This window comes from Rattus norvegicus, chromosome 2 (genome assembly GCF_021556685.1).
Source record: "Rattus norvegicus strain SHRSP/BbbUtx chromosome 2, alternate assembly SHRSP_T2T, whole genome shotgun sequence".
In the NCBI taxonomy this organism is placed as follows: Eukaryota; Metazoa; Chordata; class Mammalia; order Rodentia; family Muridae; genus Rattus; species Rattus norvegicus.
Window position 1 is genome coordinate 194,580,063 of NC_141535.1, and position 144,179 is coordinate 194,724,241.

Genomic DNA, 144,179 nt, shown 5'->3' on the forward strand with positions numbered 1-144,179 from the left:
TATTGAGCTGGGAGAAGTCTTCATTGTGCTGCGCGGGGGATTAAGCCCATAGCCTCACATGTGCTAGCAGGAGCACTTTTGCCCACTGACTCGAAGCCCAGCCAGCCTGTGTGACTAAGTGGGTGGCTCTCCAAGATAAGGCCTATCTTACCATTTCAGGGGCTGCCGAGATGGCTCAGCAGCTAAGAATGCTTGCTGCTCTTTCAGAGGACCGAGTTCAGCACTCACATCAGGCCGTTCGCCATTACTGTATCTCCAGGGGATCCGACTGCCTCTCTGGGCTCCCACAGCTGTGGAGCACACATCAAACAAAAATAAAAAAAAAAAAATTAAACTCTGCTTGATGGTGGTGGTGCATGCCTTTAACTCCAGCAGAGGCAGGGGGATTATCTCCGAGCTCCAGATCAGCCTGGTCTACAGGGTGAGTTCCCGGCCTGCCAGGGCTACACAGAGAAATCCTGTCTTGAAAAACAAAACAAAACAAAAAATTCAGTGTCTTCTTGGTATCAGACCTTTGCCAGGGATGTGGAAACACCCTCCAGGCAGCAACAATGGCCGTGGTATGGAGAGGCAGACTTCACTTTTCCATCCTCTGATGGAGCCACTTGCAAGGTTCCAGGAGCCTGCATTTGATCTTTTACAACCATTTTACTCTTTTGTTTAGAGATTTAGACAGTAAGGAGGGAGATGGGCAAGAGAGACCGTTTCTGGGTGATGCATTTTGCAAAAGACAGCACCTTTTCACCCTGCCACAGGACTGTGCCGTGGATTTGAGTTTCTTAAACTGATCCCAGACCTTGCAGAAATTACACACAGGTGCTGGTCATTCTTCCTCAAGTGAGACTGGGCTCTGTGAATCAAGGCTGAACCCTAAAACAAACATGGGGAGATGAGGCAGAACTCCCAGACAACTGCTTTGGCGACAGGAGACTTTACTGGCCTCCTAGTAAACATTTTCGTCCCCTCCCTCATCCGAAGACCTGCTAGAGCTCTTCCTAAGAGCGCTGTGCTAAGGGAAGTACTAGGGGCGTCCTTCTAAAGCGTTTTCAGTAATACATGCCTTTTATCTTTTCTTTTAAAAGTTGGATGATCTCCCTGTTGCCCTAACTGGCCTAGGACTCAAGATCCTCCTAGAATCAAGTAAATTTGTGTGTGTGTGTGTGTGTGTGTGTGTGTGTGTGTGTGTGTGTGTGTGTGTGTGCTGTGTTTTTCCAGCTAAATCGAGAGTACCTTCCCAGCTTATAACAGGTTTAAACTTGTGTCTGTAATAGCTACTTTGGTTTCTGGCTTTCCTTGGATCCTTCAGAAACCTGTTGTTAGAGAGGAATTAATTAAGGCCTTTGTTTTTGCTTCCTTTATCTCAAGACTCCAGGCTCTGGTTAGGTCTGATAAGGCACTTGAGTGGAGCCTGACAGGGTTTTCTGACCTCGTTCAATCGTAGTTCCTTGGTTAGAGGCCCATCTTGGCCTAATGAATCAGCAGTGAGCATCTGAGACTCTGTAGGTTTCCTCTGTGTCACGTGATGGTGATGGCTTTGTCCAAGACAGAATCTGCTATGTAGTCTAGGCAGGATTTGAATTTGTGGCAATTTTCCTGCCTCTGCTAGGGTAATAGACCACCACACTCCGAATTTGGGAAACACAGATACTTTGGGAGCAAAACATTTTGATGAAGATTTCACATGGCTGTTTTGGACTAGGTTCCTAACCCAGGCCCCTAGGGACCAGGTTAAAAATCAAAAGCACTCACACAGAAGCTCCCTCATCAAGATAACCTTATCTGACTTGCAGAGGAGCACAGAGGACAGCCACATTCTTAGTCGGGCTGAGTCCACCAGTGTGGTTTCTTTTAGCTTTAGGTTGATCTGACTTTGTTTTGCCTTACAAGTAACTTTGCAATGACCAAACTACATCCTGCTCCCTTCAGCTTGGTAATCCCCACAAAGTCTTTGCCTGGTGTATTCCCATAACTTATTCTAACTTACACTTGTTAAACAGGGCCAATGAAGATCTCTAGCCTGTTATAGCTTTGACGTTTGGGTGGCATGGTGCAGGGAGTTGTATCTAAGAGCTCATGCATGCTAAGCCGGCCGCCTTTTTCTTTTTTAGATGCTCTCTTTACATGCACTGGCATCTTGCCTGCATGTAAATCTGTGTCAGGTCCCTGAAGTGAGGTTGCAGATAAGCTGCGAGCTGCCATGTGGTGCTGGGAATTGAACCCAGGTCTCTGAAGGAACAGCCACTGCTCTTAACTGCTGAGCCATCTCCCCAGCATCCCGCTCTGCCCTCTTTTTAAAAAGCTCTGTGTAGATCTGGGTGACTTGGAACTCACTACGTTGACCCGCCTTTTGAAGGAGCTAAACCCAAACTCCTGGGACTGACCCAAGCTCTACAATAAGCAGGTTTAGCAAGCTATTACAGATGCTGGCAGGAAAACAAAGGACCCACATTTGGGCAGAGGGAAAGTGACCACGAGACCCAGGGCTGAGGGGTCTTTACAGAGTCTGCTCATTCATTATCATTTGGAGGGGGGTGGGGCAGGTTAGGTTCCTCTGTGTGTGTGCACGTGCGCCCAAGTGTGTATAGGTATGTTTTCAGAGGCCTCACGGGATCCCTTGGTGCTGGAGTTACAGGAAGACCTGGACCTCTGTAGGAGTGGCAAGCACTTTTAACTAGTTCTTCTCTAGACAGGTTCTCAAAAAGCCCAGGCTAGCCTCAAACTCTTTAAGTAGATGAAGTGACCTAGAACTCACAAGTTAAGAGATTGCAGGTGTGTGCAAACTTGCACAACTAAAGAGTGCTTTTATGAACAGTGTTTCCGATGAAACTGCGTGACTATTAAGGAGGAACAGATTGTATGAAGCGGAATGATTTTGTGGGAAGGCAGTCCACAGGTGAAACTATTGGTTCTGAACTGATTGTCCGTCACAGTTTTAGTCTATGTAGAACAGGTGCCATCACCCTGGTGGTGAGCCATGAGACTTTAACACATCTTCAAAGACACAAGAGAGGGTTTGAGGCCAGCCTCGTCTACAGAGTGAGCCCCAGGTCAGTCAAGTCTGCGCAGGGAGACTCTGTTTTCAGCCTGTAGAGGGTTTTAAGGTTATTTTTTCTGTGTATGCGGGTTCTGCCCTCATGTATGTAACATCCATGCAGTGCCTGCACAGGTTAGGAGAGGGCACTGGAACCTTTGGCAATGGAGTTACAGGGTTGTTAGCCACACTGTGTGCTTGGAAATGAACCCGAGTCTTCGGCAATAGCACCAAGTGTTCCTAGTCACAAGCCGTTTCTCCAGCCTCAGTCTTAGACTACTCTCCCTCCTCTTCTGACCAGGGTTCTGACCTTGGTCATATTTGGGGCACCCGAGTTTTTCAGTAACAGATGTGCAATCCTGGTTGTCACTTAACCTGGAGCTGTTGCACCGATCTCTTGTCCTCCATCACCAATCAGCTCACTAGAGATAACAGGTCACAGGAGGATCAGTATAAAGAGTGGTATTCATGTCCGAGCATTCCCTTGGGGCCTGGTACCTCGCAGGTCCTTCTCGAAATGTAACTGACATTCTGGCAGGATTCTCAGAAGCTAAGACTTGTCCTTACACAATGGGCAGAAAAGTCACAAAGAGAACAAGAGAGGGATATGAAGCACTACTTACCAAAATGCAGTCCTTAGACCTCACTGGCCATCATTCTTAGCAGGCTTCCCAGGTTATACACAAGCACAGTGAGTTTGAGGAGCCCCAACCCAGGGTGTTTCCTGCTTTTGGTAATGATGTGCCCATTGATAGGCAAATAGATAGATGGACTCTCAAATTTTCTCAACTAGTTTAAATAGTAGTTAAAAATTAAAAATGACTCCCATGAAATACTGCTCATTATCTCCCCGATTCATTTTTGAAAATGTGTCTCATTCCACCCCAGAGCTGTGGGTGGGACCCAGGGCTTAGCGTGTGCTAGGCAACCATATCACCAGAGCCAGCCTAGCTCCACACCCCAACCCAAAGCCAGCATTTCAGGACACTGGAGATTGTTTCAAGGAATACCTAGACATTAGAAAAACTACCCCCCCCCACACACACACATACACAGCAGCAGCAGTTGCCTGAGGCCGTCATGGGAAACTGGATATTGCTGGTGTTTGTTGAATGGATCATTAATGAGCTTACTTAAGATATGTAAACATCCACACTGTTTGCACATCTTCTGTACATCAAAGGTTTTCAAGTACTTTCGTCTGGCTACAACTTACAATGGCAAATGTGGAGTAGCAGCAAAGGCAGGGACTAGTAAACTTAAGGGAAGCATTAGTCATTTGTGAAATGAGAGGGCAAGGCAAGATCAGGCATTGAAGCTGGAGCCCATGAGTCACTGGTGGCTTCTGGTCTGGTTCCAGTGAAACCATCAACTACCTTTAGCAGACAGGCACATCTACTTTTCTGAAACTACAATATATAGCCTTTGTAAGATTTTCAACAGGCCCAGAACCCCCAAAGAGTTATAAAACTATTAGTAACTGGTCCAGCAAGATATGCCCGTGGTGCATCAGTGGCGAAAATGTAGTGACCTGTTGCTTTCTGGTTGCATTTAGGACCTGCCCTCGCAGGAGAAAATTCCATGCAAGGCAGTGTAAATCTGGCCAAGAACCCACTGGGTTCTATCACTCATAGGCCCTAGGGGTGATTTGCTAAGAGGACGCAGTGCCAACGTGCTATATGTATCCTTATATAGAGAGTAATGCAGCGTTCAGCACCTCTCAGAGAAGCTTCCTTGTGTGGGGGTCAGTGGTTATCACAGGAACTGACAACTGGTGAAGGTCAGTGAATCGCCCAAGTGGAGAGCTCAGCCGTAAGTGTGTATTGCCCCTCTCCCAAGGTTCAGGGGACAACATGGAAGGGGCAGAAAGAGTCTGAAAGCCAGAGGTTCCAAAGGATGGAGACAAATCTGTCTTCTGGACATGACAGGACCTGTACTCATGGACTCAGTAGCTGTGGCTGCCTGCACAGATTAAGCCAGCCACACTGCAGCATGGCCTCCCAAGCTCCTACCCTAGCTGAGTGTTAATGGCAGCCGATGGCTACTAGAGAGGAAGTGACAGTTTTCTGGCAGGAAGACATGCTCCAGTGGATGTCCCTATATCTGCATACATGTATTAGAGTCCCAGTGAGTAAAAGTACATGACAAGTTACTTAAGACTAGACTATTGGAACCCTACCCCCAGCTCTATGTTTCACAAGAAAGCCAACGTCTTAATTTTTGGGGACTTCTAACCTGGATGCCGCCATTGAGTCTGAGTGTTTCAAGTGTTGCTTGTATCACACACTCCCCTTTGTAATAAAATAAACCCGAGCTTTATGGTGTTCTTTGTTTTGTAGACAAGACTTTGCCCAGACAGTGATTTAACTTGTTTTAATGCAGTCTGCTATAAAAATGAAGACTTCTGCATGGTACACTTGGCCTTACAAATGTTAATGGCTAGTTAATGTTTGTGCCACACCTAGCGCATCATAGATTCTGCTGACCAGTAACAGCTTCTCTGACATGGTTAACACCCAAATTGTGAATCATGGAACTTTTACTTAGTGCACACACAATCTACTGCAAACTGAAATACTAATCTATAACATCTAGCTGAATTATTGGATCCATTTCAGGATTGTGCTTATTATCTCAGAAGATAGGAACTAGCAAAAATACACATTCCTTTTGCATATCCCCACCCCTGTATTACGCTGTAAAAGAAATATTGTTCAGTGCACCCCCTAAGAAATAAACTTCCTTATAGTATTTCTCTCTTTCTCTCTCTATATATATCTATCTCCAAACAGAGGAAGAGCACAATGCAACTTTTAAGATTACCACTTAAAGCAAGAGAGGTAAGAACACTCAGGTACTGCAGTCGCTCCTGACTGGAAGGTTCGGTTTTTGATCATCACTGGTCCGTTTGGCTCGCAATAGGAATAAATTCAATGCAGGACTGCTCTAGTTCCCCACGTCTCTGTCATTTCTGTAGTCACACTTCCTAGGACATCAGCCACACTTTCATGTGCATGCACTGACCTTAATCATTTAGACTGTGAGCTGTAGAGACAACAGTGTACTCTTCTGTTGACTTGCCCACTGACTCAATGGGCTAATAAAAATATAATTAAAGGTTATTAACAACTAAATTATTAGGGAGACATTTTGTCTTCAGCTCTGTGGTTCAAGAAGAAAATCAATGTCTAATTCCTTGTGAGTTATCTAACCTGGATGGGTCCACTGAATCCTTTGGTTTTTCAAACACATGATCAGGTCTTCTCACATGATCACCCATTCTCCTTCCCAATAAAAGGTTACAGAAGGCCAGGGGCTTCTGGGTAGATGTTGGCCAGAACAATGTATGTAGACACCAAAGCCTGCCTCTCTCCCACTCTGGATACAAAACTGTAACCAGTGTCCTGAGCTGATCAGTCGGGAGTTCTGCTTGCCAAGAGCAAGACTGTTCTGTTCTGTGGACTTGGTCAGATGTGGCTGACACAGTGGAGAGGCCGGGAGGCTTCTGTCTATACAAACTCGCTACGAGGGAAACAGCATAAGTTCTAGGAAGGGAGAGGCTGCAGTGTGGTAGCTTGCAAGCTAAAATCAGCTGTAGCCATGTTTGTCTAATTAGCAGCATTTGAAAACATTTAGTCAGTTCCTGGTACTTAAAAAAAAACAAATTTTTGAATGAGAATCTTCTTGTGGGGATTTAAATTCCATAAAAGTTTAGAGAACTGGTAACTGTGATCTGCAATTTTTGCATGGTGGCAGCTGGGGCTCAAAGGGTTGGCCCTATTACACACGACTAGGACACTGTGGCTTGCCACTGCCCCTTCTACTCTGAGTGGACAGCACGTGAGGGACTGTGCTGTCTCACTCACTCACTTGGCCAGCTGAGTTCTGTGGCACTAGGACTACTTTTGTGGTGCTTTCCTACCATGCTGACGATGTGAGCTTCATTTGGGATTGAAAACTTCCCTGTCTAATGGATTCCTGTTGACTGGCTGGCTCTAACTGCTTTGGTAGGTAATCTTAACATGCAATTCTGATTCTACTTGTACTGCAAACTCCAAAGCTACAATCACACTAACAGTTATGTGCTTAAGTGTGAGAATGGTGAACATGTAAGGGGCATGTATCATACACATACAGGTACACTTCCATTTGGGCAAAAGTTAATTTGGTTCCATAGATAGAAGTGCTGGCAGCATGAGAATAAATGTAACAATTTGGTAAACTCTATAATTCTGACTTACAATATTACAAAGAGTGACTTTTAAGTTATTGCTTTCTGATCACAGAATGAAGAGTTCATCGTGTCACTTCCTAGTCAAGTAAAAGCAACAGAACCAGAAGGTCCCGTGGCGATGCTTGAGGATGGTTTTGAATGGAGATGTGATTTCACTGTTCAAAACCTGATGCAGGAAACTGAGAATGACTTGATTTTTCATGAGAAAATCAGCACCCCAACTGCTAAGTGCTCTGGAGGGTTTCTCAAGGGCTTTACAGAGCTCAGCCTGACGGAGTTCACGCCCTTCAGAAGGATTCCACTGTACTTATGCAAACCTCGTTTCAGAACACAAAGCTGGCATTAAACAGTCAGAGAGGATTAAAAGCAGTGTTGGTTTTTGACATTCATATTCACAGAGGATCTTATTTTCTGCAAGAAATGCTATGTCTTTTGTTTCTGCCGAAGAATCACATTCATGTGGCAGTGGATTTCAGGCACTTTTAAAACATGTTCATCTGGAATAAAAATCTGCACAAACCACTTCTGCATACTTTGAAATGAGTGCTGAGTAGTTCTAGCTCCCAAACTGACAGCAGAGCACAGCCTGCCTCAGTCAGCTTTCCCATCGCAGCATGCTGGTGACTGTTGACTTGAGATGCACGGTGTCTGAGTCCCCCTCTAGCTTAGTACAAAGAGGTGAAACCCAAAGTACTCAGTTTCTACTTAAAAAAGTACAAAAAGTAAATACACTGAATGTACTACACATACGGCCGTAGCTACTATCAAATAAATAACAGATCTGACTCCAGGGCTTCACTCTGCGGCCTTGGACGAGTCTGGTGGAATGTCAAGTGTCGAGACTCACTCCTGGGGACTAGCTGCTGGTGGGCACAAGCATCTCAACATCTTTGCCATTGGCCACCACGGCACTGGGAGAGCAGCTGCTGGCAAGGTCTTCTGTGGTGGTCAAGGAGGATGCCTGGGAATGAGTCTTGGTCCCTGGAGTGGCGACAGACTGTGAAGGAGTGAGGCCAGGTTTTTTGGGTGGGATTGGTGGAGGGTTTCCTCTCTCAGCTCTGGGGATGGTTGGGGACTTGATTCCCGGAGAAAGGGGGCTCAGAGGGCTGGACACCTTCCCTGGAGTAGGTGAATGGCTGGTGTCGCCTCTAGGATTGGCAGTGCTGACCAGATTTCGGTAGTCTGTCCCAAAAGGAGAACTGTTGGGAGAGACTGGCTTAATTGGCCCTTGGTTAGTGAACCTGGAGAGCACCTGAGTGACAGTGTTTCGGGCCAGCTGCTTGGCAGCAGAGTTGTCTAATAGGGTAGGGGACAGGTCCCTGGATGGAGGGCTCTGGAGACCACTGGCTTGCTGATCCTGATCTGCCTGGGACTGAAATCTGTGCCGAGCTGCATGGAAACGCTGGTTGACCCCTACTTGGTAGGAAGACTGGTAGCCTGGGCTGCTGACTGATGACCCCAAGAGACGCTTGGTTAGAACTGGTGAAGAGCAAGGAGATGATGTCAGAGAGGACGAGGCAGTGCTGCTGGGAGACAGTGAGCTGCCACTGGAAGGGAGATGACTGGGCATTGTGACTGGAATCTCAGTTCCTACAGGACACCCACCATTCTCCATCGGTTTCTCCTGGGCCGGTACTGCCGATTTCTCCCGTGGAGGCCCTTGGTTTTCTGTGCTGCTGTCTGAGGTCAGCTCCCTGGTAGTCTGTGTCTCGGGGTCACAGTGGCCATTAGCTTTTGCATATGGGTAAGGAGCACTGCTGGGACCTGGAAGCCCAGTGTCTGTCAGCTTGGTCATGATGCTGCTGTGGCTTCTTTCTGTCTGAATGCTCTCTGTTTGGCAAAACACAGACACTCGCATGGGAGGCTCTGTGGCTGTGCCTCTGGATGTGGTCACTGGCTCCCGGCCCTGCTCACTGCTGTTGCTGTGCTGCTGGGCTGCCTCTAGGTCTTTCACAAGCTTCTTCAAGCTCTCCATCTCTTCCTTCAGGGCTCGGGTCCGGTTCTCCTCTCGGTTCAGTTTGGCTCTCAGCTGCTCCCGTTCGATATCAAACTCAGACAACTGCTTCTCCACCTGGGCCTCTGTCTGCAGGCCCCGCTTCCGCTCGGCTGCCAACTCTTCCTCTAGTTTACTCGCCCGGCTCTTCTCCTTCTCCAGCTTCAGACTCAGCTCTCCAGCCTTCTGCCCCTCCTCGGCTGCCTTGCTGGTGGCCTTCTTGCACTCAAGCACCAGCATGGAAGACAGCTGCTTGTGGCGGGAACGCTCCTCCTCCAGCTGACTAGATAGCTTCTTCTGTTCTTTTTCAAACTTCTTCACTTGGGACTTTTCAAATTCCAACTAGGAAAAAAAAATGCCATCACACATCTTGATTAGAGTAGGAAAACAACAGGATGCACTGAAAATTACGATGGCGCAGAGCGCGCTCACTGGCTGCTCTCCGGTATTAGTTTGTACGCCATGGTGCTTAGGTTAATTAGTATTTTTGAAGTATGAGAACAGCCCACACAGAACCCCCACACACTATGATTTAATCTTTTCTTGATGACTTGGGAGGCATTTGAGTTCCTAACTGCCTCAGGGTGCACAGCGGGAATATGACGCACCGTTGTGTTTTAGGTATGCGGAGAGGCCATAGACTCAGCCAAAACAAATAACAGAATACCATGTAAGCTGGATCTGGGCATGGACGCTGTTGGAAATCAAACTTAAAGTTGCAGCAATCATTTTGTCTGACCTTAAAAAGAAAGTAAGAAATACAGACAGCTGCAATGAAACTGCTGCTTCTGTTGTCTAAGACTCACTTTCAAATTGAAATCCTCCTTCCATCTGGCAGAACCACCATCCTTGGATCTGTTTTACTGTCTAACATTATCATACAGACTCTGGATGAGAGGGAACAGGGTGATCGAACCCTTCTAATCAGGAATTCCCAATTCAAGACATACTCATAGCTGGGGAAACCAGTTCAGTACCATCACCACCACATAGTACAAGAATAAACAAACAGTTGGTTCATGTCCTGTGATCTTTGTGTTGAGGAAATGATTTAATCCCAATCTGGGGTTTCTACCCCACCTTTATCATTCAGTTTCTGGATAAAACACACACACCCTTTGTATTTACGATAAGCCTTAGTCAACACCAGAGCTGGACAGACATCTACCCTCTGTGCTTTTAGAGTCTACTTTCCTATTGGTAACTCCGACTTATTTACTTCCTATTGGTAACTCAGACTTATTTACTTACTGTGTTGCATCTGTGCTGTTCTTAACTCCAATTGGCCAGTCCTCAGGGCCACGTTTTCATGGCTCACCTAAGCCATGGTGGCTTCTCCTCTATCCCTCTCCTGTCTTCTTTTTCTCGTGGTTCTCCTCTGACCCCCAAGCCTGGGAACTGTAAACCCTGCCTATGTCTCGTCTGCCCAGCTATTGTCTGTCAGCATCGTTATTCACCAATCAAATATAACCTGGGGGCAAGATTACACAGTGTCACTGGGGTCTACATGTAGATTGTCTCATCTCTGGGACAACCAGATCTTAGGGACCCAATATGAGCATTAAAATACATGCAAGACCAAACCTCAACACTCTGCTTCAGGCATACTGGTTTGTGACAGGCCATGCTGTCACTGTAGGTTGTGCAACAACGAAAAGCCTGAAACTCAGAGACCTCTAAAGGATGCACAGGAATGACAGTTCCACAGGTGATCTATGTTTGTTTAATTTTTAAAATTATGTATGCTTGTGTGTGTGTGTATGTGAGTGTGTGTGTATGTCTGTGTGTAAGTGTGTGTGTGAGTGTGTGTATGTGTGTGATTGTGTGTGTGTTTGAGTAAGTGTGTGTGTATGTGAGTATGTATGTATGTGAGTGTATGTGTGTGATTGTGTGTGAGTGTGTTTGAGTGTGTGAGTATGTGAGTGTGTATGTATGTGAGTGTGTGTGAGTGTGTATGTGTGTATCTGTGTGTGTGTGTGTTTGAGTAAGTGTGTGTGTGAGTATGTGTGTATGTATGTGAGTGTGTATGTGTGTGAGTGTGTGTCTGTGTGAGTGTGTGTGTGTGAGTTTGAGTAAGTGTGTGTGTGTGTGTGTGTGTGTGTGTGTGTGTGTGAGAGACATAGGCGATGTGTTACTGTAGACAAGAGGAGGGCAGCAGATGCCCTGGAGTTGGAGTTACAGGCAGGTATGAGACACCTGATATGGATGTCAGGAACCAAACATGGGTCCTCTGCAAGAGCAGTGCTTGCTCTTAAGGGCCATGTCTCCAACCCCAAGTTATCCATGTTTAAAAAAAAAAAAAAAAAGAAAGGCATTTTGGAAATAGATGTGATAAACCTGGAACATTTTGTCTTTTTTTTAAAAAGACTTATAATGTAATTCTGCACACTGAAGTAAACCTAAGTGTCACTCTAGGCAGAGTCATCATGATCCCTCTTCCTGATTACCTGTTGCGTCAGTCTCTCCCTCTCCTTCTCCAGCATGTAGGTGACATCATCTCCTTCCGCGGTATCTTGTGCATGCCTCTGTCTTTCTTCTTCAAGATCCAGGATCACCTGTAAAGGATTTTCAAGCATTAACTTCCAAATATCAACTCAACACTTAGACCACTCAACATCTAAGGGTTCCAGTTAAATAAGCAAACAAAGGAAATCAGCCAGGCTGTGGAGGCGCGTGCTATCTAGCAGGGTGAGAGACAAGTGAGCTACGTGCTAGAAAACAGCATTTACTTTGTTGAAGCATGTGCTGAAGAATGCAAACAGAGACATGAGAGAAACTAATGAGCTGTGGGGGTTGGGAAGGTTTGAGAACCAACAGAATTCCGGGAAATTATATGTAGTTTGGTAGGACTAGGGACCATCTACTGGTGTGAGCACTGTGGGGGTGGGTGGTACCACACCAGGCTGAGGTGTTCCTCTCAATGCTGTCATGGAAGGGACCAAAGCTCAAGCTCGAAACTAAAGATCAAGTCAAACAGAACACCCAGTGCCTTGCTTAACTAATAACACACGTTTGCACAGCCAGATTAGCTGAGAAAGACTCTGACTTCGCTCTATGTGCAGAAAGCTCAGCTATCAGGATCCTACCTGGTGACTATTCACAAGAACTTAACGACCTGCACATTTATCCTATTTCATCTATCCTGGTGCTGAAGGATCTAAACCAGTTCTATGAAAATACTAGCAGAAATGGACATTTCCCATGTGTTGGGCCCAAACCACACAGCACCCAACATGCGAAGGCATCATTCGGGAGCGCCTGTTTCAGAGGTGGCCAGCCTGGACCTCCAGGGCTGTCAGTTACCTTGAAGGGCAACTCTCATGATGTCTCAGAACAATTTTAGGAATGAAGAAAGAAATTTTCTATAACACGAAACCACATTTTAAAGTTTAAAATGAAAACAAAAGAACAAACATGGTGACACATGCCTGTCATCTCAGTACTCAGAAGGCAGAGGCAGGTGGATTTCCATGACTGTGAGGTTAGCCTTGTCTACACAATGAGTTTGAAGCCAGTCAAAACTCTACAGACACAGGGAGATCTAGCATAAAAAAAAAGTTTCTATATACATATACATGTATATATAAACTAAAATTAAGATGTATTAGTATACTTCCTGTTGCGCTAAAAAAAAATCTAGTTTTTAAATTAAATAGAAAGCCTTTGGTTAAATGTATTGTCTAGTTTGAGAGCACTTTAAGATTACAGAAAGGAATAAAAAGACTACAGAGTCTCAGAGATGAGAGACTTAAGAATGTTTTTTAAAGGATTTATTGTGCTTATTTATGCCTGAGTGTGTGTGAGTGCCACATGAGCGTAGTTGCTCACGGAGGCCAGAAGCACTGGATTCTACGGAGCTAGAGTTACAGGTGGTTGTGAGCCGCCTGACGTGCGTGTGTTAGAGCTGAACTGGGTCCTTCGGAAGAGCAATCAGTGCCCTTCACTGCTTAGCCGTCTCTCCCGGCTCCAGACGGGAAGTTTTAAGAACATTCTGAAATGGCAAGCAAGCTTGGGGAGAGGCAGCGAGCGCTTCAGTACGGGAGTGAGGCATCTCACCCCGAAGGCTCCCAAAGAGCTGGAACCTGGAAATAGCAGGTGCTTCAGGAAATCTGGTTCAGAGTCTGGATTTTCAAAAGATTAGATAAAGACTCTTCCTTAAACTTGGCAGGGGAAACAGTATCTGCAATCCCAGTGCTTGAGAGATAAAGTCAAAAGGTCATCTTCAGCTATCCAATGACTTAAAGGCTGAGGAGGGTGGTGATGGTGGTGGTGGTGTGTATGTGTGTGTCACACAAATCCATGTTTCAAATAACAAAGGTAAAGCTACCTTTGAGTACTGGGGGCATTGAGAAAAGGGAAAAAGATGTATGTACCTGAGGAACTCTCCTTCCACTGCAAGCAGCATGACCAGATCATCTGCTGTTGAGATCCTGATCTTTCTGAGAGGACCAGGGGTTAGTTATTAGCCACAGCACAACAAAGGGTAGATACAAGGAGTCTTTGGCAAACTTGGACGATAAGCTTACTCTACTTACGGACCTCTAAGTACTAACTCATTACAGGCAAATTTAGTGCCCAGCTTGGGTAAACACCCAAGAGCAGATAGGTACTTTTTTTTGGCATGGTAAAGCCTACCTTCCCAAGTACAAAAGGTCATCAATGGTGATACAGCACGAGCCTAAGGTCACCCTGGGCTGCAAGAGACTGCCACAGAAACCAATCAACAGACCAAATCAGGTAAACTACTTAGTCTCAAAATTTAATGCTACTTAAAACAAATTGAGACAGAGTGTATTAAGGAATTTTCAATTATTTTTAACTTTCTCCTCTCTCTAATTACCTAGATCAGCAAACTATAATACACCTTCCATGACACCTAGGACATGACACCTACACCATTCAGTACAGGTCAATTCTTCTGTATGAACTGCAAATAAGACTGCCACCATAAAGGATCTGGTGAAAATTTTCTTAGTTACTGCCACAACTTAGGCCGTGTTTCACCACACTGCTATTAATGCTCTAGATGACACACTGGGTTAGACACACTGGACAGATGTTCTAGATGACACACTGGGTTAGACACACTGGACAGATGCTCTAGATGACACACTGGGTTAGACACACTGCCAAGGATGTTCTAGAAGACACACTGGGTTAGACACGCTGCACAGATGTTCTAGAAGACACACAGGGTTAGACACACTGCCACAGATGTTCTAGATGACACACTGGGTTAGACACGCTGCCACAGATGCTCTAGATGACACACTGGGTTAGATACACTGCACAGATGCTCTAGATGACACACTGGTTTAGACACACTGCCAAGGATGTTCTAGAAGACACACTGGGTTAGACACACTGCCACAGATGCTCTAGATGACACACTGGGTTAGACACACTGCACAGATGTTCTAGATGACATATTCTGGGTTAGACACACTGCCACATATGACACATTTAGGTTAGGCTCTTTTAGGCCATAGGCAACTTTTGGAATTTGACTAAAAGTATAAAAAATACCCACTTTCCATAAAAATGCATACAGTTCTGATGTTTTAGGTATTTCCGGGGCCTTGTGGATGGAGTGTGACCTATGGTGGTTAAGGACTTATCCTCTGGACTCAGTGAAGAGACAAGGGCTAACAGGCAAGAAGACGCAGCTCAGGGGCAACAGATGTGGCGTTAGCAGAGAGCGCCCGTGGAGATAACCATGAGAACAAACTAATGTCTACTAAGTTTGCTGATGTCATTTTCCTGACTAAAATGTCTCCTACAAGCCATTGTGTTTGCCTATCTTGTAGGTCTAAATTTAAATGGATAGCTTTTTAAAATGCAGATTCTTGCCAAACCTCACTTGCAGGCAAAGAACAAGCCAGAGAATGAATGCACACGCTGGAATTCTCAAACATGAGACTGCAGGGAGCACAGGTTGGCCCTCCTACCTTGGAGCTATCAGTACCAGAGTGCCTGGCCCACACTCCCAATCCAGTATAGAAAAAACTTAAAGGCAAGCCATCCCAGAAGCCGTTTGCAGCCTTACACCTTGTGATGAAGTGAGAAGTCAGAATGAATGGAAACAATCTCCATGCTTGCAAGGTTAGTACCAGCTGGGTTTATACTCTCTCTCTTCCCCAAATACCTGTTAATCTTTTTATTTATCACTTAAATAAGCAGAGAATGCTATGTTCAGCTACAAGCTTGGTTAAACACCAGCTTGCTGCTAGAGTCTGGAAGACCAAGACTTGGAAAAAGAAAAAGCACCAAGTATTCTGGAGAGACACATCTCGAATGAATGTCATCTTTAGTAATGTCTGGACCTGTGCAATGATCTGTTTCTCTTTGTGCCCTGACTCCTGTGTAACCGAAGAGTCTTTATGATACTCACAAGCTCCCCAGCCCCTCCAATGCCCATGAACACTGGTGGCTGGCCTGAGTCCTCTGAGGACTTCTGAAGCACATGTCTGCCTATGGGCAAGCCTACCTTGCGGTGCCGGCTCTCGGCAGCAGCCAGCTGGGACAGCATGCGCTCCTGCATGTTCTTGCACTGCTTCATCACTGCCTTGAGGATAGAGAGGGGGTTTGTGCACACTGGCTGCTTCTCACTGTCATTTTTCTCTTTCAGTGTTTCAAAATCTCTCTGAAGAGCCATTAGAGGATCACTGATATTGTATTTTCCATAGCGTTCTTCAATGAAAGTATCTCTGTGTTGGGCCTGAGGATAAGAAAAAACAAACAAGAAACCAAAACCATTAAAGAGAGGAATGTGCTGCAATACCAAAGGTGGTAGCATTAGTGTAAACCTGACTACAAATCAGGAGACATCAGGAGGTGGCGCCGCGCAGCAATACAAACACTGACCCAGTATTAGACACTGTGCAGAGCAGGTATGGCCATATCAACTTGGGTGATTTCATAGCCTTATAAGGTAGCACTAGTTATCTCCACCATGCAGTGAGAAAACCATCAGAAAGAGGCTAGTTACTCGTTTAGCTGACTGTCAGAAGAGGTACTTAAACCCAGTTAGCATGGCCCTGAAAGTCCCAAGTCTTAAAGCAGCAAATCCACTGCCTCCACTTGTCTGTGTTACCTTCAGGTTTATCTTATCTTTCTTCTGTATGGCATTTGCATTCCTAAAGTGTTAAGCCGATGACTTTATCGGTTTATATACTTAGAGACAAACGAGGTGCCAGCAGGCATGCGAAGATGCCAGTGTGGACAGAGGACAGCTCAGGTGATCTGTACGGAGAGAACTTGGTGTACTGCTGATGGGTCAAGAGCGGGTAGGTACATATAACGACAGCCGCAGATAAAACCCCTTCTACCTCCTCCAAATTCTACCCCCTTCACAATCTCCGATCACGTTCCTTAAGTCCTTTCTGTTCCCCCAGGTATCTAAGGATCAATAAATGTTTGGAAAGATACTCCAAAGTTTCCTTATCTTACCTCTGTCCAGGGAAGCTTTAGGAATTACATGGTATGAGCAACAAGTACCTCATGTATGTAAACAATGGCATTAGCAGTTTCTACACAGGCTGGGCATGGGAACCTATGCTTTTATGCCCCAGCACTCAGGAGGCAGAGGCAGGTGGACCTCTGTGAGCCTGAGGCAAGCCTGAGCAACATTCTGAGACCCTGTCTCAAAACAACTAACAAACAAAAGTGACAACAAACTATGAAGAAACCCCCAATGCTGGCCATGGTGGCACAAACCCACAACTTTGCATGAGAGGCTGAGATGAGGAGATCCTAAACTGAGGTCAATCTGGGCTATCCAGTGAGACCCTGCCTCAAAACAAACATGGTTTCTGTTGGACTTCTGGTTTGACCTGCAGCCATCCTGTCATGGATGATTGGAGAAGTGTGAGGATATTTGCAGTAGATGCAGACATTCAAGTGGAAGTGCCCTTCTTTCTCTTTAAAAATCCCTGTGTGGGCTGGAGTATGGAGGAGGCCCGTGGCTGGGGAGGAGGCTGGCCTTGGACTCTGGCGGGACTGACAGGCAGGAGCCACTGTACTTGGCCTCTTTCCTGGAGTCTCCGATAGCTCCTGCCCTTCTTATAAAAGCAAGTCTGCATCATTAGCGAAGTAAGTGAATGTTACTGTCACTGAGATTGGTTTTGTAGCCCGAAAGAAAGAGAGTAAGCTGGAGTCTTTTTAAATGTTATGTTAATGACATTTTCTTTTCAAAACACTGTGGAGAGTTGGGATGGGTGAGCAGAAGCTGGGACATTGACTCTGGTCATGGAACAATTGGTGACCCGATGCTAGTTCTGCCAAGAAGCTGCTTGTCAGGTTTGAATGTAGAGTTAACTAATCCTAGAACTCAACTTTAAAAACCTACATGGTGATAATCCCGTGTGACCAGTAGGCATCAGAGTCATAAGCAGTAGTAGCTTCTCTGCTGAGGCCACTCAAGCCTGAGAACATTGTTAGGCTGTCTGCCTTCTGATACTTCAGAGTGACTCCATAGTCATCTGCATGGTTAATTACAACCCACACCAGCACAACCCACACCAACACACAGCTACACCTACAAATCTAAAGTCGTTGTGGACAGACAAAAAGGCTCTGGTCACACAGCAATTCCACCACAGGGTCAAACACAGAAAAGGTCAGCTCCAAGGTTGCATTTATGATATCTAACACCAGGAAAACGAGAGACATTCATTTTTCAACCAACTTAAGGGTTACATGCCTAACTGTAAATAACAGTACTAAGCAAAACTAAAATTCTAAAATGTAATGAAAATCACTTTCATGGGGTGTGTGCTGGCTGCGGCTGGTGCCTAACGAGCAACGACTTCAGCCTAAATGAAACTCACTTTACCTCACGTGTTACCTGATGGCCAGGAACCTAGGACCAGGGGTTAGCTGGGTAGTTCTGGATTGCGATCGCTAGTCACCATGGCTTAAGTGTTGGTTTCCCACAGTGTATGAACAGTGTCCATGTAACAAGACCATCATCTCAGGAGTGCAGCCCAACCTTGGAACATTCCAAATGGGACCACACAGGGTATGAGTATCAGGAGGGAGCTCACTGAGGCTGGCCACAGTCAAGGACTGAGATATGCTGCCACCACATTACATTACAGGGTAAAATATCGTTAATATTTTAGATACTTGTAGCTATTAAAAATGTACTTGAGGGGCCAGGTATTATCTTGGGTTTGAGCTTTGGAGAAACTTGGTAATAAACTTAAAACCAATCAATTTCCTATTTCCGAATTTTTGCTTCAATGACAATATAAACTTCAGCTGAACAGAAATTCCTACATTGTCAGAAAAGACGGTCTTTCATTTCAGAGAAAAGGAAAATTCTGGCTTGCTAGACAGACTGACGACAGAGGTACGATCAACAGCTAGAGCAGCAGTCACCTATTACTCCTTCATTTCCACTTCGCAGGCTGGAGGAAACCCACCAGTAAAGAAAGCTTAAAATAACGTCACAGACCAGCCTTGGAGACGCCATGCCTAGTCTCCAAAGCCCCAGCTGTGTTATCACTGTCTTCAAAAAGAGAGCCAGACACTCCGACTGCGGCAGGAGAACTGAGGGTTCCCAGCCAGCCCGAGTCACATGAGCCACACAGAAGATTTTGTTTCAAGGAGTCACCCCCCCCACCCCAAAGAAATAAAGCCGTTCCCTTTTCTGCCTTCCTGGTGTAACATGTGTAATGACACACGAGTGTGCATATCCCACTCTCGGGCAGGACACCAGTCACTTTACTCTTTGGATGAGAAGTGGTCTGAATCTAAAGGTAAAGAATTAGTCTAGGACAGTTCAGTTGGTTGCTTGCCTAGCATGCATGGAGCCCCGTGTTTCATCCACAGCATAGCACAAGACTGGGTGTGGTGATGCAAGTTTGCTGTTTTGGTACTTGTGAGGTGAAGGTGGTGGATCAGAAGTTCAAGGTCATTTCTAGCTAAATATTAAGTTTGGGGCCAGCCTGGGCTACACAAGAGCCTGTCTTAAAGCAATGCAAAAACAAATCAGTAACTTGGCACACAAGATGGCTTAGCTGGAAAAGGTACTGCTGCCAAGCTTAATGCCCTCAGTTTGATCTTTGAGACCTGAACTGTGGGAGAACCGATCCTGTAAGTTGTCCTCTAACTTCTACAAGAGCGCGGTGGCATGTGTCCCCCCAAATAAAAAAAGTATTTCAACTGCCTTTGAAGTAGGATGAACTTCAAACACTCCCTTCAAAGTAGTCTTCAGGCACATATATTTATGAAGGCAATTATTGACATAAGATTAGACAATTATTTATTATTATTTGACCACAGCGTCCTAAATTCTATTCAGGACTGAGAGTGGATTTAATCCAAGTAGCTGTAAGTGTAGCTGCAAGGAGTGGTATCAACACCCTAATTCCAAAGTCTGTGACAGCTTCTGAAGAAACCAAAGGAATGTGGAGTATGTCTGTCCTTCTGTCAGATCCCTTCCCTCCAGGAAGGAGGCTATGGGACTACGGTACTTTCTGGCCTGGACCCACTTGCTTACTTTTTGATGTGGGGAAGAAAATGTGTATGGGAATTCAACAGGAAAGAAAGCACAGATAAAGAGCAAATAGTCCTGAACATAAATTAAGGATTTCAATGTACATAAAAACCAAAAAAACAAAAACAAAAACCCTTCACCTTTCCTTTCCCAGTAGTTTTAGGTTCACAACAAAATGAGGGAGTTAGAGACTTTCTATACATTCCCACTGACCATGCCAAGGGCTTTCCCCTGACTCCCACCTCTCATCAGAATGGGTCCTAGAACCCAGGACCTCCTCGGTAAGCAGCGAGGCTATAACTCCAGTTCTTTACCTTCCTGCCAGGTGACCACACATCCCTTAGGTCACAAAGAAAGTGTAAAAACAGATGCTGAGGCTGGGTGGTGGTTGTGAACGCATTTAATCCCAGCACATGGGAGGCAGAAGGCAGGTAGATCTTTGAGTTTGGGGCCAGTAGAGTGAACAGAGAGAGTTCCATGACAGCCAGGGCCACACAGAGAAAGTGTCTTGAAAAACCAAACCAAACCAACCAGTCAACCAACCAAACCAAAAAAGCAAAAACCAAACCAAACCAAACCAAACCAAAAGCCAGACACTGACCGTAAACCGAAAGAGAAAATCCAAATGGTCAAGAAGTACACATTAGGATTCAGTTCAGGGCTGAAGAGACAGCTCAGTAGGTAATAGTTCTTTCGGTGCAAGCAGAGGTTATTTCAAGCTTGTTCCTCCTAGGTGACCCCATGTGTGTTGTGTCCCCTATGTCACAAAGCAAAGTCTGCTTTGGATTGCCTCAACTATAAACGACACTGGAACAGGAGAAAGACTGACTGCTGACTCTGCTTTTCCACTTAAGGTAAAAGGAATATATAAATTCTAATACAAAAAGGTATCAGTATTACTATCTTATTTTAAACTTACAAATGTTACAAAAGTCAACAAACTAGAAGAGATTTGGCTGTACATCAAATATCAATATACAAAAGAAACAAACAAAACCCCCAAATAACCAAAATATCCAGGAGTACGAAACTTTGCATACATTTATTTAGTACTTTATTTTTGCTTGGCAGTGCATATGCTGTGATGTTGATGGTGACAGAGGAAGGCAGACTTGAACATGTGAGACATAGCTCTCCGTCTTCAAGGAGAAGAAAATCTACTACACTTTTGGGACAAACTTAACATGAGCAAGGGCAGGCACAGCCTCTGCTTGCTTAATGGTTTCTAAACAGCATCTCTCATGTTTAGAGGACACCAAGTGAGTTTATTTGATTGGGATTTTCTAAGACAGACTTTAAACTGCCAGGGAATAGGAAGGAAAAGGCCAACCCTGGAAGTGGGTGGGTTCTGGCAGATAAATGGTACAATCAGTGACTTAATGAAACACAGGAAACAGGTAAGGTAGTGGTGATTGTGGGGAAGCATGTGACCCCAAACTCCTGGAGTGCTATACAATGGGACTAACACACAGGCTATGAACCTGAAAATCTACTAGAAATGAACTTTAGGCTTTTAATCCCAGTGTACTGAAAAAGCACAGGGCTCGGTGAGTATGGGTATTTGCAGCCAAAACGGACAGTGACAACCTGGATTTGACCCCTGGGACCTACACACCAGAAAAAAAGAACTGACTCCCAAAAGTTGTCCTCTGACCTGTACAGGCTGGTACCAGCTAAGCTGTGTGAGCACTTGTGTATGATTTAGGAGTCGGTTCAGAAATCACAGCTACAGCCAGGTGTGCTGGCACATACCTAATCCAGCACCGGAGAGCCAGAGGCAGGTGGTTTTAATGAGTTCCAAGCCAGATAATGATACATATTGAGACCCTGCCTCAAAACAAACAAAGAAGCAAACAAACAAGTAAGTTACAGTCAGGACCCATTTTGCAGTTGCACAGCTTCCATTGTCCCTCCTCAGAGTCACCCTAGAAGAGGGCTCTCCTTAGCCACATTTAAAGAGCTCCTTTTCCAGGTCTACTGCTGCCTGGGGTGCCAAGTGTACCCCACCACTGAGCAATAGTGCATGTGAGCCCCATCTAAAGCTAAGGACTTTACAAAGGTTACTTTATTTGTATTATGTATGTGTGTCTTTGTATGTACTCACGAGTGCAAGTCCTGGGAGGCTTCATACGAAACCTTGGAACTGGAGTCACAGGTAGGCGTGAGCTGCCTGATGTGGTGTCGGGAATTGACCCTGAGTCCTCTGGAAGGTTAGCATGCTACACCCTGGCCTGAAGTTTGTTTGTACTAACTTTCTGTTTTAGATTTATCTGTGTGTGTGTATGTACACATAAATTTAAAAAGAAAAACATTTAAAGTAGTGTAAATTTGGAAATTAGAGGAAAAAAAGATGATGATGAACATTTTCTACAAGATACAAAAACTCCCAAACCCTGAAAAACAAATCCTCAGTTGGGAGTGGTGATGCAAACCGTTGATCCCAGTACTGGGGAGGCAGAGGCGGAAGGATCTCTGTGAGCTTAAGGATAGCCTAGTCTACAAAGAGGGCTCCAGGACAGAGAGCTACAAAGTGAGAGCCTGTCTCAAACTACCCCTGACCCAACAGAAAGAAAGAGAGAGAAAAAAGAAAGGAGGAAGAAAAACAAGTTGCAATAAATACAAACTCCACAGAACTAGGATAAGTAAATGCATTCTGAAAGTCAGTATCTGTAAATCAGACAGATGCTCCTAAAGCCCTCAGCTGGACAGTGTAGGAAATATATTTTCTTTAAGTACCCAGAAGGTAGGGACAAAGAACACTGTGCTATTTAACACTGTACGGCTAGAGTAACCTCAGTGGGAGAGAGTCTTGCCTAGCTAGCATTTTTAAGGTCCTGGGTTTGGGGGTGAGGGTGGGATCAGGAAGGCAGAGCTCCCATTATTATCCATGGGTGGGGCAGTGCAGGTGACTACATCTCACCTTGACAAGAAAGGATATTAAGACAAAATGTTAAAATGGGGTGGGGCTGGAGAGAAGGCTCAGCCATTAAGGGCACCGACTGCTCTTCCAGAGGACCTGAATTCTACTCCCAGCACCCACATGACAGCTTACAACTGCTTGTAAGGCCAGTTCCAGAGGATCTGACACCTTCTTCAGGTCTCTACTGCTACTGCATGCGTGTGGTGCACAGACATACATGTAGGGAAAACACCCATATACATAACATAAAAATAATTTTTATTTTAAAAAAATTAAAGTGAGAACATTTGTTTCATCACACGAACACAGCCAGTGGCAGAGGGGTGAAGAGCAGTCATTTGCATCCTTTACGCAGATAGGAAAGCAGACGCCAAGCCATGACTTCCTGTCTGAAGAACAAGCTGTTCCCAGAGATGCAAATGACGTGGCCCGATGGGAAGTATCAACAGTGGACGCTACAGTTACGCCTCCCTTCTAAAAAGCACCCATACATGCTGTCTAGTTCTGAGAACTGAAATAGTCATGTAAGGCTTAAAGGGTCTCAACTCATCCTTCCAGTGACACAGAGCTGTGAGTACTACAGCGGCTCTGGACACTGGGCTTCCAGAGTTAGAGGAGAGTAAGCACTGGCTCCTCACGGAATTGACACTTCACGGAGGTAGGGACCACAGATTTACATACAAAATAGAAAGATCCTTGTAATGTCCAATGCTTATCAGAATTAACACATACAGCCACGGAGGGCATGTTAAGAGGCATGTGGAAGAAAAAAAATGATGAGAATATTAAGACAAGAATGCCAATGACACCAAAGAAAGAAAGTTTAAAAAACAAGATGAGGGGCTGGAAAAATGGCTCAGTCATTAAGAGCACTAGCTGCTCTTCTCAAGGACCCAGGCTCAATTCTCAGCGACCACATGGTGGTTCACGGCTGCCTATTACTTCAGTTCCAAGGGAATCCAATGCTGTCTGTTAATCTACATGGGCACTAGGAATGCATGCAAGTGGTATACAGACACATATGCAGGTGAAAAACTTATACGCATTATATATATATATATATATATATAATGGCCTGAGATATGAAGTCTGTTTGATGCCTGGCAACGCCCTGTCTCAAGGACTGCCCCACCCCCTCCTGCACCACGGAAAGTCAGATGCTTACATAACTTAATTAGAAGGGATCATCAGGGGCTGGAGGCTCAGAGGTGGAAAGTTTGCCTTACGTGCTGGCTAGGTTCTGGGTCCGCTCTCAGCATAGGGGTGGTTGGCATTAGAAGTTACATGTGCTTTCAGCAGGAAGAATTTAAGTTGAGTGACAGAGGTAAAAAGTAAACAGGAGACACAGGCAGAGGAGGCAGAAGACAAACAACACTGAAATAAATACCAAGTGTACCAAGGAGACGGAGGATGGCAGGCAGCTCATAACGTGAAGAGCCTCATTTAAAAGAACAGAAAGAAGAGACTGGTCCAAACAGGCCTTACACCAGGGGCAAGAAGTAATGTAAGGGAAGAAATCGGAGGACCAAGAGACGGCCTGGAACTGACGAGTACGCAAGGAAGCCAGGAAGGGAAGGCGTGCCCGGTATGCACGTGACCCCGAGCTCAAGCCACAGCCCTATCAAACTATGCACTCCAGCACTCACCACATCTCACTGTTTAGTTAACTGAAGTCCTTCTTGACTGCAACCCAACTATTTCTGAGTCTGAGATGTCCGGGCCGTTTCATCTATCTTTCCTCTCAGAAAGTCTCCTGAATGCTGTTCCTGGGCCACTTCTAAGCAATGACATATATTTAGGTGCACATGTATAAAACCCAATGGCTTCACTGGAGAGGCTGAGGCAGGGAGGCTGCTACAAGCTCGAGGTCAGCCTGGATATGGGCTGCATGGTGGCTTCAAGGTCAGCTTGGCATGCAGTGAAAACCCTACATCCGGGAACATTCCACAGTGAGATGTACCGGCTGTGTCTTGGCTTGCAGACGTTTTTCATCACTTTGTGGCCTTTGTTGAGGCCCACGGCCATGGGGTAGCGCAGGGCTGCTACTCTCTGATGGCGGCGGGGCAGGAAGCCCTTATTTCTATGTATGTGTACATGTGTGTCTGCATGAGTATACACCACTCATACATGGGTGCCTGAGTGTCTAGAAGAGGATGCTCAATCTCTGGAGCTGGAGTTACAGGGAAGCTACCTGATGTGGGTGTTGGGAACTGACCTCAGGTCCACTGGAATGCAGCAGAAATTCTGAACCTCTGAGCCTTCCAACCCCCGGGAGAACCTTTCAAGAACATTTACTTATTACTGTGTGAGAGTGACCATGCCACTCTGTGTGTGTGGAGGGCAGGACAACTTTGTAAGCTGGCTTATTCCTTCTGCCTGGACATGGGTTCTGAGGACTGCACTCAGGCCAGCAGACTTTCGTCACTGGGCAGCCAGCGCTTTTACCTGCTGAGAGCTGTCAGCCGTGGCAGCCCTGTTTTTTCCATTTAATAAAACTCCCAATACATTCTGTAAGTGTTTCTTTTCCACACGGACTGTCAGCAAGCTGACAAAATTGCTTCCTCTAGTCCTCATTATTTCTACAACTGGCTGAATACACTACCTGACAGACCACGGATTTTACTTTACACTAAACTAAAACTTTCATAGTTTCCCTTGCTTCTTTCCATAGGAGCAGCTAGAAATAACCTCTGACTGAACCTAAATCACGAGGCCAGCACATGCCAGGAGACACAACGACAGGAAGTCAAAATAACAGGAATAGGCTGCTTCCTTTTTCTATCTGTCTTGGTTTCAGGCTGAGTGACTACAAAAGTACAGAGCAGGCTATAAGCTGCAGCTCTGTCCCAACTACCTGTTCTGGAAGGGACTGCCACTTCACAAGTAGAACCCCCTCCCTTCCTCCAAGACATAACGCCCCGATCCCCCCCCCCCCAACACCACCACACAGATCCCAGAGTTCACAAGAAGCTGTCAGTCAAATGAGGAATTCACTGGCACCTGTAATTACCCCTTACACAATCCACAGCAAGAATGGAAGGGCACAGAAAGCTGTCTGGTGAACAGCTGACACCACATACTTTATGAGCTAGCCGATATATATATGAGGTTCCGGATTTTCAGGAATGAAATTCAGGTGTTTTATCACTTAAGATACAAGCTTTTCATTCTAAACATCCGGTTTGTGAACACTCCCCCATACATATGGCCTTTCCCCTACTTGTGGCTCTTCCCCACCTGGGCATCCCATCCGTACGTCCCTCCCACAAGCTCCCACCAACCCCCATCTTCAGGGAACAAGCTGATGGGGAGAATGGAGAGGCTTTGGGAGTTTTCACCTACTAGGCTACAACTTAGTATTTTTCCATGTTATGGCTTTGTTCCCACAAACCACACTGTGGACATTATCCCCCAGGGCACACAAAGACCATTCCTGACGAATTTGGAGGTACTCCACTCTGATTCCATTGTAATTGTAGAAAATTTTAATCCCAATCCAGGGTTTCTACCCCCCTTTAATCATTCAGTTTCCAGATAAAACACACAACTTTTATTATTTACAATACAGCTTAAGAAGCACTAGAGCCGGGCAAATATCTACCCTCTATGCTGTTAGAATTTACCTTCCTATCAATAACCTGAGTGAGTACTTACTGTGTTTCATCTGGGCTCTTAAATTGGCCAGCCCTCAGGGCCATGTTTTCATGACTCACCTAACCCAGAGTGGCTCTCTCTTCCGCCTCCTCTCTTCTCTCCCTAGTGGTTCTCCAACCCCCCAGGTTCTAGAACCTAAACCCTGCTTATGTCTCTTCTGTGCTTGCTGTCCAATGACGAAAGTCTGCTGGCCTGAGTTCAGTTCTCAGAACCCATGTCCAGGCAGAAGGAATAAACCAACTCACAAAGTTGTCCTGCCCTCCACACATACAAAGTGCCATGGTCACTCTCACACAGTAATAAGTACATTTTCTTTAAAGGAAAAGCTATACATTTCTCTCGGGCTAGAGAGACAGATGGCTCAGGGGTTCAGAGTACCCGCTGCTCTGCTGGCATCTTTATTCACCAATCGAAAATAACTTAGGGGCAAGGAACACAGGGTCACTTGGTCTATGTAAGGACACTCATTCTGGGGGCGACCAGGTCTTGGGGGCCCAACACTTAGCACTACAATACATAGCAAAAGGCCGAATGCCAGCAGTAATTTTCTTGAGCAGACCCTCCTGTAAGACGCTAGGTTTCCTAACACATCGTTGCTCCGCTGTGCTACTAGGAACAGTCGTATGTGCAGTAGTGCAGCGTTACTCAGGAGGCTGAGGTAAGGAGTAGGGTAAATGTCAGACAAAATTGGGCTATATAGTGAGTGTCTCAAAAATCTAAGAAACTAAATACTGATGACACTTAAATACTTAATGTCATTAGTCAATAAGAAATGAAAAATTAAAATGAGAAGCTGAGTGGTGGTGGTGCACGCCTTTAACCCCAGCACCCAGCACCCAGCACCCAGGAGGCAGAGGCAGGCAGATCTCTCAGCCTGGCAGGACTACACAGTGAGATCCTGTCTCAAACAACAACAATAAATCAAACAAAACAAAGCCCCCAAACCAATCAGACAGAGGAAGGAAGGAAGGAAGGAAGGAAGGAAGGAAGGAAGGAAGGAAGGAAGGAATGAGAAGAATGGTGTTGGGGCTACAACCTGCAGCCAGTCTTGGGTCTCATACAATAACAGCAATGAAATTCAAGTGAATTATGGCACACCTGTTAGAATAGTTAAAATCAAAAAGGAGCTATACTAAATGCTGGTGAAGCTTAACTCATGGTGGGACATATGAAATGGTTCATTTCATCACACTGGAAAACTACTTTGACAGTTTCTTAAAAATTAAATATGATCTTGGTTGGCATGGCAGCTGCTGCAATCCTAACACAATGTTCTCTCTCTCATACACACAGCACACACACACACACACACACACACACACACACACACACACACACACACACATAAATACATACCTATTATTTAGTGGTCATTCCATTCCTAAGTCTTCATCCTAAAGAACTCAAAACACACATCCACACAAAGCCTTGTACAGGTAAATGTTCACAGTGGTTTTATTTATCATAACACAGAGCTAGAAATAGTACAGATACTATTTATGAATAAACTGTGATGAATGTATAAAGGTACTGGAATACCATTCAGTCTTAAAAGAAATCAACTATCAATACCTATGTAATTATATATATATTATATATAATAATAATATATATGAAACAATCATACATAGTAATAGCCTGCTCTTCCTTATCTTTTTAAAGATTTATTTATTTTAATGTATGAGTGCTCTATCTGCATGTACACCTGCATGCTAGAAGAGGGCATCAGATCTCATTACAGATGGTTGTGAGCCACCACGTGGTTGCTGAGAATTAAACTCAGGACCTGTGGAAGAGCAGCCAGTGCTCTTAACCGATGAGCCATTTCCCCGGCCCCAACTTCTTATCTTTATACCCATGGATTGGTGCATCTTGCAGCCATCACCAGAGAAGCTTCTTTTTGTAGTAGACAGCAATCAATAGAGAGACCTCCTCTAGTCAACATGCAGAGACTGTAAAGTGCTCAGCTAAACGGAACATCTGTAACATTCCCTTCCCCCAAGGCTCAGAGACATTGAAAAGGAGGTGCTGGAAAGTCTTTATAAGAGCCAGAAGTAGGGGATGTGTGCAGACATGACAGGACACATGTTACACACATGACCTCACAGTGCCAGAGGCTGCATGCTTAAGACCCACACAAGGTTAAGCCAGCCAAAATCCAAGTGTGGATGGGTGAAAGGCTCATCAAGTCCCACCCCAACTGAGAGGTTCCTGGCAACTGATGGCTGAGAACAGGTATGGTAGGATGTCTGTTTTCTTCAGGGATGCGGCCTAGGCTCCAGTGGATGGTCTTGTGGCCATGCACATACAGTCAGCACTATGTGGACTCAGTGGGTTTAACACAAAGCACATCAAGTTGAGAGGAAAAAGTGGTAGGGGGCAGATAAGGAGGAGACTAGAGGGGAGGGAATCAGGTAGATTTGATCAAAACATGTCATTTGTATATATAAAGCTCTCAAACAAAAAACCCAGTCATGTAGAGCTGAAGAAGTCCACCTTCCCAGAACTAAGTATGTTTTGTATAATTCCATAAAGTCATAATATAACATGTCTGGGACAGAAAGCAGACCAGGGTTTAGGAACACAGGGTGGGGAGTGGGGGTGGGGGAGAAGGCAGAGTGGATTAAAAGGGCACAAAGAAGATCTTAGGGGTGATGGCCCTTGTGACTGTGGAAATGGTCCCCATAGGATACATACATCAAAACAGCCCAGAGCACACTTGTGACCCCAGCACTCTGGCAGAGACAAATGGGTCTTGAGCTCAAGGCCAGCTTGGGTTGAATGGTAAGACTGTCTCAAAAACAAGAACTATGGAGGGGTTTGGGTCGGGGAGGTATAACAGACCATCTGTTCTACGCCACAAAGTCAACCTTAATGTGTGCCAGCTGTTTCAAAAGTCATATATTTGATCATCAGGGTAGGGATGGAGCAATTCCAAACCAGCACTGCTGGTGACAACAGAGAATGGCACTCAGAAGTAAAAGTTGTATCTTCCTTGCAGAGGACAGTGTCGCACCAGCACTGTCTGTTTTATGAACATGATTCTGTCCTAAACAATGAACTTTGTAATGGCAGTAAAGATTATAATAGTTGGTAACGCTGTAAAAACCCTGTCTAGTATCTCATCCAGCCAAGAGCCCTAACATTTGTGTTTGTGTACATATGTGCTTGTGTGGTCGGGTGCACATGTGTGCTAATGATGGCAGCAGATGTCTTCCTTGACTATCTTCCATCTCGTTTTGAGACAGATTCTATGTTGATACAGCTAAGTGGTTCTGTATCAGAGGAAGACATGTGGGTGAAATGTAGACTATGCCCAGCATAAGAGAAAAGCAAAGCATGTGCTCTGAAGTTGGTTAACAGTCAGTTCTGTTTCCAGAGGAAATGGCTACTGCTTTCAGTCTCTTGTCGTCCTCTGCAGCAGGCTCAGAGCACTCAGCAAGCCATTTTCAGTCTGCATGGATTACTTAACTGGGGCTTTCCTGCTGGACTGTGTAGTTCCACCCTGGGCTTCTGAGCAACATGATTTTCCATCGAGGGATTTTTATAGTCCCCTTGATCAGGAAAGTAAGTTTACTTTTGACTTTCATGAAGACTGTTTTTCCTTGGCACACGCTTATAATACCAAAAATTCACACATATAAGGTTCAATTAGGACAAAATACAGTATACATGTTCTCTTTAACAACTAAGGTTCACATACGGGAAGACTGGATATTACATTATAGAAACACTGCCTTTCACAGCCTCATTGCAAACATGCTTTGGCTGCAACAGAGCAGGACAAGGCGGCTTCCATGAGTAGGAGAAGCACCCTACCTGGTGACTACAGGAGGGGCGGTGCAATGGGACATGTGGCAACAATTTCAGAGAATGAATAAAGCTCTTTTACAATCCCAGCTCTACAGTCAGATCCACTTTACAAACTGTAGGACATTTATAATCTCTCCCTAAAGAAACAAAACCTGCCAATGTGACCTGATATTCACCGAGAAGCAACAGGTAGCCATATGGTTTTGTTCAGAGAACAAAAACTTAAGTGGAAGTAGAAAAAGAGATTTTCCTTTCTGGAACACAACTATACGCTCAGTACTTGGGGGACAGAGGCAGATACATCCCTTGGAGGTCTAAGGTCCAGGATGGCCAGTGGAACCCTGTGTCAAAAAGCAAGGGTGGGAAGGAATGGCCTAGAGAGATAAAGAGATGGTCGGTGGTTAAGTGGGCATACTGATCTTGCAGAGGCCCCGAATCTGGTTCCCAGCATCCACTTCAGATAGCTCACAACAGTTGTATTGCAGCTGAGAGGGATCCAATGCTTCTGGCTTCCCAGAGATCCTTCACTCATTTTTATGTGCTCATGCACACAAGTACATAATTAAAAAAAAAAAAAACAAACCATATCTTAAGAAGAAAAAACACCCCCCCCCCAAGACCAAAGCCTTTCAACTAAAGTATGAAATATGAACTAGTAACAAAGAATATCATGGTCAGTACAAAAATTCCAACAGGTATTTGTTGTTAAGAAAAAGTGCTGTAAGGCAGTAAGATCTTGGTATTGCTACAGAACCAACCAACCGAACAAACAAACGCTACCCCACAAATTAAATGAGATTTCTTTTTAACATCAGAGGCTGGAGAGATGGCTTCATAGTAACAGGAAGGTGGTCAGCAGGGCGGGAGTGACCCACACCTTTAATCTCAGTGCTCAGAAGGCAGAGGCAGGCAGATTTCTGTGAGTTAGGGGCTAGCCTGGTCTACAGAGTGAGTTCCAAGACATCCATGGCTATACAGAAAAACCTTGTCTGGGGAAGAAAAAGCAGTCTGTAAGTCTAGTTTCAGAGAACCTGGTTTCCTCCTCTGGCTTCACAGGCACCAAGTATACCCACAGCACACATATAAACATGAAGGTAAGACACTCACGCACACAAATACAGATAAATCCAAAGGCACAACAGCAAAGAACCTTGCTGATGCCTGGGTTGACTCTAACCACAGCTGTGAACAAGTCGGTTCCAGCAGATGTTTAAAGATGCGTGTGTGTGGCAGAACCAAACCGGCTGGAGGCTGAAACACATCAACAAGCAGCCACGGCTGCCTGTGGCAGAGTGGAGAGCAGTCTTTACCAACTCCAAACACTTCCTTCAAGCACTGTGGCAGTCTTAGGCCAATTCATCATCAGCAGTCATTTTATTTGTTCGACAAATATTTGATGCTAGGGATGTGGCTTAGTGACTGAACATGCATTCAGTGTGACCACAGCCCTGAGTTAACCTTCAACAACAAAAATTACTACAACAAATATTTACCAGGAATCTCCATCAGGCTTACGGGAGAGTGAATGGCGGAGTGACACATGCAGCAGGTGCCGTTCTGTGACCTCTCAGGCTAGGGAAACTGTCAGAGCAGAACTCAGGGCATGCTCTGATTCTCTCCGTTATAGGTGTCACCTCCCCATCAGTTCTGGGGGTGGGAGGTGGGGTGGGGTGGGAGGATGAAGGCAGATGATGAGGGGGAGGAAGACCGGGCAACAGCAGATACCAGGAGGGTTTAGACAGAGCTTAACCCTTTCCTGAAACTTCTATTCCTATCAGATGAGGACAAGAAATGGAAGGAGTCCTGAGACAAATCTGATAAAGTCGGCCTTTCTAGTCAGCACAATAAATCTGCCTGCCTCTGCCTCCCAAGCACCAGAAGTAAGGGTGTGCACCACCACATTAAGCCTGAGATTCTCCATACAATTATACCAATACCACAGAAAATAACTCAAAACACAGGGTAAGAGTCAGTCAATCCTTGCTTCCCTCCCTCTCCTCCCTCAATACCTTTAAAGCTTCTATAACAAGGTCCCTTGCTTCGAGTTCTCCTTCAAGAATACTGAACAGTGTCAGCAGTTCAGGCTTGCTGAGTTTTTCCAGATTCATCCTGAAACAAAGGCAAAAATCAGTCTACAGAAGAGGAACTTGATCAGAGTGAAGGAAAAAGACAAGATACAAGAGCAAAATGTACTGTATGACACCCTTTAGACCTGCAATTCAAAACAACACCAAAGTTTCCTGATGTTAATCATAAACTGAGCAGGAAGAAAAAAATAAAATCCACTGTAAATTATTGATTCCATCACCAAGATCAATTATTCATTACCTTTTCCAGGCTGGTTTGCAACCTGGGTCTCAGAAAGGTTCAGGAACTAATTTTCTCTGCTAGAAAATGAGGTAGAATTGTTTTCCACTGGGTGTCATTTCACTAAAGAATTACTGGATCCCCTAAAGATCGCCCAGTTTTAGGTAACCACACTTGATAACTGCACACAGAACATTCTAGCATCGCTCTTCTTTTGGTTGAATAAAGTTCAAGCAAAGGAAATGCTTGCTCAAAGTGTAGGAGCAGCTCAGAGGGTAGCAGAAACTAAATTGTTTCTGACAGAAAGTAGGGATCACAGTGTTTACACATGCTTCAGTAACAGACTTAAACACAAGCATATGCAAACAAACATCTATCTTCATCTTTTAAAAAGGTTTTTAAAAAACGTTTCTATGTGCAGGTTTGTGCATGAGCACAGGGCCCACGGAGGCCTGAAGAGGGTACTGAAGAGGGTACTGGATCCCTCTGGGCTGGAGTTAGAGCAGCTGTGAACCATTAGATGTAGGTGCATAGATCTGAGTTTGGGTACCCTGCAAGAGCATCAAATGCTCTTAACCACCAACCCATCTCTTCAGCCCTGTAGTCTGCTGTATGGTGTGGGCTGGCCTAAAACTCACTAAGTAGTTTTGTTTACCTTGAATTCTCAACCCTGCTACCTCAGGCTCCAGAGTGCCAGGGGTGAGTCATGCCCAGTTATTCATATGCTTCTAGGCAATGCTAAACTACATTGTTTAAATAGTTCAATTAGCCTGGCTACTTCATCAAACTTAACTTATGACCATTATTTTGTTTTCCTGAGATATGGTCTAAGTAGTTTAGCCTCCTGTGTAGATCAGGCTGGCTTTAAGCCTCTAATGAGCCTTGGCCTTTACTTCCCAAGGCCAGGGTCACAGCAGGTACTACTTGTACGTAGCGATGGCTTTCTTAAAGACATCGTCATTCAATTACATCACATACTTGGACCACATTCACCTCTTCAGCCATTCTCCTTTCTCCCCCAACACTTGTCCCCTTCCTCTCCAATCTAGCTTCTACTCCCATGTCACATGTGTGTGGTCTGAGGTATCTATGGAAAAATCTAAAAGTGAGAAAAGTACTGTAATTTTTGTTTATTGTGCTTGATATGGTGATCTCTAGTTGCATTCATTTATTCTGCAAGTGGAATAGATTTATTCTTCTTTAAGGATGGATAAAATGCCATTTTGCAAAATACACATTTTCTTTACCCCTCAGATGTTAGCAGAAGGATCTCAGCTCATTATTATCTGGCTATTATGAACAGGAGTCCTCTGGGTGCTTACCCAGGAGTGGTGGAACATGGGTTAATTTTAGTTTTCTGAGAAACTGTAATATTGACTTCCATACCTGCAGAGTATATCTCAGTGCCCTGGACCACCTGCAGAGTCTAACTCTTAGGCTATCTTTCTTAGGCTTGTCTCCTTTCCCCTGCCCACCCTCTTCCTTCCCTGTTTCCATACAGGTATGGCTGCCCTTGAATTTGCACAATCTTCCTGCTTCTGCCCCTGAAGTTCTGGAACCACAGGTATGCACTGTCATCACACTTGGCCCTATTACTGGCAGGGGCAATGAAATCTCAGTGCATTTATCTGTCAGCTAAGAATGTCAACTTTTTTTTTTTTTCACATTTACTGGCCATCTGCATTTCTTCATTTACTGACAAGGTTGTTTTACTTTTTGGTCATTTTTACTTACTTTACATATGTTTATCTGTGTGTGTTGTACCTATGTGCACACCTATGTGCCATGGCATACGTATGGAGGTCAGAGAACCACCTGTGGGGTTGGTTCTCATTCCACCCTTTGAACTCCATTAATCCAGCTCAGGGTGCCAGGTTTGAGAGGAAGCTCTCCTTTTACCCTCTGAGCCATCCTGGCAGCCCAGGCTCTTATATATATATATATATTTTTTTTTTTTTGGTTCTTTTTTTCGGAGCTGGGGACTGAACCCAGGGCCCTGCGCTTCCTAGGTAAGCGCTCTACCACTGAGCTAAATCCCCAGCCCCCAGGCTCTTATATTAAAGCCTCATTCTCCAGTCATGGATAACTGGTAAAGTTTTCATCTGGCTCCCTGGCTTTCTCTTTCCTTGATTGTTTCCTTTGTTGCACAAACTTTCGAATTTCATGCCATCCCAGTTGCCAGTTATTTCCTGAGCTAACTAGAGTCCTTTTCAGAAACATCCATATCTTGAAATGCACCCCCACCCACAATGGTTTCAGGTCTTACATTGAGGTCTTCAATCCACCACACTCAACTGATTTCTGTACAGACTATCCAGTCTGCTTAGCACCATTTGCTGAGGAATATGCCTTTTCTCCAATGTATGTCTTTGGCATTAAGGGCCAGAGCTGTGTGGAATTATATCCAGGCGCTCTATCCTGTTTCACTGAGCCACATTTGGAGCTAGTAGCATGCTTCTTTTGTTACTGTGTCTCTACAGTGTAACTTCAGACCTGCAGTATGGGTACACAGTACAGTTTAACTGGAGGTATTGTAACTCCCAGCATTACTCTTCACTCAGGGTTGCTTGGTCTAGGTCTTCTGTAATTCTTTGTTTTTGGGTTGCTTTTCCAATTTATATAATGAGGAATGTTACTGGAGTTTTGATGTGGATTGCACTGATTCTGTAGATTACTTTTGATGAGTGTTATTTTTGTTCTATCAATTCTGCTGACCCATGAACACAGATCTTTCCATCTTCCAGAGACTCCCCCAATTATTCTTCAGGGCTCTAAAGTTCTCACTGTAGAAAGCTTTTACTTCCTGGTTGGTCTCACTCCTTGGCATTTTAATTCTTACTTATTTTTGAAGCTGCTGTGAACAGGGCTGCTCTCCTGAGTCTCTTTTCACAGTGTCTGATGCTGGCACACAGGAAAGGGACTGATTTCTATACTGATTTTGTATTTGGCTGCTTTGCTTGGTGTTTACCAGGTCTAAGAGCTGTTTTCAGCCGATCTAACAAGTTCACATTTCTACAAGGATCTGTTAAACAGCGTGGCTCCTACTCAGTCTCCTGCCTCAGAACACAGGCAGGCGTGCCTAAGAAGCCTCTCCGGCAGAGAGCACGGTTCTAGAGTTTATCGCCTCCAAGGGGGTACGGGATACAAATACTATTTTCCTTCCATTTTTCCTTCTCAAACTGCAACTGTCACAGTTTTTCTTCAAAATGAAGGCAACATGATGAGTTCACGTACTCTCCTTCACTTGAAGAGGCCACCAACTCCTCCAGGGCTACTGTACTGAAGCACAAAGGAGAACACACACAGATGTACACGTCATTGTGTCACCAGAGCATGTTCTAGTGTGGAACCTGGAAATCTTTTACCACAGTAAAATGTCCTTACTGTATGTAACTTTGGCTCTAACTGAACTTCCCCCAGAGTGGATTCCCGCCTCTGGTGGGTCTCACAGTCGTATTAAAGATGTGCCACAAACTACTGTGAAAGTAAGAAAAGGAAAGAAAACAATCCCAACTAGAACCCCCCACAAACTCAATAAAGCTGCCTGCCACTCCCACCTCAGAGCCTATCAGGAACAACAAAGAACACAGCCTTGGCAGCCACAGCGAGGCTGGACTCTTCCTATCTGAGTGACTGGGAGACTTCCTCTTACAGAGGCGTTTCAGGAAGACAGGGCTTTAGAAATCTTTACTTAGATGTCCAGTGCTGTTAAGGCCTAACCTCCTTCCTTGTTTGTTTTGTTTATTTCTGAGATAGGGTCTTACTCTGTGGTCCAGACTAGACTAGCCATGAGCTTACAGCACTCTTCCTGCCTTAGCCTCTCTTGTGCTGAAATCCCAAGTAGAAGCTCAGTGACTCGCCTGGCTCGATGACTTTAAAATTTGTTTTTCTTATCTACTTGTTGCTCTGTGCAGGGGTGGGTATGAGGAATGTGTGTCATGGTGTACTGTGGAGAGCAGATGACAACCTGCAGGAGTCACTTCTCTCCTTTATTAGGTCCCAGGGATTGAACTTAGGTGATCAGGCTTAGACGAGTGATTTTATCCAATGAGCCATCTCACTGGTCCTGATTCAGTCATTATATATGTTAAGAGTCTATCATTTATTTATTTATTTATGTGTGTGTGTGTGTGTGTGTGTGTACATCTGTGAGCGTGTATGTGCACGTGAATACAGGTGCCTATAGAGGCCAGAAGAGAGTGTTAGATCCCCTGAAGCTGGAGTTGTGAGCCACCCTACATGGACGCAGAGAACCAAACTCAGGTTCCATAAAAGCAACTAGTGCTCACTCTCTTTTTCTTTTTTGGGTGGCGGGGCAAGGGGGTGGGTTCAAGACAGGGTTTCTCTGTCCTGGAATTAGTTCTATAGACGAGGCTGGCCTCCAACTCACAGAGATCCACCTGCCTCTGCCTCTTGAGTGTTGGGATTAAAGGCATGAGCCATCACATCAGGCTGTGGAATAGGCATTCTTAACCACTGAGATATCTATCTTCCAGCTCCCTGCTTTAGTAATTAATAAGTTCCATTCATTTTCTATAGTGACTCCAAGGAAGGAGTTAGGAAAACTGCCCCTCTGTAGCTAGGACCACACCCAAAGGCCACAGCACCAGGAGGGAAGCATGGGGATCAAACACCTGGTGAGTCATGCTGGTTTCTAACTTTTTCATTCCCCACCAAGACCAGAGGTAGAGAGGATGTCCTACTATGCTCTTCCTTGCTCCTCCCATGATGCTAAGCAATAACGGGCAGATGGGAAAGGCACTCCCCAAATACCAATAGAGCCGAGAAAAGCAACTGGACACATAAGCACCAAGGCGAGAGGGCAGACACATGCTAAAAACAGCTGTTCACTCCCTTTCTTTTCTCCAACATGTTTAGAGTCTTCAAACATTTTTGTTTAGAGGTTCAAAAGTATGACTAAAAGCAGCGGTACCATCTCAGTAAAACAGAGTGTTACTGAGGAGTGCAGAATGCTGGTCCTCCATTAGACAGGAGCAGTTAGATGGTCTTGAGGAACACATACTTAGCTGCTTTGGCCCTTTGTTTCATGACAGGTAAAAGAAAACAAATTAGGTGCTCTCCAAAGTCCCTCCTAGCTCTGCTCTAAATAAGCATAAAGCCTGGAGGTGAAGTCAGTGCCAGCCTGGCAGGGCCTGGGGTTTACCCTTACTCTACAAATTTGATTATACCCAAATCAAGTCTCTGACCTGTTACATCTCCATCAAAGGATAAAGTTCCTATCATCTTCAGAGTCACTCTAGCCTACACAAGAAAAAAAATCCATTCTTTTATTAACGCTATGAAGAATAATGCTCTTGGGCTGGAAAGATAGCTCACTGGGTAAACTGCTTGTTGTATAAGCATAAGAACCCAACTTCAGATCCTCAGCACCCACATAAAAGGGTGGGGTATGGCAGCAAGAACTTGTAACCCCAGTCAGGACTGGAGAGGGCGAGAAAGGCAGACAGATCTCTAGAGCCCACTAAGCCCTCTACAGCTAAGCTAGCCAACTAGTGAGCACCAGGTTCAGTGAGACACCGTGTCTCAGGAAATACAGTGAAGAACAATAGAGAAAGAAAGGCAGTCTTTGGCCTCTGTGTACACACACACACACACACACACACACACAACACACACACAATCACTTCTACACACAAACTTTAATACCTGGGACATTTTATTAATAATATCAATTCATTTCTCTTACTGTTTATAATGCTATACAAACAGTATACAAGAGGAGGAAAGCCTCAGCTGTGTAACTCAAGGCCAACATATTCTAGTAATCTTTCTTCATAGATATTAAAACTTAGCAATTCTTTGCTAACCTATACTGAATATACTCAATTCCCATTGTAATACTTACAATAAATCTTGTCTGAATTACAGACATATCCAAATTGCATTATGATTTAGCTTGGCAGTGGTGTTCCCGTGGGAGAGTAGAGATGACACTGACCTGATAATTGGTGGCTGCACTTTAGTCCTCAGGTACAAAGTCTTAGAGCTTTCCTTCAGTTGACAGATATTTAAAATGTTGTTGGCATGGTGGAAAAGTGTTCAACACTGCAAAACAAGAAGACATTCATTGTCCATGTGACCATACAATGAAGAATGGGCGAGCCTCATTGGTGTCAACTAGGTCCACAGCTGGTAAAGCCCGATGGCAGGTTGCTAATGACAACAGGAAGATCACCTGGCCTCGGGCTGAAGCTGAATATGTACAAGAAACACCGGGCTCTGACTCCTCTTTTGCAGGGGTAATTAGGGAGGGTGGTAGCTACTGAGAAACTTTTTCATTTTTTTTTTAAGACAGAGCACAGCATGTCCTTAAACTCAAATGATCCTCCTGCCTTAGCCTCCAAGATATGGAAATCATTTCTGATGTCCAGTGCCACTTCAAGGACTATTCTCCCTGAACTGCCAAAAGCCTGTCTACAATAGACAACATGACTCATGTACAACGCCACAACACCACGATGCACCTCAAAACACCAGAACTAGAACGTTCCACCTGCCACATCTGGGTAAGGAAATGTCTGCTCTTACTTCCCGGTAACCTCAGAGACAAACCAACACGTGCCCATCTCTACTGTTTGTAAGGATGACCAAGCACTGCCAGCTTCTATTTTTCCCATGTCTACATGGTAAATGTTGGCTTATAAACAAATACTTTTGCTTATATTTTTCCAATAGTATTAAGCTAAAATAATAATAAAAAACAACCCCCCCCCACACACAACATGAAAGATGTGAAATTGACAGAGAAAAGAAGGAGGCATGGGGAAAAAAGTGGGGCGAAGGGTAGGGAGGAAGGCTTGCTCAGAACACAATATACATGTATGAAAACTGCAAAGAATGAAATAGCAAAAACAAAAGAAAAAAAGGAAGTGGGGCTTTAACTCTATTCCAATTTATTTACCAAGTCAACAGTTAAACTCTGGATCTCCCAGTTTAGGAGAGGAAGTGTGGGTCCATCACACAGTCAAGAGTAAATGACCAACAGCATGCAGGCTAACCACTAAATAAGCAATTCCAGCAATTTCTGTCAGCACACGGGCAGAACTATACAGCTCAAGGTTTTCAGGAAAAGGCTGCTCTTAATCTACAATCAATATCAGAGCCATCGCTGCCAGGTTTGGGCACGACACTCCACACTGCAGGCTAGACTCCTGTTTTCTGAGTGAGCTGTTACTTGCCACTGACAGCATCCATTAAGTGACTTTAAGACCAGATGCCAGCTTACTCTTTCCAGTAGAACCCTCCAAGACCCTGTTGGCCACAGAGTTTACACTCAGACACTTCTGTATAAGGAATGTTACAGTCTATAAATCTGAAAGAAAAACCACGTGTGAACAAGCTGTCTGGGTATGTTCTCATCGCCAGCTGACAGTGCTTTAAACTTTAGAGGTTTCTTTCCTTTTCTTTTTTTCCTCTGTGTAGCCTTGGCTGGCATTGAACTCACAGAGATCTGGCTGCCTCTCCCTCCCAAGTGCTGGGATTGAAGTACACATTATTATCACCTGATCAATTTTCTTAATAAAAATACATATAAACACATACAACAAAAATATCACATGTATTCCAAGGCCCTGAAACACTGAGGCCATGTAAAGGCTAAGCATGAGGAGTTTTTCCCATCATGGTCTGTGACTCCAGACAAGCGAGCACACCATTTAGTCAGTCACAGCCTCCTCCCCCACTTCTCCAGCTGACAGCAGGAGACTGAGTCTTCACTAAAACCACACGTCTCCCTGCCCCCTTCACCCCACCACCTCGTTTTGTCTATCTTTTGAGGCACTTTTACTATGCAGTCTTGGCTGGCCTGGAATAGTCTTGAACTCAGAAATCCACCTGCCTCTGCCTTCTGAATGCAAGAAGCCCTCTTTTTATTTTCTTTTTGAGAAAGATTTTGCTATGTAGTCCAGGCTGGCCTTTAATTTATCCCTCTGCTTCAATCCCTCAAGTACTGATCTTACAGGTGTAATCTACCATGCCTGGCCTAAACGTGGCAACAATCGGAGAGGTTACGGGTATGAAGCAGGGACATACACATAGGCCACACCCCTCCCCTCGTGCACAAGGCCTCAGCACCTCCCTAACTACCTGGCTGATTCAGCTTGGAAAATGTGTTGCTGTACCCACTCACTTGTTCTCAGCCTTCCCATCTCTGAATTAACACCCAAGCTCCTTGCACTCTGGTCCTCACTGTGCTTCTTGTTTCTCAACAAAGCCTGTGCCCTGGAACTGAACTAATCCTGCAGGACAGCAGGCACGGCTGTGTTTTTACCAGAGACAAGGTGGCAGAAAAGAAAACACCCCAGACAGTTTCTACAGGGTGGGGTGGGGCAGGGCGGGGCAGGACGGAGAGCAGGTAAAGTGTTTGAGTCTAGTATCTGGGTGTGAGTATCTGGGTGCAAGTGAAGTAGTCAGTAATAAGGAACATGGAGAAAAAAAACCCAACAGTTTAGATGAGTGTTAGTTCCTAACAGGGTAGCCTCAAAAACAAAAACAAAAATCCCATTTAAAAAGTCAACTCAATTTTAAAAATTCAGTCATTTGACTATGAGATCATTTTATTACACACTCAGATACTGAACTTAAGTAGCTCATACTTGGGCTAAAACTGTCTCACAGGCCATTCAGTGAGGTCTTAGAATCAGTAATTAAATATGACCAGAAAAATAAACTGAATTTGCTCCAAACATGTAGCCTGACATAAATCTGGATAAAACCAATATGGGTCAGTAACTTAAAACTCAGAGATAGTACACAAAATAGGTATTTTGCCATCTGTTGACATGATCTTAAAAACCCAGTATACACCCGGGCATGTTGGTACACATCGATTATCCTAACGCTTGAGGTGGGAGGCAGGAGGATTAGAAGTTCAAAGCCAGCCTGGACATAAATACCTAGTGGATTCAAGGCTGTCTGGGTTATATGAGGCCTTTACTAAGAAACAACAACAATAAAAACAAAACCAGACCAAGTCAAATGAAAGAAAACCAGTATACGTGAGATATTAAGAAAATAAACAGGGACCACTGTGCTTAAAGTCACTAAGTCTAAATATGGAGACAGACGCACTGTTGCAAATGAATCCGGGGCTCCTTCTTAGGAGGTGGAAAGTACTAGACTATCTCAAAAGGTTAAATACCCTCCATCCCCTGGTACTTCTGGGCTCAGCAGGGCTGCTTGTCTGTCTGTGGTAAGACAGCGACAGTGTTGCTCCAAATGGTCTCATGGATCAGGCCAGGGAAGAAAACCATGCCAACATGCTGTAACAAAATGATTTTCTGATTTTAAAATGCAGTTTTTAGCCAAGTGTGCTGGTGGGAGACTAAGGCAAAGGGGGTTCAGGAGAAGCCAGCTGCACAGCACGGTAATACTCGGGGGAAATCCCGTTTTACTACATTTCTTAAAAAATCCTAAAGTCGGGGTTGAGGATTTAGCTCAGTGGTAGAGTGCTTGCCTAGCAAGCGCAAGGTCCTCAGCTCCGGAAAAAAAAAAAAAATCCTAAAGTCAAGGTACAAAACACAATTTAATTTTATGGAATTTTATAATATTAAGTAATATAAATTTAATTAGCAATACTTTAAATCAAGCTTTTCCCAGCTGAAGATACTAAAACTATTTACATTTCTATCATATATGTTAATGGCTGAGCCCTTACCCAAGTTCATGTAGAATCTTAATTCCTAGAATTTCAGAATGTGACTGACTCTGAAGACACACGCAGAGCCCTAACCCATCTTCTTTCCTGGCAGTTTTGGTGACTGAACCCAGGGCCTTGAACTTGTTAGGCAAGGCCTAACAAACTCTGAACTAACTCCCAGGCCCCACTTTTCAGAGGCAATTAAGTTAAAATGAGATCATCACACAACGTGCAGAGTGAGAGACTTGGGAGTACTCAGTCATAAATGAGATGTCTATCAAACTTCTCCCCTCAAGGCTCGAGGATCTAGTGTGAGAGAGGAAGTAGGAAGGCCAGAGGTGGCGAGTGAGTGACTCCAAGCAAACAGGGTCATCTGGATCCAGCACTGATGAGTGCAAGATCTACTGGACTATGAGAGCGCCCTCAAAACCTGCATCGGTTCAACAGGACAAGAGTCCAGCATGGAGAAAGGAGGGTGGACACAGGACTGAGAGGTCAGACTCACTTGTGAAGACAAGGACTCACTCCTAACTTTCTCAGCTATTAGCAATGGATATCAGGTGGGACAAGGAAAATCGGGTTTCTCTAACCCAGTGGCTAGATCACAGGGTAGGCCCAGTGCCCAAGAGAAGTTGGCCAATATAAAATGGACTCCATGTTGTTTTTGTTTTTTTCTTATTGAGTTTATTTTTGTTTTGTTTTTCAAGGTGATTCTTATTTTTTTGGAGAGAAGAGAGAATGAACAAGAAGTTAGATGGTAGAAGGTAGGAAAGGGAAACAATATGATCAAAATACATGTAAAAAAGCTTAATAAAAACTTGGTAATAAGACTGGTGTTCTTATGAGAGAAAATAAGAATAGAGACCAGTCAGGGAAAGTGCAAGGTGAGAATCTGATCAGAACAATGCTCTAAGCTTTGAGCCAAAGATAACAATATGTGAAAAAATAATCTTTTTATTTAAACCACCCATTTAAACTGTGGTGGCTACTTACTTCTGTTTGTTTCCTGTGTCCTGGTTGACCTGGAGTTTGCTATGTAAAGTAGGCTGACTTCAAACTTACAACCTTCCTGCTCTGCTCCCAAGTGCTGGGGCTACAACTGTGTCACTAGACCCTGCTTTCTATTCTTATTGGGGGAGGGGTGTTATTTATATATATTTTATGTACACAGGTGCTTTGTCTGCATGTGTGTCTGCACACCAGAAGAGGGCATCAGATTGTGTGCTGCCATGAGGGGCTCCTAAATGTTAAGTCATCTCTCCAGCACCACTTTCTCCTCTTAGAGTACACCTGAAGAACTAGATCTGAGCTTCCCCTAGCATGGGAGGACGTACGGTTAACGCACCCTTCCTCCCATGGCTGTACCTTTTTCCCTAGTCATGCAGTAAAGAGCATTACAATAAAAAGAATGGTTTGGAAAAACGGTTTAGAGATTGGGCATTTCAGGACCCTGTGAATTATCCTGAAAGACATCTGACTCATGCACAAAGGGAAAATAACAATGGTGCTGACGACCAATACATCTATTTACCTAGTCCTGAGGGCACCTCTAGGGTCCAGCTCTGCAGATACTTCTTCAAGGTCAGCACTGAAGCCCTGGGGTACTGAGTTCAAGGCAGATTCAAGGACCCCAGACTCAGTAGGCTCACAGTAAAAAAGCTTATTGTGAAAACAAAAACATTCATCACCAGCACGTCAGCCCTCTACAGCATAACTTTCTAAGATTTCAAACAAGAAGGAGAAAAAGATAAGCATTTATTGAGCTAAACAGGGATATATGCCAGGCATTTCTAAGTGCTTGACATACGGTATCACAATCGTAACGGCAAAGCGGAGGCACAGTGGCTGAACGACTTGCTTAAACAGTCCTGTAGCTAGTATGTGGAAGAAACTGAATTTGAACCTAGAAAATTTGACTCCAGAGGCTTCCTTGGAAATTACTGCTCATGGACCTCACTTTACCAGCCTTAGGCGATGGAACAACCTCAGAAATAATCTAGTTTGGCTTCTTTTACAGATGAGGATTGCATGAGCACAGTTATCGAGAACCAGGTCAAGCACCGAGCACTTAAAATTTGTATTCCTTCCTTCCTTCCATTCACCTACCCACCCATTTCTGTGTGTGTGCATGTGTGCACATGCCATGGTTTTTGTATAGAGTTCAGAAGACCACTTGCCAGAGCTGGTTCTCTCCTTTTATCATGTGGTACCCAGGACTGAATACAGGCCATCAGACTTGGCAGGAAATGTCCCTAACCACTGAACCATTCTGCTGGCTCCACCTCTCATTTCTAAAATCTAGTCTAACTTGATGTTTCAGACACCGTGATCAAGCTTTGGTTTGGTGGGGTCCTTGGGGTCTTCTGTGTATGTATCTATTCATCTCCCTCTCATTCTCTCTCATATGTTGTCAGCAAGATTTACATGTGTACTGAAGAACACTGGAAGCAGCCTTATGCCCATAAACAAGCAAGTATCTCTTCCTCTGTATAAGAATTCCAGGCAGAACTATTGAAAAAACTGCTCTGTTAACCAGGCACAGTGGGGTATATCTGTAATCCCAGCACTCAGGAGCCCGAGGCAGAAGATTACCACAGGTTCAAGGCAAGCCAGGACTACCCAGTAAGACTTAGCTTCAGAAAGACAACCATGTCTGTCTACCTGAATATCTGACTACACCCTTTCACTATTCTTATCGACATAAGACCACACCAGAAGAACCACATAGTTTTAGCTTCTGGAATGGGTATGAATGAAAATTAGTAATAGTTTTTAAAAACATTTTTCATTGAAATGTTAAGAGATGACATATATCTTTAAACACCAGATTATCAGAAGTTTGAGCTAATTTGGTACCTGATAGTTAGTTTAAATGAAATCAGATTTAAGCCTAACATAGCTGTCTATCTTTCAATCTTACCCACTGAGTCCCAGAAAACTCTGCTTTTCTGAAACAAAACCAGAGCAAGGGAACAATGGATGTGTAGGCTGGTTTTATTTCCAGTAAAATGCTTCATGGGTCACAATTCTTGAGGCTGCCTGAATGGAAAAACTCTTCGACTGCTGCGCTGGATGAAGGCACTGGCTCCATAGGGACTGCACAGATGAACTCCCAGTCTAGAGGACTAACCGAAGAGCCAGGACGATCTGGGTCTAAACTATGCTACAGCCTTTTTCCTGATCTGCAAAAACCTGCACACAAGCCTCGAAGGCAGTGGTTCTCCACGCTCCTAATGCTGTGACCTTTAAACATAATTCTTCATGTCGTGGTGACCCCCAGCCATAAAATGATTTCTTTGCTACTTCATAACTATAATTTTGGTAGTTATGAATATAAATATGAATATAAGTATGAATATAAATATCTGTTTTTCAATGGTCTTAGGCAGTTCCTGTGAAAGGGTAGTTTGACCCCCAAAGGGTTAAGCCCACAGGCTGAGAAACACTGCTCTAACTTAAGTATAGCTTTAACAGTTTGTTGTCAGCTGCATACTTCCAACAAACAGAAATGTCCTCTGCTCCAGGTCCCTCAGGGGAACCAGTCTCCTGGGACACTGACACCTGAGCTGTAGATCCCCGCCTATAAACGGCGTGACATATTCTAGCAGGTTGCCGTGGACGTCAGCTCTCACTTGCATCCCCGAGGAGCAGCCATCTGAGTCCACCCAAGGTGGATTTTCATCATTTGTTGTTTATGCTCCTTTCCCATGGAGCATCGCTGTCTACACTCATATGTCTGACTTACAAGTCAAACAAATTACTCCCTCTTGATCCCAACCCAGCGGGTTGACCTGATCCAAGGGCAAGATGGCATCTCCGGTTCCCTAAAAAGTCGCTTTACGGATAAGGATACTCTTCTGCCTGGATCAGCCCTTTGTGCCTTTTGCAACAAAAATGAAAGGCAAAAGTATGTCTCTGCTTCTAGTGAAAAATTTTTTTACAGCTTTTCATCAAGTTACAACTTTTTTATTTTTTTTTTTTTTGGAGCTGGGGACCAAACCCAGGGCCTTGCGCATGCTAGGCAAGCGCTCTACCCTGAGCTAAATCCCCAACCCCACAACTTTTAACTTGCAATAGGGTTACTAAAAATACACAGCTAATGCTGACATCAGACATGCAACAGAAATGAACACAGCTCCGAACTCAGGAGCCGCTATCCCACTCTAGTCTATCAATTTATCCATTTACACATCTGCTTAGCTGCTTCACAAGATACAGAATTCTGTGAACAGCTATTCTGTCTGGCAGAAAGAGGAGGAGGAAGTGGGAGGGATTTACTTACAGTAACTTGGAGACTGATTCCATTTAGGGGGTAAATAGGGGAAATAATCCAAACTCAGCAGAGGTTTGGAGACTCAGTGACAAATGACAATGTGGTCAATAGAAACAAGGATGTTAGAACAGGAACTGGCTTTAGTGGGAAATGATGACTTCGAGAGGAGACAGGCTGAGTAAGAACTAAGTACCCCCAAGAGGAACCTGTGGGAGTCAGCTAGCAAGCATGCTGAGAGCCAAGGGCTCAGGACGTGGGATCTTAGAAAAAACTACTTTGGTGTCTCCCATCTATAGAAGTGGGGTAAGGCTGATGTACAGGCCTGGAGTTGTACCCTTTAACACTAGACCACTTAAAACAGACTACAGCCTGGCCTGGTAGCACAGACCCATGATCCCAGCTACCTGGGAGTCTGAGGCAGGAGGATCTCAATTTCAAGGGTTGTCTGGACTACAGAGTGAGTTCAAACTTGGGCAATTATTTAGTGAGACCCAGGCTCAGTTTTTTTTTAAAAAAAAAAAGGAAAAAGGAAAGAAAAAGGCACATCGTCCCTCACAGCCTGCACTCTCCTCCCACTTCCCCATCATTTTCTATGTCCTCCTTTCCTTAGTGTCTGTAATCCCTATCACCTTTTTCCTTTTCTCATGTGTCTGTCTCTGTGTGTATGAGAGACATGTTTGGATGTGTGCAAACGTGTGTGCATGTGGAGGCCAAATGCCAGCAGCAGGTATCTCCTAAATCACCCTTCACCTCATATTTGAGACAGTCTGTCATGGAATCTGGAACTTCATGGCTGGCAAGGCTAGCTGGTCACATGCCCCAGGGATCCTCTGGTCTCTGGTTCCCTAGTGCTGAGCCCACAGGCTTGCAGCTGCACTGGCTGTTTGTGAGGGTGCTGCAGAGCAAAACTCTGGTCTTCACACTTATGCAATCAGCACCGACTAACGGAGCCAACTCCCTAGTCCCTTGTGCCTTGTTAGAGCAATATATCCTCGACACCCCTACCCAGTCTCCTAGACTCCACACATGGTCCCACGCATTTAAATGCTCACTAGGCTCAGAGTCAGGAGTCTAAGTTTTTGTGTTCACTAATTTTCCTTTCTCCTTCCTATTAAATGTATGAACACTTAGGGGTTGTCTTCTTTGTGGCTGTAAAGTCGGGATCCTTTTAGCAGCAAAGACATGTTGAGATAGAATGCATCGATGCACTTGATACACTGAGTTTGGATAGACTTTGCCTTCTTTACTCCAAAGCTACGACATGAAGTCCTTGTCTTCAGTCCCCAAACCCTTGCCGCCCTCCACATCCATTCTCAATTCCCCATCCTTATTTCTTCCCCGTCCATTCTTGATTGGTCTTCAACTTATTCCTTTCTTTTACACTAGTAGGGAAGGTAGTCTTCAAAAGTAAGAAAAAAATGCTTTAAATCAAAATTATCATCAAAAATGTCTTAAGTCTTATAGAAGATAATATAGCAAGCACAGAACACACAAAACCATTTTTAAGTTGCAGGATGGCAGCATTTGGAGTGGAACAACTGGTAATTTGAATCTCTTGCCTTTTTACACACACACACACACACACACACACACACACGCACACACACGCACACAAACACACACACGCACAAACGAGATCTGAATGCACAACTACATGTTATCAAAAAAAAAAATCATTGACTCAGATGTGCTATATGATGACCTGTGTAACTGTTTCCCTCCATTTAGGGACCTCAGCTATCCAGATTTGTCTTATTTTATTATGTATATGAATGGTTTGCCTACAGTGTACCTAAGTGCTAGTAGAAGTCAGAAGGTTGGAACCTCTGGAACTGCAGTTAAGGATGGCTACGAGCCTCCATGTGGATCCTAGGACTGAAGCTGGGTCCTCTGTAAGAGCAACACTGAGTGTCTCTCCAGCCCAAACCATAGCTATTTACAGACAAATCTAAAACAAAACCAACCAACAAACACTACTTCACTTTTGCTAAAGTTGACTTTTTTCTTCTTTCTCTCTTTCATTTGGACTAAGGTGGTCTGGAAGGACAGTCTCTTGCCTCACCTCTACAGAGCATAAAGGGGTGAGCACATGAACTTCCATAACCCACATGCCAAGTGCTAATAACAACGTCAATGGCTGTTGATGACTGTTTCCTAGGACGCACCTTGCTTAGTAGACTATACAAATATGCACACAGTAGGTTCAAACAATGTTTAAAACCAGAAAAGTCTTCTGTTTCTAGCTCACGACTGAGGGGCTTTGAACTAGAAATAGCCTCTCTTCACCTCACACCACTAAACAGTGCAATGGCAGCCTCTAAGAAACACCAAAGAACAACCGAGTGTTGAATTCTTCTAAGAAAACTAACTGGTAGCCTCATCCATGTGATTCTGATCAGATTCTGAACAGATCTATAACAAACCAAGGATATGGCGCTCCCTACGAGTGTCTGAATGATTACTGTAGGGACCTGTGATGTCCTGTGCACTGTTAATACCACTAGGGCTAAACCAAAGCACAGAATTGGGGGTTGGAGGGTATGGCTCAGGTGGAAGGTTTGACGTTCAAGCCTTTCAAGCCCCACCCAGCACAGGGTTAAGAGAAAAGCACAAAACAAAGCCTCCCAAAAACCTTAAAGGAGACCAGTTGTCTTAGTTAGGGTTTCTATTGATATAATAAAACACCACAATCCAAAACAACTTGGGGAGGAAAGAAAGGGTTTATTTCATCTTACAACTCTCAGGTCACTCCAGCACTGAGGCAGGAACTCAAGGTAGGAACCTGGACTGAGAAAATGAGGCGGAAGCCATGGAGGATCAGGAACACCACTTACTGGCTTGCTCAGCCAGCTTTCTTATAGCACTCAGGCCCAAGCCTAAGGGGAGCACCGCCCAGAGTGGGCTGGGCACTCTCAACAACCACCACTAATCAAGAACACGCCCTACTGGCTTGCCCATGGGCCAATCAGATAGGGACATTTTCTCAACTGAAGTTTCCCTCTTCCCAGATGCCTCTAGCGTGTATGAAGTTGACATAAAACTAGCCGGCACACTAGGGTCAAATCAAATACTCAGAAATTACAATAAAAATTAACCAACAGTTCCTAGAGTGTTCTCCAGAACTCACCCCACCTCCACTAGGTCAGATTCTTATACATATATATCTGGCTCAGAATTCATGACAGTAAACATATATATATATATAAAACCTATCCAGAGATATTTTCTCATAGGAAAGTCAATATTTTAGCCACTTCAGATATTGCAATTTCCTATCATGTCAGATAAGGAAAAATCAAATTACACAAAGACAAGAAGGCGGATGGTTTAACAAGATGTGCCATACTTTATCAGTTTGTTATCTGTCTTGTTTGACTCTTATGTGAGAGCTTTAAACTAAATTCAGTGTTCCTATTAGGCACCGTGGAAGCTACAAGAACTTTTTGCAGTCAAAGAATAATTTAATGAAATGCACTAAACCCACACACACAAACTGTCTGCACACAATGCTTTTTTCATTTAACATGACCAAAAATGACAGTGAAAAGGTTATCGGAAAGAATTCTATCAGAGTTGAACATCATAGTACACGCTGTAATCCCAACAGGAGGGGAAGCCATCCTGGGCTACACAGTTTTCAGAAGCATAAGGAGACACAGTAGCACTCTTGATGAAACAAAACAAAACCAGCCCTCCAGATCAAAGGTATATTAAGCAGCTCTTGTTTATTGTGCCAAAACATCAGTGGCTTTATTCTGCTTTTCCTCTGTTTGTCAGGGCCCTGGAAATCACTACTCCTTAGGTTTCCCGACGTCTCCTACCTGGATTTATTTCCTGTTCTCCACTCATGTAATAAGATACATCTTTTGGGGGTTTCCTATTCTACTTCTAGTTTTTTTTTTTAAACCCCTGATGCTATTTCTGGGATAATGGATCTCTCCTTCCTATGGCAATAAACTTTGTGTTTGCAGGAGAGACCCTGTATACAGTTTCTTCTTTGTGCTTCCTTTCTCTAGGTGTCTGGAAACAATCACAGAGCCCTAGAGTGGCTCTGGAACCTGACTATTCAAAACTAATTACCTTCAGGAAGTCTACTCAGGAAGGCTACAGACAACAGCCACTACAATCGCCCTCTGTGACTGCAACTCTGCACCTCACATCTGTCGGCTATAAATAACCAACAGTAAAATGAACTCGGGATCAAAATTTAAAATGCCAAAAATATAGAAAAATTAATAGGTGGTACTGCTAGCCACAGCTGATGGTTAGAGATTCGATGACATTAACATCGGGACAGTCAACAAGGCTCTTGTTCTGAAATTGAAAACTACCTTTTATTTTAATGCTTTAAATTTTGGTTGATGATGCGGGCACGCCAGACAGAATCATATCACATGTAGATACGTTTTCTTTGAGATAAAATCTCATTATAAAACAGGGGTGAGATAGTACTCAGAGGCCACAGGACCAGATTAATTATAAACCTAGCCAACTGAACCTGAATTTTGTTCAAATACTTCCTGTCTTTTGTTTCAACCTGCCGTACACCTTCAAGGTTAACTGCAGTCTCCCGGAGCAACGGACCAGCCCACTACAAACTGAGAGATGGGGATTCCTACTGCAAAGGCATTTACTGACTTCTCCACACCGTTTCATTTGAAAATATGGTATTAATAACTGACTGTCAAACAATACACACTGCATTCCTACCCACACAAGGCTAACTCTGCTGAAAGCTAACACACCCACCTTGCTATGAAATATGCGGATGCTTTCCTATTAAGTTCTCAGGGAAGAAACCGGGTAGAAAGCAAAACTGAAAGGCAACTCAAACCTAAAAATCCCCCAAAAGCTGGCTTCTCCCACAAGAAAAATAAAGGGCGAGGAAGGTACAAAGGGCGAAGGGAAGAAGGTAATACATGATTTAAGCCGGGGAGCTCTCAACACTCAACAAGACAACACAGGATCTGGGGGGACCGTAGGAGCAATCAGAGGCTGGGGGATGGGAAGAGCTAAAGAGGGGAGAAGGCCGCTCTGACTGTTGGAGGTGTCTGTCTGGGTCTCGTCTTTTTTTTCCCTCCTCCTCGCCCATCCCTCATAAGAACAACGCTGTTTTTTTTTTTTTTAGATCTTATACAGCACCCTAGTTCTGGACCCAGACTTGCCAGCAGGGGCAGGTGTGGGAAGGGATGCCTGGACTTGCGGGGGTCCAATATAGGGGTGGGGGCTGCAGCTTAGAAACTGCACCCACCAGTCCCTCTCCGAGGCTAGGGCTGGGCAAAAGGCGACATGGAGTGAGACAGGTCAGGGGGAGACCCCTGCTAAAGGGCGGAGGCTGGCGAGAGACAATGAACAGTCGCGAGGACCCTGGAGGATGCCGCGACGCCTCCTCGGGGAATCCCGGGATCTGGAGGCGGCGGCCCCGCCCCCTAAGGGACCATCCCTACCCCGACAGGGACTGCTGCTGAAAGCCATACACGCTCCGGGCCGGGAGGCTCTCTCGGAGACCCGGCCACCCAGCACCGCAGAGCCCGGACCCCGCGCTCCGTACCTGGCCTCGGCGCTCCGGGATCCTTCCCCGCCGCCGCCTCCGCCGCCCGCTCCCCATCCCCAGCCTCCCAGGACCCGCCCCCTCATCCGCCGGCAGTGACCGGCAGATACCATAGCCAATTATAGTCTTGCCCTTGCGGCTCTGCAACCAATCCTCGCCGCCTGAAGGCTGGGCTTCTCCAAAGTCATCCCGGCTCCTCCTGGGGCTGCAAGATCCCTTTTGTTTGGGAGAGCCAGGCTGGGATTGAGCTGGCGTCACTTCCGGGAGGAAGTACCACCTCTGGTCGGCTGGAGTCTGGGTTCGCTCTGCTCTCCGCCTGGGCTCTGCAACTTTTCAGGATCCTGAGAACACCTTTTGGTGGCTTAATTTGGGGTTTATCCAAAATGTGAATAAAAGAAGTGAGTTTTAGCGTTTGTTTTAGAATTAGTTATTGAAAACCTAGTAACGTGTCTTCTTTGCTTCTCTCACTTTCTCTCTCTCTCTCTCTCTCTCTCTCTGCACTGACTTTTGGGTGTGGTGCTGGAAAGCAAGGGCACAAGACCATCTCCTTTAACACATCACACTGGGTACACAAAGGGAGACTCTGGGGTTGAACAGACAGGACAGCACCCGGTAGAGGAGGGCATAACCCCTGCCGACCTTCCTTTCAGGGCGAAGCCAAATAATTGCAAACTTACGCGCAGTTTTCCCACACTGTGCTTGCCTTTCATGAATGTGGGGCCCTCTTTTATATGTTTGGGCCCCGTCATACTGTGGGGAATGCGTTTTTAACGAAGCCAAAACAAAACAGTTGGATGAGGGGGAATGACTGTCCTTGTGAACACAGGAATGCAGATCTTAGTGATAAAAACAAGACCGGATAACCTGGAGGGAAGAGAACGCACTCTACCGTAGCCTGCACTTCAGCTCACAAGTGATTGACCACATTGTTTTAAAGAATTTGTAACAAGTACATGTAAGAAAACAAGTATTTAAGTGCACAAGTAACATGCTACTCTGAATACATTATTCCTAATCCTCACAATTATCAGCAGGAGAATATTAGGAATTTAATACTCTCTCTGCCTGTGGTTCTCAACCTGTGGGTTACAACCCCTCGGATAACCTTTATCTGTAAAAAAAAAAAAATACCTACATTACAATTTATAACAGCAAAATTACAGCTGTGAGTAGCAGCGAAATTATGGTTGAGCACCACAACGTGAGAAACTATATTAAAGGACAGCAGCACTAGGAAGGTTGAGAACCACTGCCCTAGGCAAACACAGTCCTCGAGACAGGTGCAGTTTACAGTCTGGGTAGAGAGATGCCCAGCCTGAGTAATCATGGTTTAGAGGAAGTAAAACAGTATTTCCTGTCAACACAGTGTTATGTTCATCCATATAATATCCGTGTCAGTGCTGTCATACCCTGTATAGTGGACATCACCGTGAGTGATTATGACGAGTCAAAGAAACCAAGAGATCCAACTGAAGGTTATAGAATTAATAACTGGAAAAGAAAGATTACAAGACTAACTCCAATCTGTGCCATAGTCTGCTAGCCGGCCACCCGTTCCCACGGGGGACCTGTTCAGAGGAAAGATAGTGATTAACGCAGCAGCAGAGCGAAGCCAATAACTCGGTACTCTCCCCTAGCCATTGCTGGCTTGAAGACAGCATGCGGAGATGCTCCAGTACAGCCCAGGTGCTTTGGGAACAGTGACCTAGAGCAAGAAGAATTTTGCAAAGATATCACGCTCTGTATTCAGAAAGACAGTCTGGTTGGATAGGGTGTGCACACCTGTAAATCCCATCATCTGGGAGGTGGAGGCAGAGGAGAGCCAGGAATTCAAGATCTTTCTTGGCTACACAGTGTTGCAGACCACCACGGGCTACAGGAGACCTCTCAGAATAGAACACAATGTCCGAAATGATTGAAAGACACAGGATTAGGTACAGGGATAGTACCACGGGGGGGGGGGGGGGGGGGGGAAGGGGGTTGAAAAGAATCCATTTCCTCCTTCCTTTGCTTTGCCTGTGGGCATGCAGGGAGGAAGTGTCTCATTGCCAGACAATGAGGCAGATGTGGGACAACAGGCTATTTTTCTGCTGGATTCTGACTCACTCCAAGGTTTGCTCCAATGAATCAGCTCACCCAGCCTTCCTCTCCCTCCCTTTGTAGCTATTAATCTACCACCACCCATTCTACTCCAAAGCTGACCTAATGGAAACAGTACCATGTGACCCACATCCTTTACAGCACTGAGCAGTTCCCAACTCTCGGTTCCTTTAAGCCAGTTCCTGAGCAAGTGTAGAAAGGCTCAACAGGATGAAATCATCCTTGCCTTGTAAGACTCAGAGTCCTGAGAATGTTAAGATGGCTTTCAACTTGTCACCCGTGAGGTAGTGTGAACAGGCAGGGCTTCTGAGCCTTTCATAACCTTCAGCCTTCAATAGTGGCAGTGAGTTCTGGAACTGTGTGATTTAATGTAGAAAACTTGTAAGTTTAGGGTCCTTGGCACATAGAGCGTGGAAATAGGCTCATGATGTCTTGAACAGGCAAACACATAGGCTGTGTTTTGGTACTTGGTATATTATCAACTTGTTCATTAATATTTACTAAATGGTTCTCATGTGTCCGGCAACAACTTTATGTCATTTAAGTACTAAAAGATTACAGCTTGGGTTGAGTTTTTTTCCCCCGCTTCAATTGGCAAATGTTGTAGGTAGATGTCCTAAGTGTTTGTTGCTGGCTTGGAAGGCAATGATAGAGTAAAAGAGGTTAGACTGGAAATGAAGAAAATCTGGGGCTGATCACTGCTCTGTCATAAACTGTTGTTAACAAATCACTGCCAAGTGGGCGGCTTAGAACAACACAACATGTTCTCTCTCTGTCTGGAGGCCAGAGGTCTGCAAGCTGTTGACAGGTTGTGAGACACCCATTCCATGACTGTCTCCTGATTTGTGGCTCCAGTCATCACCCCAACTTCTGTCTGCCTCTATAACAACCTAGCTGCCTTCCCTTTTGTCTCGGTGTTTCTGTATGTCCTCTTTCATAAAGACACTAGATATACGGGATTTAGAGAGTCCTGTGACTGTTGGAGTCTCTGTAGACATGCTGGCCTGCAAATCACAAGTAGCTGGATTAATAAGTGTGGACCCTGTGCTTGACTTCTTGATTTGAAGATCTTAACTCATGACATTCACGAAGACCCTATTTCCAAACTAGTCCACATTCGGAGGGTCTGGGTAGACAGTAATTCTTAAGAGGATCAGCTTAGTCCAAATCTAGTCGACAATTTCTCCACTTAATTCTAACTCCACTGTGGTAAATGGCACAAAAGAAATAGAAAGATTCCTGAATATCATTGCAGGCTGTGATTGTAAAGCCATTGTGTGTGTGTGTGTGTGTGTGTGTGTGTGTGCATGCGCGTGTGAGAGTATGTCTTCTGATATATATTTATGTATGATATAATGGCTTATAATATATATTATGCCAACTAAATATTAAATTATATCCCAGTACTGTAGAGTTAATTTACATAAAGCATCTGTGTCAGTGCCCTAGGAAGAATATTATTATTCCCATTTTTCCAGATTTGGAAATTGAGCACGAAGAGATCCACAATTGAGGAACTGGGTCAAGGTTTTTCTGAAATGGAGAGCTGTGAAGCTAGACATTCTAAGTGTTTGGGAGGCGATGGTAGAGTAAAGGAGGTTAGACTGGATAAGTACAGAGTACACCCTCATAATTGCTATGTTGTCTCTCCCCTCCACCATGCTCAGTGGGCTGGGACAATAGAGAGTGCAGCAATATCTTTTTGGTTTGTGGGCCAGCATGGCTGGTTTAAGGCACCTGCCGCCTTATGACTTCAGCTCTGTTCTTGGAACCCATGTGGGAGAAAGGCAGAATGAATGTCTACACACTGTCCTTTAACTTCTTTTTACAACTTCTTTTTAAAGCTTTATTTATTCGTTATATATAAGTACACTGTAGCTATCTTCAGGCACACCAGAAGAAGGCATTAGATTTCATTACAGATGCTTGTGAGCCACCATGTGGTTGCTGGGATTTGAACTCAGGACCTCTGGAAGAGCAGTCGGTGCCCTTAATCACTGAGTCATCTCTCCAGCCCTTTTTACAACTTTTATGTGCATTGGAGCCCACATTTACATATATGCGAGGGCACCAGATTCCCTGGAACCGGAGTTACACAATTGTGAACTGTCCTGTGGTGCTGGGATTTGAACCTGGGGTACCTGGGTCCTCTGGAAGAGCAGCCAGCTCTTAACCACTGACCCATCTCTCCATCCCATTTTTAAACTTCTATGCTCAAGTCACTGCAATACATGTACACACATAAATACATGAATAAACATAATGAAAATTCTTTTGATTTATGGGATTTGGAGAAACGGCTCAGTAGCTAAGAACACCAACTTCTCCAAAGGACCAGGATCCCAATCCTAGCACCCACGTTTTAACTTACAGCATCAGTTTCAAAATTTCAGTTCCACCATCTTCTGGCCTCCCAGGACACCAGACATGCACGCAATGCACAGACATACACGAAGGTAAACTATTCATAGACATAAAAAGTAAAATAAAATAAAAAATTTAAAATGATGTATGGAATGCTTGGGGCTGAGTAGCTCTCTTGCAGTTGTGTGAGTTTGATTTAATTTTAAAATGGGGGAGGGGGAGGGACAAGGCCCTTGGTTAGATACCAAGCACCACATAAAAACAAAACAAGAGAAACAAGAGCAGAGCAAACAGCGAGTGATGATGAAGCACAGTGACTCTCTGTAGCTCCAGTTCCAGGGGAGGATCTGTCACCATCATACATGTACATGCAGGCAAAACACTAATGCAATAATAATAATAATAATAATAATAATAATAATAATAATAATAATGATAATAGAAGTTAAAGGACAACTGCCCAAAGCGTGGGTCCCTCAGTGTCCTCACTTCTAAAACGACCGCCTCTGTCTCAAACTCCAGGCTGTGAATCAGTAAGATGCATACATTAAAGAAGCTCATCAATTTCCACATGGGATTTTGTAAACCACCCGGAGACCTTTCTGAAGCTCTTTCTCCCTGTGGGTCCCTGCTCTAACAACTAAACACACTGGATTCTTATATTCTGGAGTAGTCTTTTAGCTGTGACCCAGGGCACACTGGGCGATGCTGGGTGAGCCAGATGAAATAGCTGGAGGAACTGCGAAGTGTGCTGTGTCCTACCCACTCTCAAAGACCAGAGGCCAGAAGCTCTCTAGTCTGGGGCCAGGCCAAAGCTGAAGGGAAGGTGTTTCATCCCTGCTCACTCCATTTCCCTCGCATCTTTTGTCTCCCCCCCAACCCCCCACGAAGGCCTTTCTGAGCAACTCTTAATCTTTCTTGCTTGGACCTGAGCGGCCGGGAATCAGGCAAATTCCTATATTTTGGGGTGTGGCTCTCACTGCTTTCCTGAGCTTATTGCGCCCTCTAGTGTTGACTGGTGAGTCCTGCAATTGTCTGCTTCTTTCCAGGCAGTCTCGTTGGTGCACTGGGAGCTTTTCCTTTTAAGGGTGTAGGCAGAAAGCCCATCAGGTAGGGGATTCTAAAAACTGGCAGGCAGCTCAAAAAGCCACCTCCAGGAACAGATTGGTTTTTAGCTGAACGTGGAACCAGTGTGGTTATGATGGAGCCACTAAATCATTATCCTGGATGGCAGTGGAGGTAGGTCTCAGAGGAGGAAGAAAGAAACCTAATACTGAATGCTTACTATCTTTGAGACACCGAGCCAGACACTTTGCATATACACTTTGTAATCTTCACATATATAATTCTCATAACCATCGGACAGGTAATTATTACTACTTCTAGCTTTTCAAGAGAAGGAGCAAGTTCAGAAAGGCTGCCTGGATCAAGGTCACGTGCTAACAATGAAAACATTGTGGACCAGTTACTAAGTGTCGACTTCCCACTGGGTACAATGTATTGGTTATCTCCACAAGAAATCTTTGAAGTCCATTTTGCTGATAAGGTAACAGATTTCAGTGCTTTCAGAAAAGAATAGCTAAGTAGCTTGCCCAGAGTCTTGGAGCCCGGTCTCTCAATCTTTTACTACAGCGCTGGTGGGTGACAGAAATGAGTCCCTAGACTAGGCCAATGTAACTTAGAGGACTTTTGCATCACTTACTAAAGTCTTTTCTGAGGACCAGATAATTAGGGTCATGTGTTTTTCTTGATGGCAATGAGAAAGTCAGATGGAAGTCTATGGGACCCTGAGAGTTCACTCAATATTGCTGTCAGAAAAAGCACCCAGAGGGCTCTGATCATCTCCCTTGATTCATTCTATGTGAAATCCACATGTTGCACCGAGGTTGATGTGCCAGGGTGCAGAATTCAAACCTCACAGGACCTGAAAGAAATGTTAGAGGGGAAATTCCTGGAAATTGATAAATTACAGGGTTCTGAAACCATCCAGTGAGGTTCCCAAGAATTCGAATTATTTTTAACTCCTCCTCTCATGCTCCAAACACTCATTAGTCACAGAGCTCTTGAATAATGCTTTGTGTCTTGGAGTGAGTCACATATTCCTCTCTTCACCGTCATCTTTGAAATTGTTAAACAACGTCATCATCACAGAGCAATGAACAGTAAAGTGCCATCCATTTCTTTGTCCCATTTCTTTTGACAGAGTCTCACTACAGCCCTGGCCGACCAAGAACTTGCACTATAGACCGGGCTAGCCTCAAACTCACAGAGAGCAGCCTGCCTCTGTCTTCTGAGTACTGAGATTAAAGGTTTGCACCACCCCAATTATTATTTCTAAATTTAATTTTTGTCCAGTTAGATGGGTAGGAGATGGTATTAGTTGACCATGATTTTGTCTTGTTTTGTTTCTTGAGAAAGAGGTTTTCTACATAGCCCTGGCTGTACTGGAACTCACTATGTAGACCAATCTGGCCTTGAACTCAAAAGACATCCACCTGCCTCTTCCTCCTGAGCACTGGGATTTAAGCTGGCTGACTTAAATTTTCTTTTTAATCAATATCTCCTTTGTTTTGTGAGTGTATAGGAGAAAGGGTAACCTCAGGTGATATCCTCTGGTACATGGTCTGCTTCCTTTGAGACTGGTCTTTTGCTGATGGTGGAACTGATCAGTTAGGCTAGACTGACTGGGTGGTGGGTCCTAGGGAACCTTTGGTCTCTCTCCTCAACAGAGGAATTAGAAGCCACCAGGTTGAATATAGTTCCTCATGCTTGCCAGACAGGCACCGTACCAATGATGCTGTATTCTCAGCCCACTCTTGCCTTTTTGCCTCCGCCGTCCTTCCTCTTCCCATGCCTAGGCCAAATCCCTTTCTATCCTGTTGGGCTATGGCCTTACCAAGGGGTTAAAGATGGTCCAAAGGTTGGTCTTCCTCTCCTTTTCTCTTTACTCCTCTCTTCTCCACACACAGCCTGACATTAAGCAAAAAAAAAAAAAAAAAAAAAAAAAAAAAAATTAACCAGAGAGTGCGCTTCGGTTGGACCAGGCTGCTCCATAGTTTTGATTTGATGAAAGCCAATTAGGCATTTCCTACATCTGTTATTTCAGCTGAAGCACCACACTGTTGGCTGAATGGGTCCTTGTTGCTCACAAAGGGAGACATACTTATAGGGAAAGGAATGGTCCGGTTGTGGCTGTTGGCTGGACTGTGATTTCTAGGCAATTCCCTGGTAAGTGCCCTTTGGAGCAAGCACATGCTAGAAGCATCTATGCCCCCAGTCCCTGCTTCACTGCTCCTGTTGGGTCCTATGAGGACCCCATCTGTCCTGAACAAAGTGGCCAGGATTTCTGTTTCTTTGGAAAGAGATCGGATGTTACGTGTCTCCCTTTCTTTTGGCCACGGTGCACTCTGTTTTTCTTTTCACTTTTGAAGTGAATATTTCATGTCCATTCCTATTACAGCAAAACCACCCCCATTGCAATTTGGGACCTGGAATACCCAGGACCTTGAGTTAGACTTGTGTAACTCGCTGACCCCAAAAAGTCCTGTTTTCCTGAGTTTACGCGTTCCAAATAAAATAACTCAAACCACTATCTTACACCATAATCGGGACTCATGCTTCCCAAATAAAATAACTGAAGTCATTATCTTGTATCGTGATCAGACCTCCTCCAGATGTAAGGGACAGCAAGCTCCGGCCAAACTGGCCAAAGGAAAAGACATTTATGTTGGCTCGTGCAATGGAAAAGCCTGTGAAATCTGACTTCAGATGTGGCTTGATCTAGCTTCCCAAAAATTTACCAAGGTCAAGTTTCTCTTTGTGAGGCTTGAGACTCTGTCTCCTGTGTGTGGGGCTCTGTTCTCTGTCACGCTTTCTTTCTCCACAGGTGACAGTCACTGTGGGTCCCATTTCATGACCTGCCACGTTCAATGGGAAGGATCACACAATATTTTTAAGGCTGAGAAAAATCTCAAAAGACAAAAGGTATCTTTGGCTGGACTTAGTCCCTGTTCGTTCTTTTTCTTTTGCCTGTTTCAGTTAGGGTTTCACTATGTAGCCCAGGCTAGCATGAACCTTGTTATGTAGCCCAGGCTAGCATGAACCTTGCTGTGTAGCTCAGGCTAGCATGGACCTTGTTATGTAGCCCAGGCTTGTCTTTAACTCACAGTCACCTGCTTCTATTTCAGAAGTGCTCAGATTATAGGTATGTCTTGTGCCCAGCGTTTATACATTTATGCTTCTACTGGTGATTGTGGCCAGGATGGGCGGCTTTCATCGTTTTGGTCTGTGTCACAGGCTCTACCAGGAGATGTAGTCCAGACTGCACCTCAAGTGAAAAGAAAGATAGCTATCTATATGACAAAGGAAAATATAATCACAACCACCTATGTATTGTCTATGTGTCTATATACCTACCTACTGCCTGCCTATCATCTACCTATCTGTCATCTGTCTAAGTCGCTAGAATGAGCAAGAATGAATGTTTTGGAAAGCACACATGTCTGACACACATCTGAGTGTTTTGCATGTTGCTTTCGTGTCAGTCTGAGGTACAGTCTGCTCCCCAGCTGCCACCTGACCTTATCTCGCCTCAGCCTCAGCCTAGAGTCTCCTTGCTGCTGGTCACTGTCTCGATATTTAGCCTCTTCGGCCTCGTCCTTTGTTGCCCAGAGACCCATTAATAAGATTTGTGCATATCTCACTTCTATGAAGGATGTGGGGGCCCAAAATGGAATGGGAATGGGAGACACTGTGCTGTTGGATCTCCCTTCCCACCTCCCCGCCTCCTTCCTCTGTGAGTGGCTGTCATTACTAAAGGGCCCAATTACCTGAAAAGAAGTTTTAAAAGACTAGAGGGTTTTAAAGTTGAGAATGTATATCACTTGCTTTCCTCCTACCAGACAAGAGCAGCTAAAGGGAGGGAGGGTTTGTTTGGCTCATAATTAGAGGGTGCAGTGCATCATGGGAGGGAAGGTGTGTTGGCAGGAGCCAGCACGGTGGTTACATCATCAGGAAACAGAGTGCTGTGTTCAGCAGTGTGGCAGTTTGAAAGAAAATGGCCCCCTAGGCTTACAGGGCCTGGCACTATTATTACGAGTGGACTTCTTGGAGTAGGTGTGTGGCTTTGTTGGAGGAAGTGTGTTATGGGGGTGGTGGTGGTGAAATTTGAGGTCTCAGAAGTGTCACTGTTACTTTCTGCTGCCTTTAGATCAAGATGTACAACCCTCAGCTTCCTCTCCAGCACCAAGTCTGCCTGCTTGCCACCATGCAGTAAGCTAAAGACGTATTGGCGACAATGAACTAAACCTTTGAACCATAAGCCAGGTGAGATTAAATGCTTTCCTTTAAAGGGTTGTTGTGGCCATGGTGTCTCTCCCCAGCAATAGGAACCCTCACTAAGACCAGCCATCTTTCTCCTTTTCTCCTTTTATTCAGTCCAGACCCCTAGCTTATGGCATGGTGCTCCCTATGTTCAGGATGACCCTTCTTCATTTTAACACCTTTGGAAAGCACTTTAAAATTCACACCTGGAGATGTGTCTCCTAGGTGATTTCAACTCCAGATAAGATGCCAATAAAGATCAATCATTATAACCCGACCCCAAATACATTACTTTTACCAGTATCGTTCCACCGTAATCCTCAGAGGGGCATACTCACCTCAGTGCAAATGGATTTAGTGCATTTCTAAGGCTCTCCCCAAATCTTCACGGTTATAACATTGTTCAAAAAGGATAGGTACAAATTATTTGCAACCTACTTTTAATAAAGGTTCAACTTCTCCTCTAGCCCATCACCCAGAAGAGGTAGTGAAAAGTTATTAGGATGCGGGGGAAGTGGACCTGTTCAGCAATAGTTCTTTGGGGGTGAGCTCCATCTTCTTGGGTAGCAGTTCAGTGTTGTAGCAAACACCAAACACAGCTTAGCAGCTGCAGACCAGACCTCTAGGCAGGCAGACACCAGGCATGGACCAGCAGCCACAGTCCTATCCTTTCAGCGAGTGGACACCAGGCGGCTGGAGTTCAATCCTGAAGAAACAGGCAGGCTCGCCAGCCTGAGGTGAGGGTGCAGAAGCTGCAAATTGCTACAGGAACCTGATGGGCAGTTCTTGGGCGAGCTTCTCTCAATGCTGGAGTTATCGCAAGTTGAGCTCAACAGTGCTATGTAAGGCGAACCAATACATTCGAGACTTTAGCAAAGAATAACGAGGTGGAGCAAGCCCAACCAGTGCTCAGTGCCTGTCTCCCGCTGTCTGTGGGGTCATAGGTCATATTTTACTCCTTCATCGCGGGTTCCTTCATGTGAAAGGATATCCAAACATCCTTTCACCGTGTCTGCGTCAGGAAAACAGTCTTTCATGTGTTTGCTTTAGCAAGACGTCCTTTCACCTGTGTACCTCAGCAAACCATCATTTGGCATAACTAACTTTCCAAAAGAACTAGAAGTTTCCACTTCAAAAAAGCCTCCAACTCAGGGATTTAAGGCAATCTCTCTACAGTAAGATCCCATTAAATCAAGTCAAACCAAAACAAATTGCATACCTCCAATGATAGCACAGAAATAAATATTCTCATTCCAAAAGGAAAGAACAGAGACACTGTAAGGAATTTATCAGGCCAAAGCAAGACCAAAATCAGACAGTGCAAACACTAAATCTTACAGCTCTGTATTTGGCGTCTGGGTCTCATGACAGAATCATTTGGGCTCTCATGGTCTTGATTATCTTATCCTTCCAGCTTTGCCACCTATAGTACTTGAAACCTCTCTCTTAGGCCTGTGTTACTCCATGTCTGAAGCTTCCTTGCAGTCAGGTCATGGTCCGAGCATCTGCACTCTTCTGGGGTCTCCACTGCAACTTCTGTTTCACCGTCACAGCACCCTGCAAAGGTCTGTCAGGGCATCCTTGCAGATAATCTGATCAGCCACACACTGCCTGGCTTCAGCAACTTTCCAAGATTCTGGTTTAAGCTGTCACAATGCCCTAAACATTGCACTTTGCACACCCGCAAAACCACATGGACAACGCTAGTGAGATTGGCTGCCAGCTTATGATAGTCTATAGTGCCATGGTTATAGTGCTTTGTAAGTGCTTCGGTGTCTAACCCTGAGCAAACACTTCCTTAGGTGGTCGGTTTTGAAGTGGGGAATCCCTCCGTTGGCAATGTCATGCCGGGCTCCTCCTTTGGCGTGAATTGTATTTTTTTTTTTTAAACAAGGGTTGGGGCTTTCCTTTCTTGTTCTGATGAACAGATGGAGAGTCCTCTAAACTTTCCCACACAAAAGCTTTGTCTGTAACTATAAACTTGCTCACATGTTTCTCCTCACCAAACTGTACATTTTTTCATTTTTAAGTTTTATGTGTTTATTTTTATGCATATGGGTGTTTAGTCTGCATGTATGTCTGTGCCCTATATGTGGGTCTGATACCACTGGCAGCCACGAGAGGGCACCAGATTCCCAAGACTGGAGTTACCGATAGTTGTGAGCTGCCACTTGGGTGCTGGGAATGGAACCTGGGTCCTTTAGAAGATCTGCCAGTTCTCTTAATCATGGAGCCGTCTTTCCAGCCCACAAACTGTACACTGTTTTGTAACCAGACTTTTGGCTACTGTGTGGGCTCTTTTTTCTTCCACCCTTTTCCACCTTTTACTTCTTCCCTTGAAACCCCCTAACATTAGATAGAAGAGAGAAAAGGATAGAGGGGGAAGGAAGTGATGATATAGTTTTAGACTATTTCCTGCTGATTAAGGGTGTCGAATTCCTTGGGGCAAGTTTGATTTTTGCCCTCAGATAGCTAATTTCTTCTTTTTGTCTCTTTGCACATTGACTACTTGACAAATAGCAACCAACACCATCGAACCACCAACCACCAATCAGCAGCCTCTTCTATAGGGGTTCAAGCATTTATATGTCCTCTGAAAAGTCCCCAAAGTTCCAAACATCACACAGCTGTAGAAACTCTCTGCAGCTGGCAAAACCACATCCCTGCTAGAGCACGAGGTAAATCAGCCACTAGGGACAACCTGAAGCAGCCCCATGTCCCACACCTGGGATTAAAATGAAAACACAGTCTTACACTATTTCTGTGTTTTTAAAGAAACCAAAATTCTCACTGCATTTCCCCCTTACTGTTTTAAGCCACGAGTTGTGCTGTTCTTATGTTTCTGTGGTTTTAAAGAAACCAAGATCCTCACTGTACTTTTCCTATATCCCTACGTTCATCGCTTTGGTTCAAATCCTGGTTCAGACACTCACTGTCTGGGTGGCCTTGGGCAAGCTACCAAAGACATCCCCAGCCCTTGGTTTTGTTATTTTAAAAACATTTCTTACCTCATGGGGATTACCTTTGGGGATTAAGTGGGGTTGTGCTTATAATCTTGGAATAAAGTAAGTGCTGTATGAATAAAATGGCTTCTTCTACCCTGTGACCGACATGAACACTTCTGAGGATGAAAGCACGCTGCTAACAACATGGCAAGAGAACAGGTGTGGGCTGGGCTGCCCTTGGAACAGAGGGACATTCGGTCACACACATATAAAGGATCATTAGGTAAATAAGTCTTCATGTTTGTTGGCCTTAGTCCCTATTTTCCTTGAGCGGTGAGCAGTAAAGTCTTCCAACCATAAAAGCCTGTGTATTTATCGTTAGGGATAACAGAGGAGGAAAGAAAGAACTGGGCAGGGAAGTCCAGTGGATTGGAGTACCGGGGCAAAACAGGAACAGAAATGAAGACAGGTGCTTAAGTGCCTGAGGAGGAGGGAAACCAGGAAGTCCTACCACATCCCACAGAAGCAGAGTTGGCCTGTGCGTTTGACAATGGAAGGCATATGGTGTGCTGTTGCATGGCTGAATTTCTAGAGGTTCAGGCCTCCCCAGGGCCTCATCTGGAAAGTATTCGGGAGGGATTCTGTGCTGATCCTGTTTGCTATGCAGTTGCTGTCGGCTTCCTGGCTTTGTTGCTTTCCCTCAAACTGTTGAGAGCCATGTGGTTCCATTTGCTTCCCCAACAGGGAGTGGTTTTTCATTACTTTCAAATAGTTGTTTTTATGAGCCAGGACAAGCACCCGGTGGGCAGAAGTTTTATCACATGGTCATTCCAATCTGAATTCCATTATTTCTCCAGTTTACCTGGAGAGGGAGAAAATATACCTTCTAAACACAGTTTTCCTTTTCCTGGCTTCCCAGAGAGATGCACCATCAGCTAACAGCGCAGCTGCGGATGGACACATCTGCCTGAAATACCAACTGGTATGGTGGTAGCCATGTTGCCAGAGGGAGAGAGGAAGGAGAAAGCCACTTATGTGCCATTCAGAGATGTGTATCAACTTCGTTCTTACCCTTTCTCCAGGAAACAAGTTATTGTGGTAGTGGGGAGGAGAAAGAAACAAGAGAACAAGATGAAAAGAGAAGTTAGTTCAACTCAGGATTGAAGCCAGAGTCTTGGATGTGCTGAGCGGGTGCTCTAGCATCTAACCGGAGTGCAGTTTGGTAACATTATGTGCCGTGCAATGGAAGCCTCCATGACACTTAAAAATAAATGTATCATTGAGTCAGAGGAGAAGATTCAGTGGTTAAACACAATAGCTGTTTTTCCAGAGGACCCAGGCTTGGCTCTCAGTACCCACATGGCAGCTCACATTGTCACTCCAGCTCTAGGGGACCTCCTGATGCCCTCTTCTTACCTCTGTGGGCTCCAGACTTGCATGTGGTACACATACATACATAGAGGCACATAAAGACAAAACAACTTTCTCTGATTTTTGTTAGCAAGTTCAGTTGTTTCTGCTGTTTCCTTGAATACACGGGATGTAGTTTATGTATCTATTTTAATCTTTGTCTAATATTTGTACCCCTTACATCCATTTTAGACCAGCTCTCATTAATTATGAATTAATTTTATATTTCCTGTTTATTTGTGGGCACTAGAATTCTTGTGTCTTAGTTACTGTTCCATTGCTGTGAAAAGACACCATGGCCAAGGCAGCTTATAAAAGAGAGTACTTAACCAGGGGCTTCCTCGTAGTTTCAGGGAACTAGTCCGTTATCTTTACGGCAGGGGGCACAGTGGCACCAAGGCAGGCACAGCTCTGAGCAGTAGCTGATAGCTTATATCCAGGTCTTCAGTCAGGGGGCAGAAAGAGAGACACTGGGTCTTTTGTGGCTTTTAGAACCCATCTCCAGGGACCCACCTTCTCCAACGACTCCAAGCCTCTGAATCCTTTCTAAAGAGTCTAACAACTGGGAAACAGACAAGTCTAACAACTGGGAAACAGACATTCAAAGATATGAGCCTACCAGGGGGCCATCCTCCTTGGAAACACATCTTGGTTGAAATCCAAATACTGTGTATTTTTGTCTTGTGTCAGATATTTTGTATTCCTATAAATGCTCTATAAATGGTCTTTGAGCTGGGATATAATTAGGCTTCTGGAAACTACTTGATCTTTTGAGTTTTCTTTGTTTAAGTTTAACTGGAGTAATTTCTGGTCTTTGGCTACTATTGCTCCACCACTAAGGTGATGTCCAGCTAAGGAAAAACGATAACTCGTGGATTATGAGGTTTTCCACTGAGGTCAGTAGGTTGCTAGGCTAACCCTGAGGACTTCTTCCTCTATTTCTTTCGAATATAATTTTATTCTAACTTTGAGACCTTTTGAGACAAATCAAAAGACCCTCCCTTAGGAATTTGGCTAGGAGCTATACACGTTAAAAGTGTCATGATAGATCTTTATTGTAAGCACTTTAATTTTGTTTCAATTAAAATATTATTATATCACTTTCCTCTTCCCTTTTCTCCCTCCACCCCTCCCATGTCTTTCCTCCTACTCTTCCTCAACCCTTCTCAAATTTACAGCCTCTTTTTCTTAAATTGCTATTGCTACACGCACACACAGATTATATATATATATATATGTAAACACACATATATGTATATATGTGCATCTCATGAACATATACATCTATATCTATATTCTGATGCATCCATTTTTTATTGCTTATATGTATGCAAATTGACCACTTGGTATTGGATAGCCAATTAAGAAGCTCATATCTGGGGAAACTCATTTCCTGCTCACAGCATTCTTTAGTTTCCAGTGGTTCTCCTTCTGGGTAGGGGGCTTTGTGAGATTTCCCCTTCTCTGTCTGTTGATACTGTCCTTTTTTAGGTAGCTATATTGTTGATGACTCTCTATCACTTCTAGGAGACCCAACTTCACAGCAGATTTCACAGTTCCCCCAGCTCTTGCGATCTTGCCCTCTTTTTCCTTAGTGTTCCTTGGCCCTTTGGTGTGGACGGTGTGATTAGCTGTAGCCTCTGGGGTTTGGCACCCCACGATCAGTCATCCTCTGTGTTTTGACCAGTTGTGTTTCTAAATAATGGTCTCCATCTGTTGCAAAGAGAAGCCTCTTCGCTGAGAGGTGAGAGATACACTTACTAGGAGACGCTGGTCTATGAGTCTGGAGGTAATTAGACCTGTTGACCTAGAGGTTGTCCCTGAGTAGCTTGCTGCAGGGAAGGCTGTGAGGTACTGCCTAGGAGCTGTCAAAGTGGCAGCACCTCCTCAGCCTCAGCCCGTGGTACTGAGGTACCCTCAGGAGTTGCCGCAATGACAGAACTTCCTCTCCAGCTTCCCAACCCATGGACCTGATGCAGGAAAAAGGGGGTGAAAAAACCTGCCAATTCCTGAGCTTCCCACAGAAACCCACCAATTTCTGAGCTCCCCAAGCTCAGGATTTGAAATCCTATCATTCCTCACCCTGAAAATCTCTGCCCTGAAAAACTCCACCCTCTAAGAAATCCTATCTAAGTCCCGCCTACTGTTCATTCCCTGCTCCCTCTACTGGGAACAGAGGCAGCCACTCCTGGATTCTTCCCTCCCAATAAATCTCCCATGTGAGATTTGCTGCATAGAGTGACTTTGTGGATCTGTAACCCTTTCGCTGGAACAGAGCTGTAACCTTCTGTTGGAGAAGCTTTTTCCTTTAGAGTTCCAACACTTACAGAGATGGTGTGTGTGTGTGTGTGTGTGTGTGTGTGTGTGTGTGTGTGTGTAATAAGCACTTAAACTTTTAAAAATTAGATCTACCATTTTTCTGTGAAAGTATTATTTCTGCATGCAAGCATGTACCAGGTATGTATGTGCTTAGCATTCACAGAAGTCACCTGATCCCCTGGAGCTGGAGTTAGGGATGACTGTGAATCAGCATATGAGTGCTGGGAATTGAACCCAATCTTCTGCAAGAAGATCTCTTAATGGCTGAGCTGTCTCTCCAGTCTTGGACAGTAAGCACTTTTTAATCTTTATTTTTTTCTTCAAAATGAGAAATACTGTTTGAGGGCAGTTTTTCCCCCCTCCATCTTTATTAAATTGGGCATTTCTTATTTACATTTCAATTGTTATTACCTTTCCCTGTTTCCAGGCCAACATCCCCCTAACCCCTCCCCCTCCCCTTCTCTATAGGTGTTCCCCTCCCCATCCTCCTCCCGTTGCCGCCCTCCCCCCAACAATCTGGTTCACTGGGGTTCAGTCTTGGCAGGACCAAGGGCTTCCCCTTCCCCTGATGGAGGGCAGTTGTTTTGACCCTTTGTTTGGCAACCGACAGACTCTTCCCTTAAGCCTGCCTGCCATGAGCGAGGAGTAGCAACCAGTTGGCTATTTTGAATATACTACTCTAGTTGCAAAGGATCACCGCAGTGGTAACTTCTGCTTTGGGAACCCTGCTCCAGTCAGGACCACTTACAGATAATTTACACCAACATCAGTAGACCTCATTCCAAACCGGACAATCCGGTGACCCTATTCACCTGGCAACTCTTCTCAACTCAGGACAGGAGGGGAGTCCTCAGTGTCTCAGCAAAAGTCGTGGATTGGTGAAATGTAAGGCTTCTGATTGGTTCTCACTCAAGGCTCATGACTGCTCCACTCGTAAGGATTGTGATTGGTGGAATTAGAAGCTGGGCAGTGAGTGACAAAATTACAGTCTGCGAACAAGCGTGCCATGCTCTCCCCCATGCAGCTTCTACACGTTCTATCTTCGTCTAGGAGGCTTCTCTCCTGGACATTAACCATCCTCTGACGCCAGGGACATCCTCAGTGACTCCCCTGTCCCCTGGCATCATGCTGAATTATTAGGTCTTAGAAAAGGCTTTTTCTGAATGGTCTTTTGCCTACCTATGGGTAAAACAGGCTGAGCATGAAGAGCAGACAAAAAAGCCAGACTTTCCTAGCTACAGCAGTGGAGGCCTCCAAAGAGCTCTAGTTACCAGGGGCTAAAGGGGGCTTGATACCGAAAGCTCAAAAGAGGACTCTAAGAGTCCCAGAGAGCTGGTGAGAGCGAAGTGCTGGGATGCCTAACACCCTGAGCTGCCGCAGACTCTGAACACCACGAAACTATGAAGGACCTTGGAAATACTGCGAAGGTAAAAGATGATGGAGAAGCCGATGAGGGAAGGAGTCTAGGCTTATGAGCCATCCCCAGATGCCAGGAGAGTTTGAGAGAGCTGCCGAGCGCTAAAGAGCTGGGAGTCCCCATACCTAAAGCCCAGGGCTCTCCTGATTGCTGTTGGTACTCTAAGCCATAAGCCTGCGCCTTGAGCACCCGAAGCAGTAAGCCACCAGCTTAGAAAGCAGGGAGCTGTAAACCTCTCCTCCTTGAGGCTTAGGGCTTTAAGCCTCTGGATTTGGAAGCTTAGCCGTGAGACTCTAGAACTCAGGCCCTTCAACATCTAGGGAGCTGCTCCTTGGCTATCATTGATATCTGTCTGGATTTGGTGAAAGAACGCCCAGCTAGCCCTCTGCCACACCTTCATGCGAATGTGGCCAGCGTTGATGGAGCGCTTCCCCAGGTTCCTGGATATCTCTTTATTTCCAGCTCTGAATTCTGGCTTGGCCTGTATATTGTGGATGGAGCGATATTTGAAGATCCCCTTTCCTGCTCTTCTAGAGTACCTAGTACTGGGGCCTGCAAGATGGCTCACAACCATCTGTAACTTCAATTCTAGGGAGTCTAAAACCCTCTTCTGGCCTCTGTTACCAGGCACACATGTGGCACACAGATATGCATGCAGGAAAAACATCCATACACATGAAATAACTAAAAACTACAAAGTTAAATAATATGCTATGCTTTTCACTGAAGGACTTGACTCTAGAGATTTCTGTGGATAGCAGTGGTCCGCTGTGCTGGAGCATTAACCGGGAAGGCAGGAATGGAAGAGAGGAAACAGTGACAGGCATTTCCTAGCAGCTTGGCTTAGGATGAAAAGGGGCTGAGAAGACGGTTCAGACAGTGAAGTGCTGCACAAGCATGAGGTTCTGAGTTCAGATCCCCAGAACCCACATAAAAACTCAACCATAATGGCACACGAGTATAAGTGCTGGGTGTGTGTGTAGCAGGTGGACTGGGATGGGGAGAGCCTGACCAGGCTGATTGTTGAAGCTTGTTGCCCAGCCGGCTTGGCTGAATCAGTGAACTCCAGGCTATGTGAGAGATCTTGAATCAAAAGGGAAAAGCAAAAGGTGGTGGGCAATAAAGAAGAACCCCCAGTGTGTGTCCCCACGGGCATGCACGTGGTAGAGCTGGATCCTGAAATGATATCTTCCTTGCTGTCTGGTTCAGTGTTAAGCTTTGTCAGTGGAGGGCACTGAAGGAACCCAGGCAGGAAAAGCTTTTCAGTGCTCTTCTTGTCAGATTCCTGTAGCTGACACAGCATGCCCTGGCTAGCAACACATGGAGACTAGGAGCATCTAGTCCTTCCCTGAAGGCTGTTTCTGCCACACCCCAGAACACTGATTCCCAATGCCCAAGGCAATATTTTTGTGGTAGCAATCTTAGCATGGTGACATCTCTTCAAGGACTGATGCTGAGGCAGGGGAATCTTGAGTTCGAGGCTCACTTGTCCTAGTACTTTGCTTGCATCCATGTCCGTGTGTTGTGTGTATCCTGGAACTGGAGTTATGGATGGTTGTGAACTGCCATGAGTGTGTTGGGAATTGAATGTGGGTCTTCTGTAACAACAAGTGCTCTTAACTACTGAGCCATCTCTCTAGCTACTCTTGACTTTAATTTTGCTCATGAAGAGCCAGACAGCCCGGTGAGAGACAGGAGAATCAGATGGGTTTGTAATGATCTTTTAGGAAATGTACCATGGACCAATTAGTACAAGAATATAGGTTTTTTCCTACCAGGAATCTAAAGTCCAGGTTTCAGTGCGGGGCAAATGGTGGGAGAACTCACTGACTCTGGGGACTGGGTTTTCTAGAGCTTGTGAGTGGAAGACAAAGGGAAGGGAACTGAGGGGTTGGGGGAAATGAGGGATCATTCAAGATACTGCTCAGAGGCTTAGATTTTCTTGTTTGAGACTGGGTCTCACTATGTAGTGAGGCCTGGCCTTGATCTTACAGAAATCTGCCTGACTCTGCCACCTGAGAATGAGATTGAAGGCATGGGTACCATGACTGGATTTTACAATGGGGCTTGAAAGATAGACCTTGGGGGACTGGAGAGATGGCTTAGCAGTTAAGAGCACTGACTGCTCTTCCAGAGGTCCTGAGTTCTAATCCCAGCAACCACATGGTGACTTACAACCATCTGCAATGGGATCTGATGTGTCTGAAGACAGTGACAGTGTACTCAAATAAATAAAATAAATTAAAAAAAAAGAAGATAGACTTTGGAGTTGAGAAGAGAGGATAAACTGGGAGACAGGGAAAAGATTAAAATGTTGGAACTCTGGGAGGTCAGGGGTGGGAAAGTGGGAGGAAGAGGAGCATGGGTCCAGTTGTTGCCTAAATTGAGATGTTAGTGCTTAACACGTGAGACCTGTGAGCCATTGATGGCCTTTAGGAGGTGGAGGGGAGTGGAAGAAAAGGTGATATTGAGAGAAGACTGGGTGTCAGGTGGGTGGGCTTCCGCATTTTGTCTCTGGAGAATTGTGACAGTTGACACTCAGTGGTCAGTGAGGAGGCTGTCAGCTGATGTGGACTATGGTCAGTTGCACTGACCAGAAGAGGAGAATCTTGCACCATTAAGCACACAGACAGCTTTGAGTGACATAGAAGAGAGACGATGTGGATCTGGTAGAGGTGGGAGGTGAGTGGGAGGATGCTGACCCTGGGTATTCCCTCTCTGGAAGAAAAACAGAATTCACGTGGGAGAAGGAACAGCTTCCGGAAGAGCACTTTGAGGACCTGGCGTCCTTGGGTGGGGAGGTCGGGACTCAGTTCAGTGGGAGGACCTGGAAGGAGGGTACTGTGACTGAAGAAATCTTCTTTCCTGCTGGAATGAGGTTGGCAAGGGCATAGAATAACATATCCAGAAGACAAATGGATAAAAAGATGGACAAGAGAATGCTAGTGGGTGACTCCACAAAGGTCTAGAAGTATACAGGTTGAGCTCTTGTCTGTGGTTGTCCACATATGTGTGCAGCGGAAGCTAGGTCAACATGTCTGCGAAGAATGGAAGGAATCAAGTCTCTTTCCTAAGGCTTTGATTTTTCTGACCTTCCCTTCTCCATCTGTTTACTGGGGCTGCCTCTGCCTCAAAGCAGAGTAAGGGATAAATCCCCTTAGTTATGACGCTTGCAGCAGTTCCCTGGGCGGTGTCTCAATTCTTTCCATCTGGCTGAGTGGGCAGTTTGTTTTTCTGTCCCATTTCACCCAGGCAAGGCAGGGCTGTGCCCCCTGATTACAAGCTGGAAGAATCTAAAATTCCAAGTGTGCAGCACTCACAAAACAGCATAGATTGAGATTCAAGTAAGACCAAGAAAGTAACCGAGCGCTTTCTTCAATTCCAGCCAGGGCTATGGCTCCCAAAGCAGCGGTTGACTCTTGGGAAGCAGCAAACAGAGCAGGTGCTGAATGGCCCAGCTGTGCAAGGCAGCTTCCAGCAGGTGGGAGTGTGGAGTTGCGGAAGGCTGGCAATGAGCAGACCGGGTTGCTGGGACACTGTGCTATAATGTAGAGTGAGACCAACTCTAGCCACCCCTCCATGCTCTTCATCTGTTATTTCAGAGCCCTGGTGGTTCAGGGAAGGGGAGGAAGCAAAAGGGTCCTGTGGCCTCTGCTTCTCTCTCCTCTGTCCTCAAGCTTGCAGTCCTAAGGTCCTGATGATGGGACCATTTCCTAATGGAGTGTGTGCACTTTTGTCTCCGAATCCAGGCACAATAATATTCTCACAGACAGACCACTCACTGTGAGTGGTCAAGGAGTCTGCGTTGGCACCTTCTCAAGCTTTAGTCCTCAAATAATGTATGTGAGAACTCTGGTAGAGGGAAGCCTTTAAAAATATATGGATTTATTATTAATAATCAATGGTAGTTAAGAGCAAAATCTGTCCCCTGGTCTACTCTAGGGAGGGAAGTGAGTGGATTTTCTATTTACAGAATAAGCTCTTTGGACTATATGCTTTTACTTCTGTGATGCCAATGTGTGTGTGTGTGTGTGTGTGTGTGAGAGAGAGAGAGAGAGAGAGAGAGAGAGAGAGAGAGAGAGAGGTGGGGGGGAGGGAGAAAACATTTTATAGAGATTTTTAAGCACTCAGAAAATATAGAGGCTATAAAAAGTAGTAACAGTGAGCTGGCAAGACGGCTCAGCAGGTAAAGATATTTGCTACACAAGCAACCTGAGTTTGATCTCCAGAACCCACATAAAGTTGGAAGGAGAGAAGGGACTCCACATGGAGACCAATAATCACAGCAAATTGCCATTATAAAGCACTTACTGTGTTCCGGGTACAGTTGATACTCATCCAGCCTCTGCGTAGCTTTGTGCTTTAGCTAGAAATGGATCCTAGGCTCTCTGGAATAAGTAACAGCAGATGCTATGCATATAAGAAATAGTGACAGCAGGATTTGAACCCATGCCTGTTAGGCTGTGATAGCTCATGTCTTTCCATTTTAATGTGTAGCCTTACAGCTCACTGAAACTCTAAGATCCTTTTCAAGACTTTTCTTTAGTTCACAGTAAGAGATTCCTGAAATTGGGTGTAGTGCACGCCTGTAAATTGAGCCCTCAGGAGGCAGAGACTGGAGAAATTATGAGTTCAAGGGCAACCTGGGCTGCATAATAAAACCATGTTTTAAAACAAAACTAGGGTTGGGGATTTGGCTCAGTGGTAGAGCGCTTGCCTAGCAAGCGCAAGGCCCTGGGTTTGGTCCCCAGCTCCGAAAAAAAGAAAAGAAAAGAAAACAAAACAAAAAAAAACAAAACTAAAACAAAACAAAACAACAACACTAATTGCCTGAGGAACTTGTTTAAAATGTATATTCTAAGAACAACCTCATCAATGATTCAGGCATGTCCAACTTTTAGCCATTGGGCCTTGTGAGTCTCAAGAATGTGGCCAGGTATGGTGACACATGTTTTTAGTCTTAGTGTGTGGAAGACAGAGGTAGGTGGATCTCAGTGAGTTCAAGGCCATCCTGACCTACATAGCAAGCCAGGGTTAGTTATATAGTGAGACCCTGTTTCAGAAAAAATAAATTGTTAAGCAGGAATGTGCGCTGAATTAATACTGATGCTGGAGAGAAGGCTCAGCGGTGAAGAGTACTTACTGCTCTTGCCGAGGACCTGGGTTTGATTTCCAGCATCCACATGGTGACCTACGGCAGTCTGTAACTCCAGTCTCAGGGGGTCTCATGCTGTCTTCTGAACTGAGAGAGCACACCAGGCATGTGCATAGCAAAACACTCACGCACATAAAGTAATAAAATAAATAAATCTGAAACAGAAAAGAATGTGGCCCAACACGTTTGATGGTGACAGTGTCATATTTTAATGTCAAAAGGTTGGAAACCCCTCTACAGCATGGTTTTCCTTTCGTCTTCCTTTTCTTTTTGTAATTCTGTGTCCCCTTTCCTTATACCTGTTTAACAAAGCCATGTGTCCGGTATTTAGGCTTCTTGGACACTGACACATTATACTTTGCCTTGGAAACACAAACACAATTCACGGTGCTAAGCCAGGGAACCTCAATTTTTCCAGCAGAGAATTCTAGTCAGATGCTTCTCAGCTCCAGTGGTTTGCTTCTTTGTTCCTCATTCTGCTTCGGGACAAGGGGCCATCTTTGGGCATAATTCACTACAGGAGAAGTCTCCCCTTAGGAAGGACTGCCTTGGAAGGGAAACAAACAGGAGACAAATGAACCGTGGGGTTTGATTCACTTAGACAGTCAATAAGAACTCACTAAATCGGGGCTGGGGATTTAGCTCAGTGGTAGAGCGCTTACCTAGGAAGCGCAAGGCCCTGGGTTCGGTCCCCAGCTCTGGAAAAAAAAGAACCAAAAAAAAAAAAAAAAAAAAAGAACTCACTAAATCTGCTGGCCACACATTGGGCTAGTTGCTGGGGTGGAGGAACACGCAGAATCAAGTCCTCACTCTTAGGGGATTTTAGACAAAAGGACAGAAAAGGCATCTTTGATGAGATCTTTGAAGAGAGAATTGATGAATTTCGGGGGGAAAGCATAGCAGGCAGAGGGAAGCTTAAGTGAAAAGACTCCAAGCAGGAGCCCGTCGGGAACGTTTGAGTTGTGTAAGGCCAGTTCTAACAGGATGATTGGAATAGCCAATGCAAGAAGACCTGAGGTAATGGGTGAATTGGGATAGGGAGGACATGACCTACTGGGCTACTGTGGGATCTTGGGATTTGCTACAAGCAAGAGGAGAAGTCAGTGGAGGCGGGATCTGTGCAGAGAAGTGACATGACCTAGTTGAGATTTTTGCAGGATCATTTTAAACGTTAGGTTGAGGATCGATTCCAGCTGGGGCTTCCTGAATCTTGAGGTCTGTCTGCGTCTCCCTCGGACACTTTTTCCAGACACTAGCCCTTGTCTCTGTATTGTGATGTCAAGATGCAGAACAGAGGTAAGGGTGTGGCTCCATCAAGTATTCCGGCCTGTCTGCTCTTAATCATTGCATGACGAACTTCCATAACTGCAAACTGATTACAGAGGTAGCTTGGTCGTGGTGAGAAGGAGGGCCATATTAGTGGTGCCAGCTTATCAGGCACGCCAGGGTGAAATGGCCTACCACACTAGCAATAAAGCAACTCAGATGTGAGGAACAAAATGGCGGATGTTAGGAGCAAAATTTACTGACTCATTTATCCATCCAGCTCTTTTGGAGGCCAAACCAAGGGCCAAACACTTCATGTCCCCCCCACCCCCAGAGAAGTAGAAACCTTAAAAACCACCTCTAAGACTTAAACTCTGCCCTGGAGGGAACTCTCAAGCTAATTACTGGAATTTATCAATCGATTTTGATGGGTCAGACATTGATTGAGGTGCTTTTTATGTATCGCCATATTTAATTTTGGAAATTAACTCCATCTGTCAGGTGCTATTTTACTTTAAGGATGAGGAAATTGTGGCACACGGAGGTAAAATAACATGTTCAAGGCCACCTCGCTGTTAAGAGAACCGAAATCTGACCCCAGATAATCTAGTACTGGGCCCAAATGACTGCTCTGACCTGGGAGAGGAGATAGCCAAACACACCATCATAACGCAACTCAAACGGTATTCACCAGAGCTGCTGGGTGCTTTTGACATTATCAAGGGACAAGGCCTAAAGCCTTTTCAAATTTCCAATTCTGCTAACCCTGCGGTACTGCAAAGCTTCTCTCCCCAAAATGCTATAAAGCACAACTAAGATTTTTAAGTGATGCTTCCAGAGTTTTAATAAGAGATTAATGTAATTTATAAAGCTGTTTTCTGGCTGAGGACCATCCCTTTCTTGGACCGTCACTCGCCCATCTTCTCACGGCCAGCTCAGAGCTCTTTTGTGGGCAGTTCATTCTTCCTAAAGGCAAACTCATTTTTATGTTGAGTAGAGGAAAACCAAGCTACTCTCCACGACCGCTTCAGGCCTTCAAAATGAATAGCACCTTGGAAACTCACAGTGATCTCACCGCTCAGTCTCTCAAGTGCTGAGATTCCAGGCTCTTGTTGTGTGGGAGTGTTTATGTATGGATTTGTGTGCGTGTTGGTGTGAAGGAGCACAAATGTGTAAATGTGTGTGGAGGCAAAAGGTCAACCTTGAGTGCCCTTCCTCAGGACCTGTTACCTTGTTCTCTTTTGCTTTTTAGAAGAATCTCTCACTGACCTGAAGCTGGCCAAGTAGGAGTGGCTGGGTAGCCAGTGAGCCCTAGAGATCTTCCAGTCTCTCCCTTCCCAGTGCCAGGGTTACAGGTGTGGGTCACCATGGCTCCTGTTCTGTGTTGGTGCTGGGGGTTGAACTCAGATCCTATTCTTGCTCAGCAAGAGTTCTACAGGCTGAGCGATCTCTCCAGCCCCCCATGTGAAACGTTTGAAACAACTGCCCAACTATTTTCAGTTTGTCTGTGCTATGAAAATCCCAACTGCTCTAACTTCCATCAACACCTGTGCTGCCTGTAAAAACTGTAAGCATTCTGTTGGTGTGTGGTAGTTCCTCATGGTGTGCCAGTTTGGGCTTCTAATGACTAATGGTGTTGATCACTTTCTTCTGAGCCTATTTTGCATCTATTTTCTTTGCTAAGGTATTTGTTCAAATCTATCTTACTTTAAAAACGGTATGTTCAGGGGCTGGAGAGATGGCTCAGTGGTTAAGAGCACTGACTGCTATTCCAGAGGTTCTGAGTTCAATTCTAAGCAACCACATGGTGGCTCATAACCGTCTGTAATGGGATCTCTGAGTTCCTCCCTTTGGTGTGTCTGAAGACAGTGACATTGTACTCACATACATAAAATAAATATATAAATCTTTAAAAAAATGGTATGTTTGAAAAAAAAAATCGTATGTTTTCTTTTTTTCCCCTCCATCTTTATTAAATTGGATATTTCTTATTTACATTTCAATTGTTATTCCCTTTCCTGGTTTCCAGGCCAACATCCCCCTAACCCCACCCCCTCCCCTTCTATATAGGTGTTCCCCTCCCCATCCTCCCCCTGTTGCCACCCTCCCCCCAACAATCACGTTCACTGGGGCTTCAGTCTTGGCAGGACCAAGGGCTTCCCCTTCCACTGGTGCTCTTACTAGGATATTCATTGCTACCTATGAGGTTGGAGCCCAGGGTCAGTCCATGTATAAAAAAAAAAGACTTTTGGGTAGTGGCTTAGTCCCTCGAAGCTCTGGTTGGTTGGCATTGTTGTACATATGGGGTCTCGAGCCCCTTCAAGCTCTTTCAGTCCTTTCTCTGATTCCTTCAACAGGGGTCCCATTCTCAGTTCAGTGGTTTGCTTCTGGCTTTCGCCTCTGTATTTGCTGTATTCTGGCTGTGTCTCTTAGGAGAGAGCTATATCCGGTTCCTATCAGCCTGCACTTCTTTGCTTCATCCATCTTATCTAGTTTGGTGGCTTTATATGTATGGGCCACATGTGGGGCAGGCTCTGAATGGGTGTTCCTTCAGCCTCTGTTCTAAACTTTGCCTCTCTCTTCCCTCCCAAGGGTATTGTCTTTTTTTTTCTTTTCTTTTTTTTTATTAACTTGAGTATTTCTTTTTTTTTCTTTTTTTTCGGAGCTGAGGACCGAACCCAGGGCCTTGTGCTTGCTAGGCAAGTGCTCTACCACTGAGCTAAATCCCCAACCCCTTGAGTATTTCTTATATACATTTCGAGTGTTATTCCCTTTCCCGGTTTCCGGGCAAACATCCCCTCCCCCCTCCCCTTTCTTATCGGTGTTCCCCTCCCCACCCTCCCCCCATTGCCACCCTCCCCCCAACAATCTAGTTCACTGGGGGTTCAGTCTTAGCAGGACCCAGGGCTTCCCCTTCCACTGGTGCTCTTACTAGGATATTCATTGCTACCTATGAGGTCAGAGTCCAGGGTCAGTCCATGTATAGTCTTTAGGTAGTGGCTTAGTCCCTGGAAGCTCTGGTTGCTTGGCATTGTTGTTCATAAGGGGTCTCGAGCCCCCAAGGGTATTGTCTTGTTGCCGAGTTTTTAGTTTGGTGTATCCGCTGTCCGTTAGCCTTTATCAGGCACATGCTCAGCAAAGAATTTCTCCCAGTGTGTGGCTTATCTGCTTTCTCTCGGTATCTTTTTCTTTGGGGGAGGGGACTTCAAGACAGGATTTCTCCTTATCCTTGGCTGTCCTGGTATCTGTCTCTGTGTATCCCTTGATCTGTAGACCAGGCTGGTCTCAAACTCACAGAGATCCCTCTCCCTCTGCTCTCAAGTACTGAAATCAATGGCGTGTGCCACCACTGCCCGACTCTAGTATCTTTTAAAGAGCAAATATTTTTATTCTTTTGGTGAAGCCCAATTTAGTTACCTTCCTTTTTATAGATTGTATATTGATGAAACGTCTAAGACATATTTGTCATAAAAATTTTAAATATATTTTTAGAAGGATTTTTCTTTGCTTCTTTTTAGTTTTGGATTTTACATTCAGATCTGTTGTCTGTTTTAATTTTTAACATTCATATAATATATATAATATATATAGTATGAGAGTATGAGGATCAGGATTAAAATTCATTTTAGTTTTTGCATGTGAATATCCAATTATTTGAGCACACTTTGTTAAAAAATCTATTTTTTCTTTCTTCTTTGTCAAAATCTAGTGCCATACACACACACCCGCATATTCACATATATATATATGCACACACACACATATATATATTATAAGTCATTAATTTTCTTGCTTTTTAAAAACCGGAGACACGGGGTTGGGGATTTAGCTCAGTGGTAGAGCGCTTGCCTAGCAAGCTCAAGGCCCTGGGTTCGGTCCCCAGCTCAAAAAAAAAAAAAAAACTGGAGACACATGGCTGCCTTATAAACCCGACAGACCATATCTACTATTCACTATGAAGCCTTAGTCATAACTTTACAACTTCAGGCCTTTCTTGGGGTTGTGGTTAAGTTCACAAACTACTTGGGCTGTCCATCACCTTAGGATTAGGATGGGATTTTCCCAGAAGTCTGTGGGTCTTTGTCTCATGGGTCATCTATTGGTGAGCTGCCTTCTTGTGACACAAAGGACACACACTGGAATTTCTGTTCTAATTGTCACACCTGGCTTCTCACCAGGTCTCATTAATTTCCTTCTTTGATGTCCTAAACTAAAGCCTTAATCGCTGTAGTCACTCTAGTCCTTGCCCTGGGATAGGAGCCTGACTGAAATACGACCCTCTTAGACCAAGGATGGGTCTTTTGTCAAAGACCATCAAACCGAAGGGAGGAAATCAGTCAAAGGTCACATCTTGAGACACCAAATTTGAAGTGGTTTGGTCTCCTTAGAGAATTATAAAAGATTTAACTTATTGGCTTAAAATTTTCTATTACGATATAATTCACATACCATAAAATTTACCCTTTAAAAGTGCACATTTCAGTGATTTTTAGTATATCCAGAAAGCTGTGAGCCCATCACCATTATATAATTTCAGAGCGTTTCATCCCCTTAAAAGAAACCCCAGACCCACTGAGCAGTCACTGCATTTCCCCTTTCACTTAGTTCCTGGCAACCATGCAAACCCACTGTCTGCATCTCAGGATTGGCCATCGTGGACATTTAATATAGAGGGATCATACAGTGTGTGGGCTTTGGTATCTGACTTTTCACTTTACTTTTGAGTTTCACCATGTTGTATAACGTATGAGAACCCCATTTCTGCTTATGGCTGAATAATATTAGATTGGCATCAAAATAAAGTTTATCTTTTTATCTGCTTATCACTTGCTGGATATTTGTTTTTTTTTTTCTGTTTAGTAGGTATGTCTGTGGACATTTGTACATGAGGTTTTTTTGGACATATGTTTCAGTTCCCTTGGATACACAGCTGGAAGCCGTGCCAGTGGGTCACATGGTAACTATTATAGTTGAATCTGAAGTGTTTTCCACAGAACTAGGCTCCGAGTGCTTGTTCCTTGGCTAGTGATTGCTCCTACTTTGAAAGGCTATGGGAAATTTGGGAGGTGAGGCCTTGCTGGTGACAACAGATCACCAGGGCCAGGCCTTGGGAGATCACATGTAATACCTGGGTCCTGGTCCTCCATGAAGTGGACAGCCTCCATCTGCCCCAGACTTGCCAGCTGCCAGGATCTGAACTGCTCTGCCATGCATTCCTTGTCATAATAGATAGAGTCCTCTGAAACCAGGAGCTACAATAAGTCTTCCCCCACTTTCGTCACATCTGTTAGGTATTTTTGATCACAGTTCCACCAAAGTAACCAGTACAAAGTTCTGTTGTTAACTGTCTGAACAATTGACTGAACCGCGTTCTGAAGTGGCTACCTTGCTTTATAACTGGTTCCAACTTCCTCCCATGCTGTCTAATATCTTATTAGACACTGTAATTGTTTGAAGACAGTCTTACTATGTAGCCCTGGCAGGTATGGAGTTCAGGCTTGCCTCAAACTCAGAGCTCTGCCTCCCAAGTGCTAGGGTTGAAGAAATAAGTCACCATGCTTGGTCTTTAAAAAAAAATTATAGCCACATTAAAGGGTATGTCATCATGATTTCTTCTTTTTTACATTTATTTATTTATTCATTCATTCATTCATTCATTTTTTGTGTGTGTTTATATGTGTAGAGGTCAGAGGACAACCTGTAGGAGCTGGTTCTCTCCTTTCCTTCTGTGCGTGTTTACCACTAAGCTGAATGGCCCTGCCCATCACTGTGGCTTTGATTTGCATTTCCACCACAGTGAATATGGCTGAACATGAATCTTTTCATGCTCCTAACAGCCATTTGTATATTTTCTTCAGAAAAATTTCCAAATTCTTTGCTTATTTTTAATTGGGTTTCTTAACCTTTTATTGTTGAGTTGTGGGAGCTAATTACATATTACAGATACAAATTTCTTATCAAAGGCAGTTTGCAAACACAGTTCCCAGACTTAGGCCAGTCTTTTGACTCTCTTGATGGGATCCTTTGAAGCACAAAAGGCTTTTCTTTGGATGAAGCTCCAGTTATCCTGATGATTCTCCTCTGTCACATATGAGCGTCTGCTTTCTGCAGCCAGGTATAATGAAACTACAGTGCTCAATGTGTGTTGTTTCAATGAAAGGAGTGGAACGGATTAGAGGAAAAGGGAGAAAGTTAGGGACATTCTTCACCTGGAATTTACATTTCTAAGTGTGGTGGCATGTTAGCCATTGTCTTGTTCAGTTAAAATTAAAAAAAAAAAATCTTACGTGTATGAGTGTTTTTCCTGCATGCCTATATACCACTTGTGTCCCTCATACCTGAGGAGGTCAGAAGGTGGAGTCAGAACCCCTGGAACTGGAGTTACAGATGTTTGAGCAACAGAGAGGGAATTGAACCTGGGTCCTCTGAAAGAACAAGTAGTGCTCTTACTATTGGGCCATCTGTCCAACCTCATTGTTCAATTTCAAAAATATTTACAGAGGGAACATTTACACTTGAAGAGGATACAGCCCACCGTGGCTGGGAAGCTTGGCATCAGGTGGCTCCAGGGAGAGCAAGTAGCTGGCCTCTGCCTTCTTACACTTTCCTGAAACAGGAAGTCAGGCTGGGACATGAAACTTCAATGCCACTTCTCAGTCACTTGCTTCCTCCAGGAAGCCTCTGCCTCAGAGAATTCCCATGGCTTTTCAAAATCGTACCACCGGCTGGAAACCAAGTGTTCAAACACATGAACATACAGGCGACATTTCACTTTCAACCGGTAACATCCTGCCCTTGGTGTCCACAGGCTCATTAACTACTGTCTTTGAGCATTAGCATCTAAGCACCGAGGTTAAGTTACTCTTTGGGACTTGCCCTAATTCTTCCTAGTTTAGAGGCTTTGGAGCAAATGAAGCTACAGCTACTGGTAGATCACCTAGTCTCTGCAGTACCTGGAGATTAGTGAGGAGGAAGAAATGTCAGAGAGAGAATTTTGGAGCTAGGTGTGTGTGTGTGTGTGTGTGTGTCTGTCTGTCTGTGCACAAGCATATGCATTTCTAGCTGAGGCCTCTGAGCCAGGTGCTGAGTGAGACAGACTTAGGTGTTTACGGGGGCTTGGCAGTTACAGAAGGAGGAAAGGAAGCTGAGGCAGCAGGTTGGCCCTCAGCGGGTGATGCAGACCCGAGAAGGCCCTTGCTGGTCCAGTGGCATATGTAAGGCACACATTGCTTGTCAGAGGAGTTCCTGGTTAGTAAGAAAGGAGTAAGATCTTACACTACTACCTTGCTCAGCCGCTGGTCAGGGAGCACCCTAAGAGAATTCCCGAGAGCTGAGGTGGCTTCTTATGAAGCAAAAGGCAATAGATAGGAGTAGACCAGTCAGTGTTTTGATATCGCATGAGTATAGAGTCATCAAGTCTTCCCTAAGGACAGACCTGAGGTTCAAGTTCCTGCAGCACGTGACTTCAGGTGACTTCCCTGCCTCTTTTTCCCTGTCTGTAAAATGTAGAAAATATTTCCCTACAGGGTTGTGGGGAGGATAAGGCAAGGGTGATGTTGGGTGTGGTGACTCATACCTGCAAGCCCGGCACTGGGAGGCTGAAGCAGGAGGGTCAGGAGTAGGGGGTCAGGCTGGGTTACAGCATGAGAGGCTGTCTCCAAAACCAAATAAACTAAAGGACAGACCCAGCTTAGCACATTCTCTGGCACCAATCAGTGTTCTTCCCCTTTGCTAGGTGGAAATAAGCCAGGCCAACATCGTCATGCTTTCTGAACCAGATCCCACTCTGCTCATTTAAAGCCTCCTTTCCTCTCAGGCCTCAGTGGTAGTTTCCCCATCTTCTGGAAGTGTGTCCCAGGACCTGTGGTGTGCCATGACTTGTTCATCTCAGCTTGGAGACTCAGGACCTCCTTGGCTTTTGACCCTCCCAGATGGGTTACCGGCTCCTGGTCCCATGAGATGAGGTTATTATTGTCTAGAATATACTGGAGAGAGGACAATCAAACTGCATCTCTAAGCTCCCTGTAAGCACATCCCACCAGGGATGCCACCTTAAAAGCCCGGGACAGAATCTCCTGCCTCGTGTACTCTAGGAAGTAGGACAGCACATGACTGGCTAAGACAGGTGTGTATTCTGTGTGAATCATTATTCTTCAGCAGGGTGTCACCATGGTGGGGATGCAGGTCTCCAAGGCCCTGTTACTTCTCACATGTATGTAATTGGGTTTGATTTACTGGGTAGTCTCACCTCGTTGGGATGTGAACAGGAAGCAGTTTTGTTATTCCAGTGGCTGCTGCCTGCGCTTGATGTGTACGGCGCGGGTCTCTCTCCCGCAGAGAAGCAGCTCCCTTACCCATCTGTGTGTGTCCATAACTTCCCTGCCACTTTCACCCACCACAACAGTCTTATTATGTTAATTAAGACACAGTCTTTTATCTTAAAAATTGCATTGCAATGTTTAATTTAAGCTTTTCTCCTTCCCTTTTAACACATGGTGGAGTCGGTTGGCAGCTGTTTGGAGCAGTGGTTGAGAAACGGGGTTTGCTTTGGAGACACCCCATCACCCTTCTTTTGGAGGCCTCACTTCCTCTGGGCAGGGAGGAAGGATGGGGTATGGTAGGTCTCTTTATAAGACTTACAGGACAAGTGTCCTTTACCCCGCCCCGGTCCAGTGTGGCTCTTCGGAGTTTCAGGGAGCTCTTTTCCCAAACCAGGAACACCCCTTCCTCTCAACCATTAGCTGCACCTTAAGCCTCACCAGTAGTAGAGCTGCCCAGTGACTCCATCTCTGCCATGAGTAGCCAACTCTTAAATTAGAAACTGCCAGGTAGATCTGGGACCTGGTTATTCTGCCGACTTCCGAGCATCACTGCATGGAGTCACAGTGTCTTTTGGATGTCCTACAGCAACCATGTAAGGGACACACGGATTGGATAGACAGGGTGCCCTGTCTTCTTCCCAGCCATGTATTAGTTGGCATGTCTGTTGCTTCTGGGTGGAAATCAGTGGTCTTCCTGTTTTCAGACCCTCTAGGCTTCTGATGAGTGCCAGCTTCAATGCAAGAGTACTTGCTTAGGGGCTAAGAAGGAGGTTCAGTGGGTAAAAGTTTTACTACACAAGTGTGAGGACCCATGTTCGAGTCCCTCTGAGAGTGACTCAGAGCCCTCTCAGAGTCCATGTAAGAAGGGGCACAGTTATGGGTTCCCAAGTCAGATAAGGGATGGTGTAGCATTGCCCATACCTGGGATGTGTCTCAGAAAACACTGCAGGAATGGGGCCACTCCCTACCTAGATCAGGCTTGGGCCTACTCAACTCCATAGAGACAAAGGCCACATCATGATAAAGCCAGTTAGGCTTCTGTTTTCCTGCCAGAGAACCGGCTTCTCAGAAATCATGTGATCTGCAGTCTGCTAATCTAGCTGGTATGCTTGAAAGGCCCTTAACCCTGGGAACAGCACCTCCCTCTCCCTGACAGGAGCTACATAAGCCAGCCTTGCTATTTCAATAAATGAACTCTCCTCCTGGGTCATTCATACCTACTGTACTGGCCACCACCCAAGACTCACTCCCCAGCTCCTACACATCCTGAGACCATTGGTGCACATGGCTGATGGGAGGTGGAGGTAGGACAATCCTAGGAAGCTTGTGGGTCACAGAATCTGGCTTTTACAGGAGCAAAAAAGAGATCTGTCTCAGACAAAGTGGAAGGCAAGGACTGACCCGGGATTGTCCTCTGACCTTCACATATGCACTGCATATGGTACCTGCACTCACACACTAAGATGCGTACACACACACACACACACACACACACACACACACCACAATTTTGTTTTAGATGTTCTCGCTTTGTATGTGCAAGGCCCTAGGTTCAAACACTGGCAACATAAAATAAAAAAGGCTATTGAAGCAGTGCCTATAGTCAAGCTCCAGATCCCAGGCCAGGAGCATCAAGGGCTCTGCCTTCTTTTCCCACAGTGGGGCAGTGGAGTAGAAAGCACATTGCCTGCACCTCAGCCTTCCAGGCCTCCGAGGATGCTCTGGGCTTCTGAGATTGCATTCTCTCTTCTGTCACCTTGGGTAGAACTCACCCCTGTCGGCTTTTCCACAGGAGAGAGAGAGCCTCCGCCACAAGACTATTGAGTCACCCGTTTCTGTTTGGATTGGAGTTGAATTGGTTGCTGGTCCATTTTTGGGGTGTGGTGTGTTGGTTCCCTCAGCCCTGTGTGGTGGTGACTGGTTCCCTCTGCTGGTGACTCCTGGTAACTCTGGTGTTGGCTGGCTCTTGGCTTTAATTCTTGCACAATGGGGAAACTTGGGAGGCAATCCAGGACTGTGCAGGGAACCCTGTTTCTTCTGCCTGTCACCACGATCACCATCGTTTTGAGACAGGGTCTTACTCCCCGAGGCTGGTCTAGAATGCACTGCAGAGCTCAGGCTCGAACTCATGGTAATCTTCCTGCCTCAGTGGCGGGAGGACTGGGATACCATGCGTAGTTTTGCTTCTTCATTTTAAGGCTGGTTTTTAGTTTGCTCTTCCTCCTGCAAGCATTCTTTAGTTACATCCTATCCCTCTGGAATTTTCGTTTACTGTGTGGCAGCGAGTTCAGACTTTCCGTAGTGTCTTCGCATGTATGTATCTTGGATAGTTTCTATACATTATGACCTCAGTAAAACCTCCCCAGTGTTTACTAAGCCCAGGCTCTTGCTAATGCACCACCACGTGTCTGGAGCACGCCATACGCTTCATTCCACCCGGTTCTCGAAGCACAGTCCAGTGAGCTAGGCACCAGCATTAGCCCCATTTTACAGATTAAAAAGAAGTAAACTATTAAAACACCGCGTCTAAGCTTTACAGTTAGAAAGCGACACAAAGAAATGTTCTGACTCCTTGGCTCACTCTACCCACAGCGAGGACTGCGTGCTGGTTTTTGTTGTTGTTGTTTTGTACTTTTATTTATTTTTTTCAGGATATGAAAATGAATTAGTGTTTCCATTTTCAAAATTTTATGATCTTGGTCTTTCCTTCTTGCCTTTGTATAGAGCCAAAAGGACACGTTGACTACTTTAACAACCTTAAAGCGGACTCCAGAAATATCACCCACAGCATGGCCTTTTCGATCAAATCCAGTAACCAGAACTTCATCATTTTACTCAGTGAAGTTCAAGCAGCCGTCACTGGGCCCGAACGCTGTGATCTTCTTGCCGTTCTTAAGGAGCTGCACCCTGACACACTTCCGGATGGCAGAACTTGGCTGTTTGGCTTCAACCCCTACTCTTTCCAGCACAATTCCCTTTGCATGAGAGGTACCCCCAAACGGATTGGCCTTCAGGGCTGTGCCCAAGTGGGCTTTCTTGTACTGTTTATCATGCCGCTTCTGGTCCCGTCGGTGACTGCGGAGCTTCCGGGCAGTACGGAGACCACCGCACTTACCCATCTTGCAGGCGCCACGGGCCCCGAGAGAAAAAAAAAAGCTGTCTTGTACTTTGAAATGAGCTACAGTCATCTGGGAAGGGGGAACTTCAACTGAAAAGAACAAACCTGCCTCCATCAGATTGGCCTACGGGAAGCCTGTGAGTAGTTTTCTTGATTGATGATTGATGTGAGAGGGCCCAGCCCACTGTGGGTGGTGCCACCCCTACAGGCTGTCCTGGGTTGTATAAGAAGCAGTGTGAGCAAACCTTGGAGAACAGACCCATAAGAGGCACTACAACCTCCCCTCAGATCCTGCCTCCAAGCTCCTACCTTGAGTTCCTGCCTTGACTTCCCTCAGTGTTGTGCTGTGACCTGGATTGTGTAGTAACCCCTGTCCTTCCCAAGCTGGCTTCAGTCAGTGTTTTACCACAGGCTGCTTGGTTTTAGGCTCTGCCCTTCTGCCTTTTGCCTCTTCTATTTTTCACTCACAGAGCCCTGTTGGATCAGAGTAAGGTACACACCACAATATTCTTCTGTTTGGAGTAATAGGATCTTCCTAGCTAGGGCTTATTCAAGAGTGGATTGAGGCCTGGGAGGACTCCGTAGATCAGGCCATTAGGTTGGGTCTTCAGCACAGAGCCCATAGACAGAAAGCCGAAGCTCTCTCATCGGTCCCTTGTTTAATGTGTTAGACTGGCTTTTTTCCAGGGGCACTCGGAATCCTGACTGCATATTCCAGGCGAGTCCACCTGAACACTTCTCATCTGAGAGAGAGTCTATTGTTTGCACAGCACTTTCACTGTCATCAGCTCCTTGATGTATTTGCGGGCGCAGTCTGGGCAGAATGGTGTGATTATTATTCTCTGTTTCACGTGGAGGAGCCCGAGGGCGGAGGTGAGCAGCTGAGGTGGTATAGCTCATCCTGGGATGAACGGGGTCTGGAGACCCGTCTGCCTCACCCTGTCTTTCTGCAGGTACATCCTCATGCCCCTTACTGAGACCCTCAGGTGCCCACCCCCTTGCTGTGGTCGCATTCTCAGTGGGCATCAACTTACATGTCCTTGCTCTTGGTCTTGTCACCTCTTGCAGCTTCCTCCTACATCCCTGGTCTGTCTATTTCTTCCAAGGACTGGGGACAGCCGTCAGGGTAGGGGGACCCGACTAGGAACCCTTCTAAATGTGATTTCTCCAAGCCCTTGGGAAGGGCTGTTCACTGTCTTTATCAGCCCTAGTCATGGTGGATGTTATTTATTGTCAGATAAACGTATTTTCAAATAAAACAGAAAACAAACAAATAAATGCTGTGACAGAGCTGGTTTTTTGAAAAAAAAAAAAAATCCTGCCGGCTCGCTCACTTGCAGAAAAGCCTGTGCAACTAATTAACCCGGGCAGGCCTCCGTGGTGTTTGGAAACAAGCTTGGAATTAATATTGCCCTTCTCAGCTGCTGGAGCCAGCCTCTAAATCTTTATTGGGAAGCGGTAAGAGGGAGACACAGAGAGTCGGAGAGACAGCAAAAGGACAAGATGGAAGAAAATAGAAAGACAGGGGAAAATGAATACAGCTCTCTACCTGTCTCCATTCCCACATATGCCAGCTTAGCGAGAGTCTGGATTCTAGACAGACTGACAGACAGACAGACAGACTTTCTCTATATGAGCGAGAGAGCCTTTGTCTTGCTCAGAGAACATTTTGATTCCTGCACCACTGAAGTCAGGGCATCAGAGACTCCGGGGACAGGAAGGGCCATAGAAGGGGTCATCTAATTCAGTGGTTTTCAAATTATTTTTAGCAGCAAAGCGTTTTCTTGAAATGAAATTGCACAGAGAAACATCGTGTCTAAAACAGATAAAAGCTGAGTTGTGCCACTTGGAGCTTATTGCTCCTTGGGGCCCCTCTGTCTCCCTCCACAGGGTTGTCAGGCCAGGAAGGGCACAGCTGGGAGACTTGCCTAGCTGCCTGTGTCTCTCTCTGCACTGTCCCCGGATTCAGAATGAGTCTAGAGTCACTTAGAGTGGGTGTTGAGGACAAAATGTGTCACCTGGCCCTAGAGGTGGGTTTCAGCACCGAACATATATTTGTTTGCTTTTTAACCTTTTAGGTTCTTGAACTCCGACAATCTTACCCCCAGGGTCCCTTGGTGCAGCTTGGGAGCTGGCTTGCTGGTTTTCAGGTAAAGTTTTCTCACTGGGTGAGCTTTATCAATTGACTACCTGACTCAGACTTTGCCTCAAGACCCCATTGCTGGGGAGGGGGGTGTTGAATGACCCTTTCTCAGGGGTCATCCAAGGCCATTGGAAAACAAAGATATTTGCATTATGATTTAAAATGGTTTTGGAGTTAGCAATGAAAATAATTTTATGGTCAGGGGTCACCACAACATGAAGAACTGTATTAAAGGTCAAAGCATTAGGAAGGTTGAGAACCACTCAAGACTGTTTTGGAGGTTCAGGAGAGGGGTCCCAGGGTATGGGAAGGACCTCCTTCTCTTTGAGAGTGTGGACACTAGCTGGGGGTAGGGACTTCCCTGGATAGACCCTGTAAGGACCCCAATGGAAGGGTGGGGATGTTAAGTTGCATACATTTGATTTTTCATGTGGAGGAAGAGAAGGTTGTGAGCACATCTGGAGACTGTCCACTGAGTGGTGCTGTGGAGATTGGATGATCGTCTCTGGGGAGGTGGTCACTTGCCTCTGAAGTTCCTGACCTTGGCAGTAAGAGCAGAGGCCTGAGGCTGGCGGAAGGCGTTGTGTGGAGTCAGCATGGGTAAGGCACAGTAGAAAGAGCAGTCTCAGACCCTTGTGGAGGGCAGGCGGCGCTGTCCTAGACTTTGGGTTTGGGGACTCATTGTTTCCCATTAACCCCGAGTGTCCTTGGCACAGGTCTAGACAACAAGGGGGCACAGCAAGGAGGAGAAAACACAAATCAAGAAGTAACACTTTTTTTTTGAAGGAGAAATTATAAATTGCAATTTAATCACATAATCACTTTGACACTCTCAAGCAAGCTAATTTCTTCCCTTGCCTCATTTCATCCACTCGGTGAGATGAATCTTAATGAATAATGTCCTATGAATATTTAATTTTTGATCAATTTGAATTTTCTCTGGCATACCTGCTGGAGATATAAATCAGTTCCTCTTCTATTCAGCAGAGAGAATTTGGACAGCAGCCTGGGTGGATCTCTGCCCAGGGCCACAGAAACGACCAGTGGCGGCTCTGAGGTTCTCATGAGCGCATCTCACTCTGTGACCTGGACTCTCTAGATAGGGTCTGTAAGCTGCATTTTCTAATCCCAGTCTGCCAGCAGAGGCCTGAAGCCAGTGGCTGGCTATGAGAGATGTCTGCAATACCTTTCCACAGGTACCTTCTCTGGGGCTACCCTTTTCCTCTAAAGACTTAAAGAAGACATCTTCTGACCCTAAGGTTCTCCTTCCTGGGCCCTGGGACAAATGTTATCACAAAGGCAAGTATATAGAGGGACAATAGAAAGAAAAAAGCCATTCTCAGCTTCTTTTGGGGGATAGTATTTGATAGGTATGTATGTAGTGCATGACAATTTGCAAAGTGACTTCTCATGTAATTTCTTAGCATGACTTAAAATGTACCTCCTTTTCACTTCTCTTTCCTTAGGAAATGTTTCTGGAAAGAAACCTTTCTTTTTTTTTTTTCTTTTCTTTTTTTTTAGGAGCTGGGGACCGAACCCAGGGCCTTGCGCTTGCTAGGCAAGCACTCTACCACTGAGCTAAATCCCCAACCCCCGAAAGAAACCTTTCTTATTCTGTGTTTAAAGACTGGAGGTCACAGTCTGGAAAAATTGCTAAGTTCAAAGCCAGAAGAGTGGGTCCAAACTGAGCTGTCCAAAAAGGGAAAACTGAGCATTTGGGATTGAGTTCTGAAGGAAGAGAGGGAGGTGCAGTTAACAGGCAAGATGCTGGTGCTCCCCAGAGAGGGTTGATGGCGACGAGGCCATTTCTGAGAAAACGCCTTACGTGTTCCAAGGGGACAGAACGAGTGTGTTTTGGATGAATATCCACATTGTGTTCATTTGTGCTCTCCTCTCAGTAAGCAAAGGGGTGTTAGTGTTTCAGAGAGGTCAGGAAGCACCTCAAAAGGGAAACTATTGTTTATTTTAAATCTCCAAGATAACTCCTTGTTGGGCAATGGTCTTGAAAGTAGGGTGTTGTGTAGATAGAGATTTCTAAGTTCATTGATCTCGTAGTGGGAGAAGGCAGTTTCTGTATAGACCAAGATACAGGTGCTGGAGATGTCACTGGGAGAGCCCCTTCCAGGCATGCCCAAATCCCCAGATTCTCCCCAGCACCACACAGACTGGAAGAGAAGCAGAAAAGGGACAAAAGAGTCAAAGACCCTTACTCTTGCTTTCTACCACTTACAGAGTGTCATAAGTTTGAACCACAGGACTCTGCAGAAACATCCAGGTAGCTATGAAGGAACCGAAGAACGTGGGAACTGATGCTTCGAGACACATATTCTCCTTAACGTGGCTCGATGGGGAGTCGGATGAGTTCTTGTTGTCCATGGCCTAGCAAGTTTGTGCAGTTGCACTTGGAAGTCTTCTGTGCCTTGCCGAGGTATCAGCACATCCACAGAGGCCTGGGGTGACAATGTAGAGCTCACAGGTCAGGAGACTTTGTGACTGGAGCAACAGGGCTGGAATTGCAGCCTTTAGCTGTGGATGCTGCTGTGCTATCTTGAAAAGTCAGTGTTACCTGTGGGAAAGTCTAGGGACCAGGCTGGATGAATAATCCAGAATAGAATATAGAAGTCCAGAGTATAGGGCATAGAATAATCAACAGGGCTCAGAGCTTAATTCTTCCCTGCAGACATCGCCAGGTTAAGGAAGCTCCCCATTATCAGTCACCATTAAGGAAGAGTCCGAGTGATGGTGAAGGGCCCAGGATAGAATTTGGAAGTCTAAACAGTGCACACAGACAGAACCGTCGAGAAGTTGTGCATGCCCATGTTAGTGACTTCAAGGTTTTAAGTTCATGTCTTAAGCTAGGTGTGGTGACTCCTCCCTAGGATTTCAGCACTCATGAGGCTGAGACGAGAGGATTGCTTCATGTCTGAGGCTAGCCTGGGCTACATACTGAGTTGTAGACTAGCCTGGGATGCAAGAGGTTTTTTCTCAAATATAACATACAAACAATCCATTTTTCTCATAACTCAAGTTTCTCGGTGCTGATTTTGAGATGCGGATTTGTTAAAATGTTTCTGTGGTACAATATCAGGGGATCAAGGATAAAGAAAAAACAAACAAACAAAACAAAATAAAACAAAACAACAACAACAACAAAGTAAGGCAGGGCAGGAGAGAAAGGAGCCACAGCCTCCTGAGAATACTCACTGAGCTGTCCAGCCACGTGGCACTTCTTCCAGATAGGCCCTGAGAAAACATCATACTTCAATCTCTCCCCCATCTCTCCCTCTCTTTTTCTCTTTTCTTGTCTTTTAATGATCAATATTTACCCAGGGTGAGTTAACCTGACTGAACCATGTACTCACGTGGTCCCTTTAGGAAGACCAAAGGTGTTGGGGACCTCAGGTCTCTGTCATGGCTCCTGTGACAGCTCACAAGTGCTTTCAGACTCTGCTTTCCAAGAAGTGGTGTTCAGTGCCCCACACCTGAGTAGACAGGCCTCAGTGACTTCCAACAGTAAAGTGACAGCGACAGTCTGTAATTTCAGAAATTAGGTCACAGAGGACACTGCGTTCACCTTCCTTTCTATCCTTACATTGCCTGCTCTGGAAGAAGCCAGCTTCTGTGTTGTGAGGAAGTAACCAATGGTCAGGTCCACATGTCGAGGAGCAAAGTTCCCGGGAACCGCTGAGTCAGCCACCATGGAGTGGGTTGTCTTCCCATCGGGTCTCAGGTGACTTGTAATTCCTGTCAATGTTTGCACAGTTGTCTCCAGAGAGAACCCTGCATCAGAGAACCCAGCTTTGCTGCCCCCAGATTCTTGTCTTTCATATTACTTAGAAACCTGAAAGCACAGAAGACAAAGAGAGGGCCTTGGAAGTCACCAGAGAGAACAGATTGCGCACACAGCAATGAGAATTCTAGCACCAGCTCCTTTTTCAACAGAGACAGTGGAAGTCAAGGAAACTATGGATTGGCAGCTTCATACCCCGGTGTAAAAGGACGATCAAGTCAAACTCTGACTCCCCCGCCCCCAGGGTGCCGGTAAAATAAGACAACGAAAAATGTTTTAAAATATTAAACAACTGGCTACTAAGAACTACCAAAGGAATTTATTAAGATGCACACCAGGAAGGAAGAAAATATTCCCAGGAGATTTAAAATTACAAAATAAACAACGAAGAGAGCAAATGACAGGTATATAAATACTGGTTATCTAAAATGATGGTAAGCGAATTTGTTGTTAAATCAAAAATCACTTTTAAATGCTTTTATCTTGTGTGTGTGTGTGTGTGTGTGTGTGTGTGTGTGTGTGTGTGTGTGTGTGTGTGAGAATTCCATGGCACATCTGTGGAGGCCAGAGGACAACTTAATGGAGTTGTTTCTTCTCCTCTACCTGTATCTGGGTTCTGGAGATTGAACGCTGGTCGCTGGCTGTGTGGGGTAAGTGTCTCTACCTGCTGAGCTGTGTGATTGACCCTAAATTCAATGTAGTTTTCTTAACAAACAAACAACCCCGTGGGAACTCTATAGCTATTCCACTGTACCCAGTGCTGGCTCAAGCCCACAGAGCCTTCACTGGAAAGGCTCTCCACAGATGAAAATCAACCCTGGGTTAGCCGAACCAGGAAAGATGGGAGAGAGAGAGGGTCAGCACACCCTCTGATCTGAGGAGCATGCCTTCCTTGGCCCTCGGTGCTTAAGCTTCTGATTATAAACTGTGTTGACAAAATGAAGGCCTATTTAATCAGTCCGGCCTGTAGAAAGTACTCACCGAACATCTGCTGGCTTTTGAATAAACTCTGGTTGATATTTTTGTTACCTAATATGGAGAGAGAAACATCCCTGTGCCTGCGCCAGGCCTCTTTTACTGCATGAAGTGAGTTGGAGCCAGGGCAGGAGAAGGGACACATTGACCTTCCAAGGTCCCTTCCTGCTGGAAAGACAAGGGCTTCTCAGCAGGCAGTGCTGTTGAGAGCAGGCCCTGCTCAGGCTCCCTCTGAGGTGCATTGGCTTTCTTTCCTCCAAGTGATTAGCACGGAGATTGGCAGGCAGCAGTGCCAATGGATGTTTAATGTTCTGGAAACCCCCAGCCTCTTCCCTTCTTTTCCAAGGTTTTCCCTGGTGAGCCAGGAAAAGGTCTTGCAGCTTAACAGGCAGACAGGAATGGGGCCTAAGAGGGTTGCCACCGTCAGAGACAAAACTTAACACAGTGACACCAAGCCCAGGCGGGGCTGCATTTGTAATGGAGAAGTGACAGGTTAGGAGAGGGTGCTGGGACACTGCCATGACCCTGAGGTTTGATCAGCTTCTTAGCCTCCAGGTATAGGGAATGAAGTCAAATGGCCCTGCAACTGTAAGCTGGTGTCTAGCACTGTGTGTTGCTGAGCCTATCAAGCAGAGACTTGCTGTACTGGGAGAGCTGACAAGCTACTTTAACTCCCTAACTCAGTTCTCTACTGGCTGAATGATGTCTGGGAGCTTCTCTATCCCTCCGAGCCTCTGCTCTCTTTCCCTCAGTAGGAGGCACTCATAACTATCTTCCCTGCAGAGCTGAACTATATGGTATATATGTACAACTGTCTAGTACCATTACCGTGGAAGATTAAATGGTGGAGACTATGTGAGCTAGGTTTTCTGGCCTCAAGCCTGATTTTGACAACTTAAAGACATTTATTTTTTATGTATGAGTATATGTGTGTCTGTGTGAGTGTATGTCACATTTGTGTAGGGACCCAAAGAAGAGAGAAGAGGCCATTGGATCCTGTAGAATTTGAGCTATAGTCCTCTGTGAGCGCAGAGATGCAAACTTGGGTCTTCTGGAAGAGCAGCAAGTGCTCTTAACGGTTGGGCCATTTTTGTAGCCTCTTTCCCTCTCCCTTTTTGATGATACAGGGTCTTTTGTAGCCTAGGGTGACCTCCTTTGTAGACAAGGATGAGCCTGAACTTCTGGTCCTTCTGAATCCAGCTTTCAAGTGTTGAGGTTACAGGTGTGAACCACTGTACATGTTATATGGTTTTGGGAATCAGACACAGAGTGTCCTGCATGGTCTCAACCAATCATGATGTATCCCCAGCCTCCATGACTTCAGCTTTGTAGCTGTGAGTATGTGGGCAATTAAATGATTAAACTAGTCTTTCTGAATGAGTTTCCTTACACTTAAGGGGTGAGGGTAACAATGACAGTACTTAGCATCATGATGCTTAAGCTAGTGTGACTATTCATGCAATCCTTAAAATGACCCTCAGACATTGTATGTGTTATACAAACTGTTCAAATAAGTGGGGGTGCCAAATGTACCCACATCTCTTTTTCCCTTCTTCTCTTCAGTTTTGCTCCTGTGTTCTTTGATGATTTGATGCTTAGCTTCTTGACTTGTAATCGGTTCTTCTTGGGGTCACCTTCCTTATGGGGGCTCCAACTTCTAGCCTACTATGTCTTTCTCTTAGGGACTAGAGCCTGCTTGCAGAAGCCATGCCTAGGTTGATCTGGTTTAGGTGGATGTTTCTAGAACTGAACCGACTTCTTTCTGACACTAATCACTGCTGGTGACTTGTGCTGCCTCAGCCACACTCCTCGAGGGTCCATTGCTGACTCTATAGCTCAGGGCTCCCCTGGTCGTCTTCTGTTATTCTCTAGCCACGGTCCCTGCTAAGGTCCCAGGGAGACACTGAGGTTAGGACCGTGATCCGTCTTAAAAGATGAGACTTCAGACCTCATCTTGGGTGGGCCAAACGGGCCGAAGACTCAAAGTGTTAAGTCCAACATTCATTCCATCCAGAGTGTTCTACTGCCAAGTATAATTTTTTTCTCCTGTGTAACAACTTTTTCTGGAAACATTTTTATTTTGTTTTTGGCAAAAGTCTCTTGTGTGTGTGCATGTGTGTGTGTGTGTGTGTTGAGGAGGGTAGGGGTTCAAATGCTGTGGTGCTTCTGTGTCGCCCAGGGACAACTTTGTGGAGGTGGTTCTCTCCTTCCAACATTATGTGAGTTCCAGGAATTGAACTCATGTCAGGCAAGAGCCTTAGCCATCAAATTATTTCACCAGTCCTGGTATGCTTGCTTTTGCAGGCAGATTGAGATCATCTTATTGTTACGTAGCTCTGATAAGCACCAGTGGTTTGCTGAGTTCTTACTGAGAGCTGCGTGGCTGCACATATACCACCTCTAATTTTTAGAGCAGCTCTATGTTTCTTACACCATTTAAAATTTATGAAAGACACACAATATCAAGTATACTGTCTTAGTCGTTTTCTTTAGGCACTGGGTATTGAACCCATATGCTCCACATGTCCCTGGCCACATTGTAACCATTGTCCAGTGTGCAGTGCACTGATAGGAAGTACAATTATACTGTTGGGAAAACTCACCCAACTCTAGAATTCTTTGCATGTTACAGAACACCCACCTGTCTTATCTTATTTTACACAACGTAACTAAGTTTACCCTTGGGTGCACACAGCAGCCTTCCCTTCCTTTTTAAGGCTGAATCTTACTCCACTGCCTGTATTTACCATGTTGTGTTTGTACAATTGCCTGTGCGTAGACACCTAAGCTGTGTCTCTAGTTAGGTTACTCTGAACAGCACTGCTGTGGATATGGTTATACAAATCACTGAGACCTTGCTTTCTATGATAAGATAAACTTTATTACTGTTTCACAGATGTAGACCATCAGAGAAGATAGGTGATTTGCTGACGGCTGTGGTTAGTAAGTCCAAAGTCAGTGTCAGGCCACCTGCACCAACCACAAGACTGGGACTTGCCTCCCCGTGTCTTTGTCTGTTAGAGACTGCAAGACTGTCTTTCTCAGCTTCATTTGCCTTTAACACATTTGAAGAAAGACGTCATGATATCTTTAAGGCTTGTTTGTTTTTTCTTTCTTTGTTTAGGCTAAATATTCTCAACTGTTTGTTAAATTATACGATGCTGTTCTGTTCCCGGGTATCTCAATACCCCAGCCTACCTTTCCAGAGTGCATTTATTGCTTAATGTCTCTCTGATGCACTGTGTTCTCCATCACAAACTACTGTTGGGGATGTTATGAATCTGCCTTGGCAGTATACTCTCCTGGTTTAAGAGCACAAACTTGCTGATATGGAAATGGGGGACTGTAATCCCAGTACCCAGGAGGCTGAGTCATATCGAGATGTTGTTTCTAATAAACCATGAAAACAAACCAAAATAACCTACTCACTCGACTAACTACACAATGACAAACCCTAGCAAGCAAAGGACAGGCCTGTAAGTTAGGCCAAACTAGGTTCAAATGCTAGCTCTGCCCAAGCTTTTAACCATGCGATTGTAGCAGATTGCATATTCTAAAGATGGGTACCACAATATGTCGCATTCAGTATGCTCTTCTTGCAGTGTGATAATGTTCCCTTTACCATTTGGTGGAGTCTATATTCTTTCTCCTGAAGCCTAGGCAGACCTTTGAGACAAGCTAAGTGTGACTTCTGAGGGTAAGTCATAAGAATACTTGCACTTCGTTGTGTTTCCATTGTCGCTGACTTGGATCCTTTGACTTATGTTTTTTGTATGTCTGGAAAGTCCAATACTATGGTGCTGCCACATGGTGGAGAAGTAGCAAGCAAGCCAACCATTAAAGGGCAGAAGTGGCTAAGTGGGCTGGTCTTCCTTTATAACCCACACTCATAAAAGCTTATTATAAAAAACAGGACACAGTGGAGGCATGCCTATAATCCCAGCACTGAGTGACCTAAAGGAAGAGGACTGAAGGCTCAGTGCCAGCCTGGGCTATATAGTGAGTTCTAGGCTAGCCCAGAATGCGTAGTCAGGCCCTGTCTAATAGGAAAAAAAAGACAGTCGTCAAGGTAACTCTATGCATTGTAAGGAAACCAACCCCTGAGGTGCTTGAATCCAGACCTTAACTGCAAACCATTTAACTGCAAAAGCATGAATAGTCTCAGGTAAGACTCACTCAAATGAGCCTGGTCCACCTCTGAATGGAAAGAGTTGTCTTTATCTTCTGAGTTTGGGAGTGATTCAGAACGCAGCGAAGGTGATTGGATGGTTATTTTAGGCTTTATTAGAGCTCTTCGAGTTTCAGATTCCTTATCTGTAAAATAAGGCTCATGAAATCTACCTCACAGGGTTACCATGGGCTTAAAAGACAACGCACAGGGCTAGAGATGTGGCTTAGTTGCTAGAGCATCTGTCTAGCGTGCACAAAGCCCTAGGTTCAGTCTATAGCATCACATAAATCAAGCCTGGAGCTCATGTCTGCAATCCCAGCATTCAGGAAATAGAGGCAGGATGATTGGAAATTCACAGTCATCATCTGCTACCCAGTGAGTTTGAGACCAGCCTAGAACACATGAGACCCCGTCTTAAAAAACCCAAAAACTGAATCTATATCTATCTATCTATCTATCTATCTATCTATCTATCTATCTATCTATCTATATCACTCTACCTGTGCTTGTCATAACATAATTCTGCAATAAATATGATTAATAATGTCCTAAGCGATAAGGTAATGGACTGTAGGTTGAGATATTAAAATGAAGCAAAGACAGAAGAATGGGAGACTGAGCTGGCACTGGGAGCATCTCTAAGAATTAGAAGAGGGCCACTCTCCAAGTTCCAAATGTCCAGTGGGTTATAACAAGCCTCAGCCAGCATCCAGTTTGAGACGATCAATGCAGAGTGGGAAACCCTTTACTTCTTATCCTGCAGTGGTATGTGTGAATGACGTGTATTAAGACTGGTGTCGGGAAGGCAAAGCTTGGGGTAGACTGGAGTTGACAGCTGGGACAGTATAGGCAGGACACAGCAACCTTTGGCTGTTAAATTAAAGTTTTGGGGAACAGGCTGCTGGGCTAATCACAGCAACCTCTGAAGGGGAGAGGAGTCTGTACAAGCATTCCAGCAATTTCAGGTCACTGCTGGAAGTGACAAAGGGAGTCAGGGAGAATGTAAACTCTCATGCACTGTGGCTTTGTGTACCTACAGCAGGGGGAAATGGTTTTAGGCTTTTAAAGGACAAGCCTGCTAAAGAAATGTCTAGATAATTCAGGCAGTGGTTAACTCTTGAATCTTAAAAAGCAAAACTAACAACGCATCAAAGTGACTCAGGCATGAAATCCCAACACTGAGGCAGGAGTATTGTTAGAGGCTAGCTTGGGCTACATAGTGAGTTCTAGGTCAGTCCAGGAGGTAGTGTGAAATTCCATTTCAAAAAAACCCAAAACAGGGATGGAGAGATGGCTCAGTAGTTGAGAGCACTTGCTGCTTTTCCAGGGGACTGGAAGAGATCAGTTCCTAATAGCCACAACAGATTGTTCACAATTTCCTGTACCTTCAGCTCTAAAGGATCCAACACACTCTTCTAGCCTCCATGGGTACCCACATACATATAGTGCACACACACACACACACACATGAACACACATGCACACACACATGTACACAAATAAAAATGGATCTTAAAAAAATCCCAAACCTCAAAACCAACAAAATTCCGCACAAAACTAACCATCTTTCCCCCAAAAAACTTAGCCACAAATTGCATAACTTCTTCATATGCTCATAGTAGAAAAATAATACAGCATAACCAGAAAAAAGGGCAAAATAAAACCTCCCACATTTTTATAGGCCATATGTGTAATCTCTGTGAACTTTTTAGTATAGACACATAAACAACACAGCCTTTTGAGTTCTAAAAGACATAAGGCTTGGTCACCTTTCTATCCCTTGGTGATTTGCCATGGATGTCCTTCCAGGTTATGAAACATGCACCCGTACTTCTGAACTTTTGAGGCTGGGGATGTTTAACAGTCAGTATGCAGGAGTCCTGTGAAACAGCAGGGATGCTCGATCACACTTAGAGCATCAATTTTACGCAGTGCTAAGTTGCTTAAAATACTATCGTTATGTTCAAACAAAGCTAGATATAATACAAAGCAGAGTACAAAATATTCATGAATTGTCAGAAGATTTGAGGCATCTAAGATATGAAGTTTGCCTCCGTTTTCTGGCACCATCATTTAAAAGATGTTTGTTAGCGTGTATTAGTTGTGCATAGTAAACAGCCTTCATTGTTACTGTTTCATACACAAACGCCATGCATTTATATCATACTCCATTTCCTTCTCTTATCCTCCCCCTACGCCAGCTAATTCCCTTTCTCTTCTTAACCATTCCCCTTCCTTTTTTAATGTCTTTATTTCCCCCTCTGTTACCAAATGAGTTTCATCAGGGTTTGAGTAAAGACTCATGAGCCCCTTAAGAGTGACTACACCATTGAAGAAAATGTCTCTGCTTTCCCATTGACCACTAACTGCATATAAATCTTTGGGGAATATGAGCCCTCCTTTTGCTAACATTATTTTGAATGGCAGGTAGCTATTAGCTTCTGGGGTGCAGTTGAGTGGGCTGATGGGAGCTGGGAGAGAGAGAAGTGACGATTTAGGAGCAATATCATATTTCACAGATGTTCCTCGAGGCAGAGTCCCTTGCCCAACAGACAGGAGATACAGAGTTCTGTGGGCATCTCTAAGTCAAGGCTTGGCCTTTGAGCCTAGTGTTGGGGAAGGAGCTTAACTTCTGGGGCGACGTGGAGTCAGGGAACTGTGGCTGTTCTTTGACAGCATACTCAGCAAATCTAGAAGAACTGTGCAAAGAGGGAATTTAGTCTGTCCCAGTGCTGCCATTAGCAAACTATCACCATAGGCAGTTTACTTCATGTCCTCTGCCTAGTGTTGTCATCTATAAACTGGTGATAAAAGTAGCATTTCCCTGGGTTTCTGAGGGCACTGAATACATAAAGCACGGTACTTAAAGTAGCACTTGGGACACAGTAAGCGCTCACTATACGTGAATTATCATTACACAATCTACCATTGCGTGAGCTTCTCGTTCCATTCTCCTTTCAAACTGAGCTCGTGGCTAATTGAAACTCCCGAGTCTCTTTCCTTGGTATCGTTATCAAGCTCATATTTAGTCTCCGCACTGTTATTGGTTTTTAATTGCGTGGCTTATTAATGCCCTTTGTCTTAATTCTGATCTATCAGTTGAGTGCATGGTGGTTATCCAATAATTAAGTCCTCTGTTTTGGAGTCAGTTGGGTTTTGGGTTCTAATGCCATGTATAATTTTACTGTCTCCATTTTGCGGATGACAAGGTTCTTTGTGCCAGACGTTGGGCCAAGTGCTTTGTGTGGAGCATCTCAGTGAATCCTCAGGACAATCCGAAGCGGCAGGATGGAGTTTACGTACATACAGGTGGGAACAGCAGTTCAGAATGGCTCAGCCCATCGTGCAAGCATCTGCTTCCCTTCCAGCCTTCTGCCTTGGGTCTTTACGTTTTGCCTAATGGTTGCTGGGCCTAATCAACAGAAATACAGGACATTCAGTTAAAAGAGGATTTCAGATAAGCAATAAACAAAAGCTCAGCCAGCTACTGAAGTGGCGCAGAGTTTCTCCCACACCTCACAATCCTTACACTGAATGCTATAGTTCTGTCAGCTGTTGAAATCAGTGCTTCATAGCGCACAGCCAAGGGCAGAGACACAGGAGAAACCACTCACTGTAGAAGGAAGGTCTGTGTCTCTCACACCAATCCCAGATCAATACCCTGCGTACAGGCTCAGTCAGTGCTGTCGTTGGATTTGATGCTGTTGATGGAAACTGACGTCTATAGCTTCTTAGGTCATAAGCAAACCTCCTTGTTTCACATCTGTGAGACAGGGTCCCTTCCTTGCCTGCCTTGGCTGCAGTCTGGATGCTTCTAGGGTCGCATATACCGAATCCATTTCAGAAAACACTCCTTTTCAGGCAGAGTGTGAGAAGCTCTATAAAGCATCCCTGGAGTCATCGGCATCTGCCTGTATTTACTCTTGTTGTTGATTAAAATAGACAGCTGGAACACCAGGAACCCAGACTGTAGGCACAGGACTGCCAACAGTCTGACTGTGGGGAAAGAATCGATGGCAGCAGAAGAACCAAGAGAAACCTAGGTCTTCCCCCCAACCCCAGCCTCATAGACCCTAGACTTAGCAGAAGGGTGTCAGAACAAAGAAGGGGGGTAGCTTGTCCTTTATTTTTCCCTTTCCCAATTGTCCCCTTCTGCTTTCACATGCTCTCTTCCTGCCTCACCCCTCTCTTCCTCCATCCTTCTCTCCCTCCCTCTCTCCCTCTCCCTTCTGCCCTGTTTTGGGAGGAGAGAACCAGCTGAATGTATGGTAGCACGGAGGTGGCTGCCTGTGCCAGGGGTCTGTGGATAGCAGAGGCATTAACCAGGTTTCCCATATATGATGAGAAAATAGTGGTGGTCACCCCAATTAACTTTTTGATTCTTCACTGGATGAGAAGGGGGGAGTTGGGAAGGGTACTCATGAACCCTGCCCGTGTTATGATGGCTCCACTAGCACTGGTGACTACAAAACTCCTCAATTCCCATCTTTATGCTACCCAGCGGCAGACGGATGCAGAATAGCTTATCGACTTCTTCAGGAGCAGACACTCTTAGAGGAGTGACACTATGCTCTGCTGATCTTCACGTACTGTTCAGAATTCTGTAAAGCCTTCCATTGCACATGGTCTTGGCACTCAGGTACCTTTTCCTTCCAGCCTTCTCTGCTGCCCCATGGCCCAGTGCACCCTTCATTAATGCCTTTTGAATATGTCACACATGCTTCCACCCCTGGGTCTTCTCTCTCTCTCCCCCACCTGCATAGAGCTACATATATACACTTCGAAAAATGGAATAAGTTATGCCCCTGGCAACTTCTTGATTTTGCTTTGTTTCTATTTGATCATTACTGAATATACCCAAAATTAGAAGATAGGGTACCAATCTGGTCTGGAGGGATTTTGTATGTATGCAGAATAAGACAAGCTGTGACTTTTGAATGAACTAGGGAGAATATTCTGTTTACCACTTAATGCTTATTAGTTGGGTGTACATATGATTAGAGTCAGGCGTGTTGTGGGGAAAGACATACTTAAAAGAAAAAAGTTTGCGTAACACAAGTCTGTCAATCAAAACAGACTCACCCAAGCTATATCCCTAGCAGCCAGCTCCCCTTTCTCTTGGACCCCACAAAAGGAAACCCCAAACAGTAACCAAGACCCAAAAGTACACTTTGGGGATTTGTTACCAAAGTTTAGCTTATACTAATTACTCTCTGGCCGTATCTACTCAACATAATATACAAGGAGTCCTCAAGTCCTCAATAAATGTTTTGTTGAGCTCCCTGGTGAGGGAGAACTTTTCCCCTTACAAACAGAGCAGAATTGCATTAAATAACTGAGGAGAACCAGCTGTTTTTCTCATTTGCCTGGCTAATGTGCATGTCTTTTCTGTGCCTTTCCTAACTCCTTAAGGCCATCAGACTTACTATGCATGGAGTCTCTCTGTCTCTCTGCCTCTCTGTCTCTCTGTCTCTCTCTCTCACACACACATACACACGCACAGAGTGAGAGAGAGAGAGAGAGAGAGAGAGAGAGAGAGAGAGAGAGAGAGAGAGAGAGAGAAAACAAACATGTAAAGCAGTATCCTTCAACGGTGCAAGCAAAAAGAGAAAAAAAAGTTAGTAGACACCCCTGCAGCTGCACTGGTCTTCAATACCGATTAGTTATATTACCCTTAAGAAATGTGGGAGACCGAGGGTCCTGGAGGGGATAGGAACCACGCAGGAAGACCAACGGAGTCAACTAACCTGGTCCTTTGGGACTCAGAGACTGAACCACCAACCAAAGAGCATACACGGGCTGGACCTAGACATTCTCCCCGCTGCCCCTGCACGCGCCTATGTAGCAGACGTGCAGCTCAGTGTCCATGTGGGTCCCCCAACAACTGAAGCAGAGGCTGTCTCTACAGCTGTTGCCTGTCTGTGGACCCTGTTTCCCTAACAGGGCTGCCTTGTCTGGCCTGAGGGGGAGAGGATGCACCTACCTGCAGAGACTTGATATGCCAGGGTGGGGTGATTTTGGGGGAGGAATCCACCATCTCAGAGGAGAAGGGGAGGGGATGGGACTGTGTGAAGGGGGACTAGGAGGAGGGAGCAGTGATTAGGATATAAGGTGAATAAATAAATTAATGAGATCAATGAAAAAAAAAACCAGAAGTATGGGGTAGATGCCACAGCGTATTAGGAAGCACCCGAAGAAGATCCCTGTGCTGTCTCTTCGGATGAAGCTTGTCTTAGCAGGTGTAAAACAGACCTTCCTGCCTCAACCATTTTCACTATCTGGTGATCTTTTTACTCATTTTATTATTATTATTTTTGGCATCTATCTCAGACCAAAACAGTTTCCAGGCTCCTTGGTGTTTTATTTTATCTTATTTGTTATTTTATTTAGTTACATTTCCAATGTTGTCCTCTTTCCCAGTTTGTTCCTTGGTGCTGAATGACCCTTGGAATTTCTATAGATTGGAGTCTAGTTACACACTCCTTAATCTGGTTTTAGTTAAGAGCAATTAGGAAGCTTTCCAGGTTCCTCCATTTGTAGTCTTCATCTCCCCTAAAATGGACCTTGAGCTTAATTTTATTGCTCCCACTACATTTTGTCACGGACAAAATTCCTTCCTTTGGATTGCAACTAACAGTGTATTGTTTTTTGAAGGTATTTTTACTCTAAAGTTAAGAAAACAAACTTAAGAGCAGAGTTCTGTAACACATAGATTTCCTGGTGGGCACAGCTTGCGTTCTCCCAATTCACTCATGGGCCAATTTATACGATTTTAATGGGTTTCAGTGAGGCCCTTCATCAGGAAGATGAAGACAGTATTGACTTTGGTCTCACAGACTCCAAATATGTATATTCCCCAAAGTATTGTGCATATGAATAATTGATCAGGACAGCCCTAGGTGCACTGGCTACTGACACTGTGTTTGGTTGCCTTTGCCCACTCTTACTAGATGGCAAGACCCTGTTGCTGAAGGCATACACACCTTGGCTACAGGACATAGAGAAATTAGACAGGAACTGACATGGAAACTGTCTCCCTGTTCATTTGTTTTCATAGCGCCAGAAAATGCTATACAGGCTGCTGGGGTAGGGGGAAGCCACCAGTGGTGTTACCCAGCAGTAAATCCTGTGTGCTAAAACTGACCTGTCAGGCAAGATGTGCCCAATGCAATACAATAGAGGTATGGCGGTAATTGGGACAACCAACCACTTTCTGATTGGATTAGAGGTCTGCTCCACAGGAAAGAACTCTTTCTTGGCAATGTGAACCTGGGCAAAAGCTGATGTCCCCGGAGGTCATAGGCCTGAAGTGGGGAACCTCTAACTGTTGTTTTGGTAAATGGACGTGTTGTCAAACTACCTTCTCAGTACTTACATTCATAACCATAGATCTGTGGTGCTCTCAGCTTCTGCAGTGGGCTGAAGTTAATTCAGAGACTCAAAAAACCAAAGGGCTGAGAAAAAGTGATTCCTGAGTGCTCAGCCCGATGTGGGACAGCTACATCAACCCCCTATAAGGCTTAAGGAACACCATGAAAGAAGGAGCGGACATACTCTAAGAAGCAGAGGATGGGAAGGAACGAGTGATAGTACAGGGATACTGTAGAGGAGCTTCTGATGATTAAGGAAGGGGAGGTAGGTCTGCTCCAGAATCAGGAGATTCCTCATCCTTTAGGTTGGGGTGCTGTACTGAGGTCCTCATGGGTCATAATCTCCTCTATGGCCTTTGGAGTATAGAACCCAGGGTAAGTTCTAATCCTGCTGTTGCCTACTGAGTGAACTTCCCTAGCATCTGCTTCCCTTGACTGTGTAATGAAAACTGGCGGTGATAATTTGTGGATACTCCGATGCTGTATTGCACAAGCGATGGCTAATGCTACCACAGCCGTGGTCTTCCAGCCTCTCAGACTGGCAGCATGATCCCTGGCACTCTTTCCCGTTGATGATATTCTTCAGCGTCTTCATCTTCCCAGGGTTCCAGACGAGTCAGGGGGTAGGCATGGGCTCTTGTGGCTTTCTAGGATCATTCCCTGTCTCCTGTCAGGGACTTGCCCATTCTTTTTCATGTCTATGTCTGGGCAAATGCTCCTTTCTGGCCCACCATGTCTCCTTCATCTCCCATGCCTAGCTATTTTTGACTCACAGCTCAGGGCAGGCATGACCTGCTCTTTGTAACTTTCTCTGACTCTCTGAGAAAATCGGTTTCCTGCTCACGTGTGTTCTCAAAGCATTCTGCAGAGACCTGCTGATGTCTAATCAAGCCAAGTTCTAGCAGTTTATGTTTCTGTCATCAGACTGTGAACTCTTAGAAATAGAGGACCATGTTTTCTCCCCAGAGCTAGAAATGCAGTAGCCCATGAGCATCTTTTTTTTCCCACAGTTGAGCCCCAGGGAAGGCCTTGGTACCCCCTTCTGTAGTACAACAGTTAGAGTCAACAGGGAGGCAATGGGGCTGTAGATGTTATACAGTAATGGTTCTTTCCTGCTTTTGAATGCTTGGCAGGGAACAAAAGAGATGGAATAGACAGAACCAGTCTATGCTTAAGACTCCATAAGTTGCTCAACAGCTTGTACCTATGGAAGGAAGAAGTCCTTCATGAGAGAAGGCAAGGAAGGAAGTACAATGGAAGGCCATGTATTGACTGGTATATGGGGCACATCAACTCTTCTCAGATCCAGATTCTTGCTCTGGGGGAAGGTATTGTCTCACAGCAAGGATAGCACAGTTACTTACCACATCCTGGCCCCTGCCCTTCTCAGCACCAGCCTCCCTTGGAATTGGGTAGGCCTATGACTAATAACATCATCGTGTGGGCCTGAGATTTCCATTCCCAGATGGTCTGATATTAGGGCTCAGGCTCTAGGTGTTGACTGAGGCACACCAAAGGAGCCTTGGTCCTCTGCCTCCGTGACAGATTTTCCTTCCTGCCAGGCTCATCTCCATCTGCCTTGAACTGTGATGAAAACAGAAACACTTTCATTCTGTTAAGCTGCTGAAATTTTGGGGTCATTCTTTGTAGCATTTAGCCTACTTTTGACAGAGTTTAAACAGATAAAAATTCCTCAGTAACTTCAAAGAGCTACACTAGTGTTACCGGTTATTATTATAGCTTTTATTCTACAAAACCTTCTGAGGGCACAGCTGGGGATTTCATTCCAGGCTTTATATAGTCCTCAAATCTTTTCTAGGATGGAGAGGACCAAGGGAGACCCGTGGAGCATATGCAGTGGTCTGACTAAGCACGCCTTTGTGTAAGTGAAGGGGTGTAGGGACAGACCCACTTCCAGGAAGAGAAGTTCTGGTTGTCTGGTCCCTCATGCACAGAGGAGCAGGCCTATATCAGAACAAACACTAGGTGGCAGTATGCAGCGCAGTGGGGCACATCTGATGGGCCTGTGGCTGTCTGTATCCTCTGCTCATAGGTTGAGCGTTCTAGGGCTAAAGAAAAAGGGAATGGAATTGAACCAGTTGTCAGTAGGTCCTGGGAGACTTCGTTGATCATGTGACCCACACAGAACTCTGTTCTCTTCACACAGGGTTGCTTTCACTGTTTATTCCACTTGACACGTGTGTGTGTGTGTGTATGTGTGTGTACATGTGTCTATAAAACAGAGGTCAGTGTCATAGGCCTTCCTCCATTGATCTCCACTTTATTCCTTGTGACAGAGTCTCTCACTAAACCTGGAACTTACTCTTTTGGCTAGTTTGGCTGCCCAACAGGCTCTGGGGATCCTCCTGTCTCTGTTTCCCTAATGTTGGGATTATAGGCAGACATTACCATACCTTGCTTTTTATGTGAGCACTGGGGACCTGAATTCAGGGCCATAGGCTTTTTCAGGAAGTGTGACACTGACAGAGCTACCTCCCCAGGCCCTATTCTGCTCTTAACTGGGGTCTTCTAACCTGACCCAGAAGAGGATTGACCAAAGACACAGGAACCACTGCAGATATTGGTGTCCTAGGATATGGGCAGACAGTAGAGTGTAATATGGATGGATCAGTCTCCTGGACCGTTTCTCCAAGGATGCTAAGTCCTACAGGATGACACTCACTACTGACTCACAGAAGAAAGAGAGGGGAAGGGACTTGGCTTACCTTGGTCACCAGTTCTGGCCCAGATATTCTGCATGAAGTCTTTTTAATCTTCAAACCTCTAGGATAGGTATGATTTTTTGTCCTTAGAGATTAAGAAGCTGAGATCTAGGTAGCTAGAAGAACTTACTGCTCATTTGCTTGTGAGTATTAGAGCCACAACTCAAACTCTCTGACTTAGAAACATCATACTTTGCGGCCTTGCCATCAGATCTGAGGTATACTCCCTTTACCAGAGCTAGAAAAGGACACCCCCACTCACACCCTGGACCCCTGGCTCAGCTGGGATTCCCTGTGGCTCTGGCTCCTTCACCAGTGGGTCTATGTATGGAGAGGCATTTGATCCTCATGAGTTTGAGGCAACTCCTTTTCAGTGAGCAGAGGAATCCTCAGAACAACAGGGAGAGGCATCAGAAAAGGAAGATGAGGAAGAGGCAGGGCAAGGGTGGAGAGCAAATGTGTAACTAAAGGGGTTCCTGTAATGAAGGCAACACTGTAAGAGCTTTGCAAATGGCTTCTGGAGGCCATTAGGAAACAGAGCTGAAGCACACCGCAGCACCCTGGGATAGGAACTCTTTTCTCTGCCCTTTGACTATTGGCATCTGGAACTAGAGTGCCCAGAGGTTCTATATTCTTACTGAGAGGTTCTAGGGCTTTTGTTTCATGCACATTTCTATCCTGTGGGTGCACAGTCCCAGGTCCACACAAGCCGCTTCTCCTGCCTTCGTGTGAACACTCACCACTCTCTAAACCTGCGTCTTCCAAACTAAGACCTCAGCTAGAGCCCTTTTTACTTTACAGTTTTGGAGTTTGGATTGATCAGTGAAGGAAAGGGACTTAGTAAAGGGGAGAGGAAGAAGGGGACAAAGGAGGAAGTTATCAGCCGAGAAGTTAAAATCCGAAAGAAAGGAAATCTAGAAAGAAAGCGAGGAGGGAGACAGCCTTCCCTGGAGCCCTCAGCTGGAGTTACAAATTGTGATGAGAAGGAGGGGCAGGTTACCTCTGGGTGTGCAGGTGTCCTCCAAACACCCAGGAATCTAGGGGGCAGAGTGGCATTTTGGTATAGAGCTGGGTCCCAGTTTATTCTGGAAACTGACATTGGTTTCAGCTGTTCACAGTTGAGCTGCAGGCCTGGGGATGGGTGTTGATAGAGTGCTGACCAGTAAGCAGCAAGCCTTGAGTTCAGTCCCCAGCACACCGGCCATAAATCTCAGCATGTGTGGAAGTGGAAGTAGAGAGGAGGCCAGAAGTTCAAGATCATCACTAGTGAGGCCAGTCAAGGCTAATAGAGACCCTGTCTCAAAAACCAAACAAAACTATGGAGTGACTGATCATTTAAAGCCTTGTCCCACTCTTGAGTCTTCCCAGGGTCTCGTGAGCCACATCACGTGAGCACAGCAGCAGGTGCCTGCCTTGGAACGTGTGAGAGAAGTCATGCCCTGACTTGTGAGGCTGCACTGAATGCCCCCACACGGGTTTCTGGCAAGCCTTCTGGGGCCATCCAGCCAACTCCCCCAAGAGTCACCTGGCATGACAACGCTGTTTGCCTTTTGCCAGCTGTCATTCCATTAGCGTTTTGTGTCTAACCCAAAAGCCTTCAGCAGCAGCTAGCACCACTTCTCTGTCCCTGATTGGGAGGGGAAAATGCATTGAAAAGCAAATTGCTTTTCCAGTCACAGGTCTTTGGCTCTGGGAGGCTCCAGGCTGGGTGAGAGAACAGCTGGAGTCCTCCAGGGAGCTTCCCCACACTCGGCCCCAGTTAGTCTTCCCAGAGCCTTTCTGCAGGCCAAGCCACAGGGAGGCAATGAAGATTCAGGCCAGTGGCTTGTGGAGAGGATGCACTTTGCATATTTTTCTGAGACCTGGCGTGAAGTAGGGATGAACAGCACTAGGCCTGGAGGAAAACAGCTTGGTGACCTGAAGATGTGCCCACATTTGGCATTAAAGAGGGGGAAGATCTTCAGGCGCTCTCATCAAACCTCCTGACACAACAATTCTGCTGTCCTGGAAAATCAAGATTCTGCATGGTGTTTTGAAGCTAATTTGTCAGGACCACTTGTTTATTTGACTTTCCAAATAAATTTCCTTTTAACAGAAGGAATGCCTTTAGTTACGCTCCCAATTTTATGAGGCTCGGCTGAATCTCTTTTCACTGGCTAAATTATAACAAGACTAGTGAGGTCATAGGCAGTGGGTTAATTATAGCGAGGAGGGAGAGGCAAATCCAACCTTTTTTGATAAACACAGCTTAGCTACTTTAAGTGAACAATTTTCTACCGCAAACATTTTCACACATGTTGCCTCTGACAGCAAACTTCAGTGGTCTCTTGGTTACAAGCTGGCAGTTCTTAGAACTCTTAAACTATTCAGTATTATAGGAAAGTTCCTTGAATTTCCCCCTTTCCCACCCCCCACAATAGACTTAGATGGAAACTTGACTGTAAGCTGACAAGAAGTATGGGTTTAACCAAATTTTTGTTTCTGATATGTAAATATTTTCTAACCTTTTTCATCTGTCAATCCAAGTCCCAGGCTAACCTAAGGTTTCACATCCTCAAAATGCTTATGTCAATATCTTCTTTACTTGATGTTTTTTTCATTAGGTACCATTTAATAAAGGTTGAACAAAGGAATCTTGAATATACATATATAAATAATGTATATGGACTAGATATATGCAGAAAGCTAGGGAATGAAACAGTATTTGCTGAGAGATACTCTGTAGAACAAGGAGGGTAGACTTAGAAGCAGAGAAAGTAAAGAGGCAGCTGGTTCTCAGTCTGGTCCTTTTGTTGCATGGCAGTTTCAGGATGTTTTAAAATGAGGTGGAAATTCCATCCTGAGGATGCTAATTAAGGTTCAGCAAGTTCTGAAGGTAGGTTTCTTAAGTCTCAGGAAGGAAACAACTTGGAAGCCTCAAGAAGTCCCTGAAATTGACCAGGTACACAAGGCCCCACCCCTCGTAAGCTTAGGTTAACAGTAAGGATTGCTGAAGAGATCAGATCAGCCAAGCTGTCCAAAGGAGGCTCAGACTAACGGTGCTGACCAAAGAGGTTTACATTAGCTGAGTTGGCTAGAAGAGATACTCTCTGACCTCTCAAGCTGCCTCAAGTTACGCAGTGAACTCCAGGGTTCCAGGTCTAATGAGTTGTCACCTATGCTGGGGTGGGCTTTTGAAGATGAGTCATTTTTGCTCTCCCCTCTCCCATACTCCTGTAAATAACCCCCACAAACTCATTGGTTCATCAGGTTGGGCTTCTGTGGTCTCCTTACTTTAGTCTGTCATCAATTTCCTATCTGGGGTGAGTAGATATTTGTTCAGGTCTCTTCAGGAATAGTTTCACATAATACTTCTGTGCTCTCTGAGACCCAAGAGCAAAGGCCCTCCGTGTAAAGAAACAAAGCATAGCAGACCATCCACGGCTAACATTTTGGAATTATAAAGGGAAGTATGGTGGCTTTTTTGTCTAGTTCTAGACCAATATGTGATCTATTTGGTGGAATTATGTCTGTTATGTTACTCCCAATGAGTACAACATCTACTCTGGAGTCTGGTATACAGTGTAGGACTAGTTAATATTGAACAGTTAGATGCAATGAATCAGTAGCCCCACTGGGTGAAGGTAGAGCTCACTCTTTCCCAAGGTGTCTTCAGTATTTGTCCCAGAAAATGTTCTAGTGGCTACAATCTTTATGGACTCTCCTTTCATAACTAGGACTACATAGTAAATAGCTAGGACTCCTGCCATCTGGTGCCTTTCTGCCTCCTTTGGACTTTGGTATTAAGGTGATGGTGGAATAATTAGGAGCTGGCTGCTCACAGATTATCCTTCCTGGTCATTCTAGAGATGGAATAGCATCCATCTGGGTAACAGGCTGAGTATATGATGTACAGTATGCTGGGTTGCTCATTTCTTAGATCAGTGACTCAAAGTATTGTCTCTGCCCTTACCTGATGAACTCTTCTGATGTCCCTGGGAAAGGAGGGATGGTTCTATTTTTCACCAGGCTAAGATTTGGCACTCTTTCTGTAGAGGACTTCAGTAGCTGTCTTGATAATCAACTTGACTGGATTAAGAAAATCTTAGGGGATTAATGAAGCCCTTTGTGTTTCTCTGGGAATGAGGCTTGGCTAGTCTCCATGACTAATCCCTCAAGGACCTCAAATGAGATGGTACTTTGGGGAGGAGGTGAGAGGGGTAGTAAGGCAGCAAGTTGGAAGAAGTGTGTGACTCGCTGGGAGAGCATCTTGCTCTGGCCATTTCCTGTATGGTACCTTCCCCTGGTTTCCAGCTGCCAAGAAGTGAAGGACTTCGACTGACACATGTTCCTGCTGTCATGATGTTCTGCTCATGTGACCATGGCCCGAATCCTCTGAAACCATGAACTGAAATAATATTCCCTTTTTTGTTTCCATTAGGTATTTGGTCACAGTAGTGAAAATCTAACACACAGAGGGATGATATAGCAATGCTTTACTGTTTGTGACTCATAAAACAATAGGGTTGGTCTGCTAAAGGAACATAACAATAAAATTACTTCAAAGCCATTCTCCTATAATCACGGATCAGTGGCTGACCCAGCCATCGTTGGTGGAGCTTTCTCCTGCAGTTGGGTAGGAACTCATGAGAGACCTTGAAATACTCAGTCCTAGACGGGATGTCTTCATCAAACTCCTCTGCTCAAGACTCAGGGAATTGAGTGAGTAAGAGGGGAAAGATTGGAAGAGCCAGTGGGGATAAAGGACCCCAAGGAAACAGTGAGTGCCCTCTAAACACAGCAGGGCTGACACATATGAATTCAGAGACTGTGGCAACATGCCAGGGCCTGCACAGGTCCAAGCCAGAAGGGGTCTCTATACTGAAAGGGGAGCTGGACAACCCTCCCCCCAACTCTAACCCAGAACCTACCTCCAATTGATATGTGCTCACTAAGGAAAAACTAGTTTTCTCCAACGGAGTCACACTGGGCATACATACTAAGGGAGGCCTCATGCCCATTAGTAGATGGTCATCATAAATGAACTCAGTGGTTTTCTGAAGATGTTTTATCTCATAATGTTTAATTTTTGTTTTGGGACACTTTTTGCCTTACTTGTCTCTTGCTTTGCGCTCTCTCTCTCTCTCTCTCTCTCTCTCTCTCTCTCTCTCTCTCCTTATTTTGGGAGGGGCTCTGGGAAAGAGCTGAGATGTAAGAGGGAAAACCATAAACAAAATGTACTGTGTGAAAAAGCTATTTCCAATAAAAAAGATTTGTGGCCCAGGCAATTTCTGTCACAGTCATTCAAATCTGATAATACAGTGTAAACACAGACATAGATAATGGATGTATAAATGAGTGTGGTTCAATAAGGCCTTACTTTCTCGTATGTATATGTGTACTTATGTATATGCATGTATATGTGTTTATGCAGGTGTGTACGTGGTGCATGCATGTGTGTTCTTCCAGTCCACAGAGGTCAATATTGGGTGTTCCTGCCATCGTCCTCTATCTTACTAGTGTACACGGAGCCTCAGGCTCAGTTGACCGGATCAGCGAGACTAGCCAGGCAGCCAGGCCCAGGGTCTTCCTGTTGTTGCTGCCTCAGCACAGTTGGGCGCCACCGTGCCTGGCTTCTTATACAGCTACTGGGATCTACACATAGGTCCCTATGCTTGCAAGTGATTGACTCTACCATTGCCTCAGTCCTCAACAAAGCTCTACTCAGAAAAATAGGTGTTGGGCTAAAGATGGATGTGCGGTCGGTAAGGCAGAGATTCTCTTCTTGTTTCTGTTTCCTTCCTGCCTTCCTCCCTTCCTTCCTTCCTTCCTTCCTTCCTTCCTTCCTTCCTTCCTTCCTTCCTTCCTAACTCCCTCCCTTCTTTCCTTCTTTCTTTTTTTTGTCTTGAGAGGCAGTATATAATAGTAAGTTTAGTGGAAAAAAATAAACTTAAGGACTGTGTATGTGTGTGCACATGTCTCTGTTTCTCTCTCTCTCTCTCTCTCTCTCTCTCTCTCTCTGTGCGCGTGCGTGTGTAGCACATGTGGAGACAAGAGGTCAATGTTGGGTGTCTTCTCTCACCACCTTAAAGTCTGATCTTGAGACAGAGTCTCTCACTGGATCTAGAGCTTGCTGTTTGGCCAGAGAGTGCTCAGGATCCTCCTAGCTCTGCACCCCTCCCTCAGTGCTGCAGTTACAGATGTGTACATCAGGACCGTCCATTTTTTGTGAGGGCTGGAAACTGAACTTAGGTCCTCATGCTTGCACAGTGAGCACTTCACCCTCTGAGCCATCTTCCCAGCTTGGCTTAGGAAAAATTTCAGTTTATTCTTTGCCTTTGAAGGTTTAATCACTTTTGTCTATAAATAAATGGGTAGTTGACATATTAACAGGAAAACGTGACAAGTTTGTTAATGTGTAAAACTACGAAAGTTATATACAAAGCACAAGACTCAAATTAAGGCTAGACAGTTGAAGTTTATACAGTGGCAGACAAAGGGGCCAGGCATGGGATTTATTGGGAAAGGAATGGGATGCAAACTGTAGAAGATCAAAGCGAGGAGGAATACAGCATGCATCGTGTGCCATCCTGTTCTTGCTGCCCATGGTCATCCTTACTTGGGCAGATGGCTCACTCTGATCTTTTTTTCCTGCAAAAGGATCCTTCTAGGCAGAAAGGAAGATGTCTGATAGAACAGCCTGACTACATTCCCTGGCTGCTTCCTTCATGAATGCTGCCTTCCTGAATAGTTGTATATGTTTTATAGAGGGAGACTTTTATAGACATTCCTGTGATCTGCAGAGGTCTACATTTCCTCTGAGCCACCAACTCAAACCATGCCAAAGACATACATTTGAAGATATGATTCCCTCTTCCACATGATTAAGGTTGTGGACTTGACTTGTGGGTCTATCCTGTCCCACTGATTCCCAGATGGAGACTATGAACCTTTTGTTTCGTTAACATGATAATGAGTGTCTACCAGATAGATTGCCTGTGAGAATCCAGTGTGATAAAGTTCTTAGAACACCTTGATCATTCCACAAGAAACACATAATTAATGTGGCAGCTACTAATTTGATCACCTACACTTAGTTCAGTGGTGGGTCCAGTGAAGAGGTTTAGGGAATCTGTCATGTTCCTGATATCCAAGAGGCAAACCATTTTGTGGGATGCCTTCTGAGTGAGGAAGCCACAGTGTCTCTTGAAGTGACGTGCCCGACTTCTAGATTTCCAAGCTTTCTTTCTGAGGCCATCAAAAGTTCTTTTTTTTTTGAACACTTTAAATGATATTTGGGCTCTCCATTCTTTGAATGGCACTTTTTATAGTAAGGTTACTATCTGTAGTCTTCTAACTCTGAAAACTACCTTTCTTAAGAGAAATGGGTATGAAAACAATTCCTTCAATTTCTAGTGCTCCCTGCCCACCCGTCCCTCCCTATTTCATGGCCTCAGCATCAGCCCTTTCCAAGATTGAGCACTGCAGCTGTGACAGGCATGTTGGATAAAGCCTGGTGAGAGGCAGAAATGGCAGGAGACAGAGAGGTGGGCAGCCCACGAGGGGATAGTACATCCTACATTGAAGACACCGACTCCATCTCTTCTGCCTTCCAGATCGTCCAGACAGGAAGATCCAGCATGGCCAGGCTTCCCCATCCGGAAAGACATTAAGGATGTGTTTCCCATCCTATTTAGCCTCCTGGGCTCACCAGCCTCATACCTGAGTAACTGTTGATGAGCTTCTCTCTGCCATTATCAGTTACTGGCTGCTCTACCACATTCCTCTCCCTTCTTCCCTCCCACCAGGGCCAGAGGGTGGTTTAGCAGGCCAGGAGGGTGATTTCTGTTCCTCCTCTCCTGAAATGGAATTTCCTAGGCTTGGAAAGACTAGGGAAACCCCAGACAGTTGACAGGTAAGAGTGTGGAAGGGACAGAAGAAAGCCAAGAGCTGGGGTTTGCTGGGCAGTAGAATCTACTTCTATGGGAAAGGGGTGGTAAGATCGCAGAGCTGTAGGAAGGGCTTGGAGAGTCCAGGATAGAAACTGGTAGGAATAGTCTGTATGAGGACCAAGACTGCCAATATTTGGCTTTTATGGAGTATATGTAGCTTCCTTCAACTCCATAAAGGAGTTGGCCCAGCAGACATTATGGCAAAGTAATGTGGGAAAAGACCTTTAACCTCACCTTCAGTCCCATGTCAGCTGTTCTAGGGCCCTGTGTGAAGCCCTGCATTGATAAGTTCTGTGTCCTCTTTCACGGATGGGAGCTGATCTATTGTTCCCATCCTCTCAAGAGCACCGTAGATGAGGCTGGGATTTGTGAAACAGCAGGGAACTTGGTCTGAAGTAGCTGTAGTCTCTATAAACCAACTTATTTTGGTTGGGCCACAGAAAATGGTTGGTTCCGCTCTCCTGACTGTCAGCCAGTTTCATGAACTGGTGAGGCTGCCAGCCAAAGGACTCCTGGATGAATTTCTCTTATGACCCAAGCTCACTGCTTAAAAGCCAATACTCAAGAGCTGACGGTTGATGGGAAGGGAACCAGATTTATTTAAGGACTGGTGCCCGAGACAATGGGGGGAGCTAGTGTCACCGTTCAGCAAAGTCCATTTTAGGAAACCAGGTACAAAAAGCTCTCTATAGAGCAGGAAAGGAGAGGTACAGCTGGTAGTGTGTGTGGGAAGTCTGCTGTGTGGGGTCTTTAACATCCAGGGCCCGCTTTGCTTTTAAATTTTACCTCTGGATAGAATATTGTGATTAGCTTTGACTTCTGGGACTAGTTCTAATACTTCTTTTATTATATTTTTTCTCTGCAGTCTTGGGAATTGAACCCAGGACTTTGCATATACTAGTCAAATCCCATCTGATTGAGCCACATCTCCAGTACTAGCTACGGCAGTCCTTTCTTTTAAAAAATTAGATTTTTAATTGTATGTATATGAGTGTTTTACCTGTATACACGCATGTGCACAAGTGTTGCAAGGTAAGCCCAGCAGAGACTACCACATGGACACTCATAAAGCTGAAAAGAAAGTCTATACTGCTGGCTTGCCGCTGCACTGGGAACTTGCCCATACCATGTAGCCCTGAGCCTTGTAGCCCTATGTCTTTGGTGCACAAAACCTACATCTTGATTGTCACACTTCAGTTAGCAAGAAACAGAACACAGAAGCTAAAAGCAAGGTTAGGACTTGTAGAGACTTCTGGAACTATGGGCTAGGTCTTTGTTCCTGTTTTGGCAGGTGTTTGGGTGTAAGTTGTGCTAAGGTCTGGGGCCTGTTATACCACATGCCTGGTGCCTGTGGAAGCCAGAAGAGGGTGTGGTGTCCCATGGAACTAGAGTTACAGATGGTAGTGAGCCACCATATGGGGTCTGGAAGTTAAACCCATATCCTCTATAAGAGCAACAAGTGCCGTTAGCCACTGAACTACCTCTCCAGCCCCATCACTATAATTCTTTAGACAAGCATATTACTTTTCTGCAAGTTCAACCTGATATCAATTTTTATTCTTCATGTTAGCTGATGCACAGAACTAGAATGGGGGTGGGGTGGGGTGGGTGAGTTGCTACCTATTCTGATATTTTCTGAGGGCACAAGATGTTCTATCTTTTTTCCCAACTAAAGAAAGATTATTTAGCAATGTCTTAATCATTTGGTTGTGATGTTTCTTAAGAATTTAGAGTGTTAGGAAAAGGGGAGGAAAGGTCATTGTAAGAAGGGGTCGTCCCTGTTGTACTTCTTGGCAGAGTCCTCTTAAATTTTATAATGTTGGTGCCTCGTTTGTTTTACCCAGGTCCCCATTGTCTTCGTGGACCACCAACGCCTAATGTAGCATACCCACTGGATGGAAGCTTTGGGACAGAGGAGAGCCGTGGGAAGACCATGGAAGGTGGGGAACACCCCTGCAGCGGGAAGAGGGACATCAAAAGATGTTACGAGGGTGGACTGTGTGTTCTGTTTGGTTTGGGGCTACACTAGGTAGTAGCATCAGGGATAGATGACTTTTCTTAGCTATTTCATTTTTTTCTACTAATCTCAAAAGAGCAAGAGACTTCGGGAAATGGCCTAGGGGCTTTGAGGATATAGACTGTGTTTGGAACAATTTGGGACATTTTCATTAAAGGAGAATGGCTTAACTTTAATCTTTGGTGCTCTGCCAGGCTCTCTTTTAGCGACTCAACTGTTTTATTTATTTATTTTTCCTCCCCCCCCCCCCTGCCTCTAGCAGGACCTTTTAACATGCTCACCAAATTTGACCTTATGAATGGGCCTTGAGTAGTTTGCAAGTACCCCAAGATAGTACGCAAAAGCATGTGCTATATATGTTTTGGTTAGAGTCTCAGAGTTCACTGACCCAAAAGATGTGACCATTTGCCTATTGGAACTGAAAGTTGTTCTGGGATATTTGGCTGCTGCTGGTGGGATTCCTAAGGCTAGACCTTTGTTTCTGGGGAGGGGTGGGACTGAGGACAGGAGTCTGCTCTGAAAATATGGCATTTCTTACGATGCTGGGCAATCTGATCTAAAGACGATTAAAAGACCTTAAAAACATTCTTATTCCTCTGGCCCCAAGATAGGGAGAGATGTGGGGATTTCCTCATCTGCATTTAGAGGGATACTCTCCTCCCCACCTTCCTCCCCACCCTCCTCCCCACCCTCCTCCCCACCTTCCTCCCCACCTTCCTCCCCACCCTCCTCCCCACCCTCCTCCCCACCTTCCTCCCCACCCTCCTCCCCACCTTCCTCCCCACCTTCCTCCCCACCTTTCTTCCCACCCTCCTCCCCCCTTCCTCAGGTGTCCAGGGGGCTTAACCACTCCAGGACAGACTTCCTTCCAAGATAGTGTTGGTCCCCTGGGCTCATGCAAACTCCAGAGACCATCTCAAGGACCATTCGCTTCCCCTAAGAATCATTTTCAAGCTCTCAAAATTGTCTATACCCTACTTCCTGCTTCCTCTATAGAAAAAGGAGTATCTAAGTTTTTTAAAGTAAAGAGGTAATTATAGTTCTGTGATATCTCTTGCTGTGTTTCCCACCCCCCCTTTGCACAATATTAATCTTGAATGATTTTTCTTCTTCTCAATCTGTCAGCCTATTTCAGTGAATCTTGAGCGGCTAGAACTGTGAACTTCTCTTTCATATATAAGGAAAAAAAAAAGAAACAAAACAGAACATTAAAAGCAAAGCAGCCAACCTCAAGTGACAGAGAAGGCAGTTCACTAACTAGGAGAAAATATTTGCAAAAGCCATCTGATGAAGGACAGTTACTAACATATACAGAGAACTCTTAAAATTCAACAATTGAGAAAATGAACAGATTAAAAATAGACTAGTGATCTGAACAGAGGTCTCATCAAACATTCATATGCTAATTAAGCATGTAGGAAAATGCTCAACCTTAGATATCAATAGAGGACTGCAAATTAAAGCAAGACGAGTCACGTACTTACTAGAGTGGCTCAAGCACATAGACAGTGCCAAATGCTGGTGAGGCAGTGGAGCTTACGAGTGCTTCTGCACCACTGAAGGAAGCACAAGGTGATCTGGCCCCTTTGCAAGATGACATGACAGTCTCGCTGGTATAGTCCAGTCATGGCATCTCCTTGCCTTTGCCTAAATTGAGAATGTGTGTCCACACAAAAACTGCACAAGAATGGTGATTGTAGCTCTATTTGTAATTGCCCAAACTTGGAAGTGACCAAATATTCTTTGTTAGGTGAATAGAGACAGTGGGACACTCTGGAGAGTGGAATGTCGTTCGGTGCTGACTTTAGCCAGGAAATGATGTGGAGGACATGTGGGTGCGAATTACTGAGTGAAAGAAGTCAGTTTGCAAAGGCTTAACTACAATTCCAACATTATGATACTCCCCAAATGGCAATATTATGACACAGTAAAGACACCATGGTCATCAGTGGTTGGGGGCGTACGCAGGCCATAGTGGATCATAGTGAAACTGCTCTCGATGGTACTGTAACACTGGACACATGCCATTATAGTTTGCTCACACTCACAAGTTTTATCCCACCAAGAGTGACCCCCAATTATCAACTACAGAATCTGGGTGATGATGTCATGGCAGGGTTGGAGGTTCCCATTCTGACAGAGATGTGGGCTGTGCTTAGATGGAGGTTGGAAGTTCACAGCACTCTCTGCACTTTCAGCTCAGTTTTGTTCTGAACCTGAAACTGCTCTAAAACGTCTATTTATCAGCAACAGCCAGCCAAGATGCAAGCATAACACAGCAAAACAAAAGGATACTAACCTTGGCAGCTAATCTTCCTTGTCAACTCCATGGGACCAGAGTCACAATGAAAACAACTCTCTGGGCATGTTCATGAGAGACTGTCTGGATTAAGTTACTTGAGATGGTGAGACCCTCGGACTGAATAAAAAGAATCAAACAAACAGAGCACACGTATTCATTGCTTCTTGACTGGGTGTAGAATGACCAGATGCATGCCTTCTCTGCGTGATGGACTGTATCCCTAGGAACTGTGAGCTCTGCAGAGTAAACCCTGCATTCCTTAAGCTGCTTTTGTCAGGTGTTTTATTGCAAGGAGACAAGTCCCTAATATACTAACCCAGAGGCTCTCAACCTTCCTAATGCTGCGGTCCTTTAATGCAGTTCCTCATGTTGAAGTGATGTCCAGCTACAAAATGATTTTCATCGCTCCTTCATAACCCTAATTTTGCTTCTGTTATAAATTGTAATGTGGATATTTGACATGTGTGACCCCTGTCATAGGGTCATTTGACACCTCCAAATGGGTTGTGACCCATAGGCTGAGAACCACTTCACTGGCCTGTCTAGGTTGCTGGTTCTCTTTAGGAGTAAGGTAGGTGGGAAACAGGTATTATACTGTTTCACTATTTCAGGGCCAGTGAAAGTCTGCTGACCATTACAAGTTAACAGTGGCCTGGTTTTCTGCAGCAAAGGGAAGGAAGACAGAGCATGTTCAGGGCAGAGCTGTGAACCCAGAGGGTTCAAAGAACAGCAAGAACCCTTCACAGAACACCAGAGGATTGCCTTTCTTATGTCAGTGCCTATGGGCTGGATGCACTGAGTGCTGACCACATTAAGGCTTATAGTAAAAACGTTTACCACACAGAATGGAGGCAGATGGTGGGAGGCCTGGAGGCCTCGTTATGCCAGGTAGTAACCCTTTAGCTGCTTGGTTATAGACAATCTGGACAGTTCTGGGTTGGAGGGTGGGGCTCACTGGTGTGCTGCTTGAGCAGGGGCACTCACACATACACCCTAGATCGCTGGGTCTTGTAGCCAGAGTTCCTGATTTGGTAGGTCTAGGTGTAAATTTCTCACAAGTCCCAGGTGATGCTGACGATCCTGGCCTAGAACCCATGGCCCTAAGAATGGGAAGTCCTTTCACTCCCATTCTATAGTTGGGCAAACAGAGGCACTGGTGAAATTCACACAATTGTGGGTGATGCACCCCTCTGGAGGTATGACTTGCTCCCTGAGTTTTCTAGCATGCAGCTCTCTCTCGAGATCAACAGAGGTCTGGACAAATGTCTGACCTCCTCTGGGATACCCCCAGGCCTCTGCCAGGCAGGAGGTGAAGCCAGACACATGTGGGGCCCCTGTCCACATTGTCGGGGCTTGGCCTTTCTCAGTGAAGGCCAGGATGCTCCTGAGGTTCCTGCGTGGCTTGGCACTGGTTTCTGCAGCGTCCTCTCATCCAGGCAGCAGCTGTGAAGCTGCTGGAAGACATTAAACTGAGAGGATCCCTTGGAAGTCTGTTCCAGGCTGTGCTGTGGTGGCTCCCTGAGAAAGTCACAGGCAGGGTGGTTTGCAAAGGGTCTCTAGAGCACCTTGGCTCAGCACAGCAGCTGCTCTGAGGCAGCGTGGGCCCTGAGCAGCCCACCAGGGGAGCCTATTAAGAGCCACAACACTGAAAAGCGCAGCAGAATCGAGCCATTAAATCTGTGTTGTTGTTGTTGTGGTGTGTGTGTGTGTGTGTGTGTGTGTGTGTGTGTGTGTGTGTGTGTGTTTGTGCGCTGAAAAGTGGGACCTGGCTGAGGAATCCCCAGGTCTACTCAGCTACATATAGGTCTCCTTCTGTCTGTCCCTTGTAGTTCTTTTCCACAAGGCCTTTGGGTTTAAGAGTCTCTGTGCTTCTGGTTGGAATTTTTAAAAGACTTAGCTCGACGTGACAGCAAGGCTCAGGCAGGGAAGGAATCTGAGGATGTCTCTGCTCCCTTGGATGGCACTGGGCATACTCTGGTGAGAAGCAGATGAGGATGCTGATGGTAAGGGCAGTGTGACCAGGGGCACCCTGCTCTGGACCTTCTTGCTGTCCCCCTTCTCTGCCATTACTATACCCAAAGGAAAGGAATCTTTGGACCCAAGACGATACACCCCTTATGGTCAGTGATGGTTAATCTTCATTGTTAGAGTGACTTGATTTGAAATCACCTAGATGTGTCTAGAATGGTTTAAATGAGGAGGAAAATTCCACTCCCGGTACAGGTAGCACCATCCCATAGGCTAGGGAACCAGATGGAATAAAAAAGAGACAGTGAGCTATGCACTAGCATTCTGGTTCTCTGCTTCGCCTCCTGATTCAGTAGGACCAGGCATTTCCTGCTTCTGACATCAAGCCTTCATTGCCATGTTGGGCTGTACCCTCAACTCATGAACCAAAACTTTCCTTCCTCAAGTTACGTTTCTCATAGCAACAAGGATAGAACACATGAGAGAGACATGGTTCCCTCTCCACACACACTTTGTGTAAGAGATCGTTACCCACTGGGGATGCCAAAGTCCAAGTCCTCAGCACAAAGGGGATTTATTTGCACCAGAGGAACAGAGGGCAGGGATACAGGATAAAGACAGGAGATAGAGGAAGTGGAAGAGAGGAAGGGGACAAAGGAGAGGGAAGAAAAGGGGCAAGTGAGAGGGATAAGGGGTATTTATCCAGAACTATCTCTGGATAGTTAGCAGACAGATGCGGCATATAGGAAAATGGCGATTTATAAAGGTACAAGGAGAAACCCTGTGTTAGAATGAGGTTTCGAATTTTAATTGGACATGTTAATTAGGTGAGCCAAAGGGGACTTTTGATGACTGGACTTCAATACTTTGATAGCTGGACCTTGGGAGTCAGCCTCAGGAGGAAGAATTGGCCAAATAAAAAGACCTTGGGGGCTAGCTTTAGGAATGCAGTATAAGGGTTTTTGGCCAGGCGGAGGGAGTGGGGAAGAAAGGCAGGACCTGCCAGAGCCACATGATCTGGAAGGCTAGAGTCCTGTCTTTCTGTATCCTAAGAACTGGGAGCTTCTTATGTCCTTAGAAGCCTCTTCCCAGCAGTCTTTCAGAGATGGACTCTGAGAATGGGGTTGGACAGGACATGCAAGCTGGGTATCCACCTCTCTCTCTCTCTCTCTCTCTCTCTCTCTCTCTCTCTCTGTGTGTGTGTGTGTGGTCTCTCTAGGGTGAGGGAGCTCAATGTGGGAATTGTTAGGGTGGGCTGCAGGCTAGAAATCATTTTTCCCCATGGTTCCCCCATTCCAGTGGAGAACTCCAAGGAGCCCAAGAATTCTAAATTTAAACTTTCCAGGCTTATAAAAGTGCATTTGTTGAGGTATGGGGACAGAGTATATTTGTTTTAACAGTCTGTTGGCTTGATTTATAACTTTTAGCTCCTTTGATCTAGGCCCTGGAAGTTGGGGCTAGACCTGGTACAAGAAAATAGGCTCTGAGACCTCCCTGAAGCACGCTGGACCCGGGCCACAGTTGCAGGCAATCAAGTAGCAGGCAACCATTGGGGGTGGGGGGTGGGGGGTGGGGGGTGGGGATGGGGTGGCAGGACTCTCTGTGCCCTGTGGAAAAGACTCATGTCTGGGATGGTTTGCTCTGGGTTGAGAGTAGTGAAGGCGAGAATGCTGATGATGGAGATAACGGATGCTGATGATCTGGCCAGAGCCTCACGATGTGCCTGTTGGAAAAGGATGGGCTAAACTCAGGTACCTTGACCCTTGACCCCTCTCTTGACCATGCTACTGTGTGAGAGGCAGACATGCCATCCTTTCCTCTCTCACAGTGCTGCTATTGAGCCTTCAGATCTTCTCACTCTGGAGCCCCACTCCCGCTGCAGATATCACAAAGTCGTGCAGTGGGTTTCAGGAGGAAATAGGCCACTGGGAGGAAGTCTGGTCCTCAGGGTTCCTAGACATGACCGTTATCCAGCTTGATAGGAAGACAGTGTTCACAGTAGTACTGCTGGGTTGTGCAGGGGGAGGGGAGTGCAAAGAGAGTTTCCTCTGTGATTCCCAAGTAGCTTTGCTACTGTCATGAAGTGGGAGGGGACACAAAAAGTACCTTCTTATAATATATCAGAAACCAAAGATTTATTTGAAGGTATTCTTGAATTTCTCTCTCTTCTCTGGTATCCATCCATCATACATCTATGCACCATCCCCCATGCACCCCACACACCCATGCATCTGTGCACTCATGCATCCATGCACCCATGCACCCCACACACCCGTGCACCCCACATGCCCATGCACCTGTGCACCCATGCACCCCACACACCCATGCATCTATGTATCTATGCATCTGTGCACCCATGCACCCCACACACCCATGCATCTATGTATCTATGCATCTAGGTTTGTTTGTTTTCCCCAATATTAACAAAAACATATTTCTGAGTGGTGGTAGTACTCATGTTTTTTTTTTTTTTTTTTTTTTTTTTTGGTTCTTTTTTTTCGGAGCTGGGGACCGAACCCAGGGCCTTGCGCTTCCTAGGTAAGCGCTCTACCACTGAGCTAAATCCCCAGCCCCGGTAGTACTCATGTTTAATCCCAGCACTTGAGAGGCAGAGGCAGGCAGATCTCTGTAAATTTGAGGCCAGCATAGTCTACAGAGCAAGTTCCAGGACAGAACAATAACAACACCCCCAAACCCCCCAAACCAAAACAAACCAAATCAAACAAAACACCTCTCTACCCCCACCCATCCCCCACGAAAGGAGGAGGAGGAGGAGGAGGAGGAGGAGGAGGAGGAGGAGGAGGAGGAGGAGGAGGGGGAGGAGGAGGAGGAAGAAGAGGGGGAAGAGGAGGGGGAGGAGGAGGAGGGGGAGGAGGAGGGGGAGGAGGAAGATGACGACGATGATGACAACAACAAGATTAGCTGAGGGAAGATTATGTTCAGGTTGTGTGCCATGTTATTATGTCAAGTAACTCACATAAAAACCCTGATAAATATTATTGACAGTCTGTAAATGGGGAAACAGAGATTTGGCAGTAAATCAACTGGCCTGTGGTCAAGTTGGAGCCTAAGTCTGTGTTTTGTAGTGTTTCCACCAAGGGAAGACTATTCCTAGAGTTTTTAAAATTGGGAAAGAGCTAACCTGCTGGGGCTGTTTGCTCATCTGTCCCTGGCAGTGTTCCTAGGAGTTCTGGTTCCAGGTTCCTGCTCCTGGGGCCCAGGCGTGAGCTTCACAGCACTGCCTGCAGATCCTGCACATCTGCTACCCATGATGCCTGGCCACCAGCGTGCTGTCCGGTGCCCACAGTTGGACAGCACAGGCTAGCTTTGACAAAGCGACAGAGGCTGTAAGACAGCCGTGTGACATTGCCTGCTGGTTTTAAAACCAAACACCCAGCAAAGCAATGTGGTGCTGTGAAAAGACCGAAAAATCCTTGTTTCAGATGAAGATGTTTTACTTACAGAACATCTGTATTTTCTTTGCTGTTCTTTCTTCCATGTGCCCATTTATTTCCTCCTTTCCTGTCTTCTCTCCTTCCCTCCCTCCCTCCTTCACTCCCTTCCCCTTCCTCCTCTTTTCACTCCCTCTCTCCCTGTTTTGCTTTCTCCCATTCAAAAAATTCTTCCTGTTGCTATGTCTTTTTCTTTTAAAAGTTCTTTTTAAATATTTTATTTTTCCTGTGTGTGTTTCTGCCTGCATGTATATCTGTGCACTATGTGTGCAGTACCTATGGAAGCCAGAAGAGGGCACTGGATCTCCTGGAACTGGAGCTGTGGAGGGTTGTGACTTGTCAGGTGGATGCTGGGAGTTGAACCCTGGTTCTGTGGAAGAGCAGCCAATGCTTTTCACGACTGATCTGTCTCCTTAGATCCTTCTTTACTTAAAAAAAAATTAGACTTTATTTATTTAGAGGTATTTGCATGCACACATGTGCCATGGCCTGCATGTACAACTTGTGGGATTCTTTTCTCTTCTTCCACCGTGTGGGTCCTGGGGGTCAAACTCAGGTCGTCAGGCTTGTTGGCAGGTGCCTTTATGGACTGAGCCGTCCGGCTGGCTTGTTCTCTAAAAACATCTTCTGAAAGACCCTGCCCAAGCATTCGGTCCTGCTCTCCAGCTTTTCCATTTTCTCATCCAACAACCCATGTCTCTAGTTTGGGGCCCACAACTCCACAAATGTACAGCTTTACGAATTCCAATGCGCAGTTTTTTTCATATCCCAAGGGACCCCTTTCGGTTAAGCCAAGGCAGAGACAGGAAAATTTAAAGCAAAACATTCCCTTCTCTGCCCAACTGTCATTTAATTTAGATTAGTGGAAGTGTGCGTAAAGAGACAGGGTCTCTGGCGGCACCTGCCTGCACCGCTCCCCCTTTCCCTGCCCCTGTCATCTGGCTACAGGAACCAGGGACATCAGATTTGGCTTTCGACTCTGAGTTTGTGGTCTAGCTGTGCACACTGGTTCCATTGTGGCCCACAAGCACACTTCTGTTCATCTACCTGATCCTCACAGAGCTCCACTCACCGTGCAGGGGCTTCAGGTTTTAGTGTATACATGAATAGGAATAGCTCTCAGCAGAGTCCCGAGTATATTTCAACCATGTCTAACGTACCAGGTGAACTTTAGACCGTAGGGCCGTTCTTGGTCTTTGGAATGCTGGGCCTTCCTCTAGATCCCAGTTTCTTACTCCCAATCCCTACTGGAGGTACTGTTAGGTTCCCTGAAACATTTTTTTCCCTCTTCGCTCCAAGGCCTAGATGATATTCCACTAGTAACAAGTCCCTAACTCCTGGTTTCTGGGTTAAGGTTCAGTCTGTCCTGCACACTTCCCAGCCACTTTCTCAACAGCTACCACCCAGGCTGCTCTTCATGGTTTGGGGTCCATGGTGTCTCACCCCTTGTTCTGGCTGCCGTCTCTCTTAAAGGTAGACTGTTTCCTTTTTCTTTTGGCTTTCACTTGCCTTGTTACCCATCGACTCCTTGTGGTGCATCTTAGGCATGGCTCTGCTAGAGTTACCTGTCCAGCTCCACACGCCTGAGCCGATGCGGGAGCGTCCTGGGGATCTGTGATTGCTTCTGTGTCAAAAGACAAGGTTAGATCTATGGCCGAAGGCAGCCCTCTACTTTTTTTTTTCCTGAATTGAATCCACAGACAGACCAGACAGGGTAAAAAAAGCTTTTAGCTTTGATTTCTGATCCCTGAAAGGAGAAGAAACTGTGATAGATAGATTCAAGCAAGTGGAGTCCTGGAGAGGCAGGAAGGCTGGCGTAAGCATCTACAGGAATTTTCCCATCCGCCCCACCACACAAGTTACTACAGTCTGAGGATGGAGCCAGGCCCCTTTTTCTCCCTGGGGATAGAGTAGAGCGCTCACTTCTGTCATGGAAATGTGTGAGGTGTAGTACTTACATGGGAAAGAGTGTCTTAGTTACTTCTCTATTGCTTTGCTAAAATAGCATGACCAAAGAATTTATGAAAGAAAGCATTTAGTTTGGGGCTCATGGTTCCAGAGGGTTAGAGTCTATGGCTACCATGGTGAGGAACATAGTAGCAAGTGGGCAGACATAGTGCTGGAGTAGTAGCTGAGAGATCACCTCTTGATCCACGAGAATGAGGCAGAGAGAGATAACGTGGGATGGCGTGTAACTTTGAAACCTCAAAGCCCTCCCCCAGTGACACACTTTTTCCAATTATGTCACACCCTCTAATCCTTCCCAGAGAGTTCCACCAACTGGGGACCAAGCATTCAAATACATGAGCCTGTGGGAGCCATTCTCATTCTAACCACCGAGGTTGGGGGCTGCCACACCCCTCAGAAGCTGAGGCTCTTTGATGTTCTTCCCTGGCATTCTGCAGTCTAGGCAAATGGAGACATTCAAGTCTCGGTAGACACCTCCTTTTCATTACCTTTGCTGATGCTGCCCTTTCCTTCCTCCTTACCTCCTGAATTTCCCCTATTTGTCTAAGCTCTACCCATACTACTTCCCTAAAGCCTCCCCAAAGCATTTTTCAGGCCCGAGAGTGCAGACTGCTCTGTCTGTTGTGACAACAGAACTGGAAGACGGGACAGGGAATGATGGACAGGGAATTTTAGTGTTTCCGGTATCCACAGTATCTATGAGGGGTTCATTGAACCCAGACAGAAATGCATCTCTCTTAATCCTGTGGGTTCTTCCCATTCAAGAAGGGTTACAAGTAGGTTGGGAGGGTCTCTAAACTATGGCGGCAACATCCTGTTACCCAGGCCCAGGGTGATACTGAGCACATACACTGTAGAGGATGTATCCTTGATTTCTTCTGCACCTACTGGGTTTTGCTGACTTCTTGTTCCTGGAGATGTTCCCCAAGTAGATGCCAAGAAGAGAACCAAAAGCACCAGTGGGATCAAAGACCTGGTGCTTTCTCAGTTTTATTACCTTTCTGACTCCAGCCAAGAATGTGTTGTGATTCCAAACCCCACTCCACGACGATGTGTTAGGTCTATTCTGGTTTCTGCATTGATTCACTATGAATAAAAATTAAGTTGGTACTAAATTTTATGGACTCTCTTCTCTCTTTTTTTAATTCCACCTATTTGAGCTTTAACTAGATGGTGCCCGTGGGAACTGAAGGCAATTTTAATTAGCATCTTACTACAGCAAACCCTGATCGGATCATTGCTTCGCAACCTCCATTGCCGCCTTCTCCCACCCCAGCCACCTACCTCCAAGTAATCATCTGTGCCCATCCCTCAGGGCTTGCTCAAGACTTATTTGCATCACAAAGTTTTCCCTGGTACTCGACCCAGGCCTTAGCAGTCTGAGCGCTGCCATGTTTTCGGATGTACAGCACCCTTACCTTGGGGTTTGTATTGATTGCCTTGTGAGAGTAATTAACTTTCAGGTCTGTGCCTCTGCAGCCTGGTAGGTCCTCCAGGTAAGCCCTCGGAGGTCAGGACAACATCTCAGTGTTCTTGTTTGTTTGTTTTGTTTTGTTTTTCCATATTAACCCGGTGATGCTCATGGGTTTCCAAGTGTGAAGGCAGGGAAGGCTCCAATCAGACAGTGTAAGAAAGCTCGCTGCTTCTGAAGTTTCAGTGGTCCTCAGGCTCACACAGTGACTGCCTGAGAGTCCTGGGGACTGTGATAAAGAACTATTTGCCAGGACCATGATTTGCAAAATCAACTACAGCGACAGCAAACCTCACATGCCTTTTTAAAAGACAGGGTTCTAGCCTAGGCTGGCCGTAAACCTGAGTAACTGAAGATGTTAGGTTTCGAACCCGGGACAAATGGTGCCTATTTAACGTATCAAAGGGACACTGGCTGCCAGGTTTCTCCATGAAATCCCTCAGTCCCAACTTTTGCAGGGGCCCTCCCAGCAGGCATACTCCACAGCCTGCCCTGAACTCTCCAGTCCAGGGGCTAGGCTGCTCCTTCCTATATAATCCAACCATTTTGGTGACCCGCCTTCTTTGTACTTTGGGTCTCCTAGCTGCTGCGCCTGGTCCCCTTCTCTCCATGCTCTCCCCTGCTCCCAGCACTGCCCAGCTCAGTCTGGCCATGTCCCCTCTGGACTCTTCCAGATGTCCCTACCTCTGGCTGTGCTCTCCCTCATAGCTATAAGAAACCCTCCCCACCATGCCTAGGAGCAGCCACGCTTCCTTTCCTTTTCCTTTTTTATTTTATTTTATTTTATTTTATTTTATTTTATTTTCCAAAGGTGACCTTGAACTTCTGAGCCTCCCGCCTTCACCTTTTGAGTACTGACATCAGAGGCTTGAGCCAACACATCTAACCTAAGTGATGTTGGGATCACACCCAGAGCCTCATACACGAAAGGCAAGAACTTTACCAAGTGAGCTATGTCCCCGGCAGCTACAGGAATTGTTAATAAGCATTTAAGAAAAAAAAAGAATTTCTTCTACTTTAACTTTTTTTAGTTGTGTGTTTATTTTTTTAGTTTGTGTGTGTGTGTGTGTGTGTCTGTGTGGTGTGTGTGAGTGTTCGAGTGTGCACACGTGCATGCGTGCGTGCCGCAGAGTGAGTGTGGAGGTCTGAGACAATGTTGTGGAGTCATTTTTCTCTTTCACCTTTATATGCAGTCTGAGCAAGGATGCAGCGCTTCCTAGGAGAACGCCTTTACCTGCTGACTCATCTCGCTGGCCCCAGAAATGGGAATTTCTTAGCAAATTTTAAGAAAACACAAATAGAATCGTCTCTGAGAGCACACACACACCAAAATGGTAACTAGCAAAAATACTTGTAAATGTCAAACTGAAATCGCCTATTTAATTTGAGCCGGTAGGGCTTAATTCATTTATAATTAATCCCTGGTTCATTCGCAGCCCTGGCCTGTTTGCTCCTGACCTTCCTTCCTGTCTGCCTGCTCTCTGCTGTTTCTGTAGATTTGCTCATTAACGGTTGGATTTTACAGCCCCAAGGACGCTTCCCCAGGTCAGGCTTCCTCTCTCGGGTTACTCTAGCGGTCCACCTCTCCAGCCACCTGAGCCTCTGCTGTACCTCGCAGGAACATTCTTTCATTCTGATGTTTTAATTGGGACTTAAGAGGCAGAGTAAATATTTTAAATGGTCTCATAATTCTCTGCATTTATTTAAAAACACAAAGTACGGAGCAAATAAATACACTCAAAATAGCCTCTGGACTTCAGTTGTAAAGTTAGAAAGCCATCGGCTGAGGGACGAAACCCAAATCCAAAACCACAACACTAGCTACACATGACTAACCCAACGTGAGTTTATAAATGCATTTTCAGCATGTTTAGGCCAATTTCTAAGTCTTAAGAAATGGATGCCACCCACATCTTCCTATATTAAAGTGTAGAGAGAGTCCTGCAGCATGGTGAAGGCGATGTCATCAAACAGAAGGGCACTCTCAGCCGAGTTAAAACTAAGCCCAGGTGAAACCTTTTTTCAGCGTACTTGCCTGCTTTTCCTTTTTCTTCTTTTCTTTCCTTCACAGGGACTCATCTCAGGCTTGTGATCGTCCTGCTCTCTCCTCTGAAGCGTTGGGATTATAAGCATGTGCCACCACACCTGGCTTTTCTCATCTAGGCTGTAGGTCTATTCTTAGAACAGAGAAAAGAGATACCTGAATGTAACATGTTCCAGGAAACAAACAAACAAAACCGTAATAGACATAACTTTCAAATTTTACAATTGGCTTCTCAAGTCATGCTGGTGGGTTTTAGTATATTTATATTTTTGTCTTACATTTCTTGTCCCTTACTAGATTTAGATTTTGGGGGGCTGGAAGAAGGATTTTGTGATTATTCTGATTAACTGCTGCTTTAGCTTTTAAAAATTAATTATTAACCAATCCCTTGAAAGTTTTATAAATTTATACACTGTATCTTGATTAAAATCTACCCTTAGGCCTTCCTCCTAGCTCCCCCCCACTCCACACCATGTCTCTCTTACAACTTCATATTTTCTTCTTTTTTAAAAAATAACCACTGGGTCTACTCGGTGCTGTGCATATGTGCATGAATGTGCAGCCATCCACTGGGTCTCGGGGAGCCTTCCTGTGGCCATCCCCTGAAGAAAAGTGGCCTCCCTACTCCCCACCAGCCATAACTGTTAAGAGCTCTGCTGTAACATTTGTTCTGAAATTGGCTGGAAAAAATGAGTTTCAGTTTCCCAGAGACTGCTACTCTCTGGGTTCCTCAAGCACAGGAGAGCCTCTGGCCTGGCTTTCGTGAGGGAACGCCTTGCTGTCTTTGGGGAAGAGAGCTGAGCAGCACGAGACCTTCTCCTCAGAAATGTAAACCCCTTAAGAGGTGAACTTGTCTTCAAATCCTTAACGCACGAGTACCACAAGAAGAGCTTCACCTCAGCATGAGAAGTCGGCTCAGAGTTTCTCCTCAGACAAGGAATAAATACCTCATAGAGACTGAGGACCTGGGATATCTAATTAGAAGAAAAACAGTGAGGGGTATATGTCAGTCAGACAATAAAATAACACAAACATTTTAATGGTTGTAAATGATGATTACTTACTATGCTTGATAATTATTCAAGAACAATAACCAGGTATTAATCTAGACATTTTATACATATTATTTTGATTTTCAAGATAACCCTATGAACTAGACACTAGCATCATCATCATCATATAGATAAGGAAATTGAAGCAGAAATCAGTTAAGTAACTCATCCTGTTACAACACTCTGGAAGCACATGATCAAAACATTTTATTTGCTTCACAATGAAGTCCAAGCTCACAATGCTGGCTAGCATCAAATGAGGGCCCCCGGCGGCCTTATAGCAGCAGAGAAATAGGGGAAGTGGACGCATGCAAAGACAGAGGTCACATGATAAGACAGGAAGCAACAGATATGGGAGTGGCCACCCTTGTTCTTCATAACAATCTTCAGAGGCAAGAGTTAGCCATTTCCAACCAACTCCTCAAAAACAGCATTTGTCTCTTCACCATGGATGTTTTGATTCAACCACCTCCTCCTAGACCCGACCTCAGAGGGGTCTTAGAACTTTCTAGTACTTTTACATTGGGTATCAAGCCTTCAGCACATGAAATTCTTGGGTGTACATTTAAACCACACTAAGTCATAACTCTGTCCAACATCATCTAGCAAGTGAGTAGCAAAACTCAAAGGAATTCTGGATTGCACATATTTTTGAAAAACATTTAAGTTACTGAATATGAGGGCACAGTAAAGAATACACCAACATAGTTAGGGGTGTCTTAGTATTCTATTGCTGTAAAGAGACACCATGACCAAGGCAACTCTTATAAGGACAATATTTAGTTGGGGCTGGCTTACAGTTTCAGAGGTTCAGTCCATCATCATCATGGAGAGAAGCATGGTAGCAGGCAGGCTGACATGGTGCTGGAGGAGCCAAGAATTCTACATCTTGATTGGAAGCCAGCCAGGAGAAGGACTGGCCTCTGCACTGGGTGGAGCCTAAGCATAGACCCTCAAAGCCCACCCCCACAGTGAAGCATTTCTCCAACAAAGCCACACCTCTTATTGCACAACTTCCCATGGTCCAGGCATATTCGCACCATCACAAGGGGAGAGGTTTTTATTGTGGAGGAGAGAGATAACATCCAGGGGCATCTGGAAGGGTCCAAAGCAGAGAGAAAAAGAAGCAAACTGGATATGGCCAGGGCTATCTTCAAGAGAAGGGATAACAGTGGAGGAGACAGGGGAAAAACTTGCCAAAATATAGAAAACAGATATGTTAGAGGAGGGAAGCCTGTGTACTGAGGACCAGGATGCTAGTGTGGGCTTTGACATACATACATAAATACATACATATACATGCACGCACATACATTTATATGTACATGCACATGTAAATGTGTATATATACATATATACATATACATATACATACATATATACATATACATATACATATACATATATATACATATACATATACATATATATATATATTTCAAAGTCCACACTAGCATCCTGGCCCTTGCACATATAGTATGCACACATACATATGTACATATACATATATATATATTACATACATGCATATTTTATATGTATACATATCAAAGCCCACACTAGCATCCTGACACACATATATATGTTAATGTATGTATATGTGTACACATATATATAATACACATACATATCAAGTACATGTGAGTAGGGGCTGAAGGAGCCTGGAGACCAGCATGGGCTTTGATATGCAACCACAGGTATATGCTAATAGAGTCATATGTCCCTTCTGCCAGACACAAAGGAATGAAAGGAACTCAGTTTACAAGTTCCTGGGGGAATGCTGGTTTGTATCTAATCACCAGAAATCCTTCTACAGTCCAACATGAGCTGAGCAGGACTGTCGTTTCTGGACATACGCACTACCTGAGACCTAAAAGTTAAGTTGTGTGTGTGTGTGTGTGTGTGTGTGTGTGTGTGTGTGTGTGTGTGTATGTGTAATTTGCACATGTCACAGTGACTGTGTGGAGGTTAGAGGACAACTAACAGAGGACAGTTTCTACCATGTGGGACCCAGGATTCAAACTCAGGTTGTAAGGCTTGGCAGCAAGCTCCTTCGCCTGTGTAGTTATCTTGCAGCCCCAACTGCAGATATTTTGACTAAGGTACTGTATTTCTTGTATTGCACAGCAGGGAAGGTTAACATTCAGAGGTGTGAGAGGCATAGAATTAACTACCTCAGCCAGCCTACCTTCCAGTTGCAGGGCTGGTCTACCAAATGCTGTTGCTTTACTCTCTGCCTTGGTTTGGCTGGGCCCTGAAGCCAAAGGCCTGAGGTCACAGAAGACAGCAGCCTGGACTTGATCTAGAAGGACCAAAGGGAACAGCCATTTCACTTATGTTCTTCATTACAAGTTTGAATAAAAAGTTACTCTTTACAGATGTGGAACTTAAGTGACCAATTGAGACCAGAGGTCAAAATCGCCCAAGGATGATGTCAACTTTTCTACTTAAGAGGACTTAAAGATGTTAATTGGTTGGAGATGAAGAGGCCAATTTAAAAGGATGTGTCTTGGAGCTATTTTGTACAGAGAATAGTGGGTTTTTATTTTAAATATTATGTTCAGAGTTGGTTGGAGCCAAGGGCCATCGGGGAGACCTTTCCTCAGATACTGCCAGCTTCTGCCACTGGTGTTGGCTGACCATAGCTGCAAATGGTGCATTTGGTCTTCAGTTTGCACGCACTGCGTCTGGTGACACACTGACATCCTGAGAACACAGCCTGGGTGAGCAGCCACAACTGGCTGGTGGAAGGAAGGGGCTTGGGTAGTGAGTTTGACGCTCTCCCATGGAGAGCCAGCAGGATGAGTGGAGCTCGGGCATCTGAACTCTTGGATGAGACCGTGCTTAGTGATCAAGAGTTGGATAAAATTCCATTAGAGGTAAACGTTGTCAGACAGCGGGCTGGAAAGATATATTTTAAGCTGAGAAATTACTTAATAAATTCAGCCCAACACTCTGTGACATTTCCCACAAGACTTTAATGCTGTTTACAAATTCCAGAGAACACCCTGAGTCGTTTCTGGCATGGGCTTATGATTTATTTCAAAGGAAAATGGGACAGAGTGTGTGGGTTTGTGTTTAATGTGAGAAGGGATTTGGAGATGGGAAGTCAACAGGCATGAAAGATTGCAGGGCAAATGTAAAACTGTGGAGCTTGTGGGTGGCCCTGGAGCACGCAAGAGGGCACTGAGCAAAGAGGGGGCCCTCACCGTCCCAGGGCTAATCAAACAGTACCACTGACACAGGCCAGGGATGCGTTCCGGAGCCTGGCTTAGGAGGCGACCTGAGACGCAGGGCGTCAGAAGCACTTTAGTTTCAGACGTTCCTATTGAGACCAGGTAGAATTTCCTCCCAAAGGAGGGTGGCCACAAAGGGTCAAAGTTCAGAGTGTACGGACCTCAGTTAGACTGAAGGAAGGAATTTTCAAAGAAAATGAGGGCTTGGTGGTAGCTGGGAGTGGTGAGTTGGCTCGGTGGGTAAAAAGCGCTTGCAGAGTAAACCTGACAACCTAAGTTTGATCCCACATCCGTGTGGAAATAGAGGAACTTCACAAAGTTGCCCTCTGACTTCCCTGTGTATATGCTCTTTCCGCATGACATAGACACACAGACACCGATACACACACATGCACACATGCATGCATGCACACACGAATACATATAATAATAATAATGAATGAGAGCTTGAACTAAGAACACAAGGAAGAGTTGGAGATGTGTTCTCTGTATCTGATCCTCTGTTTCATGGAAAACGAAGGACAGGTTAGGTGGCCTTTTGATTTAATCGCCCCGTGAAAGAGAAATGAACTTGTGGTCTGGAAGGAGGTATACCCCTAGTAGACAGGTTAATGGAGCCTCAACTATTGGGTTATGATGGATGCTGCCATGTGGGGCTGACAGGGAGAGAAAGTGAGGAACTCTCTTTATCTCTTGCTTCTCCCCTCCCCTAGAAAACTTCTGGTTTCATTCATCTTGTTTGCCTTGGAGTATGTGGTCTGAATGGGAAACGAGAACAGTGACGTTCCCCATCTTTCTTGGGGAGAAAAATGACATTCCATTTGGTTTTGGAAAATACACAATATTCCCCTTATAAAATATTCAATCACTGTCATTAATCCTCCTGCCTGGGCTGGCCCTGCCCCACTTAGGCATGAGTGGCAGGGCTTTCGAATGGCTATAGGCCCAGGGACTTGGCTTTCTTTACTGATGATGTAATCAGAGATTCCAGGGTCCTGTGTCAGCTGACCAGAACTCTCTAGGGTAAGAGTCAGAGCACAAGGTGTCCCTGGCACAATGCGTAGGCTTAAATGGAAGGACACCAATGACTTAGAGCCTCTATAGCTGAGCTAAGCCTTATAGGAAAGTTCTGGATCTTGATAAATTAATTGCTATCAGTATAACAGAGAGTGTCACTTAAAGAGTTCTGTCCTCTGAGCCAAAGCATGTCTATCTTCAAATGAGGCCAGCCCCCACTCCTGTGCCATTGACTGGCCCTTGGGAGTCTCTTCCCTGTATGGTCCACCATGATATAAATTGACCTTTCTCTTCTTCATCTCTTCTTCTCTGCCTCCCTTTCCACTTACTCTTATTGTTTTAAAAATTATTTCCCCTCAGCTTTAGGATATTGACAGATAAAAGTTGCATATATTTATAGTATATAACATGACATTTTGGTATTTGTATCTATTATAAGGTGATTAAATAAATGTGCCGAACATATCTATGATCTAACATAAAATGTCACATTGTGTAAAATAGACAGAGAACACATACTATATATGATCTTATTTATTCTTAAATAATGGAATCCCCAAATGTCTGAGTAGGTACCTTATGATTATCAACCTCAAATTCTTCTTTGACTATGGGAAAAACTCAGGTCTTGTAAGGAGAAGAGACTCTCAGATATCCAGAGCAATTTATTTTCCTACCTCCATCCTCCCTGGGGGATGGCCATTTGTTTGGAACCTGTGCATGTGGGCAGGAAAGGGATCTGGGCCATGTGGTCTGGCCTCATGACAGTCCTGAGCTGCTATGCTCTCAGATGAGCTGAGGCTCTGAGGCAGGCCTAGCTGCAGGTGGCCCTTGGCACGAACTTCCAGGATAATGCTCTCCTGGCATGGCTCTACCTTAGCTAACTGGCTTTCTCTGCCCATGTACTGCATACTCCTAGGCATCAGCTTCTTGTGTTTACTGAGCCCTCTGGGCTTCCTAGCCTGGGCGTTGCCAGGCAACTCCTCTCAGACCCAGGCCCCAGCACCTGTGCTCTGCATCATGGCTGGGTCTCTCCTCTTGTCCTTCCAACCCCTAGGACACCCCTTGGTCTTGTGTGTTATCCATTTAACTCCACCTGGGCCTTCTTTAACCTCCAGAGCTCCAGACTGACTCTAAGGTGGCATTCGGTGAATGCTCCCTAGGACCTTTGAGGAGGACCCTTTGCCCGACACTGTAAGGGGGGTAGGGCAGAGAGTTGTTTTCTGGAGGACACCCGCTTCCCAGATGAGGATGACACCTTGGTTTACCCCACTCCTGTGAGTCAGACTGAGGCTCTGAGGGAAGCTGTTGAGCTTCTGTTAGGTTATTTTACCCCCTCTGTACCCTGTCTCAACCAAGTGCATGGAGAATGGGTAGCTGCCTTTGCATACGTCTCTTGGTATCAGGACCCCGTCTTCCCTCATACCAGGCAGGACAGAAACTTATAATGGTCTTCACAACAAATTTCAAATTAGGATCACAGAGCTGGGGAGATCACAGGAGCTGTCAACTCCTTTCTGTCTAGGATGAGGACACTGGAGGTCAGGGAGTTGAAAACCCAACCCCTAGTTTATTAGTGACAGAGCTGGTCTTACTTTCCAGAGCTAAAGCCAAGCAAGCAGCCATCACCAACATAACTGCCCAGCAGCTCTGTGAGGTTGGCAACGCAGAGAGCACACCCAACCTCCCAGCTGTGGCAGAATCCTCAGTGGTACCCTGAAACCCAACTTCTTGCTCCTTTTGGGATTTTCAAAGCTGATGTTGGGTATTGAGGGACTGGCAGCTGCTGACCTGGGTAACACCAGCACCTTCAAGATCTCTTTGGAAGAAGCAGCCATGTTCCGTATTTCAGGGCCTTGGCTACCTCAAGGATAGGTAGTCTACAGTGGCTTGAATGACTAGATCCCTTCAGTTGTAAGATGGAATGATAGCCATGTGCTATTTGGAACATCTGTGGGAGATGAGGGAGGCGAGGGGGTGCGAGACCTATCCTTTAAATGGCTGTGGTACTAGGTCTTGTTGTCTCCCATTCCTTTCAGCATTGTAGTGCCACAGTACAAAAAGGAAGCGTTCTGTTGTCTGGTTATAACCTTTCTAATGAAAGGGTTGAGCTACTGGCTTCAAGCAAAAGAAATGTTAGGAACTATTTAGCTTTGACGTTGTACAGTTCCCATCTGGGCTTGGGCCTGGGAGAGTAGCTAGGATCCATTGTCAACTCAGTGGGGCAACTTTCTCAACTGGGGCAGCCCACTGGGCACCAGCGTCTCCAGGAGAAACACGAGGAGACTCAAACATTTCAATGAGAACACGGCCACAGCTGAAGAGGCCGTGGGCTCCAGGACTGAGCAATTCTCTTTTATCACAGAAAGACAAGTGTCAGAGCCCTCTCTATCCCAATGTCACAGGCTGACTTACTTCACCATAGCACACAGAGCCAGGGTATTCATTAGTGATGAAGGGGCCACGTGATCCTGCTTGCAGGGTTTAGGGGCTGATGGGGTGAGGACAGCACCCTACCTTCCACAATCAACTCTTTCCTCTTGGAAGCAGTGTCTGTCCCAGTACTGGCTCTGGGCTTCCTATGGTGCCTGTGCATAAATGATTCAGGCTCTGCTATTTGAAAGTGTTAAAGCCCCATCTCTTTTTTCTTTATCCAGGAGCACAAACGGCAGTCTGAAGCTGGAATTTAATACCCAGTAAAGCTTTCAGCTTCAAGAATAAAAGGGCAGTTCTGTAAACAGCACACAAATCCCATATAGCTTGGCCAGGCAGAGGGAAACGGGAGATGGAAAGGGCTGCTGTGTACGCATCCGGGGATCCAGGTTGCACAATGCCCTTTTCAGGGTTTGCTGTGGCCCCACTAGGCTCCTGTGACAGAGTTCTGGACATACTCTGCTTTCAGGCACTATAACAAAATAAATGAGATTAAAAACCTTATAAAGAGAAAAGACTTATTTTGGCCCTTAGATTTAGATGTTCCTATCCAGTGTTAGTAAAACCATCACTTTGAGCCTCCTCTGGTGGGGTGCCTGACTGGCACTGAGAAGCATGTGGCAGAGGAAACTGCCTACTTCCTGGCCGGAAAGCAAGAGGAGAGAGAGAAGCCCAGGATCCTACACTCCTCTTCAAGGGCATGCCTCCAACGACCTAAGGATGCCCCACTATGTTCTGCCTCCTAGAAGCTCTAGCCACTCTCATAGTACCACTGTGGTCTGTGACATGACAGTCCTTGGGGAACATATCCAAATCATGGTAGTTCTCTAAAAACCTAGATCCTGATGACCTAGGGCGGGGCACCCTTTCCAGGGCTCATGGTCCCAAGTAAAGACTTTTCTTCTTAAAAAATTATTTACTTAAGCTCATTGGTGTTTTGCCTGTGTGTATGTTGGTGTGAATGTGTCAGGTTCCCTGGAATGGGAGTTAAGGACAGTTGTGAGCTGCTATGTGGGTGCTGGAAATTAAACCCGGGTACTATCACTTGTCAGTGTCCCTGTAAACCTAAGTCATTCCTTGGGGTCTATCCTGGACTCTGACACTCACTGAAATGTTCTCCAGGTACAGCCCCACATTTTATACTGCCCCATTGTAGTGCAAGTCTGCCTCCAGTGATGGCTGTACAGTGATGATAATGTTGGCAGGTGGTATTCACGATGTGCACACTGTCAGGTTCTCTTCAAGGTCCTCTATGAATGCAGTCTATCTCTAAATTTCCTCTTTAAGCAGATAAAAGCATTGCCCTCATTTGGATGGTATAGAACTTCTTTATGGTTTCTCTCCCGATGCATTTGTGTTCATGTGTATGTTAGTGCTTGCACTTACCACACCCTTGGAAGGAAACACTGTGAATGTTCAGAGGCTCCACCAGCTCTAATCCGGCAAATGCATTTCAGTCAGAAGTGACAGATTTTTCACACACAATATATGAATCTCAAGGCTTCTACAATCTTGTGGTTGAATGCACATTCTTACCCTATCCCTTTGCCTGGGATATGGCTTTGGGGTTGACCTCTCTACATTTCGGTTGCATTATCTGAAAAACAGTAACTAGAAGTGTCCACCTCTAAAGTGTGGTTTGCACCAAATGAGATAAATGCATGTAAAGAGCTTCGAACAAGATCCCTGATACACACTTAGCATTCAGTAAGTAATGGTCAGTATGATTGCAGTTTAATGGGATGCAATGCTACAAATGTTTAATGAGCACCTATGACACGATTCAGGCAGAGATATCACGTGGAGTACTTACTTCCCAGTTTAGATTCCCCGTTTCTACTTGCCAAAGTGGCTTGAAAAGCATTAAGCACATAGTAACTGATCAATCAATGCTTTGTGATTGATGTCTTTATGGATGTTTCCCCCTGACAGTCTTTATCCATCTTTCCCCTCTTGGAATAACCAGTGGTTGTGTGACGATAGTCCCAAAAGCCAATACTGGGAGCCAGGTGACCTGGAGGTTAAGTTACTCCCCACTTTGGGCCTCTAGGGCTTCGCTTAGATACTATCTCAGGTCCTTTGCGCATTTCAGTTCTTAGGGAGAGTGAGTATGAAAGAAGCAGAGACCTTGAAATGCTCCCCCAACTCTTTGCCCTTGGAGCTCAACTATCTAACTTGGAAGCTACTGTAAACTGTTTTCAGTTGAGGACCAGACTAAATGGATTTAATAAACTCCCCCTCTGCTACACATGTCAGCTCATCTCTCTATGCTAACTACGGTTGTGGCTTAAGTGATAACGCTCAGCAATTCCCACTTCCCTTGTGGAATTCATGGCAATGGGGAACCCCATAAATATGGATGGACACATGCATACAGTGAACACCTGCATGAAGCATGTATTAATACTTTGGGAAAAGTCCTGCTTCTTAGTTGGCCAGTGGTACCTCTGGCTACTACTGGGAGGGAAGAGACTCACAATTTGTAAACGTTCAGATGTTATTGTCTAAATTAGCTGAAGTTTTGGCTAGAGACTTTCTTTTGTCTAAACCAGTATTGGGCTGTTCTCATGTCAAAGAATCAGCAGATCAAGTTACTTGTCCTGTTTGGTCTTCTTGATTTTTTTATTTTCTGTCTGTAGCCAAGATCTTCAGGGGGTCTTCCTCTATCATATCTGATCCATATTACTTTGGAAGGAGTCCAAAGTCTTTTCTCCTTTCCTATTAACACAAGTAGAGAGCCTCTCTCCCAAAATAGCATGACCTCTCTCCCAGAGGAATTTTAATATCATACCACCAAACTTAATAATCATCTTCATTTTGATAATTAAAACAACTCAAAGCAATTAAAACAATCTAAACAAATATCTATTGAGATAGTGCTCCTCCACTATCTTCTGTTTTTTTTAAATGATTAATTTTTAATAGTATGATCAAGGCCTAAGTTTTTACTGTTAGGCTCCCTACCCCCTGCTTTTTTTTTTCCTTTGGTTCTTTTTTTCAGAGCTGGGGATCGAATCCAGGGCCTTGTGCTTCCTAGGCAAGCGCTCTACCACTGAGCTAAATCCCCAACCCCTACCCCCTGCTTTTTGATCTATAGTTTAAGATAGAAAGTTTAGAGTTCTTTATTCCATGTATACTTAAGAACAATTAAACAATTACCGTTATACACTCTCTTATCCCAAAACAATTAGATCAAGTTTCATTCATCTCTATTCTTTGATTATCTATTTAGCAAAGTAGCATCTTGGAAGCAAGCAGCATCTACCATCTGACTCTACCTCTGAGCAGTCAACTTGTCTCTTTGCACAGCAGGGGCTTCCAGCATCTCTGAGCTCAAGTTCTTTGTATCATTCTTAACTGAGTGAAGAAATCCTCATGTGGCTCAGACAAAATCTGTAACCTACCAAGAAACCAATTCTCCCCCAATCTTAATCATAGCATGTATGTATTCCATCAGAAAATCTCTGAATAATTTTTAATAGTGAGTCTTGCTTACTATGTTGGCTGCATCTGTAGTGGTGAATTAGTTAAACTGCTTTGGCTCCAGCCACCTGCCAGAGTCCTCTGGATTCTCAGATGAAAGACACACACACACACACACACACACACACACACACACACACACACACACACACACATTTTGATGTGCTTCGACTAGCTCTATTGCTGAGCGCTTCTAAATTTCCCCATGGCTAGCGACCCCCCCAATCTGGCATTCCTGAATTAATATCTTTTAAAATCTATATCTTATCTGAGACCCAACTGGGGAAGTGACTTCTAGGGCTACTTTCTTGGATTCTTACATGCCAGTGGGCCTTTAAGTTTCATCTTTCTCCTTCCCGGCATGGCGAGTCTCCTCTCCACCCCCTCCTGGCCCCTCACCTGCAACATCTAAAAGTCTTACCTCCATCTTTCTGCCCAGCCATTGGCTGTATGGTAATTCTTTATGATCAAGCGAAGCCAGCTGGGGGCAGGGATCCTCAGGTCTGGAAGTGCGACTTTTGGGGAACTGAAATAAGACAAAGCATTAGAACCAACTCCTGACATGGACATTCTTACTTCAACCTCAAAAAAGTTGGTATGTGTGAGTGACATGCTAGGTGGAAGAGAAAGGAACATGCAGCCTGACTCAAATAAGTATTTGATCAGAAAGGGACATCCTGACACCTTCTTCATGTAGACAGTCGAGGCTTGGCCTTCTGGTGTGCTTTCATAGAAAGAACTACAGCCAAGAAAAGCTCTCCTGGAATTGTTTTGAGACCTGACCCCCTCACACACACCACCACCCTCACCCCCGCCCCCACCTCCACCCCCGTGCAACGCTTACCTAGGAAGGAGGAGTTGGCATCACATGACCGAAAAAGCAGGAGCATGAAGTTGAAAGAGTGGGATCAGGCATATGAGTGTCTAGCTTCTCCTTTAACTTGGCCGAAACCAATCTTAA

General features: G+C 45.2%; 1 protein-coding gene, 1 long non-coding RNA gene and 1 pseudogene across 8 annotated transcripts; all 3 read right to left on the reverse strand.

Moving 5' to 3' along the window:
• Nucleotides 1–5,389: 5,389 nt before the first annotated feature.
• Cttnbp2nl (CTTNBP2 N-terminal like) lies at nt 5,390–52,129 on the reverse strand. Of its 2 annotated transcripts, none has more exons than XM_087624670.1 (6): nt 52,046–52,129; nt 38,413–38,519; nt 32,156–32,255; nt 15,746–15,976; nt 11,706–11,813; nt 5,390–9,600 (listed from the first exon to the last, which is right to left on the reverse strand). In XM_087624670.1, exons 3-6 carry the CDS (start codon nt 32,252–32,254, stop codon nt 8,122–8,124), a joined length of 1,917 nt encoding a protein of 638 aa, XP_087480796.1. In that variant the 5' UTR covers nt 32,255; nt 38,413–38,519; nt 52,046–52,129; the 3' UTR covers nt 5,390–8,121. The 2 variants fall into 2 exon arrangements, with proteins under 2 accessions (XP_087480796.1, NP_001101182.2); NM_001107712.2 differs by lacking the exon at nt 52,046–52,129 and adding an exon at nt 51,936–51,969.
• Nucleotides 52,130–87,242: 35,113 nt separating this feature from the next.
• Rps23-ps7 (ribosomal protein S23, pseudogene 7) lies at nt 87,243–87,679 on the reverse strand (annotated as a pseudogene).
• Nucleotides 87,680–91,758: 4,079 nt separating this feature from the next.
• Nucleotides 91,759–106,475, reverse strand: LOC102548297 (uncharacterized). 6 transcript variants are annotated; one of them, XR_015676728.1, is made up of 8 exons: nt 106,127–106,469; nt 102,055–102,163; nt 100,521–100,631; nt 93,408–93,656; nt 93,178–93,297; nt 93,020–93,058; nt 92,046–92,265; nt 91,759–91,886 (listed from the first exon to the last, which is right to left on the reverse strand). It is a non-coding gene; the product is annotated as an uncharacterized LOC102548297 (long non-coding RNA). The 6 variants fall into 6 exon arrangements; XR_015676730.1 differs by having other exon boundaries at nt 93,390–93,656; XR_015676734.1 differs by lacking the exon at nt 92,046–92,265 and having other exon boundaries at nt 91,760–91,980; nt 93,390–93,656.
• Nucleotides 106,476–144,179: the final 37,704 nt, after the last annotated feature.

Bases quoted from the DNA above. Each gene is read 5' to 3' on its own strand.
- Cttnbp2nl (XM_087624670.1), bottom strand. From the start codon at position 32,254: ATGAATCTGGAAAAACTCAGCAAGCCTGAACTGCTGACACTGTTCAGT. The intron at 15,977-32,155 runs GTATTGAGGGAG...TCTTATCCTCAG, and splicing joins TTGTTATAGAAGCTTTAAAG to GCCCAACACAGAGATACTTT. The intron at 9,601-11,705 runs GTAATCAGGAAG...TTTTTTTCCTAG, and splicing joins GGGAGAGACTGACGCAACAG to TTGGAATTTGAAAAGTCCCA.